At 43.8% G+C, this 144,179-nt stretch overlaps 2 protein-coding genes across 3 annotated transcripts in view; both read right to left on the bottom strand.

Moving 5' to 3' along the window:
• LOC142742033 (uncharacterized) overlaps positions 1-2,757 on the bottom strand; it is a 4,229-nt gene extending 1,472 nt beyond the window's left edge. Inside the window, exons 1-6 of the mRNA XM_075851451.1 lie at positions 2,694-2,757; positions 2,340-2,435; positions 2,050-2,192; positions 1,612-1,879; positions 1,164-1,342; positions 648-706 (exon numbers count right to left, since the gene is read on the bottom strand). Of these exons, the coding sequence (XP_075707566.1) occupies positions 648-706; positions 1,164-1,342; positions 1,612-1,879; positions 2,050-2,192; positions 2,340-2,435; positions 2,694-2,757 (809 nt within the window). The remainder of the gene's footprint in view (positions 1-647; positions 707-1,163; positions 1,343-1,611; positions 1,880-2,049; positions 2,193-2,339; positions 2,436-2,693) is intronic.
• Positions 2,758-65,046: 62,289 nt separating this feature from the next.
• On the bottom strand, positions 65,047-122,795 carry POLE4 (DNA polymerase epsilon 4, accessory subunit). 2 transcript variants are annotated; one of them, XM_075850230.1, is made up of 5 exons: positions 122,488-122,795; positions 107,018-107,102; positions 94,238-94,279; positions 83,868-83,928; positions 65,047-65,277 (listed from the first exon to the last, which is right to left on the bottom strand). In XM_075850230.1, the coding sequence occupies exons 1-5, from the start codon at positions 122,716-122,718 to the stop codon at positions 65,256-65,258; spliced, it is 441 nt and encodes a 146-aa protein (XP_075706345.1). In that variant the 5' UTR covers positions 122,719-122,795; the 3' UTR covers positions 65,047-65,255. The 2 variants fall into 2 exon arrangements, with proteins under 2 accessions (XP_075706345.1, XP_075706352.1); XM_075850237.1 differs by lacking the exon at positions 83,868-83,928 and having other exon boundaries at positions 122,488-122,791.
• Positions 122,796-144,179: the final 21,384 nt, after the last annotated feature.

The following is a 144,179-nucleotide window of genomic DNA, read 5'->3' as shown; positions in this document are numbered from 1 at the left end:
CTTACCCGGCCGTTGTCTTGGTGACGCGTCCCTCTCTTCACATCCAGCCCGACATCCCTGGATGACGCGGCAGTCCATGTGACCGCTGCAGCCTGTGATTGGCCTGTGATTGGCTGCAGCGGTCACATGGGCTGAAACGTCATCCAGGGAAGTCGGGCCGGATGTCGAGAGGGACGCGTCACCAAGGCAACGGCCGGGAGACCGGACTGGAGGAAGCAGGAAGTTCTCGGTAAGTATGAACGTCTTTTTTTTTACAGGTTGCTCTATAGATTGGAATTCACTGTCAAGGGTGCTGAAAGAGTTACTGCCGATCAGTTAACTCTTTCAGCACTCTGGACAGTGACTATTTACCGACGTCGCCTAGACTTCTATGGGCTGCCCGTGCCATTATTACGGCCTGAAATAGGACATGTTCTATCTTTTTCAACGGCACGGGCACCTTCCCGTAAGGAAACGGGAAGGTACCCGTGGCTAATAGAAGTCTATGAGCCCGTTATTACGGGTCGTAATTACGACCCGTAATAACGGGTGTTTTTACAGTCGTGTGCATGAGGCCTAACTGTGCAGTTTAATTGTGCTGATCGACCAAGGCGATAAAAGGAAATCAAATGCTGGGGAGGCGGGAAAGTGAAGCCAGCTGTGCTTACCTGAGAAGACAGTGATTTCCTGATGAACAGCCTCCTAAGCAACGTCCTACATCAATTTCCTAGAAGATTTACAAGACAAAGACATTTAAATCACATCCCCCATCTCTGCATAAAATACAAAAGGCAAATGCACAAGAGTAATTTGCTTTAGTAGAAACCTTTTAACATATCAACAACAGTTTCTACACCATGGAAATCCTTTACAAATAGCTGGTCGGGTAATAAACCAGCAAACGAGGGCTTTGTCCAACAATACTGTATAAACATAATTATTATTATAGCATTGTAACCAATGTACAGTGTGAAGAAAAAAATGTATATAGATACACCCACCATCTATGTACTGTCAAGCTTAGTAATGTATGCTACACACATAACGGTTCTTAAACCATAACAGATAATATGCAAATGTGTCAATTAACCCTTAAAAAAAGAAAAGAAAAAAAAACTAAGCTATCTTGCTATAATGAACAGACATGTGTTGTAAAGATAAATCCGTTAATATAGATTCAGTACCTTAACTCTCTTCTCTTTGACACCCTTGGCATTATATATGACTTCATAGTAATATTCAATATAGGTGACCCTGTAGCAGTTCTTCATCATTTCACATGTTTCTAAGGTCTGCACTACTTCTGCTCCATTTAGACTTTCAACAATTACAGTGTCGAATTTAGTTGGGGCGCACTGAAGACCTGTAAAGGTATAAAGCATAAGTTACTTACTCCATAAAATTAAACCAAAAGAAGGTAAATGTAACAGGCCAGTAGGCAATGTTGGCGTCAACTAGTGCTGAAGCAACCTAATCCTGCAACCACAGCAATGCCTGAGACATACTATTTACGATTAGCAATGCACAAGAACAAGGTGATTTGCATATTCATGAATCAATGGTTATAGTTTTAAATTAAAATAATATGCACCTAAAGTTCATTTTATATAAAATGTTACAGGTTTACAATACCTGAATTAACTGTAGGACTTGAACATTTCCCAACATCCACTGTTGACTCAAAGGGTGTGTCTGGAAAGAAGGTCTTAAGAAATGGCATTCGGATGCACTCCTGTGGGGTGGGATTGCATTGACAGTCCTCGATCACCTCTACTTCTTGAATTCCCTGAAATAGTAGAACCCTCTCTAGTCCAACCTTTGTTGGTTGACAGCTGGTTTCCTGGGGACATGATGGCTCTGAGCTTGATGTATGCGTTGTGTCAGGCATTCTCTCTCGTAACTATAATAATATGATAGAATTAGAACATGAAGAATGCAATAAAGGTCAAATATATTAAGATGCTCCAAAAGAAAATGGAATCTGTGGGCTAGAATGGTTTGTAAAGAGAATCTAAAAGTCACAAACATGGAAAACATTTAAAATATAAAAAATTATATCATAACATTAACCTTTTTATTTTTCAGGAAATCCAGCATTGAAGAATGCTTTGGAAGTCCAGGAAATCCAGAATTGTAAGAACTGAATCTTTGGGGGACTCCGCAGTGAGATCTGCATAAGCCAACATCCACACTTACAGGACTGCCTGAAATATCTAAAGAGGAACATGAACAATATTATTGTAAATGTACAACTAATAGAAATAATATTGGAAATATTTATACCAGATAAAATATCATAAACTCTTTATGAAATGCCAATATGTCATACAGCATCTGTCACTCAGGTCACAAACACTTACCTTGTCCAATATAGACAAAATTGCTCTGTCGTTTACAACATCCTCGTTCTGTAAATAAATTCCTTCGGTCAGTAGGCCTGTTTATCACATCGTCATCTGCAGAAAGTTACACTCACAGTAAGCAACACACGGGATTTCAGATCACACTAAATATTTTGCAATGGCTATAGTCAGATTAACAAGATTTACACTCCACTAATCCATGTTTTAGAAGAACAGGGAATTAGCACATTCTCTCTTTAGAGCGGAGGAATACGTAAGTGCTACAGAAAAAAATGATAAGAGATAAGTGAATGAACAAATAAAACTTTAGATTTCTTCATTTGAAAAAATAGTGACAATGTGAATACTTACAAGCTGCACACAAGAAGTAAAATAAACTGCAGATGTTGAGCTTCACCAGCAAGGAGTACTCCATGTCTGAAGTCCAATATAGTCTCCAAGATACTAGATGAGTTTCTCCAGTTGCAACTCAGACTTTTATATCCCTAGAGAGACAGATCTAACATGTATATTGGTGCCAAGGCTACAATAAGGGGCTACTGAGATTGTAATCTTAATACAACACAAAAGTGGTGTCAAAAACCCTTAAACTAATTGAATTTCCCCACTTAAATGTCTCTGAGACAGTGGCAGAGGTTCACATCAAAGGGTTGTTTCAAATACCAAATTACCCCCTAAGCTTGGGTCATCTTTTGGTTTTATTTACTAGCTCGGCTTGAGGTGTGAGCTTAAACTACTTGCACTAGCCAAATTAAGTCCTAAGTAGCTTTCAGTCTCCTCCCTTTGAAAAGGAAAAAGAGCACTTAAAAGCTATTCTTCTCAGTTGTCTTTTATCTGTAGTTAAAAAGCTTTCATGGCACTTCAATGTTTAAATTTACAGCAGTTTTTGGATAAACTGGGATTATATGGAAGCTAAAATATTGCATCAAGGACTGTGCCTGCATAATATTATGTTATATAAGAATACAAGAATAGAGGGTGAACGAGGACTCCACTATTAAACATATCACTTTAAATGATGTCAGGAGTATAATTGGTAAGCAATAACAGATGACATATCGTAGAACATAATCATATATGGGCTTTTAATTTGAAAAACTTTGAACCCAGTTTAGTAGTCCAAATGTCTGGATTATAAAACAACAATTACTTTGCAGACAATAGGCGAGAAATGACTTGACTACAGACAAAATACTTATATTGTCACTAGATAAAAGTGACATAGCTTTGGCCCGTAGCGTTTATGTTATTATTATTATTATTATTATTATTATTATTAAGCCGAGCTAATTCAATTTTGCTTAACCCTTTAGTGACCCGCCTATTTTAGGCCTTAATAACCAAGCTATTTTATTTTTGCGTCGACATAGCTGTATAAGGTCTTGTTTTTTTGCGGGACAAGTTGTATTTTTTATTAGCACCATTTTGGGGTACATATTATTTATTGATTAACTTTTATTTATTTTTTTGAGGGGGAATAGGAAAAAAACAGCACTTTCTCCACGCTTTTTTTCTTCCAAAATTTACGCAGTTTACAGTGTGGTATAAATAACACAATAACTTTATTCAGCGGGTTGTTACGACTGCAACGATACCAAATTTATATCGATTTTATATGTTTTACTACTTTTACACAGTAAAAACACTTTTTTTTCTAAATTATTTGTTTTTTGTCTCCATATTTGAAGAGCCATAACTTTTTTATTTTTCCACCGATGCAGTTGTATGAGGACTTTTTTTTTTTTGTGGGACTACATGTAGTTTGTATTGATACCATTTTGGAGTACATGCGACTTTTTGATCAGTTTTTATCAAATTTGTTTTTGAGGCAGAATCCTCAAAATTCTGCATTGTTCTTTATTTTATTTTTGCAGAGCGAGTTAAATAATGTAATAACTTTATAGTTGGGGTCGTTACGGATGCAACAATACCAAGTATGTGTAACTTTTTTATTTATTTTTTAATAATAAAGCATTTTGTAAGGGGAAAATGAGGGTTTTTAGATTTTTTTCCACTTATTTATTTATTATTAACTTTGATAAACTTTTTTTTTACTTTTTTACTAATCCCACTAGGGAACTTCACTATGCGATCATCCGATCGCTTTTATAATACACTGCAATACTTCTATATTACTGCTTGTCCGTGTAAAACAACAGGCATCTGCTAGGCCATAGCTACAGGCAGACATGGGGGCCTTTGTTGGGCCCCCGGCTGCCATAGAAACCACCAGTACCCTGCGATCTATCGCAGGATGTCGGTGGGGTGAAAGAGGAAGCTCCCGCCCTCTCGCCAAAACCACTCAGATGTGGCGCTAGCTATTGAGCGCCGCATCTGAGGGGTTAAACGGGCGAGATCGATACTGATATCGATCTCGCCCGTTCAAGCAGGTATGCTCCCAGAAAAAAGGCTACTGCATCAGAATAAAGCCCGTTAGTGGCCGCTGTAAAAACACCTATGGGTGGTAACTAAGAGGTTAATGCAAATATCCAATTTCCCATATCGTAAGGGCCTGTTTACATCAGCGTTGGCTTTCCATTTATCTGTTCCGTCAGAGGAACAGATGAACGGAAATGCAAACAGAAAGTATTGTATTCGTTCGCAATACCACTACACTATTGTTTCCGTGAAAAAACAGAAACTTAGCGGAATGGAGGCAAACTGAAACAAAAAAATACCATTGAAAACAATGGTATTGTAAACAAAAACAATAGTCTGATGGAACAGATGAACGGAAAGCCAAACGGAAGGCCAACATTGATGTGAACAGGCTCTTAGAGATAAGTCGCCTTCCAAAAGTGTAAAGACACCAAAATGGCTTCTTAAATGTGTAATTGCTGGGTTATTCTATGCAAACAAGGAAAGTAACATACAACACAATAATAACAATAATGTTAAGGAATGCAAATTGACAGCTAGACTTAGGATTAAAACATATTCCAAACTGAAACATTTGACGCATATCCACAGTATATGTCATAAGTCCAGGATCACTCACGCAGGTTTGATGCAAGTTTTAGCATCCCTTGACGTCACTGTTCATATATGTAGCTATCCGTAACAGCTTTACGATGCAGTAGTCCCGAGCCAGAGCGTCGGCGACGCTCTGGCCAGGGATTCTGCCCCTGGAGTAGCCCCTGATATCACTGTCAATATATGGACAGTGACATCAGGAGTTTTGTGATGCCGGAGTCTACGACCAGAGTGTCAGCACTGGCCTGGCCAGGGATTTTGCCGCTGGAGAAGCCCCTGACATCACTATTCATATATGGACAGTAATGTAAGGAGCTTCCCCAGAACCAATATCTGCGGGCAGATTGCTTCCGATGCTCTGCCAGGGCACTCCAGCATTGGGAAGCTCCTGAAATCACTGTCCCTATACGGACAGTCCCATATAGGCAGAAAGAGTTCTCCTTCATAGGCGCTCCTGTGTCGGCAGTAATCCAGGTGCAGTTATCAATAATAAAAGCTCATAAAAGAACTATACTTTGAAAATATATTTATTTTCCATTAAAATGCAATGCGTTTCGACCTTGTGTCAAAGTCACTATCATGCTCATTCATCGGCTGGTCGTATTGTTTATACAGCAATAAATATTATCGTTGTCGGCAGCTCATCTCCATGTGTAAACAGGGAAATGTACTGCCGACATGATGGAAATGCATCGTCCGCATACATAACTCCTTCTGAAAGGAGCAAATGAGCGCCGATCAATAAGCTGTCTCATTGGTCGGCATTCATTTTTACGGCCTATATTGGCCTGTGTATAATGACTTTAAAGGGAATGTGTTGCCAGAAAAACATGTTGTTTTTTTTTAAATTAAACATTTAGTGTGTGGGTGATTAAACATTTTTCAAATTTTTTTTATTTTCTTCACGAGTCAGGAAATATTATAAATTAATTCTAATTTATAATACTACCCATTTTTGGTCACTAGATGGAGCTATTCCCAAAATTGCAGCATTGCAACATTGGGTTAAAAGCCCTCGCTCTAGTGAGCTCTCAGCATCCCCCCCTCCTTTATCCTGGCTAGTGCCGGGATAAACGAGGGGTTTGAACGGTGTAACCTCCTACACTGTGTGTCGCCATTTTTTGAGCTAACACACAGTGTAGTAGGTTTACATACAGTAGTAAACACACACAAACACGAACATACATTGAAATCTCTTACCTGCTCCTGCCGCCGCGGCTCCCTCCGGCCCGTCCGCTCCGTTTGCTGCCGCTGGTCCAAGTGCACAAATCCGGAAGCCGCGACCGGAAGTAGTAATATTACTGTCCGGCCGCGACTTCCGGTCCACAGGAAAATGGCGCCGGACGGCGCCAATTTCGAATTGGACTGTGTGGGAGCGGCGCATGCGCAGTTCCCACACAGACGCCGTACACTGAAGTCAATGGGACGGGAGCCGTTCGCAGTCCCTATGGGACTGTGGCTGCCGTATTCCATGTCTGTATGTGTCGTTAATCGACACAGACAGAAATGGAACAAAAAATGGCAGCCCCCATAGGGAAGAAAAAGTGTAAAAATAAGAAAAAGTAAAACACAAACACACAAATGAATATAAACGTTTTTAATAAAGCACTAACATCTTTAACATATAAAAAAATAATTTGTGATGACACTGTTCCTTTAAGAGCTAGATCAGTGAGAGTGTTATAAAGAAAAGACAGTTTGTTAGATGGACAGGCCTTACACAGACAGTGTAGTGTTACTGAGAGCTACAGCTATTGAAACAATTCTGACGACATTGAGAAACAGACATCACTTGCAATTTAATGAATTTGCATTATTATATTAACAATAACAGCAGTAATACAGTGCATTTACGGCTTCATTCACATCTGCGTTATTTTGACGGAATCAGTAGTGTAGTCGACTGTGCTATTGATTCCGTCAAATAAAACGGAAACCTTATAGAACAGAGACAAACGGAAACCATTAGCAACGAAAGCGTTACCATTAAATCAATGGTAATGCTAACGGAAAGCCATGGTTTACGTTCGTGGGTTCCCCTGATGGAAAGGTTTGACGGAAGCCACGAACGGAACCCTGACACAGATGTGAACGAAGCCCAAGTCAAAGTGAGTGACACGTGTTTTAAGTATATAAACTTACAAAATTCTTCATAACAATCTTTTTCTGCAATATTAAAGGGTAACTAAACGTTCAAAAACTTCTGACATGTCAGAAGTTTTGATCGGTAGGGGTCCGGGCACTGGACAAAACAAAGCGGCAGAAGTCTTTCTATTGAGCCCGTACACCGCCACATTAACACCATTGCTGATTCCTCGGCTGAGATTGCAATAATACTTCCTCCCAGACTGTCTATCATGAGTTATTTGTCACTAATACAGCTCAAAATCCTAACAACAGTCAGTCTTTAACCCCTTCCCTCTTTGGGCGCTTTTGACCTTCCCGACAGAGCCTCATTTTTCAAATCTGACATGTTTCACTTTATGTGGTAATAACGTCGGAATGCTTTTACCTATCCAAGCGATTCTGAGATTGTTTTCTCGTGACACACTGGACTTTATGTTACTGGCAAAATTTGCTCGATACATTCAATATTTAATTATGAAAAACACCAAAATTTAGCGAAAAATTTCAAAAATTTGCTTTTTTCTCAATTTTAATTTATCTACTTGTAAGACAGGCAGTTATAACACACAAAATTGTTGCTAACTAACATCCCCCATATGTCTACTTTAGATTGGCATCGTTTTTTGAACATCCTCTTATTTTTCTAGGACGTTACAAGGCTTAGAACTTTAGCAACAATTTCTCACATTTTCAAGAAAATTTCAAAAGGCTATTTTTACAGGGGCCAGTTCAGTTCTGAAGTGGTTTTGAGGGGCCTACACAATACAAACCCCCACAAGTCACCCCATTTTAAAAACTGCACCCTCAAAGTATTCAAAACAGCATATTGAACGTTTATCAACCCTTTAGATGTTTCAAAGGAATTAAAGCAATGTAGAGGTGAAATGTACAAATTTCATATTTTTTTGCAGAAATTCATTTTTAATCCCTTTTTTTTGTAACACAGAAGGTTTTACCAGAGAAACGCAACTCAATATTTGTTGCCCAGGTTCTTCAGATTTAGGAAACATCCCACATGTGGCCCTGGTGTGCTTATGGACCGAAGCACATGCCTTCGAAGTAAAGGAGCACCTAGTGGATTTTGGGGCCTCCTTTTTATTAGAAAATATTTTAGGCACCATGTCAAGTTTGCAGGGCTCTTGCGGTGCCAAAACAGTGGAAACCCCCCACAAGTGGAAATATTTTCGAAACTACACCCCTTGAGGAAATTATCTAGGGGTATAGTGAGCCTTCTGACCCCACAGGTTTTTTGCAGAAATTTTTGGAAGTAGGCAGTGAAAATGAAAATCTACATTTTTTCAAAGAAAATGTAGGTTTAGCTAATTTTTCTCATTTCCACGAGGACTAAAGGAGAAAAAGCTCCACAACATTTGTAAAGCAATTTCTCCCGAGTAAAACAGTACCCCACATGTGGTCATAAACCGCTGTTTGTACACACGACAGGGCTCAGAAGCGCCATTTGACTTTTGGAACTAGGATTCAGCTGGATATGTGTGTGGACGTAATGTTGCTTTTGGCACAGGGGCGTAACTAGGAAAGACTGGGCCCCATAGCAAACTTTTGACTGGGGCCCCCCCTCACCTGGGTGTCACACAACCCCCCCTTGTAGATAGTGCCTTTTTTACAGCCCCCCCTGTAGATAGCGCCATACAGCCCCCCTGTAGATAACGCCATACAGCCGCCCCTGTAGATAGCGTAATACAGCCCCCCATGTAGATAATGCCATACAGCCCCCCTGTAGATAACGCCATACAGCCCCCTTGTAGATAACGCCATACAGCCACCCCTGTAGATAGCGTAATACAGCCCCCCATGTAGATAACGCCATAAAGCCCCCCTGTAGATAACGCCATACAGCCACCCTGTAGATAACGCCATACAGCCCCCTGTAGATAACGCCATACAGCCCCCCCTGTAGATAACGCCATACAGCCCCCCTGTAGATAACGCCATACAGCACCCCCTGTAGGTAACGCCATACAGCCCCCCTGTAGATAACGCCATACAGCCCCCTGTAAATAGCGCCATACATCCCCCCTGTAGATAACGCCATACAGCCCCCCTGTAGATAACACCATACAGCCCCCTGTAGATAACGCTATACAGCCTCCCCTGTAGATAACGCCATACAGCCCACCCTTTAGATAATGCCATACAGCCCCCCCTGTAGATAACGCCATACAGCCCCCTCTGTAGATAGTGCCATACAGCCCCCTCTGTAGATAGCGCCATACAGCCCCCCTGTAGGTAACGCCATACAGCCCCCTATAGAGAACGCCATACAGCCCCCCTGTAGATAACGCCATACAGCCCCCTCTATAGATAGCGCCATACAGCCCCCTCTGTAGATAGCGCAATACAGCCCCCTCTGTAGATAGCGCCATACAGCCCCCTCTGTAGATAGCGCCATACAGCCCCCCCTGTAGATAACGCCATACAGCCCCCCCTGTAGATAATGCCATACAGCCCCCTGTAGATAACGCCATACAGCCCCCCCTGTAGGTAACGCCATACAGCCCCCTGTAGATAACGTCATACAGCCCCCCTGTAGATAACGCCATACAGCCCCCTCTATAGATAGCGCCATACAGCCCCCTCTGTAGATAGCGCCATACAGCCCCCTCTGTAGATAGTGCCATACAGCCCCGCTGTAGATAAAGCCATACAGCCCCCCCTGTAGATAGCGTAATACAGCCCCCCTGTAGATAACGCCATACAGCCCCCTTGTAGATAACGCCATACAGCCGCCCCTGTAGATAGCGTAATACAGCCCCCCATGTAGATAACGCCATACAGCCCCCCATGTAGATAGCGCCATACAGCCCCCTCTGTAGATAGCACCATACAGCCCCCTCTATAGATAGCGCCATACAGCCCCCTCTGTAGATAGCGCCATACAGCCCCCTCTGTAGATAGCGCCATACAGCCCCCTCTGTAGATAACGCCATACCGCCCCCCCTGTAGATAACGCCATACAGTCCCCCCTGTAGAAAACGCCATACAGCCCCCCCTGTAGATAATGCCATACAGCCCCCCCTGTAGATAATGCCATACAGCCCCCTGTAGATAACGCCATACAGCCCCCCTGTAGATAACGTCATACAGCCCCCCTGTAGATAACGCCATACAGCCCCCCTGTAGATAACGCCATACAGCCCCCCTGTAGATAACGCCATACAGCCCCCTCTATAGATAGCGCCATACAGCCCCCTCTGTAGATAGCGCCATACAGCCCCCTCTGTAGATAGCGCCATACAGCCCCGCTGTAGATAGCGTAATACAGCCCCCCATGTAGATAAAGCCATACAGCCCCCCCTGTAGATAGCGTAATACAGCCCCCCATGTAGATAATGCCATACAGCCCCCCTGTAGATAACGCCATACAGCCCCCTTGTAGATAACGCCATACAGCCGCCCCTGTAGATAGCGTAATACAGCCCCCCATGTAGATAACGCCATAAAGCCCCCCTGTAGATAACGCCATACAGCCCCCTTGTAGATAACGCCATACAGCCCCCCTGTAGATAACGCCATACAGCCCCCCCTGTAGATAACGCCATACAGCCCCCCTGTAGATAACGCCATACAGCACCCCCTGTAGGTAACGCCATACAGCCCCCCCCTGTAGATAACGCCATACAGCCCCCCTGTAGATAACACCATACTGCCCCCCTGTAGATAACGCCATACAGCCCCCCTGTAGATAGCGCCATGCATCCCCCTGTAGATAATGCCATACAGCCCCCCTGTAGATAACGCCATACAGCCCCCCTGTAGATAACGCCATACAGCCCCCCCTGTAGATAACGCCATACAGCCCCCTTTGTAGAGAACGCCATACAGCCCCCCTGTAGATAACGCCATACAGCCCCCCCTGTAGATAACGCCATACAGCCCCCCCTGTAGATAACGCCATACAGCCCCCTGTGTAGATATCTACAGAGGGGGCTGTATGGCGTTATCTACAGGGGGGACTGTATGGCGCTCTCTACAGAGGGGGCTGTATGGCGCTAACGCCATACAGCCCCCACTGTAGAGAACGCCATACAGCCCCCACTGTAGAGAATGCCATACAGCCCCCCACTGTAGAGAACGCCATACAGCCCCACACTGTAGAGAACACCATACAGCCCCCACTGTAGAGAACGCCATACAGCCCCCCCTGTAGGGAACACCATACAGCCCCCCCCCTGTAGGGAACGCCATACAGTCCCCCCCTGTAGGGAACGCCATACAGCCCAACCCTGTAGGGAACGCCATACAGCCCCCCTGTAGGGAACGCCATACAGCCCCCCTGTATTGAATGCCATACAGCCCCCCCCAGTAGGGAACGCCATACAGTCCAACCATGTAGGGAACGCCATACAGCCCCCCCCCTGTAGGGAACGCCATAAAGCCCCCCTGTAGGAAATGCAATACAGCCCCCCCCCTGTAGGGAACGCCATACAGCTCCCCCCTGTAGGGAACGCCATACAGCCCAACCCTGTAGGGAACGCCATACAGCTCCCCCCTGTAGGGAACGCCATACAGCCCAACCCTGTAGGGAACGCCATACAGCCCACCCCTGTAGGTAACGCCATACAGCGTCCCCAACCCCCCAAAAAAATGCGACCTACAGTGTGTCCTACAAAAGACATGTATCCCCTATCCACAGGAAAGGGGATACATGTGTGATCGCTGGCAGCGATAGGGAGAACGGGGGACCGAAAGTCCCCTGAAGTTCTCCATGACTAACCTCTGACTTCCGGAGTCTGCGCAGCTCAATAAAAATGAAAGGAGCGCTGGTCACGCATGCGCACAAGCGCGACCGGCGCTCCATTCATTTCTACGGAGCTGCCGACACAGACCCCGGAAGTCACAGGTTTGTGATGGAGAACTTCAGGGGACTTTTGGTCCCCCGTTCTCCCTATCAATGCCAGCGATCACACATGAATCCCCTATCCTGTGGATAGGGGATACATGTCTTTTGTTTAATGGCAGAGCGGGGATATTCCTCCCTGCTCTGCCATAGTGTTCAGTGGCGTCGCGCTGTAGCAGCCATAGCGGCTGCTAGCGGAGCCTCCGGCCATGGTGGGGGCTCATGCCGTGGGCCCCGTAGCAGCCGCTACGGCTGCTACGGCGGTAGTTACGCCACTGTTTTGGCATAATAAAGGGGTTAATGAAGCATGAAATTACTAATTTATGGATGTATGGTACTCTTTGAAGCAATCCTTGATACGCAGGCCTGGTTTTTCGGGGCAGGTTTCACAGTGGTAAATAGTGTCTTTTCTTATTACCCTTTTGGAACACACTCGGCACCTTTTTTGTGTCTTTCCCTTCTTTACAATTTGGGGCACTTCATTGGGGAAATGTTGCCCTGGTACAATACGTGGAGTATTATAATGCAAGAATTATAATGCAAGAATTTTAAAATCTCTTCAAAGCGAGTCCGGGTCATGGTCATGCGGTAAATTGGGGTGTTGTACAAAATATCCGCACTCCAATATTGCCTAACCTCTGGCTTCCTCACTAGTCCCATATGCAGCACAAGGCCCCAAAATTTCATCATCTCCGCTGTATCTACTGGGGTCCACCTAACAAATGATGAAGTGGGGTTTTGGGTTAAAAATTGTTGGGCGTACAGATTAGTTTGGGCCACCATTAAATTAACAAACTCCTCAGAGAAAAAGACCTTGAAAAAGTCAATTTCTGTGAGGCCTTCAGTCTCAAACTGAATTCCTGAGCTGCCTATAAAATCAGGAATTTGAGGCTCATAATTTTCAGGGAGTGGAGTCCACACGGGATCAATCATTGGGGTTGGCTCAGCTGCTCTCCTGGGTCGCCTTTGGGGGGTTCCTCATCACTGGAGGAGGAGGAAACTAAAAGGAGTGGGGCATATTCCTCCTCTCCCTCGCTGGCCGAATCAGTGTCAGAGGCAATGATGGCGTATGCCTCCTAGACTGAACACATCCTTCTGGACGATTGAGACATTTTGATTTATTACAGGGGGTTGTGTGGTGTTTTTACACTTGTAATCAACTTTTATTTTTACACAGGGGGGTGTGTGTATGTGTGGTGTTTTTACATGTGTATAGTGAACAGAAATTAGAAGATAAGAAAGAAGAGAAGAAAAGGAAAAAAAAAAAAGAATAGAATTTACTGTACGATCGTCAGTTAGAAGAAAACAACTGAACGTCCATCAGTAACTGACGCTATCTATTACTAAAGAAAACCTGTAGTCTAACTAACGTGCTACAGTAAAACTAGGCTCTAAAAATTGACTGGACGAACGTCAGTAAAAAAACAACTGAACGTCCGTCAGTAACTGACGCTATCTATTACTAAAAAAAACCTGTAGTCTAACTAACGTGCTACAGTAAAACTAGGCTCTAAAAATGTACTGGGCGAACGTCAGTAAAAAAACAACTGAACGTCCGCCAGTAACTGACGCTATCTATTACTAAAGAAAACCTGTAGTCTAACTAACGTGCTACAGTAAAACTAGGCTCTAAAAATTGACTGGACGAACGTCAGTAAAAAAACAACTGAACGTCCGTCAGTAACTGACGCTATCTATTACTAAAAAAAACCTGTAGTCTAACTAACGTGCTACAGTAAAACTAGGCTCTAAAAATGTACTGGGCGAACGTCAGTAAAAAAACAACTGAACGTCCGTCAGTAACTGACGCTATCTATTACTAAAAAAAACCTGTAGTCTAACTAACGTGCTACAGTAAAACTAGGTTCTAAAAATGTACTGGACGAACATCAGTAAAAAAACAACTGAACGTTCGTCAGTAACTGGCGCTATCTATTACTAAAAAAAACCTGTAGTCTAACTAATGTGCTACAGTAAAACTAGGCTCTAAAAATTGACTGGACGAACGTCAGTAAAAAAACAACTGAACGTCCGTCAGTAACTGACGCTATCTATTACTAAAAAAAACCTGTAGTCTAACTAACGTGCTACAGTAAAACTAGGCTCTAAAAATGTACTGGGCGAACGTCAGTAAAAAAACAACTGAACGTCCGTCAGTAACTGACGCTATCTATTACTAAAAAAAAACTGTAGTCTAACTAACGTGCTACAGTAAAACTAGGTTCTAAAAATTTACTGGACGAACATCAGTAAAAAAACAACTGAACGTTCGTCAGTAACTGGCGCTATCTATTACTAAAAAAAACCTGTAGTCTAACTAACGTGCTACAGTAAAACTAGGCTCTAAAAATTGACTGGACGAACGTCAGTAAAAAAACAACTGAACGTCCGTCAGTAACTGACGCTATCTATTACTAAAAAAAAACTGTAGTCTAACTAACGTGCTACAGTAAAACTAGGTTCTAAAAATTGACTGGACGAAGGTCAGTAAAAAAACAACTGAACCTCCGTCAGTAACTGACGCTATCTATTACTAAAGAAAACCTGTAGTCTAACTAACGTGCTACAGTAAAACTAGGTTATAAAAATTACTGGAGGAACGTCAGTAAAAAAACAACTGAACGTCCGTCAGTAACTGACACTATCTATTACAAAAAAAAAACTGTAGTCTAACTAACGTGCTACAGCAAATCTAGGCTCTAAAAATTTACTGGACGAACGTCAGTAAAAAAACAACTGAACGTCCGTCAGTAACTGACGCTATCTATTACTAAAAAAAACTGTAGTCTAACTGAACTACGGTAAATTTCTACTAAAACTGCAGAAAAAAGTTGCTAGATATATCTATCTAGATCTAAAACGAAATGAACGTTTCTAACGCTGGCGTATGCTACCCTAACTCCCTACCTACTAGCTACACCTAACTACTATTATATTTTAAATTTGATATTGTATTAAAAAAAAAAAACCTGCGCCAGAAAATATGCTGATAAGTGATGTGCGTCACTGATCAGCACGCAGCGCAGGACGCACACTATGGAAAGGTGCGGGTGAAAAAAAGACCTAAAAAACCTGCGTCAACAAATTACCACAGATGCTGATAACTAATCAGCAGTCTGTAGCCGCAGGGTGCACACAGATAAATGGTGCAAATTTATAATTGGAAAAAAATTCCAAAAAAGAAAAAATTCCTGGACCAAAAGTTGAGCACAAATGCCGATCAGTGATGGCGGTCACTGATCAGCGCTCAGCGGTCGCAGGACACACACAGGTAATTGGTGCGGGTGAAAAAAAGGCACAAAGAAGGAACCTGCGGGAAAAAAAACCCCACGGATGCTGATCAGTGATGGCGGTCACTAACCAGCACTTCGTGGCCGGAGGGCGCACACAGGGAGATGGTGCAAATTACAAAAAAAAAATCCTGCGCCAAAAATTGAGCACAGATGCTGATCAGTGATGGTAGTCACTGATCAGCGCTCAGTGGGCACAGGACTCGGACAGGGAGGGGGTGGGGTGGGAAAGGTGGGGGTGGATTGGGACAGGGACAGGCCCAAGGACAGGGAAAGGGCCAAAAAAATCTGTCTGATCACAAAAAAAAAGACTGGTGATCAGACAGAAGCAGCAAAAGGGCGCTCTTATTTTTTACACAGTAGTGCAGGACGCACTACAAATCCCAGGAAATCCGCAGCAGACACTCTCTCAACCGCTCTGCACGCTGCCTCAAACTGGAATGGCGGCGTGTAGAGCAGTGTCGATGTTCACAACACTCCCCGATGCACTGATTGGTCGGTCATTACAGACCGACCAATCAGAGCGCTCCTAGAGGTGGCATAACTGCCACCTCCCTAGGTGACGGTGGCGATGGGTGTTGTCTTAGACAGCACCAATCGCCACTGTCTAACTGTGCCCTGTAACTCCAGGGCACAGTTTTAACAAAAATCCCTGCTATTGGCCGGTCAGAATTGACTGACCAATAGCAGCGATCGCCGATGCGGGGGGGCCGAAAATCTGGTGACAGAGCCTCTTTAAGGCTCAGAGCCCATTTTTGAAATCTGACATATTTCACTTTATGTGGTAATAACTGCGGAATGCTTAAACTTATCCAAGCGATTCTGAGATTGTTTTCTCGTGACACATTGGGCATTATGTTAGTGGTAAAATTTGTTCGATATATTCAGTGTTTATTTGTGAAAAACTGCAAAATTGAAAGAAAATGTTGAAAAAATAGCATTTTTCTGAATTTAACCCCTTCAAGACCCAGCCTGTTTTGGCCTTCAGGACCCAGCCAATTTTTTCAAATCTGACATGTGTTACTTTATGTGGTAATAACGTTGGAATGCTTTTACCTATCCAAGCGATTCTGAGATTGTTTTCTCGTGACATGTTGTACTTTATGTTAGTGAAAAAATGTTGTCGATAATTTTGGTATTTATTTCTGCAAAACACCACAATTTAGAAAAAAAATTAAAAAATTAGCATTTTTCTAAATTTAAACGTATCTGCTTATAAAACAGATAGTAATACCACACAAAATAGTTACTAGTTAACATTTCCCATATGTCTACTTTATGTTTGCATCGTTTTTTGAACATCCTTTTATTTTTCTAGGACGTTACAAGGCTTAGAACTTTAGCAGCAATTTCTCATATTTTCAAGAAAATTTCAAAAGGCTATTTTTTCAGGGACCAGTTCAGTTCTGAGGTGGCTTTGAGGGCCTTATATATTAGAAAATTGCCAGAAGTCACCCCATTTTGAAAACTGCACCCCTCAAGGTATTCGAATCAGCATTCACAAAGTGTTTTAACCCTTTAGGCGTTTCACAGGAATTAAAGAAAAGTAGAGGTGAAATTTACAAATTAATTATTTTTTGCCGAAATTCATTTCTAATCAAAAAAAATTTGTAACACAGAAGGTTTTACCAGAGAAATGCAACTCAATATTTTATTGCCCAGATTCTGCAGTTTTTAGAAATATCCCACATGTGGCCTTAGAAGCAAAGGAGCACCTAGTGGATTTTGGGCCTCCTTTTTTTTTAGAATATATTTTAGGCACCTTGTCAGGTTTTAAGAGGTCTTGTGGTGCCAAAACAGTGGAAACACCCCAAAAGTTACCACATTTTGGAAACTACACCCCTCAAGGAATTTATCTAGGTGTATAGTTAGCATTTTGACCGCACAGGTTTTTCGCTAAATATATTGGAATTAGTCTGTAAAAATGAAAATCAACTTTTTTTCTGAAAAAACATAGAAATGTTACATTTTTACAAGTAATAAAGGAAAAAAGAACCACAACATTTGTAAAGCATTTTCTCCTGATTACGGCAATACCCCATATGTGGTAATAAACTGCTGATTGGACCCACGGCAGCGCTCAGAAGGGAAGTAGCACCATTTGGATTTTGGAGCACGGATTTTGCTGGATTGTTTTTCGGTGGCATGCCGCCTTTGCAACGCCCTGGAGGGACCAAAACAGTGGAAGCCCCCCAAGTTTCCCAATTTTGTAAACACCCCTCAAGGAATTTTTCTAGGGGTATAGTGAGCATTTAGACTCCACAGGTCTTTTGCAGAATTTATTAGAATTAGGCGGAGAGAATTAATATCACAATTTTTGTCCACTAAAATGTTGAATTTTCTCATTTTCACAAGGGATAAAGGAGAAATAAACAACCAATTTTTGTAAAGCTATTTCTGCCGGGTACGGAAATACCCCACATGGGGTCATACATTTTTTCATTAGAAATGAATTAACCCTTTCAGGACTGATCCATTTTTTGCTTTCTTATGTTCGTTTTTTCACTACCCACCTTCCAAGAGCCATAACTTTTTTCTTTTTTCGTCAGTAGAGTGATGTGAGGGCTTATTTCTTGCGGGAGGAATTGTAGTTTCTATTGGTACCATTTAAAGTGCCATAAAAAGTACTGGGAAACTGAAAAAAAATAGGAAAATATAGGAAGAAAATCTGATTCCATTTTTTGGGGTTTTCGTTTTTAAAGCTTTCGCCGTGCGGTAAAACCGAAAACTACAGCGATTCTGGTGGTTTAAATTATTTAAGTATTTTACGGTGTTCACCGTGCGAGTTAAATAATGGTATATTGTAATAGTTCGGCCTTTTACGGACGTAGCTATATCAATTCTGTTTATTTTTTTTACATTACTTTTGAAGAAAAATGGGAAAAGGTTTTTTTTTTTAACTAAACTTTTTTCTTTCTCACTATTAATAACTTTAATTCTTCTACACATTTTTTTAGTCCCCTTAGGGGACTTGTACCAGCGATCATTGGATCCGCGGGTACAATATGCTGCAATACTAATGTATTGCAGTATATTGTTATTTTTACAGACTCCTGTAACAGCGCGATCGCTGTTCCTGTCCGTTAGTCCCGGGTGTCAGCTGTAATACACAGCCGACACCCGCAGCGTATGGAGCGGGCTCAGCACGTGAGCCCGCTCCATACATCAACCATGACGTGCTATTAAGTCATAGTGCTCAAAGGGGTTAATGCACAGCGGATGGTGTGAATATTGCAATTTTCCACTGATATGCCATTTTAGTGCATATGTCGTGCCCAGTTTGTGCCCCAGAAGACAAATACCTCATAAAGCTTTAAGCGGGTTCTCCCGGGTATGGCGATGCCATATATGTGGACGCAAACAGCTGTTTGGGCACGCTGCAAGTCTCAGAAGAGAGGGACGCCATTTTGCTTTTGGAGCGCAGATTTTGCTTGGTAGTTTTTCTGTTTGGGGTTTTGCTGGTATTTCAGTTTATAATGTGGGGACGTATGTAATCTGTGCGGAGAACATCAGGGCATAATAAGAGGGTATAATAATGCGGTAAAGAAATAATAATTCATAGATGTGTGGCCGGTGTCGCACTGATAAATGGTGTCGGATGTTACCCGCTTTTAGAAAACACTGCACATTTTGAATCGCCATATTCCTGGGAGCCAGAACGTCTTTATTTTTTCACCACAGGAGCTGCTTGAGGGCTTATTTGTTGCGAGACAATCTGTACTTTTCATTGGTACCATTTTGGGATACATGCGATTTTTTTGATCACTTTTTATTAAATTTTTTTGCAAGCCAGGTGACCAAAAACAAGCAATTCTGACAATGTTTTTTAGTTTATTTTTTGCGGCGTTCACCATGCACTATAAATGACCATTATATTTTATTCTGCGAGTCGGTACGATTACGGCGATACCATATGTATATAGGGTTTTTTTTAAGTTTTGCAGCGTTTGCGCAATAAAATCACTTTTTTATAAAATAATTTATTTTCTGTGTCACCATATTCTGAGAGCCGTAACTTTTTTATTTTTCAGTCAAAAAAGCTGTGTACGAGCTTGTTTTTTGCGGGACAGGTTGTAGTTTTTATCGGTATTATTTTCGGGTACATGCGACTTTTTGATCACTTTTTATTCTCTATTTTGAGAGGGGTGGTGACCAAAAAATAGCGATTCTGGTGTAGTTTTTTATTGATTTTTTTTTGGGGTGTTCATCGTGCGGAAAAAATAACATTATAGTTTTATAGTTGGGGTCGTTACGAACGCAGGGATACCAAATATGTGTACTTTTTTTAACGTGTTCATTTTTTTCCTATAATGAAAGACTTATTATAGGAAAAAAATGCAGTACTTGTTTATATAACTTATAACTTTTATTTGTACACTTTTTTTAAAACATTTTTATTCTTTTTTTTACTTTTTTCACTTGTCCCACTAGGGGACACTTAGACTTGCAGCTTTGATCGCTGCTAGAGTACATTACACTACACACGTAGTGTAATGTACTCCAACTGTCATTGTGACGTGACAGTCACACTGACAGGAAGCCTCGGAGGACCGGTGGAGGCTGCTCCTCTGAGGCTTCCGTACATGGCAACCCGGAGGTCATTGTCTGACCTCCGATTGCCGTGACAAGCATCGGTAGCCCCCACGATCACTTCGTGGGGGCTGCTGATGTGCCTCAAACCGCATTTATGGGGTTAATTGACGAAATCAGCGGCGATGGTCCGCTGACCGGCAAGGCTGGAGTGTCAGCTGTCAGGGACAGCTGACCTCCCGGTTCCCGGACACTGTCCGTTAGGACAGTGTGCGCCGGGAACTACTCCGCAATAGTACGTCTGGATGCGGGAACTAACCCCTCTGCAGGACGTACTATTGCGGCGCAGCGCGGGAAGAGGTTAAAGAGGCTCTGTCACCAGATTTTGCAACCCCTATCTGCTATTGCAGCAGATAGGCGCTGCAATGTAGATTACAGTAACGTTTTTATTTTTTAAAAACGAGCATTTTTGGCCAAGTTATGACCATTTTTGTAGTTATGCAAATGAGGCTTGCAAAAGTCCAAGTGGGTGTGTTTAAAAGTAAAAGTCCAAGTGGGCGTGTATTATGTGCGTACATCGGGGCGTTTTTAATACTTTTACTAGCTGGGCGTTCTGATGAGAAGTATCATCCACTTCTCTTCAGAACGCCCAGCTTCTGGCAGTGCAGACACAGCCGTGTTCTCGAGAGATCACGCTGTGACGTCACTTCCCCAGGTCCTGCATCGTGTCGGACGAGCGAGGACACATCGGCACCAGAGGCTACAGTTGATTCTGCAGCAGCATCAGCGTTTGCAGGTAAGTAGCTACATCGACTTACCTGCTAACGCCGATGCTGCTGCAGAATCAACTGTAGCCTCTGGTGCCGTTGTCCTCGCTCGTCTGACACGATGCAGGACCTGTGAGTGACGACACAGCGTGATCTCTCGAGAACACGGCTGTGTCTGCACTGCCAGAAGCTGGGCGTTCTGAAGAGAAGTGGATGATACTTCTCATCAGAACGCCCAGCTAGTAAAAGTATTAAAAACGCCCCGATGTACGCACATAATACACGCCCACTTGGACTTTTACTTTTAAACACACCCACTTGGACTTTTGCAAGCCTCATTTGCATAACTACAAAAATGGTCATAACTTGGCCAAAAATACTTGTTTTTTAAAAATAAAAACGTTACTGTAATCTACATTGCAGCGCCTATCTGCTGCAATAGCAGATAGGGGTTGCAAAATCTGGTGACAGAGCCTCTTTAAATGCATCTGCTTGTAAAACAGATGGTTATACCACCCAAAATAGTTACTAGTTCATATTTCCCATATGTCTACTTTAGATTGGCATCATTTTTTGAACATTCTTTTATTTTTCTTGGACGTTACACGGCTTAGAACACAAACAGCAATTTCTCATATTTTTAAGAAAATTTCAAAAGCCTTTTTTTTTTAAGGTACCTGTTCAGTTCTGTAGTGGCTTTGAAGAGCCTGTATATTAGAAACCCCCCATAAAACACCCCATTTTAAAAACGAGACCCCTAAAAGTATTCAAAACAGCATTTAGAAAGTTTTTTTTAACCCTTTAGGCATTTTAGAGGAATTTAAGCAAAGTGGAGGTGAAATTTGCAAATTTTATTTTTATTGCTGAATTTCAATTTGATTCCATTTTTTTCTGTAACACAGAAGGTTCTACCAGAGAAACACTACTAAATATGTATTGTCCAGATTCTGCAGTTTTAGAAATGTCCCACATGTGGCTCTAGTGTGCTTGTGGACTGAAACACAGGCCCCAGCAGCAAAGAAGCACCCAGTGCATTTTGAGGCCTCTTTTTTATTAGAATATATTTTAGGCAGCATGCCAGGTTTGAAGAGGCGTTGAGGTGCCAAACCAGTAGGAATACCACAAAAGCTACCATTTGGAAACTACACCCCTCAAGGAATTCATGTATGGTTGTTGTTACCATTTTGACAACACAGTTTTTTCACAGCACGTATTTGAATTGGGCTGTGAAATTTAAAAAATGAAATTTTTTCCAATAAGATGTAATTTTTTATCAAAATTCCTTATTTTCACAAGAAATAAAATACCTCATTTTGTTGCCCAATTTGTCCTGAGTGTGGCAATACCCCATTTGTGGTGATAAACTGCCTTTTGGGCCCACGGGAGGTCTCAGAAGGAAAGGAGCGCAATGTGTTCTTTGGAGTCCAGATTTAGCTGGATTGGTTTTCGGGTGCCATGTCGCATTTGCAGAGCCCCAGAGGTATCAAAGCAATGGAAACCCACCAGAACTGACCCCATTTTGGAAACTACACCCTTCAAGGAATTCATTTATAAGTGTTGTGACCATTTAGACGCCACAGTTTTTTCAGAGAACTTATTTGAATTGGGCTGTGAATTTAAAAAAAAAGTAATTTTTTTCCAATAATATGTAGTTTTGGCTAAAAATTTCTTATTTTCACAAGAAATAAAACACCCCATTTTGTTGCCCAATTTGTCCAGAGTGCGGCAATACCCTATATGTGATGATAAACTGCCGTTTGGGCCCATGGGAGGTCTCAGAAGGAAAGGAGCGCTATGTGTTCTTTGGAGTCCAGATTTTGCTGGATTGGTTTTCGGGTGCCATGACGCATTTGCAGAGCCCCAGAAGAATCAAAGCAATGGAAACCCCCCAGAAGTGACCCCATTTTGGAAACTACATCCCTCAAGGAATTCATCTAGAGGTGTAGTGAGCATTTTGATCCAACAGGTACTGTCTAAAAAGGTAATGAGCAGCAGATGATGCAGTCTGAGATTTGCAATTTTCTATATATGTATGCCATTTCAGTGTCCAATATATTGTGCCCAGCATGCGCCACCGGAGATATACACCCTATAAATTGTAATGTGGGTTCTCCTGGATACGGCACTACCCTACATGTGGCTGTTATCTGCTGCCTGGGCACACAGCAGGGCTTAGAAGGGAAGGACCACCATTTGGCCTACTGGAGCTTTTCTGGTGCTAAGTCGTTAATGCAGACGCCCCTGAGGTACCAGTACAGTTGAAACCCCCAAGAAGTGACCCCATTTTAAAATCGACACCTCTTAAGGCATTCATCTAGAGGTGTAGTGAGCATTTTGATCCCACAGGTATTGTGTAAAAGATAATGCGCAGCAGATGGTGCAGAGTGAGATTTGCAATTTTCTATACATATATGCCTTTTCAGTGACCTATATATTGTACCCAGCATGCGCCACCGGAGATATACACCCCATAAACTGTAATGTGGGTTCTTCTGGGTACGGCAATACCCTACAAGTGGCTGTTATCAGCTGCCTGGGCACGCAGCAGGGCCCAGAGGGGAAAGATGAGGAGGATAAGCTGTGCGGCGTGCGTCAGGGTAGATGAAAAATCTAAGGCATCTATGATCAATTTTAAAACACCCTTTCATACAGAGCCCTGGTTTTTCAGGACACGTGTCACATTGATATATCTTGTGCTTCCTTATCCCTCTCTTATAGCAGACTTTGCACCTCTTTTGACTTTTTCCCTTCTTGTCAGTTTGGGGAACTTCTCCTGGAAAGTGTTGCCCTGGAACAATGTGTGTGGCCTCGCTTCCAGAAGTACTGGGTGCGCCCCCTTCTTGGTCCCTAAAGATTAGGTTCTTGATAACCACCTCTTGAAATTCCAGGAAAGTTCCCCTCTGGCCTGCACATCGATGTAGCACGTACGCATTGTACAATGCCATCTGTATGATGTGCACGGCCAGCTTTTATACCACACCACATGGCGCTGTAGGGCTTCAGGACTTGATCTGACAGGTCCACCACTCCCATGTACCTATTATAGTCCAGGATGCAGTCTGGTTTGGGGGTCTCTGTACTGGTACCTCGTACTGGTACATGGGTACTGGTGTGACATCTCTCTTGTCTTGTACTTGACACACAATATGTTGCTGCTAGAATGTGCCCTGCTCTCACCCCTTGAGTGTTTGCCCAAGCAGAGTCTTAGGGAGGCCTCTCAGATTTCTTCTAGCAGTGCCGCATGCCGCAGTACTTCGGGAAGCGAGACACTTGAAGAGTGGGATGCTGGTATAAAAATTATCCAGTTAGAGGTGTTAACCCTGGTCCAGCAGCACCAAATCCCACACAATTTTTGCATTAACTCCCAGTAAGGGGGGGCATTCTGAGGGCTGAATACTGGTGTCCTTCCCTTCATATCTCCTACATTTGTAGGTATACCCTGATGCACTCTCACACAGCTCATAAATCTTCACGCCATACCTTGCCCTCTTACTCGGCAGGTACTGGCGGAATTGAAGCCTCCCTTTAAAATGTACCAAGGACTCATCAATAGAAATACACTTCTCGGGGGTGTATGCTTGGGCAAACCGGGCATTGAAATGGTCTAATAGGGGTCTCAGTTTATACAAACGGTCAAAACTGGGGTCATCTCGTGGTGGGCATGGCTCATTATCAGTATAATGTAAGAAGCGAAGTATTGAATAATTTATTTTTTTTAGGTTCCAGTTCAGTTCTGAAGTTGCTTTGAGGGGCCTATATATTAGACACCCCCATCAAACACCCCAGTAACTAGACACCTCAAAGTATTCACAACAGCATTTAAAAATTTTATTAACCCTTTGGGTGTTTCACAGGAATTTAGAGCAAAGTAGAGGTGAAATTTACATATTTTTTTTTTTTGTCAGAAAGTTATTTTTATTCAATTTTTTTTCTGTAAAACAGACGGTTTTACCAGAGAAATGCAACTCAATACTTACTGCCCAGATTCTGCAGTTTTGAGAAATATCCCACATGTGGCCCTAGTGTGATAATGGACTGAAGCATCGGCCTCAGAAGCAAAGGAGCACCTAGTGGATTTTGTGGCATCCTTTTTATTAGGCACCATGTCTGGTTTGAAGAGGTCTTGTGGAAACTCCCTAAAAGTGACAGGGTTTTGGAAACTAGACCCCTTGAGGAATTCACTGTAGTTTTCATAGGGTGCATGCGACTTTTTGATCAGTTTTTATTCTATTTTTAAGTGGCGTGGTGACTTAAAAACAGCAATTCTACTATTGTTTTTTATTCTATTTTTTTTTACAGCGTTCACCATGCGCTATAAATGACATATTCACTTTATTCTGCGGGGCGATACGATTACGGCGATACCAGATGTTTATAGTTTTTTTTATGTATTATGGCGTTTGCACAATAAAATACTTTTTGTAAAAAATCATTTACTTTTTGTGTTACCTTATTCTAAGCGGCAGCACTTTTTTATTTTTTCATTAATAAAGCCGTGCGAGGACTTATTTTTTGCGTAACGAACAGGTAGTTTCGATCAGTACCATTTTTAGGTACATGCAACTTTTTGATCTCTTCTTATTCCATTTTTTGGGAGGTGAAGTGACAAAAAAATGGTGATTCTGGTATGGTTTATTGTTATTTTCTTTTACAGCGTTCACCGCGCGGGATAAATAATGAAATAATTTTGTAGTTCAGGCCGTTACAGACGCGGCGATACCAATTATGTATAGTCTATTTGTTCATTTATCTATTTCTATTAATAATAAAGGACTGATAAGGGAAAAAGGGGGATTTTACTTTTATTACTTTTAAAACTTTTATTTTCTTATTTTTACACAACTTTTTGAACTTTTTTTTTTTAACTTTTTTACTTTGTCCCACTAGGGAACTTGAGGGCAGGAGGCCCTGATTGCTATTCTAATACACTGCACTACATCCATTGTTAGGCGTCCGGTTGCCATAGCCACCATCGCCGGCCGCTATCGTGTAGCAGGCCGGAGATCGTAGCTTAACCCCAGCAAATGATGATGTGGGGTATTTAGTTTATTCTACTGGACCTAAAAAATGAGTCTGGGCCGTCATTTAGCATCATTTTGCATCATTGCGTTTTGAGAGTCATAACGTGTTATTTTTCCGTTGACGGAGCTGTGTGAGGGCGCGTTTTTTGTGGAACGAGCTGTAATTTTTATTGGTTCCATTTTGGGGTACATGCGATTTTTTTTTTTATCGCTATTTATTCCATTTTTTGGGAGATGAGGAAACCAAAAAACAGCCATTCTAGCACGTTTTTTTTGTTTTTTTTACAGTGTTCACCGTGCAGTGTAAACAACATGTTAACTTTATTCTGCGGGGCCATACGATTACAGCGACACCAAATTTATATAGTTTTTTTACGTTTCACTACGTTCCCACAATAAAAATACTCTTTTCTAAAAAAAATAATGTTTTAGAGTTGCCATATTTTGACAGCCATAGCTTTTTTATTTTTTAGTTGATATCGCTGCGGGAGGGCTTGTTTTATGTGTGACGAACTGTAGTTTCTATTGGTATCATTTTGCGTTACTTGCAACTTTTTGATCACTTTTTATTACATTTTTTTTTGAGACAAGATGACCAAAAAATAAAATGCTGTCATTGTTTATTATGAAAAAATTTTACAGTGTTCACCGTGCGGTAAAAATAATGTGACATTTTTATAGATCAGGCCGTTCCGAACGCGGCGATACCTATTATGTATAGTTTTTTTTCATGTTTTCATTTTTTTCTAATAATAAAGGAGTTGATCAGGGAAACTGGGCGATTATTGTTTTTATTAGTTAAAACTTTTATTTATTTATTTTTCTTTCACATTTTTTTTACTTTTTTCACTTTTTCTTTTACACTGACCTGGGGACTTGAAGATCTGGTCTTCTGATCCCCGGTACGATACACTGCACTACTTATGTAGTGCAGTGTATCGTAACTGTCATTCATCATCTGACAGTTAGGGCATGACCACACGTGGCGGATTTCCTCCGCAACTGTCCGCATCAATGCCGCACAGAATCTGCGTTGCAGATTCTGCTGCGGATCTGCACAAAATGTGCAGTACATTGATGCGGACTAGCTGCTGCGGACTGCGGGAAAAGTGCTTCCCTTCTCCCTATCAGTGCAGGATAGAGAGAAGGGACAGCACTTTCCCTAGTGAAAGTAAACGATTTTCATACTTACCGGCCGTTGTCTTGGTGAGGCGTCCCTCTTTCGGCATCCAGCCCGACCTCCCTGGATGACGCGCCAGTCCATGTGACCGCTGCAGCCTGTGCTTGGCCTGTGATTGGCTGCAGCCGTCACTTACACTGAAACGTCATCCTGGGAGGCCGGACTGGAGACAGACGCAGGGAGTTCTCGGTAAGTATGAACTTATATGTTTTTTTACAGATACATGTATATTGGGATCGGTAGTCACTGTCCCGGGTGCAGAAACAGTTACTGCCGATCGCTTAACTCTTTCAGCACCCTGGACAGTGACTATTTACAGACGTCTCCTAGCAACGCTCCCGTCATTACGGGAGCCCCATTGACTTCCTCAGTCTGGCTGTAGACCTAGAAATACATAGGTCCAGCCAGAATGAAGAAATGTCATGGTAGTAAAACCAATACGCTCCGCAGCACACATAATATCTGCGGACTTCATTGCGGAATTTTGACTCTCCATTGAAGTCAATGGAGAAATTCCGCCATGAGTCCGCCACTGCTCCGCAACAGACAGAGCATGCTGCGGACACCAAATTCCGCTCCGCAGCCTATGCTCCGCAGCGGAATTTTACGCCTCGTCTAAACGAACACTGCTAAATTAAAGTGTAAGTCAATGGACAAACGGCACCGCTGCGGATTAACGCTGCGGAGTGTCCGCAGCGGAATTTAAGTGAAATTCCGCCACGTGTGAACCCAGCCTAAGCCTATTAGCTGGGCAACCAGGAAGACTAGCAATGGCTTCCTGGTTGCCATAGCGATCCATCGCAGGGGGGCCCGGGGGTACAGAGGGAGCTCCCACCCTCTGTCAACCACTTAAATGCGGCGGACGTCATTGACAGCCGCATTGAAGGGGTTAAATGGCTGCGATCGGCGGTAACAGCCATCGCAGCCATATGTCAGCTGTGTATAACAGCTGACAGCCGCAGAAGATAAAGCGCGCACAGCTCCTGTGCTCGCTTTATCTACAGGGCGTGACTGTACGCCCGAGTGCGGGATCGCACTTTGTATTTGGAAGTACAGTCACGCCCAAAAGCGGGAAGGAGATAATACATTGTAGAGAAACCTTTGCAGGCAATGACTGCCTGAAGTCTGGAACCCATGGACATCACCAAACGCTGGATTTCCTCCTTTGTGATGTTTTGCCAGGCCTTTACTGCAGCTGTCTTCAGTTGTTGCTTGCAAGTGGGTCTTTCTGCCTTAAAATTTGTCTGAAGTTTAAGTAAGTGAAATGCATGCTCGATCGGGTTGAGATCTGGTGATTGACTTGGCCATTGCAGAATATTCCACTTCTTTGCCTTAAAAAAAATCTCCTGGGTTTCTTTCCCAGTATGTATTGGGTCATTGTCCATCTGTACTGTGGAGTGACGTCCAATCAACCTTGCTGCATTTGGTTGAATCTGAGCGGAAAGTGAACCTGAACACTTTAGAATTCATCCGGCTGCTTCTGTCTTCAGTCACATCATCAATAAACACTAGTGACCCAGTGCCTTTGGCAGCCATGCACGCCCATGCCATCACACTGCCTCCACCACGTTTTATAGAGGATGTGGTGTGCTTTGGATCATGAGCTGTTCCAAGCCTACTCCATACTTTTTCCTCCCATCATTCTGGTACAGGTTGATCTTCGTTTCATGCTGTTCCAGAACTGGGCTGGCTTCTTTAGATGTTGTTTGGCAAAGTCTAATCTGGTCTTTCTATTTTTGAGGCTAATTAATGGTTTGCACCTTGTGGTGAACCCTCTGTATTTGCTCTCATGAAGTCTTCTCTTTATGGTAGACTTAGATACTGATACACCTACTTCCAGAAGAGTGTTCTTTACTTGGGTAGATGTTGTGAAGGGGTTTATCTTCACCATAGAAAGGATTCTGCGATCATCCACCATTGTTGTCTTCTGTGGATGTCCAGGCCTTTTGGAGTTCACGAGATCACCAGTGCGCTCTTGTTTTCAAGAATGTACTAAACTGTTGATTTGGCCACTCCTAACATTTGTGCTATCTCTCTGATGGATTTGTTAATTTTTTTCAGCCTAATGATGGTCTGTTTCACTTGCATTGAGAGCTCCTTTGACCTCATGTTGTGAGTTCACAGCAACAGCTTCCAAATGCAAATGCCACACTTGGAATCAACTCCAGACCTTTTACCTGCTGATTTGATTATGGATTAATGAGGAAATAGCCCATGCAGGCCATTAACCCCTTCCCGACATTTGCCGTACATGTACGTCATGGAAAGCATTGACTTCCCGCAAAATGCCGTACATGTACGTCAAATGTTTGGCACCGGCTCAGAAACTGAGTCGGTGCCATCATCACCGGATCTCAGCTGTATCTTACAGCTGACATCCGACTGTAACGGCAGGGACCGAAATTAGCTTCGATCCCCGCCATTAACCCCTTAAGTGCAGCGCTCAAACGCGATCGCTGCACTTAAGGTGTTTGCAGCTCATCGGAGCCCCAGCAATGAAATTGCCGGGGTTCCGGTGGCTGCAATGGCAACCGGAGGCCTAATACTGGCCTCCCGGTCTGCCTAGCACCGAAGCCGGTCAAGATCCGCCCGGCGGCGGAGCCTGATCGGCTTCCGTAGCTGCCGGCAAGATGGCGCCGGGTCAGGAGCTGATCCGGCGTCATCAGCGGTGGATGTCAGCTGTACTGTACAGCTGACATCCACCTGTAACGGCAGGAACCGGAGCTAGCTCCGATCCCTGCCATTAACCCCTTCGATGCAGCAATCGAAAGCGATTGCTGCATCGTAGCGGTTACTAGCAGATCGCCAGCCCTGACAGGCAATCGCGACTGGCGACTGCTGTTATGGCAACAGGAGACACAATAGTCTCCTGCTCTGCCATTACGGAAGCCGATTTAGGCCCCGCCGGGAGGCGAAGCCTAATCGGCTTGCTGTCAGTGAATGACTGACAGATCTAATACATTGCACTACATAGGTAGTGCAATGTATTATAAAAAAAAAAATCTGACCGTTGGACCTTCAAGTCCCCTAGTGGGACTTGAAGAAAAGTGTAAAAAAAGTATAAAAAAGTGTAAAAAAGAGTGCAAAAAATAAAAGTTTGAAAACAATAAAAGTTTCAAGTAATCAAATAAAACACAATCCCCCTTTTACTCTTATCAAGTCCTTTATTATTGAAAAATAATAATAAACCTTATGTATTTGGTATCGCCACGACCGTAACGACCTGAGGTATCAAAATATTGTATTATTTATTGCACGCGGTGAACAGCGTAAAAAAAAACGTAAAAAACGTTACCAGAGTTTCTGTTTTTTAGTCACTTTGCCCTACAAATATTAGAATAAAAAGTGATCAAAAAGTCGCACGTATCCAAAAATGGTACCTATAAAAACTATAGCTCGTCCCGCAAAAAACAAGCCCTCATACACCTCCGTCGACAAAAAAATTAAAAAGTTATGGTTCTCACAACTTGGCGACAGAAAAAAAATACATTCTTTTTACAAAAGTAATTTTATTGTGAAAAAAGTTGTAAAACATAAAAAAGTGCTATAAATTAGGTATCGCCAGAATCGTACTGACCCACAGAATAAAGTTAACATGTAATTTATAACGCATGGTGAACGCTGTATAAAAAAAACGAAAAAAGCTGTGCCAGAATTGCATTTTTTTGTTTACCTGGCATCCCAAAAAATAGGATAAAAGGTGATCAAAAAGTCACATGTACCCCAAAATGGTACCAATAATAACTACAGCTCATCCCGCAACAAACCAGCCCTCATACCGCTACGTCTATGAAAAATAAAATTAGTTATGGCTCCAATAAGTCAGGAAATAAAAAAATATGCAGTTGTGCCCGAGGGGAACATTTCTTCAGTTTGAAGAGGCGATTTATCAAGGACCTAAAATTAGGGAACCAGGAAAGGGAGAGCCCAAACATATCCGCTGGAAGCGGCGGTGCCCGTATTATACCAGGACAACACTTCCCAGCAAAATTCCTCAAACTACAAAGGTGCAGAGTGTGGACCAAAAGGGGGATAAGAAATTACACCATTTATCAGTGCGACACTGGCCTGTGCGGAAAGGATTGCTTCACAGCGTAACACACATCTATGGATTATTATATTTTTTTCATACCACCTGACTATGCCCCTTATATACTCCGCCCCGCTTACATGTACCCCCACATTATAAAACACCAGCAATACTCAAACAAATTTAGTACCAAGCAAAATCCGCTCTCCAAAAGCCAAATGGTGCTCCCTCGGCTCTGAACCCTACAGCGTGCCCAAACAGCAGTTTCCTTCAACATATATGGCATCGTCATACCTGGGAGAACCCTTTTAACAATTTTTGGGGTGTGTGTCTCCAGTGTCATAAGCTTGGCATGACATATTTGCCACTGAATGGCATATCTAGGGAAAAATATAAATTTTTAATTTGCACCATCCGTAGTGCATTCATTTATGGAAAAGACCTGTGGGGTGAAAATGCTCACTACACCTCTTAATAAATGCCTTGAGGGGTGCAGTTTCCATAATGGGGGTCACTTCTCAGGGGTTTCTTTTTATTATTTCACATCTGAGCCTCTGCATTTGTGAACCAATACTTTGTAAATCGCCAAATTAGGCCTCCACTCCGCATGGTACTCTTCACTCCTGAGCCCTGTCATATGTCCAGGCAAAAGATTAGGGCCACATGTAGGGTGTTTCTAAAACCGGGAAACACCGCATAATAATTAGAGGGCTGTCTTGTTATGGTGGCACAAGCCGGGCACCACATATTGGCATATCTATGGAAGAAAATCCCATTTTCACTCTGCAACATCGAGTGAACACTAATTTCTACAAAACACCTGCAGGGTTAAAATGCTTACTACACCCCTTGGTAAATAAAACCACAGAAAAGGCCATACTCACAGATTAGGTGGTGGGTAAAATACCCGTTCCAAACAGGACGCAACCAGGTCAGAGAATGCTGTTGATGGGAAGTGCCCAGGTGTGTTTAAATAATGATAGCCACTCCCACTTACCTTGAGGGGAGTGGTGTGTTGGGCATGGAAGTAAATGTGTAATAATAATGAATAAATAATAAAGTACTGTGTATAGTGCACACGTGAGGTATAGGGGACATGACTAAGTGTAGTGTGTAGAAATCAGGGCTGTGAGTGAAACAAAAACGTGAGTGTAGTGTGTAAAACATGGAGGCATAATGTTTGGATAGTGAGGCACAGCATATATCGCCGAATAGCAGCCTATTTATAACGCCCATATTGTAAGAGAGCGGGCTGCCCTGCATGCAGTGCCAAACATCCGCACACCAGGCTATCCCAGCATCATAAGACCCGGGCGCGTCCTGAAAAAAAGTATGTACAATGTAAGTAACCATGAGAAAACATGGGGTATTAGTTGTTGTTTTGGCCAAAAAAACGCAAGCTCGCAATCCACGTCACGGATCCCCACACTTGCGAGTCCCTACCTAGAACTTTACGTTCCAAAATCTAAGATATACAAAAAAAATGGGACATAGAATGTAATTAAAACCACAGAAAAGGCCATACTCACAGATTAGGTGATGGGTAAAATACCCGTTCCAAACAGGACGCAACCAGGTCAGAGAATGCTGTTGATGGGAAGTGCCCAGGTGTGTTTAAATAATGATAGCCACTCCCACTTACCTTGAGGGGAGTGGTGTGTTGGGCATGGAAGTAAATGTGTAATAATAATGAATAAATAATAAAGTACTGTGTATAGTGCACACGTGAGGTATAGGGGACATGACTAAGTGTAGTGTGTAGAAATCAGGGCTGTGAGTGAAACAAAAACGTGAGTGTAGTGTGTAAAACATGGAGGCATAATGTTTGGATAGTGAGGCACAGCATATATCGCCGAATAGCAGCCTATTTATAACGCCCATATTGTAAGAGAGCGGGCTGCCCTGCATGCAGTGCCAAACATCCGCACACCAGGCTATCCCAGCATCATAAGACCCGGGCGCGTCCTGAAAAAAAGTATGTACAATGTAAGTAACCATGAGAAAACATGGGGTATTAGTTGTTGTTTTGGCCAAAAAAACGCAAGCTCGCAATCCACGTCACGGATCCCCACACTTGCGAGTCCCTACCTAGAACTTGGTAAATGCATTGAGGGGTGTCGTTTCCAAAATGGGGTCACTTCTGGGGGGTTTCCACTGTTTTGGGCCCACAGGCGCCCAGAAACCAATCCAGCAACATCTGCACTCCAAATGGCGGTCCTTTCCTTCTGAGCCCTGCCGTTTGCCCAAACAGCAGTTTATGACCACATATGGGGTATTGCCGTACTCGGGAGAAATTGCTTTACAAATTTTGGGTTCTTTTTTTCCTTTATTTGTTGAGAAAATGAAAAAATTTGCGCTAAAGCTACGTCTTATTGAAGAAAAAGGACTGTTTTTATTTTCACTGCCTAATTCTAATAAATTCTATGAAACGTCTGTGGGGTCAAAATGCTTACTACACCCCTAGATGAATTCCTCAAGAGGTGTACTTTCCTAAATGGAGTCCCTTTTTGGGTGTTTTCATTGTTTTGTCCCCTCAGGGGCTTTGTAAATGTGACATGGCCTCCGCAAACCATTCCTGCTAAATGTGATCTCAAAAAGCCAAATAGTGCTGTTTCCATTCTAAGCCCTGCCGTGTGTCCAAACAGCCGTTTATTACCACATGTGGGGTATTGTTTTACTCGGGAGAAATTGCTTTACAAATTTTGCGATGCTTTTTCTCCTTCAGTCCTTGTGGAAATGAGAAAAAAAATCGCTAAACCTACATTTTCTTTGAAGAAATGTTGCTTGAGGTGTCTAGTTTCCCAGATGGGGTCACTTTTGGGGGATTTTCACTGTTTTGGCACCGCAAAAGCCCTTCAAACCTGACATGGTGCCTAAAATTTATTCTAACAAAAATAAGGCCCCAAAATCCACTAGGTGCTCCTTTGCTTCTGAGGCCGGTGCTTCAGTCCAGTAGTACGCTACGGCCACATGTGGGATATTTCCTAAAACTGCAGAAACTGGGCAACAAATATTGAGTTGCATTTCTCTGGTAAAACCTTCTGTGTTATAAAAAAAAATTGTATTAAAAATTTATTTCTGCAAAAAAATATGAAATTTGTAAATTTCACCTCTACTTTGCTTTAATTCCTGTGAAATGTGTAAAGGGTTAAGACATTTTCTAAATGCTGTTTTGAATACTTTGAGGGGTGAAGTTTTTAAAATGGGGTGACTTTTTGGGGGTTTCTAATATATAAGGCCCTCAAAACCACTTCACAACTGAACTGGCCCCTGTAAAAATAGCCTTTTGAAATTTTCTTGAAAATGTGAGAAATTGCTGCTAAAGTTCTAAGCCTTGTGAGGTCATAGAAAAATAAAAGGATGTTCAAAAAATGATGCCAATCTAAAGTAGACATATGGGGGATGTTAATTAGCAACAATTTTGTGTGGTATAACTGCCTGTCTTACAAGCAGATACATTTAAATTGAGAAAAATGCTAATTTTTGCAATTTTTCACTATATTTTCGTGTTTTTCACAATTAAATACTGAATGTATCGACCAAATTTTACCACTATCTTAAAGTCCAATGTGTCACGAGAAAACAATCTCAGAATCGCCCGGATAGGTGAAAGCATTCCGGAGTTATTACCACATAAAGTGAAACATGTCAGATTTGAAAAATGAGGCTCTGTCAGGAAGGTCAAAAGTGGTTAAATAGTTTTTTAGATAATTGTCCAATTACCTTTGGTCCCTTGAAATAGAGGCAGCTACAGATTAAAGAGATGTAATTCCTAAACCCTTCCTAAAAATTAGGATGTGAATACCCTCAAATAAAAGCTGAGAGTCTGCACTTTAAGCTCATATTGATTATATAACTGTATATTCAATATGTTTTGGTAAACAGCTAAAATGCCAAAACTTCTGTGTCACTGTCCAAATAATTCTGGACCTAACTGTATATTGGTTCACTTTCACATACATGGTGGGAATGCCCATTAATAAAAACATTTTGGTCTAAAGTCTCGGATTTGATCCATCATGTAACTGGGAAATGTATAACTTTATCAGCTTCTCTATTACTAGTGTGGCTCCCCACCCCCTCCTTTTTCCCGTCCAGAAACAACCTTATTACACACATTCCCACAGCAGCCAAGTTATTGATCCATCTAAATTGGAGATCCAGGAATACACCTACCATTCACCAGTTAAAAGTCAAAATTGATAATCTATAATGAATGGAGGAATTGGTGAGTTGGGAGTGAAGAACTCATTCAAAATTTTCCTTTCTTTGGTCCCCATGGAAACGCTATAGACACTCCCTCGATTCTACACCTGTTCAAGGGGGGGGATTAATGTTTAAGCTTCTATATATAACCGAGAATCCTCTTCCCATACGATTTTCTTCTCTTCGGAACATTACCTATCCTAGGACTTTACTGTTATCCTACTTTAGTGACCCGAATTGGCTGTCTGTGCTGAGAGAACAGATATGGCCACAATACCCCCTTTAGACTTCCTTTCTTTTTATACATACCTTCTTCATGAGCACCTGTTCTTTCATGTGCTACTGTATATTGTGCTTGTATGTTGTTTCTGTATATATTATTGTTACTGGAATATCTACACAGTCAGTATGATATGGTATAATAAGGTATCAACACAAAATCCTTTGTGCTCTGTGTTTCTGGCAAAGCCAAGAATTTACATGATTATTATAATTATTTTACCATTCTTTCTATTGATATCTGCATTTGTTTTGTGCCTTGTGATTTTGATGTACATTTGTACTTTTGATTGTCAGATATTCTGTTATATTCTTAAAAATTTGAATAAAAATTAGAATTTGTAAAAAACCCAACATATTATCATTGTTCTTTGCCTGATGAAGAGATCGGTCCGATCTCGTAACGCGTAGCATTCTTATCCATTAAACATATATCTTATTTAAACTTCTTGCCTTGGATTGAATCCTTCAATTCCACAACATTTGGACAGCGCTGGAGAATTTTATCCACTTTTTTCTCCATTTATACTGTATGGAGGCAGCTATGGAGCATTATACTGTATGGGGGCATCTGTGTTGGCTTTATACTGTATGGGTGCATCTATGGGGGCATTATACTGTGCGGGGGCAGCTATTTTTCATTATACTATGTGGGAGGCACTATAGGGTATTATACAGTGTTGGGTGCAGCTATAGTGGCATTATACAGTGTGGAGGTTCTATGGGGGCATTATAGTGTGGGGATGCACTATGGGAGCAGGATACTGTGTTTTGGTGGAACCGAGTGTGTATGGGCAGAGATTGGGCGGAGTTAGAGGCACGCCGCATCGGTTGTCCCTCTTTGCGATACTTGAAAGTTGGGAGGTATGCTTTTGGATGTTGTTCTTTTATGTGTTGTAGTCATGTGTCTCATTTTTTAATCCTTTGTGTTTTCTTATATGAATTTTTCTATACAATAAACATATCTTTTTATGGCATGTTTTTGCACACTTTTTCTTTTTTGGTAACATTACCTTATTGTTAAATTAGGGTAAAGATAAGTCCTTGGCCAAATCTTATCGACTGATTTCATTAATTAATTCTGACACTAACATAGTGTCTAGGATTTTGGCGAATCGCCTGGTCTGGATTGTTGGAAGTTTGGTACATGAGAATCAATCAGGCTTTATGCCTGGTGGATCAAGGTCTATCAACTTACGCAAGGTTTTTTTCAATATAAAAGTTCCGCATATTAATGATGGGGAACGTTCTTTAATCTCATTTGACGCAGCCAAAGCGTTAGACTACGTCGAGTGGGAGTTTATTTTCCAGATTTTGATTCAGTTTGGCTTGGCCCATGCTTTATTTAACCCCTTAATGTCCGCCAATTAGCCTTTTTACGGCGGTCATTAATGGGCTTTATTCTACAGCGCCGCCATTCCACGGCGCTGCGTTAGAATAAAGTAAACAGAGCAGGGAGCTGTCAAATCTCCCTGCTCTCAGCTGCCAAAGGCAGCTGAGGGCTGGGGGCGTCCCTGCTCTGCCGGGTGAGATCGATATTAGTATCGATCTCACCTGTTTAACCCTTCAGATACGGTGCACAATAGCGTGCACCGCATCTGAGTGGTTTTGGAGAGAGGGAGGGAGCTCCCTCTCATCCCACTGACACCCGGCGATAATATCGCCGAGTGTCAGTGTCTCCGATGGCAGCCGGGGGCCTAATAAAGGCCCCCAGGTCTCCCTGTAATGAATGCCTGCTAGGCTATGCCAGAGGCATGACCTAGCAGATGCCTGTCCGTTTTAAACGGACAGGCAGTAATACACTGCAATAAAAAAAGTATTGCAGTGTATTATAATAGCAATCGGATGATCGCATATGAAAGGCCCCTAGTAGGACAAGTAAAAAAAAAAAAAAGTTGAATAAAGTTAATAAAAAAAATGTGAAAAAAAAAATGAAAAACCCACTTTTTTCCCTTACAAAATGCTTTACTATTAAAAAAACACAATAAAGCAAAAAAGTGAAACATATTTGGTATCGCCACATCCGTAATGACCCCGACTATAAAACTGTTACATTATTTAACCCGCACGGTGAACGCTGCAAAAATAAAATAAAAAACCAATGGAAAAATTGCTGTTTTCTGTTAATCCTGACTTTAAAAAAATGTGATAAAAAGTGATCAAAAAGTCGCATCTACTCTAAAATGGTACCAATAAAAACTACAAGTCTTCCCGCAAAAAAAAAAAAGCCCTCATACAACTGCATCGGCGGAACAATAAAATAGTTATAGCTCTTCGAATGTGACGATGGAAAAACTTAAAAAATGGCTTGGTCATTAGGGCCAATGCATGTGTCTCTGTGAATGGGACCAGGTCATCATTTTTCTGTTTCGAGAGGGGAATGAGGCATGGCTGTTCACTATCTTCCCTTTTGTTTAATCTAGTAATTAAAGGGAATGTGTTGCCAGAAAAACATGTTTTTTTTTTAAAAATTAAACATTTAGTGTGTGGGTGATTAAACATTGTTCAAATTTTTTTTATTTTTTTCGCGAGTCAGGAAATATTATAAATTTTTTCTAATTTATAATACTACCCATTTTTGGTCACTAGATGGAGCTAGTTCCCAAAATTGCAGCATTGCAACATTGGGTTAAAAGCCCTCGCTCTAGTGAGCTCTCAGCATCCCCCCCTCCTTTATCCTGGCTAGTGCCGGGATAAACGAGGGGTTTGAAAGGTTTAACCTCCTACACTGTGTGTCGCCATTTTTTGAGGTAACCCACAGTGTAGTAGGTTTACATACAGTAGTAAACACACACAAACACTAACATACATTGAAATCTCTTACCTGCTCCTGCCGCCGCGGCTCCCTCCGGCCCGTCCGCTCCCTTTGCTGCCGCTGTTCCATGTGCACAAGTCCGGAAGCCGCGACCGGAAGTAGTAATATTACTGTCCGGCCGCGACTTCCGGTCCACAGGAAAATGGCGCCGGACGGCGCCAATTTCGAATAGGACTGTGTGGGAGCGGCGCATGCGCAGTTCCCACACAGACGCCGTACACGGCAGTCAATGGGACGGGAGCCGTTCGCAGTCCCTATGGGACTGTGGCTGCCGTATTCCATGTCTGTGTGTGTCGTTAATCGACACACACAGAAATGGAACAAAAAATGGCAGCCCCCATAGGGAAGAAAAAGTGTAAAAATAAGAAACAGTAAAACACAAACACACAAATGAAAATAAACGTTTTTATTAAAGCACTAACATCTTTAACATATAAAAAAATTATTTGTGATGACACTGTTCCTTTAAGCCTTTTGTGTGGGAAGGTTTCTCTGAAAAATTGTTATAATACGCCGATGATCTGTTCCTCTTCATGGCAGACACTTCTAGATCTTTAGAAGTATTATTTGAAATTATTCAAAGGTTCGGCTCTTTTTCTGGCTTCTCAGTAAATTGTCAGAAACCTAACTTATTCCCCTTGATTAACCAACCGATCAAAAACTGTATGGCCTTAGGATAGTCTCCTCCCTTTTATACCTGGGTGTTGTGATATTACCTTACCCTGAATAATTTATTTCCCTTAATCTAATGCCTTATATCAAGGCGTTGAAAACTAAAATCAACTTCTGAAAGAGTCTCTCAATAACGGCTATGGTGTACATAAGTTTATTAAAAATGATTGTCCTACCTCAACGGCTGTATTTTTTTCAAAACTCTTCGATATGGTTACTGGATTTATGGTTCAAAATTCTTAGAAGTATTTCTATCGAACTTATATGGCATAATCTTAGAATAGGAATGAAAAATGACAAGCTATGTTCCAGATTGGACTGTGGTGGTCTTGGTGTACTCTACTTCAAGTATTATTTCTTCATTGTTCAGTTATGCTATATTATTGATCATGGGAGAGGGTCTGTTCTTGAGGGAGAGTATTTTGGGGGGCAGGAAGATCACAAGCCTAAAAGGCTTTTCAAAATTCTTCTCAATCTTGATCATAAAAGATACAAGGAGCTTAATAAATAATCTAAACCTGATGGGTAATTAAAGGGCTGCAATACATTTATCAGATATTTTCCTCTACTAGTCTGAAATACTTTGAGAGTATTCAGAAGGAATTTAATATTCCCAAAAGGGATTTCAACATATATCTACAACTTAGACATGCACTATATTGTGTCCGCGGTCATTGACCGCTGGCACGTCCCACCTACTGGCAGCCGCGACCGCAGGACTGTTTCTTCATGCCGGCGTCTCTCTCCCCAGAGACGCTGGCACACGCGGCTGCAGCTCTCCTCTGTCTCCACTAGGGTGCGCACACTTATTCCCGGCCTTAAAGAGGCTCTCTCACCACATTATAAGTGTCCTACCTCCTACATAAGGAGATGGGCGTTATAATGTAGGTGACAGTAATGCTTTTTATTTAAAAAAACCGATCTATTTTCACAACGTTAGGAGCGATTTTGGTTTATGCTAATGAGCTTTCTTAAAGCCCAAGTGGGCGTATTTTTACTTTCGACCAAGTGGGCATTGTACAGAGGAGTGTATGACGCTGACCAATCGGCATCATTCACTCCTCTCCATTCATTTAGACAGCAGAATCGCGTTCTTACTAGAACATGATCTGCAGCCACATACACAGCGATTCTGCTTGATTAACATTAATCCAGTGTCCTGATAATGAATACACATAATTAGAGATGAGCGAACCGGGACAACCGAACCCGGTTTCGGTCCGAATATCGGGAAAAGTTCGGTTCGCAGCGAATCCGAACTTCACCGGGTTCGGCCGAACACGTTTTGACCGAACCTGGTCAAAAATATTATACAAATCGGCAGCCACTTGTTTCTATCAATCACTGATAGAGAAAAGAGGCTGCTGATTAAAAATAAAATAAAAAGCATTTCATACGTACCCGGTCGTTGTCTTGGTGACGAGTCCCTCTTCTTCCTCCAGTCCGACCTTCTTTTCTGACGCAGCAGCCTGTGATTGGCTGCAGAGGCCTCTGCAGCCTGTCATTGGCTGCAGAGGCCGCGGCAGCCTGTGATTGGCTGCACCGCTCATCATGGGCTGTAACGTCATCCAGGAATGTCGGGCCGGATGTCGAGAGGGACGCGTCACCAAGGCAACGGCCAGGAGACCGGACTGGAGGAAGCAGAAAGTTCTCGGTAAGTATGAACGTCTTTTTTTTTTACAGGTTACTCTATATTCTGATCGGAATTCACTGTCCAGGGTGCTGAAACAGTTACTGCCGATCAGTTAACTCTTTCAGCACCCTGGACAGTGACTATTTACTGACATCGCCTAGCAACGCTGCCGTAATGACGGGTGCACACATGTAGCCACCCGTCATTACGGGGCCTCATGCACACGACCGTAAAAACACCCGTTATTACGGGTCGTAATAACGACCCGAAATAGCGGGCCAATAGACTTCTGTTAGCCACGGGTACCTTCCCGTTTTCTCACGGGAAGGTGCCCGTGCCTTTAAAAAGATAGAACATGTTCTATTTTTTTATTTTACGGGCCGTGCTCCTATACTTTATGATTGGCAAGTCACCACGTAATGGTAAGAGCAGAGTTCACAGCAGCACTGAATCTGCACGCTCCTCTCCTGAAATACTCTGTGCTGCTGTGAACTCTGCTCTTATCATTACGTGGTGACTTGCCAATCATGTGAAGGTGTTATTGAGGACAGCAGTGGAGGAGAGGTAACAGACTGAGAGCTACGTAATGGTAAGAGCAGAGTTCACAGCAGCACAGAATATTTCAGGAGAGGAGCGTGCAGATTCTGTGCTGCTGTGAACTCTGCTCTTACCATTACGTAGCTCAGTCTGTTACCTCTCCTCCACTCCTGTCCTCAATAACACCTTCACATGATTGGCAAGTCAACACCCTGCACAAGATCCGCACGCTCATCTCCTGAAATACTCTGTGCTGCTGTAAACTCTGCTCTTACCATTACGTGGTGACTTGCCAATCATGTGAAGGTGTTATTGAGGACAGCAGTGGAGGAGAGGTAACAGACTGAGAGCTACGTAATGGTAAGAGCAGAGTTCACAGCAGCACTGAATCTGCACACTCATCTCCTGAAATACTCTGTGCTGCCTTAAACTCTGTGGACAGGTCAGGATCCTGTTTCTTTTAAATGCTGCGCTGTAGCGCAGCCTTATATAGTGGATCAAGCGGGTTCCCCAGCAGCATTTAAAAGAAACAGGAGCCTGACCTGTCCAGAGTTTAAGGCAGCACAGAGTATTTCAGGAGAGGAGCGTGTGATTGGCTGCAGAGGCCGCTGCAGCCTGTGATTGGCTGCAGAGGCCGCTGCAGCCTGTGATTGGCTGCAGAGGCGGTCACGTGGGATGAACCGTCATCCCTGGAGGCCGGTCTTCTGACATCATCCTGACGTGAGTGACCGCCACTACAGCCTGTGATTGGCTGCAGCGGTGACATGGATGAAACGTCATCGCTGGAGGCCGGACAGGAGTTATGTAAGTATGAACGTATTTATTTTTTATTACATTAAAATTGTATTTTCCGCGCGCCGAGCATGGTACTGTCAAGGTTGCTGAAAGAGTTAGTGCAGCCCATTAAGGCTGGGTTCACACGACCACATTAACGTCCGTAATGGACGGACGTATTTCGGCCGGAAGTCCCGGACCGAACTCAGTGCAGGGAGCCGGGCTCCTAGCATCATAGTTATGTACAATGCTAGGAGTCCCTGCCTCTCCGTGGAACTACTGTCCCGTACTGAAAACATGATTACAGTACGGGACAGTTGTCCTGCAGAGAGGCAGGGACTCCTAGCATCGTACATAACTATGATGCTAGGAGCCCGGCTCCCTGCACTGAGTTCGGTCCGGGACTTCCGGCCGAAATACGTCCGTCCATTACGGACGTTAATATGGTCGTGTGAACCCAGCCTAACTCTTTCAGCACCCTGGACAGTATCATGCTCGGCGCACGGAAATTACAGGTTCGGTCAGAACTAGTTCGGTCCGAATCAAACTTTTTCGTGAAATTCGGCAAACTAGCCGAACCAAACTTTTCATAAGTTCTCTCATCTCTACACATGACCATCCAGCCTGGATGTCATGTGTATTCAGAATCCTGACACTTCTGAATCTTTTCTATGAGATTCCAGCAACGGATACGAAATCTCGCGAGATTACGGAGGTAAACGAGATTTCGTATCCGTTGCTGGAATCTCACAGAAAAGATTCAGAAGTGTCAGGATTCTGAATACACATGACGTCCAGGCTGGATGGTCATGTGTATTCATTATCAGGACACTGGATTAATGTTAATCAAGCAGAATCGCTGTGTATGTGGCTGCAGATCATGTTCTAGTAAGAACGCGATTCTGCTGTCTAAATGAATGGAGAGGAGTGCATGATGCCGATTGGTCAGCGTCATACTCTCCTCTGTACAACGCCCACTTGGTCGAAAGTAAAAATACGCCCACTTGGGCATTAAGAAACTCATTAGCATAAACCAAAATCGCTCCTAACGTTGTGAAAATAGATCGTTTTTTTAAAATAAAAAGCATTACTGTCACCTACATTACAGCGCTGATCTCCTTATGTAGGAGATAGGACACTTATAATGTGGTGACAGAGCCTCTTTAAAGGGCCAGTGTGCGCACATGTGAAAATGTTCCCTACCCAATCCCTTTTCCCCCAGGATAATAAAAAGGGCTCTGCCTTTCTCTCCTTGCCTTGTTGTTGTCTTCCCATGTTAGTTAAGCAAATGGTCCCTTAGTTGTATCCTGTTCCCAGTGTTCCCGTATCCTGCTTCCCGTATCCTGTAACTGTGTTTGTTCCTGAGCTGAAGTCTAGTGTTGGAGTCGTGTTTGTTCCATCTGCCACGTCCAGTGTCATCTGCCACACCAAGTGTCATCTGCCATGCCAAGCGTCATCTGTCCCACGAATCGTCTGTGCCAAAGCGTCTGATACATCTCGTGTATGTCTAGACTCTTACAGGTACTTTTGTGCTAAGACTTTTGCATTGACTGTTTTAGGCTAGCTGCCACTCCGCTACGGCGGAGCGACCTAGTGGGTCCACATACCCCAGAACCATGACAATGGAACCCGCTGGCCAACCCAAGTCCGCCGTTCAAATTATGCAAACAGACATACGTGACCTCCGAGCACGTCAGGATCAACTACTACAGGTGGTGAACTCCATCATAACTTGTTTGGATCACCCTCCTACCCCTCCTCTGGCTGTTACCGTTGCTCCACCACCTGCTACCCCTCCTGCCTACCTTGGTCCTGCAACTTCGCTACCTCTACCGCCTCGCTATGACAGGGAACCCAAGACCTGCAGAGGGTTCATCAATGTACCATCTATTTCAGGTGATGTGCTCACCTCTTCCCCTCCAAGGCCAAAGCTGCTTTCATTATTTCCCTCCTCTCCGGCAAAGCCCTGGCATGGGCAAACCCCATCTTGGAAAGAGAGGGCCCGAAATGTTCTGATCTGTCACCATTTCTACAGACTTTTCGCGCAGTGTTCAAGGAACCGGGTCATACATCTTCTGCCGCTGCCTCACTACTGACCCTCAAACAACGGGAATCGACTGTAGGGGAGCGCGCCATCTCCTTCCGTACACTGGCGGCGGAACTGGCGTGGAATAATGAGGCCTTGGTGTCGACTTTATGGCAAGGACTGTCTCAAACACATCAAGGATGAGCTAGCAGTTCATGATCTTCCTTCCACCCTGGATGCCATTATCCGGTTGGCGACCCAAATCGTCATGAGGATCCAGGAACGTGCTCAGGCGGTTCACCGGAAGAGACGGTCCTATAGACTGACACCCATGTTCCAGAGACCACTACTGCGTCTTCCAGTTATTGCACCTGAAGAGCCAATGCAGACGGGCAGACTCAAATTGTCCGATCAGGAGAAACCACGCAGACGCTCTTCAAGCCTGTTTCTGTATTGTGGCCACAAAGGCCATTTTGTGCATCAATCTCCACAAAAGCCAGGAAACTCCAGCACCTAGGGTTGGTTGGAGAGACAACCCTAGGTGGATCGATGCCAAATGCCAAATCCTCTCCCAAATTGTCCATCCCAGTAACCATTGCGTCTGGTGAGAAATCACACACAGTTTCTGCGTATCTGGACTCCTGAGCAGCTGCAAATTTTATTCAGCAGGACCTAGTAGATCGTCTCCATCTGGCCACGGTTCCTCTGGAGAGACACCTGGCAGTCGTCTCTGTGAATGGCAACCCCTACCTGATCCTATTTTGTCCATCACGGAATTGTTGAGACTACAAGTCAGAGTACTACAGAAGTAGCAGAGGAAATGTGGTAGGCTAACCTAACAGGATCATTTTTCCTTCTATCCACACACCGAGACCATACTACATTGGACTTTTTAACGCAATTTAATTAAACTTGGAAAAATATTTTTTCTATTTTACTTCTACCCAAGCGCCGGACCACATTTCCTCTGCTACTTCTGTTCCTGCATCGTGTGCCGACACGAAAAAGATCCAGGCGCTGACAGCGACACCCAATCCTTGTGTCAGGTGAGCTGGAGGATTTCTCTCCCCTTGTTTTCTACTCAGAGTACTACACTCGGAATAGATTGCCTTCTTCGTCTTGCAAATATCTATCAATTCTATAATGCTGGGCATGCCTTGGCTTCGTCTAGATGCTCCGGTTCTCGACTGGAGTTCCGGAGAGATCCCCCAATGGGCATCCAAGTGTCTTCAGTGCTGCCTGCCACAGGTTCGTCCTGTTCTGCCTCCACTGTATCTGGACTACCCACACATTATGCTAGCTTTGCAGATGTCTTTCGTAAAAAACAGGCAGAGGTTCTTTCTTCCGATCATTCCTACGATTGTTCCATTGAATTACCACCCTAGTAGACGGGTCTATCTTCTCCCCTTGCCAGAGACCCAGGCCATGTCGACCTACATCAAGGAGAACCTTGAGAGTTGGTTTATCCGGAAATCATCTTCTCCAGCTGGAGCCGGATTCCTTTTCATTATAAAGAGATGGATCACCATCTATCAATTACCTGGGCTTCCATAACACATCAGCAGTGCCACAGGCTGATCGCCTCCATGCTACGCCGCATTGATGCAGTATTTAATGCAAAAGGAGCCCGACCAAGTATTGAGTGCATATACTGTACATACTTTTTAGTAGGCCTACATTTCGGCATTATAAATCATTTTTGAAATTGGGTTTATATAATATTCTAATTTTCTGAGACACTAAATTTTGGATTTTCATTAACTGTTAGCCATAATCATCAACATTAAATGAAAAAGTGCTGGAAATAGAACACTCTGTGTGTAATGAATCTATATAGTATAGGAGTTTCACTTTTTGAATTGAATTACTGAAGTAAAATTAACTTTTTGGTGATATTCTACTTAATCGAGAAAGACTGGTATGTATATATATATATATATATATATATATATATATATATATACACTACCGTTCAAAAGTTTAGGGTCACTTATAAATTTCCTTAATTTTGAAAGAAAAGCAGTTTTTGTCAATGAAGATAACATTAAATTAATCAGTAATACACTCTATACATTGTTAATGTGCTAAATGACTGTTCTATCTGCAAACGTCTGCTTTTTAATTCAATATCTACATAGGAGTATAGAGGCCCATTTCCAGCAACCATCACTCCAGTGTTCTAATGGTACATTGTGTTTGCTAACTGTGTTAGAAGGCAAATGGATGATTAGAAAACACTTGAAAACTCTTGTGCAATTATGTTAGCGCCGCTGTAAACAGTTTTGCTGTTTAGAGGAGCTATAAAACTGACCTTCCTTTGAGCTAGTTGAAAATCTGGAGCATTACATTTGTGGGTTCGATTAAACTCTCAAAATGGCTAGAAAAAGAGAGCTTTCATGTGAAACTCGACAGTCTATTCTTGTTCTTAGAAATTAAGGCTATTCCATGCGAGAAATTGCCAAGAAACTGAAGATTTCCTACAACGGTATGTACTACTCCCTTCAGAGGACAGCACACACAGGCTCTAACCAGAGTAGAAAGAGAAGTGGGAGGCCCCGCTGCACAACTGAGCAACAAGACAAGTACATTAGAGTCTCTAGTTTGAGAAATAGACGCCTCACAGGTCCTCAACTGGCAGCTTCATTAAATAGTACCCGCAAAACGCCAGTGTCAACGTCTACAGTGAAGAGGCGACTCCGGGATGCTGTCCTTCAGGGCAGAGTGGCAAAGAAAAAGCCATATCTGAGACTGGCTAATAAAACGAAAAGATTAATATGGGCAAAAGCACACAGACATTGGACAGAGGAAGATTGGAATAAAGTGTTATGGACAGACGAATCGAAGTTTGAGGTGTTTGGATCACACAGAAGAGCATTTGTGAGACGCAGAACAACTGAAAAGATGCTGGAAGAGTGCCTGACGCCATCTGTCAAGCATGGTGGAGGTAATGTGATGGTCTGGGGTTGCTTTGGTGCTGGTAAAGTGGGAGATTTGTACAAGGTAAAAGGGATTTTGAATAAGGAAGGCTATCACTCCATTTTGCAACGCCATGCCATACCCTGTGGACAGCGCTTGATTGGAGCCAATTTCATCCTACAACAGGACAATGACCCAAAGCACACCTCCAAATTATGCAAGAACTATTTAGGGAAGAAGCAGGCAGCTGGTATTCTATCTATCTGTAATGGAGTGGCCAGCGCAGTCACCAGATCTCAACCCCATAGAGCTGTTGTGGGAGCAGCTTGACCGTATGGTACGCAAGAAGTGCCCATCAAGCCAATCCAACTTGTGGGAGGGGCTTCTGGAAGCATGGGGTGAAATTTCTCCCGATTACCTCAGCAAATTAACAGCTAGAATGCCAAAGGTCTGCAATGCTGTAATAGCTGCAAATGGAGCATTCTTTGACGAAAGCAAAGTTTGAAGGAGAAAATTATTATTTGAAATAAAAATCATTATTTCTAACCTTGTCAATGTCTTGACTATATTTTCTAGTCATTTTGCAACTCATTTGATAAATATAAGTGTGAGTTTTCATGGAAAACACACAATTGTCTGGATGACCCCAAACTTTTGAACGGTAGTGTATGTATGTATATATATATATATATATATATATATATATACACACATATATATATATACACATATATATTATATATTCCTACAGTCGAGTCACACTATTATGACCACCTCCTACTTTCGACATCAGCAGCGCGTTGCCCATTAAGGAAGTGATGTGGGCTGACTTGGTGGGTATAGAAGATGTGGATACATCGATATAGAGGAGCAGGCATGTGCCTGGATGTGTCGGTCAAAGCCCTGCCCCCATCAACTCCAACCTGCGATGCACTTATGCTGCTCCAGATCCATCCTCTGCTAATTGATGTAGCCGACACACTGATTAGGCTGGGCTAATGCTGCTACCAACATTGCTATAGTGGGGATACTGCTGCTAAATGCTACTCCCTGTAGCTAGCTCCAATCTTCTTGGCTCTCTAGCTTTGGTCTGCTGGCTCTTACACCTTGATATTACTAATAGCTTGCATGCTGAGCTCGGTCAAAGTCTTTATCTGCACTCCAGCTTTGCCTCTCCGGTCTCCATTTTTGTATTTGTTATCGAGGCCTGCAAGGTTGAATTCCTACATCCTCGTATAAGTCCAGGATCCTGAGGCGTTCAAGGCCAGGAGGGGTGAGATCGTTCATAATCAATATCAGACTTTATCTGTGCATTATATTATATTTTTAAGAGCTGATATATGCTGTAGTTGATTTATAAACGGTTGCCTGCCTGACCGTCTGCTTCTTGCTTGCTACTGCTGTTTTTATTTTTATTTTAAAGTCAGATTATATATTTGGTGCGTATATGCCTCCAAAGAAACATGACAAGAATAATGTTCTAGCAAGCAAAAGATACAGTGGGGGCTCTGGAGGCAAAGCTGCACCTTCCTGGATAGATAAGTTGCTATCCTCCCCCGCCCCTGTGACTTCTACAGAGAAACATAGTAACCTGGAAGAATATTATATTATGGCAGGAGAGGAGTCAGAGAGTGCGCATGGAAAGGGCGAAAGCTATGGCCCATTGTCTGAGACTCCAACTATGAAGGCAATTCTCCAGACGCTGGAGGGGTCCATGGCGGGGCTAACTGTCCAAATAGGGGGAGTACAGGTTGATACGAGTCTTATTAAACATGACCTGTCTAAAATAAGAGAGGCTGGAGGAATCGGAGAAAAGGGTCTTCTCTTGAGATACAATGACCACATTAAAATCTAAGATTGCGAGGGGGCGTGGCTTGGACATGGCGCTGACCGGACGTGCTTTCTGAGAGCTCCGCGCCTGCACTCCTTTCAACCCGATCATAAGCTAATTTAAAAGCATCAAAAGCACATATATTTACTAACCTGATGGTTAGGAAGTCCAGGGCCTCTTCGGGGACTCATTATCATACTCGGCAGATGTCTGCAGCTGGGTCTATTCAGCGTTTTCTGACCGACGCCGGGGCAGGAGCAGTTTCCAAGATGGCGCCGACAGAGGAGAGACGCGATGGCACCGAGTCCTTGCTCCCTGAGGGGATTTCATCTGCGGCCGGCGTTGCTGCTTCAGGTACTGATGGTACCTTTCCTTCATTGTCCGGTGCATCGGGGCTGGTTCCCTCCAGGCTAGATGGGGTCATACCGAGTTCTGCTGGGGATGTGATGGCGCTGCCTGCGCGGGATGGCGTGTCACGTGGTGCCTGTCATGGCGGCCGAGTCTCTCCATCTTCCCTCCCGCATGTGCTGGGTCCTGCATTGCTGCCTTCCACATCTCATATAGATATGGATCTTCACCCCTCAACGTCAATGGGAGGTGCATCTGCCCTTGGGGATGATTTACAGGGCTTGAGACGTCAGTTATCAGCTTTGCCCACTAAGCAGGACATGGAGCGTTATGTTAATCGTCTGGAAACGACATACAAGTCTGAGATACAATCTCTCACCACTAACCTATCCCAATTGTCAGATCAGGTGCAGCGTATGGAGAGCGATGTCTCAGTTATTTCACAGCAACAAGTTTCTCAGGACGCCCGTTTAGATCAGCACTCTCATCAGATTCATGCATTATTTAATTTGGCTGAGGATCATGAGAATTGGAATCGTCGCAACAACATTCGGCTGAGGGGCATTCCTGAGGATATCTCTCCGGGTCAACTTATCCCTACTTTACAATCTCTATTTAATACCTTACTGGGACGCCCTGCTGCAGATCCTATTGAGTTGGATAGAGCCCACAGCACCCTGGGTCCTCGGAACCCGGATCCAGACAGGCCTAGAGATGTGCTATGTCGTGTCCATTTTTTCTCTCTCAAGGAGCAGATAATGAGAAAAGCCCGTGATAAAGGGGAAGTTTTATTGCAAGGGGTCAAGATTCAACTACTATCGGATTTGTCCAAAATGACTCTGGATAAGCGCAGAGTGCTTCGTCCTCTGTTGGATGTATTGAGGGAGCATGAGATCTCTTATTCTTGGGGTCACCCCTTTCAGCTACAGGTCCGCAGAGATGGGTCATTATTGAGTGTTCGGGACCCAGGGGATGTTCCGGACTTCTGCGCTGCTCTCCGTGTGCCTCGAGTCTCCATCCCTGATTGGCCTTATGTTCCCTTCCCGCCGCCGCGTCCACGGGCGCGTAGGCGAGGTCGGTCTCCTGCTTCTCCTGGTCGTAGGCATGAGGGTCGCCTAGCTGAACCGATCTGATATCCTTTTCTGTGTTCTGTTATCAGAGTTCAATGCAATATTTCTGAGGTTTCTCATTTAAAGCAAATATAGTCTGTGTTCTTATAGCCACTCACATTGGTGTTACCGCTCGTTGCAACTGATTTTATTTTTGCTGGACACTGCGGGTCCATTGGTATGGTTCGATTAATGTCATTGTGCTTCAGACGTGAATGCTTAAGGTTTTCTAAAATCCCTTGTACCTCTTGCAAGTATATGCACTTTTGATAACATTGAATGTATATAGGAATATGCTCCTTTGAGGTATTTCTAGGTGTATATTAATGCTGCATACTTTTGTCTCATTACTATTGGGTGTTATGCAAAGTGCCTTGGTTTTCCTAACTGTAATAATATATTATTACTTGCTTGAATATAATTGCTGGGTTGGGGGGGTGCGGGGCACTGGCTAGTCTGTGTCCTGACACTTCTCCTCTTAGGGACTCACTGGTTGATTCCGGTGTCTGTTAGAGTGTTTCTCCTTGAGTAGCTCAAGGAGTGGGCGATTAGTTCGCCTGTTCGTTTGTCTTTGTTGTTGTATATCCCCTCCTCGTCTGTCTTGTCCTATTCACCTCTGCCTTAGTGCATTCTTTTGTTGAGCTCCTCGGGGTAAAGATTCTGATGGCGCAATTGAAGGTCTGTACCTTCAATGCTAGGGGGCTCAATGTCCCGGAAAAACGCTCACAAATTTTATATAACATGCATAAAGAACGAGTACACATCTTGTTCCTACAGGAGACTCACTTTCAGGTGGGCCATATGCCACAATTTACGAATAGATACTTCCCGTCTTGGTTTCACAGTGCCAACCCGGAATCCAAGTCCAAAGGGGCTAGCATAGGTATCCACAAGTCACTTTCTCATAAAATCATTGATGTTTTGGTTGACCCGGGAGGTCGATATGTCTTTCTAAAATTGTCTATGCGCAATAAGATTCTTACACTGGCTAACTTGTACCTTCCCAATCAGGATCAGGCTAGAGTAGGGCGAGTGTTCTTGAAGAAATTGGAAGAGTTTACAGAGGGCGTCTTAATTGTGGGTGGAGATCTTAACTTGACCTTTGATCCTAGGCTTGATACCTCCTCGGGCAGATCTGCTGTTCCTAAATCACAGTTGGGGGCACTAAAGGCTATGATGCATTCCATGCAATTGATTGACGTGTGGAGGATTCTGCACCCTCAGGTAAGAGAGTATACGTACTTTTCCCCCTTGCATAACATGTACAGTCGGATAGATGCTTTTTTGATCAGTCACCATTTGCTTACCTGGCATCCTAGTACTAATGTGGGCCCCATGATCTGGTCAGATCATGCCCCAGTGTTCCTGACCCTTTCGTTTCCTGACTCGGTACCGAATTTTCGGTCTTGGAAACTTAATGATAATTTATTGAAAGATACAGTATGTGTGTCGGCTCTCAAGGACGCTCTTGATGGGTTTATTGCAGTACATGAGCATGACCCTACCTCCTTACCACTCCAATGGGAGGCGCTGAAATGTGTCATTAGAGGAGTCCTAATACAGCACGGGGCACGTTTGAAGCGAGAGAAAGGGATTTCTATTGCACGTCTCCTGACTCAGATAAGGGAGTTGGAATCATGTCATAAACAAATTCCATCTTCACAGGTTTTTGCAGATCTTACCACAGCAAGGGAGTCCTTGCGATCTCTTATAGATCAATCACACGCCCGGTTTAGAGATCGGATGAGAAAACACTCATATGAATTTGCAGACAAGTGCGGTAGATCTTTAGCGCGTATATTACATCCCCGAACACAAGCGTCCTACATCCCTAAAATACTATCTTCTTTGGGGGGCGAAGTTCATGACCCGGTGGGTATTACAGAGTGCTTTAAACAGTATTACTCGACTTTATATAACATCAAGGGGCAATTTCACGATATGCAGGCTGAGGCATTGCGGGACAAAATAGATCATTATGTAAATAGTACGGCTTTACCGCCTTTAGAGGAGGGGGAGGCTTCGGGACTTGAGGAGGATTTTGTGGAATCAGAAGTGGAACATGTTATTAAGGAATCACCCTTGGGCAAGAGTCCAGGGCCTGATGGATTTAACAACAAATTTTATAAAACATTTAGGGCTCAACTGGTTCCCTTTTTGACGAAAGTCTTTAACTCCGTGTCTTCCTTGTGTCCCTTTGCACCCCAGTCCCTCGAGGCTCACATTACTCTGTTACCAAAGCCTGGCAAGGACCCAACCTCTTGCGCTAACTTCAGACCCATCTCATTAATTAATGTAGATGTAACATTTTTCGCGAAGTTGCTTGCATCTCGTTTGTCACCGTTGTTACCTGGATTGATACGGGATGATCAGGTGGGGTTTGTATGTGGTCGGGAGGCATGGGATAACACCAACAAAACTCTCCTTTTAACTTCATTTTGCCAATCCCGTAAGATACCGATGTGCTTGCTGTCAGTTGATGCCGAGAAGGCTTTTGACAGAGTGCATTGGGTGTTCCTCCGCAGTGTCCTAAAACAGGTAGGCCTTGGCACTACTATGGTGGATAGGATAATGGCATTATACCATAGGCCTACGGCTCGGGTTCGTGTTAATGGACTCCTTTCTGATTCCTTGTCTATTGCTAATGGCACGAGACAGGGGTGCCCACTATCGCCTCTATTGTATGTTCTGGTTATGGAACACCTGGCAGTGGCACTGCGGGGCAACCCTGATGTTAATGGGGTACGGGTAGGATCACAGCATCATAAATTAGCGCTTTATGCAGACGATCTCCTGGTATTTATAACAACTCCCATGATCTCTTTGCCATCTCTGACTGAGGAATTTGAGCGTTTTGGTCATCTAAGCAATTTTAAAGTTAATTACTCCAAATCGGAGGCCTTGAATATATCTCTGGATGCTTCTATGGCTGCCCATCTCGCTCGGGTTTTCCCATTCAAATGGCAATCTACATCCTTAAAATACTTGGGGGTGCAGGTGCCCACGCAACAGGCAGATTTGTTTGCGTTGAATTACACACCTATTCTTCAACGTACTTTGAAGGAGTTGGCAGAATATGGAGGGAACCGCATGTCATGGTTTGGGCGAATTAATGCGGTCAAAATGGATATTTTGCCCAAATTCTTATACCTTTTCCAGACTGTCCCTATTGTAATACCAGCGGGTTTCTTCAAGACCTTACATAGGGCTATAACCAAATTTGTGTGGGGTTCCTCTAAGCCTCGCATTAGTTTTGCTGTCCTTAGTCGCCCAAAAATAGACGGGGGCGCGGGTCTTCCAGACTTTAAAAGATACCATCAAGCCGCACTGATTATGAGGGTAGTAGATTGGTTCCGCTCGGAAACAGGTAAGCAATGGGTGCGTATCGAAAGAGATATGTCTCCTCTTGCATTGTCCTCTTTGCCGTGGTTGACTGTCCTACAGCGCCATAGTCTATCTCTGCCTTTCCTCACACGTCAGTTTCTTGTGGTATGGGAGCGGATCATGGGGGCTGCGTGCCTGGTGAATCGGCCGGGTCCTATGACTCCTCTTTTCGACAACCCCTCGTTCCCTCCGGCGTTGGGTATGGATACATTCCTCTGCTGGGAGAGAAGAGAAGGTGGATATCTGTCTGAGACCCTTACTCCTGAAGGTGTCATGTTGTCAATGAATGCAGTCTCTGAGGCTTGCCCGGGGAGAAGGTCAACCTGGTGGTCATACTTACAGCTGCGTTCTTATCTCTCTTCTCTGGAGGACTGTCTTGTGTTATTACAGGATAAGACTCCTTTAGAAAAGTATTTATCTTTACCAACGGCCCTTTCGCATGTATTGTCATACTTGCATGGAGTTCTTCTGCCCAGCTGTTCCTTTTCTCAACTGTCTTTCACCTATGCATGGGACGAAGAGTTGGGGGTTCAACATACTGAAGAGGAATGGGGTACTGCCTTCCTGTTAGCCCATAAATTGCCAATGTCTTGTTTTGCCCAGGAAAAAAACTACAAAATACTCACTAGGTGGTATCGTTGCCCTGCTTTGCTGCATAAGATATTTCCGGAGGTGTCTGCTGATTGTTGGAGGTGTGGGGAAGCTCCTGGAACCATGTTGCATATTTGGTGGGACTGTCCCAAGATACGTACCTTTTGGGGGAAGATTTTTGATTTGGGCAAGAAGCTCTTGCACATTGAAGTTCCGACCTCGGCATCTATTGGGTTACTCTCCATGGTTCCTGGATCTCTCACACACCTCAAAAGGGGTATCTTTCGACATTTTCTGACTGCGGCGAGAACGGTGATACCTAGGCACTGGAAATCTCATACGGTTCCCTCTTTGACGGAATGGGTGACAGAGGTGAACGGGATAATGAGAATGGAGGAATTACTGTCAGCAGACAGGGGCAAGTCTGGGCTCTTTGTCCAAACTTGGGCAGTATGGTCTGGATTCCGGGGTGGTACTGATCTACCTCTATGGCTTGATGGTAGGTTCTGAGCAAATTATGTGATCTTTTTCTCTATGCGCTATGTGTGTTTGTGTTTCCCTTTGTTGTCTGGTGTCTTGTGTTGTTGTTATAATTTTTCTGTGGCACTTATATGTACCTCTTGGCTATGGTATTATATTACTGTATATGGTCCTCTTGGCTATGGTATTATATTACTGTATATGGGGTACAGTTAGTTCTACTGTACTTTAATTCATATGCTCTTTAGATGAGTGGGAGGTTACCACTTATTTGGGTTTATGCATCTTCATAATGTTTATAAACTGTTATAATCTGTATTTTATACATGATACAAATTTTTCTGCCAAAACTGTGTAATGTATATATGCTGTAATTTTGTTGCTACAAAATAAAAATCTTGATAATGAAAAAAAAAAAAAAAAATCTAAGATTGCCATTTTGGAGGGATATGTGAAAGTTTCTGCAAATAAATTAGTGGACTTGGAGGATAGATCCAAGAGAGCAAACATTTGCTGTATGGGATTCCCTGAGGGGATAGAAGGAGAAATTTGCTGTGAATATATTACAAATTAGCTGCTGGAGAGGTTTGGAGAGGCAGTGTTATCCAAAGTCTTTGCTGTGGAAAGGGCTCACAGAGTCCCGTTTGAACCCAGACCTGCAGGCCAGGTCCCAAGATCTATTCTGGTCAAGCTGTTATGTGCTGGAGACCAGGATATAATCCTAAGAAATGCAAGATCAAGAGAGAATATGGTGGTAAATGGAGCCAAGATATTGCTTTTTCTGGACTACTCAATGGCCACTTCCAAAAATAGGCTTAGTTTGTTGAAGTTAAGAAACGTCTTGCTATTCCAGGCAAAGCTACGGGTGATACATGAGGGGCGAACCTTTTTCTTTTCCACCTCTGAGGAGGCAAACACCTCGATGGACTCTAAGGGTTTTCCACAAGAAGAGCTGCTTGTTGCCTGGATGGACTCTATATGACTGTTCTAAGGAATTGTGATTTCTGGGTAATGTTATAAATAAAATGTGGGGTGGTATGTCTACAGGATTTAATGGTGGATAAAAACGTGGTCTGGTAAAACAGGATAGGAAGGCAAGAGTGTACACTATTTATCATGCAGGCAGTGTACATACACAAAATGTGGTATTTTGATATGGAGTTAGGTGGGGGAGGGGCAATGCCAGGTGTAGGAGTTCCCTGGAAAGTAGACAATGGTTTCTGGGTGGCTGGACCTGGCAAACAAGGGAGGGAAATTTTTATTTTATTTTAATGAGAACTTTATCATAGAACGTTAGGGGGCTGGGCAATAAACAGAGATTGACAGTTTTAAATTTAATCCAAAATTATTTGCCAGCGGTAATTTGTTTCCAGGAGACCCATCTTCTTCCTGCGACATTCGGTGGTCTATATGGGGATGGGTTTCATGTATGTACCACCCTATTTGTCCTTTCCTAGGCGAGTAAGTATTTTGGTCCATAAGAGTATTACGGTTCAGATTCACGAGGTCCTGGCGGACAATGAAGGAAGATTTATGTTATTACATGGGAGATTTGACAGAGTGGACATGGCATTGGGGTCGGTGTATGTTCCCCGCCTTTTGCTTATTTGGTCCTGGATAATATTACCCTTTGGCCCCATGCACACGAACGTGCTTTTGCAGCCGCAATTCCCCCGAAAATCCACGGCAGAATTGCGGCCCCATTCATTCCTATGGGGCCATGCATACGACCGTGGTTTTCACGGTCCGTGCATAGCCCCGGAGCCCGGACCGCAGAAAGAACGGGCAAGCCTTATTACGGCCGCGTTCTGCTCATTGAAAATAATGCGATTTGCGGGCGGCTCGCGGCTGACACTCCGCCCCGAAAATCACGGCCGTGCACATGGCTACGGTCGTGTGCATGAGGCCTTTTTCTCGCTAATAAAGTTCCTCTTCTCCTAATTGAGGACTTTAATAAAGGTTCCAGCTGAAGTAAAAAAAATCAGCACCGGAGGCCCACTTTAAAACCTGGGAGTATTAGTCACTCTTTTTGGTGTTATTTGGAAGAAATTAGATGGTGCGATACATGAAGGATTTTTTCACCCAGACGCATTTCAGTTCTCTTGCTATTCAAAGACCTCGGAATGCTTCAAGAATTTACTTAGCTCTGGCAAATAAACAAATAATGGGCTTAGTCAAGAGAGTGGAATATGAAGCAAGAGGCCTGTCGGATCATTCACGATTGCATGTTGAAATTGAGACCATAAGTCAGGGTTTTTCTGTGAGACCATATCTCCCCCTCTTTAATTCTTGGAATGAAACGAGATGAGGAAGCTTTAGTTCAGCTTATGGAGAGTTTCCAGATTAATAAGGGGACCACATCTAGAAGAGTAGTTTGGGATACCTTCAAAGCTTATGTGAGAGGATTCTATAACAAGAGAAATATTGAGAAGAACAGGACAGACAGGTGGTAGACACCTTAGAGCAGAGGAGTAGTATACCCGTTGTCCATCAGATGATATGGCAGCGGTATGGTGAATGTCTCAAAGTGGGTACGTCGAGTTTCTAAGGCAGGAATTCTTGGAGAAAAATGTGATTATTTCAGGTGATTATTATTTGGAGGGGGTAGGGTGGAATTTTTTTTGTCACCTTGCGTGAAAAATCAAAGGGGGCAGTCGTAAAAAGTTGTGGTTAGGGGAAGTTCAGGGGAAATGATTATAGATGCCAAACGAATTGCTGACACATTTTATTCCTGCTATAAAGAAGTATATGCAACTGAGGATACTTGTACGTTGGATCTGGTGAAATCCCATTTGGATAAAATAGGGTTTCCCAGAATATCAGAGCTTCACAGGGAAGCTCTGGAGGCACCTCTGTCAAGGGTCGAATTTGAGGCGGCTATGAAACAAGCGCCACGGGAAAAGTCCCCTGGGCAGGATGGGACTCCATATGAATTATTTTTTAGGTATCAGGCCTCATGCACACGACCGTATTTTTTCCCACCCGTAAATACTGGCGTAAATACGGGTCCGGTGTCACACGTATTCCACCCGTTTTGCACCAGTATTTACGAACCCGTGCCCGTAAATATGGGTCCGGTGTCACCCGTATTCCACCCGTATTTACGAGCACGTTTTTGGCGGCAAAATAGCACTGCACTAATCGGCAGCCCCTTCTCTCTATCAGTGCAGGATAGAGAGAAGGGACAGCCTTTTCTGTAATAAAAGTTAAAGAAATTCATACTTACCCGGCCGTTGTCTTGGTGACGCGTCCCTCTCTTCACATCCAGCCCGACATCCCTGGATGACGCGGCAGTCCATGTGACCGCTGCAGCCTGTGATTGACCTGTGATTGGCTGCAGCGGTCACATGGCCTGAAACGTCATCCAGGACGTCGGGCCGGATGTCGAGAGGGACGCGTCACCAAGGCAACGGGCGGGAGACCGGACTGGAGGAAGCAGGAAGTTGTCGGTAAGTATGAACGTCTTTTATTTTTATTTTTTACAGGTTTATACTGATCGGTAGTCACTGTCCAGGGTGCTGAAAGAGTTACTGCCGATCAGTTAACTCTTTCAGCTCCCTGGACAGTGACTATTTACTGACGTCGCTTAGCAACGCTGCCGTAATGACGGGTGCACACATGTAGCCACCCGTCATTACGAGAGCTCCATAGACTTCTATGGACTGTCCGTGCCGTTATTACGGCCTGAAATAGGACATGTTCTATCTTTTTCAACGGCACGGGCACCTTCCCGTGAGAAAACGGGAAGGCACCCGTCGCCAATAGAAGTCTATGAGCCCGTTATTAGGGGTCGTAATTACGACCCGTAATAACGGGAGTTTTTACGGTCGTGTGCATGAGGCCTTAAAAGCAGATTCCGGGGGAGTTCCTGGGGACAATGGAGGAAGCATTCACGAAGGGGCACTCCCAGAATCTATGAATGATGCTTCCATTTCTCTTATCTTGAAGAAAGATAAAGATCCACTCCTTGTATCGTCATACCGTCTGATCTCTCTCCTAAATTGTGATATCAAGTTGGCAGCTGAGGTTTTGGGGAACTGGTTGGCCTCTGTTATAGAGGATATCATCCACCCAGATCAGACAGGTTTCATTCCGGGTAAAGCCATCAATTACAATTTACATAATGTCTTTACTAATTTACAGTATGGAGAGAATTATGCGGTGGAAGGGGGAATTCGCTCAACCGATGCAGTAAGGGCGTTTGATTTGGTCAATTTGGATTTTTTGTGGGCCGTTCTTTTGAGGTTTGGGGAGAATTTTGTCTCCTGGATTAAGCTCATGTATAGGATCCCCTGGGCTCAGGTGGGTGTGAGTAAGATACTTTCACCATTTTTTTGTTTTTGCCGGAAGTACCCGACAGGGATGTCCTTTATCCCCTTTTTTTTGTTTGCAATTGTTATTGAAAGTCTGGCATTGAAGATAAGGGCAGACACAGGCATCAGGGGGTTATTGTTCAGGGCTGAGGAAAATATTTCCTTGTATGCGGACGACATGCTCCTGTATCTCAGGCATTCGTCGGATGTGAAGCAAGTCGTTCGTGTATATTCAGGAGTTTGGGATTTTCTCGGGTATGTTTTTCCCCTTTTCGAAAATAGTTTCAGCCAATCAGGCTATAGGAGGTCTCCAACTTGTAGATCAGATGTGTTATCTAGGTATTGTATTTTCCAAAAAAATAGAGGACTATACATCTTTAAATATTTTCCCCCTAATGGGTGTTCTAAGAAGCAAGGTTAAAGAGGCTCTGTCACCAGATTTTGCAACCCCTATCTGCTATTGCAGCAGATAGGCGCTGCAATGTAGATTACAGTAACGTTTTTATTTTTAAAAAACGAGCATTTTTGGCCAAGTTATGACCATTTTTGTATTTATGCAAATGAGGCTTGCAAAAGTACAACTGGGCGTGTTGAAAAGTAAAAGTACAACTGGGCGTGTATTATGTGCGTACATCGGGGCGTGTTTACTACTTTTACTAGCTGGGCGTTGTGTATAGAACTATCATCCACTTCTCTTCACAACGCCCAGCTTCTGGCAGTGAAGACACACAGCGTGTTCTCGAGAGATCACGCTGTGACGTCACTCACAGGTCCTGCATCGTGTCGGCCACATCGGCACCAGAGGCTACAGTTGATTCTGCAGCAGCATCCACGTTTGCAGGTAAGTCGATGTAGCAACTTACCTGCAAACGCTGATGCTGCTGCAGAATCAACTGTAGCCTCTGGTGCCGATGTGGCCGACACGATGCAGGACCTGTGAGTGACGTCACAGATCTGCACTGCCAGAAGCTGGGCGTTGTGAAGAGAAGTGGATGATACTTCTATACACAACGTCCAGCTAGTAAAAGTAGTAAACACGCCCCGATGTACGCACATAATACACGCCCAGTTGTACTTTTACATTTCAACACGCCCAGTTGTACTTTTGCAAGCCTCATTTGCATAAATACAAAAATGGTCATAACTTGGCCAAAAATGCTTGTTTTTTAAAAATAAAAACGTTACTGTAATCTACATTGCAGCGCCTATCTGCTGCAATAGCAGATAGGGGTTGCAAAATCTGGTGACAGAGCCTCTTTAAGATTTGGAATTGCCTCCCTCTGGCCAGGACCTCAGGGACGGCCCTGATCAAAATGGTTATATTACCTATGGTGTTGCATATATTTGGTAACTCCCCAGTTTGCATTCCAGCCAAGATTTATAACATACCAGAATCAATTGTTAATTATCTAATATGGCAGGGTAAGAAAACTCGTATGAAATATAGTATATTATGTCACCCAGTAGTGAAGGGAGCGTTTGATCTACCCGATTTTAGGTTGTACTTCTCTTCACAGATCCAACAGCTCATTGATTGGGAATACTCAGCAGCAAATAAATTAATTTTGAATTCGGGGGGCCCGGTACAGAGGGAGAATATATTTCAGGCTTTGGAGGCAGGATGCCTTAGTAAGATGTCTTCTAGATATAAAGTTTTAAGCATGATGTATAGGGTATGGAGTGCGGTGTAACATAAATTGGGAGTTAGGTATATTTCTTTTACCCCTACATGGGGTAATGAATTACTTAACCAATTTATAAAAGTAGAGTAGATTTTCGGTGAAGTGGGATATTATGCAATAATCACACTTATTTGTTAACGGGGCAATTAAAACCTCCGAAGACTTACAGAGGGAGTTCGGTATTTTATCCGGATCCCTGTATTTGCACTATTTTCAAATAGTTCACGCATGGGAAGCAACACGTGATAAAGAATTCTTTAAGTTTAGTTCAGAGGAATTATTTACAAAATTGTATAAAAGGGGGGAAAAAAAAGGGGTTACTTCTTAATAATAATCTTTATTTATATAGCGCCAACATATTAGACAGCACTTTACTTCTTTGGTGTATCATGAGTTAAGTAGGTTTACGAATAGAGATAGCCCAGTAAGGGCCAACTTAAATGAAAAATGGGGCAAAGATTTGGGGAAGAATTATATAGTCACATGGAGGGAAGTGTTCAACGGCGTTAATACTGTCTCACTAAATTATTCACATAGATTCTCCAAGTTTATGTTGGTACACAGACTGCACTTCACTCCTAAACGTCTGTATAGTATGGGATAGAGAGAGAATGATACCTGTCCTAGGTGTGCTATAGATCAAGCTGATCTCATTCATTTGATGTGGCAATGCCCAAAGCTGCATTGATATTGGTTCTCTGTAATTTAAAGAGGCTCTGTCACCACATTATAAGTGGCCTATATTGTACATGATGTGATCAGCGCTGTAATGTAGATTACAGCACTGTTTTTTTATTTAGAAAAATTATTATATTCATTGTCAGGACACTGCAGTAATGTTCTAGTGTGTTTATGTGGCTGCACATAGCGATATAGCTATATCGCTATCTGCAGTGTAAATGAATGGAGTGGAGTGGAGTGTATGACGCTGATTGGTCAGCATCATACACTCCTCTGTACAACGCCCACTTGGTCATATAGTAAAAACACGCCCAGTTGTATATTAAGAAACTCATTAGCATAAAGCTAATATAGGTCATAACTCCGTCAAAAATGATCGTTTTTCTAAATAAAAAACACTGCTGTAAATCTACATTACAGCGCCGATCACATCATGTACAATATAGGCCACTTATAATGTGGTGACAGAGCCTCTCTAATCCATTGAATCTATCTTAGTTATGGCTTTGGGGAATTCCGAAGGTTTTAGGGAGATCCCTCACAAGTACCAGGGCTGAAGCAGAGAAATGACCAAATTGGAATGACTTGGTTATTGCATTCTCTCGTGTTTATGATTAAATCAGGTGATTGGGAAAAACAAAAGAAAAAAAGGAAAATATTGCAGAATGCAGTAATCAAATAAAATTCTAAAAACGCGTGTGATAGGCTGTCTGAACACATCACTTGTTGTTGCCATGGGTAAAAGTGGCGATTTATCAGAGATGCAAAAACTGATGATTATTGACTTTCAAACCAAGGGTGGCAGTATTTCTCAAACATTGCAGTTTGTGAACTGTTCATGTGCTGCTGTGGCGAAAGTGTATCATGACTGGACAAATGGCACCATTGGGAATAATGGACGTAGAGAACTGCAGAGCAACATGCACCATTGCTGAGAGTTGACGTCGGCTACGAAGGTGCGCAAGGGCCCAACGACGTGCTACAGTGGAGCAGATCACCATGAAAATCAACCAGTGGGCTACTAGATGTGTCTAAAACAATCTGAAGCAGACAGATGGTCACTGCTCCTATGATAATAAAGGCACATCAGGGGGAAAAAAAAGGCTTTAATTTGCATGACAGTATCAGAATTGGACCACCGATGATTGGCAAAGGGGTTGCCTTCTCTGATGAGTCACATTATCTGCTTCATCGAACGGATGGACGTTGGCGTGTCAGGCAAGAAACATGATAGAACAAACACCCTGCAAACATTGCTAGAAGAACACAGGCTGGTGGCAGCGTTCTGGTCTGGGGAATTTTTTCTTTCCATTCTCTGGGGCCACTCATCCATGTGGAAGGCACTCTGAACCGATTTGGATATGAATCCATCGTTGCAGATCACGTCCACCCATACATGCTTTGTGTCTTCCCTGGGGCAGACAGAATCTTCCAGCAAGACAACGCGACATGTCACATGGCTAGGAATGTCCAGCAGTGGTTGGAAGCGCACTACCAAGTACTTCCCTGGCCCCCTAATTCACCAGACTTGAGCACAATTGAGCACACGACAGTTACTTTGGCTATAAGCTGGTGGTCATAATAATGTGGTGGGGGTTTGTTCGTGTACGTATGTTTTTTTTATTTTTGTTGTTATCCCAGTGGTCAGGATCCTTAGCAACGCTGCTCATTACTGCTGAATAATGCTGCTGCTGCTTGTGTGTGTGCTATAAACAGACGGGTGAGCAGGACGTTCTCTTTTCTATGTGTGCTTTGTATGGCAGACATAGCTCAGGGAAAACTAAGAATTAGAGCTACAGTTACATAGTTAGTACGGTTAAAAAAAATAAAATAGAAAACTAACTAACGTCCGTGGCCGCTTGTTCCGCTCACTTCTTGACGGCTGCAAATGCAGACTTCCAAGTGCTGTCCAGTATTTCCCTACTAGGAGACGCCAACACTCACTTCCACTCTGCAGTGTCCTCTAGGGTGCCCTTAAAGGGCCAGCGCGCACACATGACTATTCCTGATATGACCAGATCCAACAGAGCGTCACGTCTAGTCGGGTCTCCCACACACTGGGCCATAACATTATCCTTCGCAGTTGTAGCAGAACCACGATACCAATTAATATCTGGGTAATTAAAATCTCCCATTATCACTACAGTACCCGCCTGTGCAGCCCGCTCCATCTGTTTATATAGCTGACCTTCCATCTCCTCAGTTATAGTCGAGGGGTCTATAGATTACACCAAAAATAATTTTTACAGCGCTTACCTCCCTTTGGAATTCCACCCACAAGGTTTCAACCTCCTCACAACCTTCACCCTCTAATGTCTCATTCACACTCACCTTCATATCACTTCTCACATACAGACATACACCACCACCTTTCTCATTTGCCCTGTCTTTTCGGAACAGTGCAAAACCCTGTAGATTTACAGCCCAGTTTTAGGGGATCTTCCCTTTGTAGACATATTACAAGCCTTAAACAGAAAAACACTATAGCGAATGGCTATCCTAACAGACGCCCTAGGTGCTGTATCCCCAGTGAAGCAGGAACATCTCCAGTGCTGAATGACTTTAGTACACCAGCTCAGTGTACCATGACATTCACTACCGGTGATAGAGTAAAGAGTGACTGAGGAAAACAGAAAACCCCTCCTCTGCAGCCAAACCCACCACGTGCTGTTTGGACAGGGAAGGCATGTAACTCTGGTCAGGCCCGGCAACCAATCAGAACGAGTGAAACCATCCGGGAAACTGATTGGGCAGAGTGCGGTAGGGACAGCGAGGGGGCGTGGCCATCTTGTAGCCAAGCAAAGAGCCAAAATTAAAATTAATGGCGCTGCCCGTTGAACGCTGTGGCTTGAATAAAAAAAAAAAACCTGGAGATAACGGTGAAAGTAGGTCTGCCATCACAAGTGTTAGAAACCCCTTAGAAAGGACAACACCACAGAACAAAAATCCCTTGCTTGAACTTAGTGGACATGTGTATTTTTCAAACGTACTAATAACTATGTAACTACGTAGCGTAGCTGTCTGGCATCCTCAACCACCGGTGCGGTTATAGGAGACTGGGTGACAAAGATGGAGAACATCCACCAGAGAAGTGGGCATCCACTAAGGTGGGAAGAGCCTCCACCAAAATGGGGGGCATTCCACAAAGTGGGAATTTGATTCGCCCAGCGCCCGCAGGGAAGTCACCAAGTGGAACACAGGAGGGACTGGCACCCTGCACCTGAAAAATAAAAATATCTAGCAGAATTGCCTGAGGAGCGGAGTGATCAGCAGAGGGTATAGACCAGGGCAGAGACACTTTTTTTTCTAGTGACAGTGGCCTATACCCATGGTACTGTGTCCCCCCAGTGAATACTTTAACTAGAAAAGAGAATTTACAAAAAAAAATAATGAAATAAAAATGCTGTGTGCAAAATCACAACAAAAAAAAAAAAAGTGCCTGGTGATTTAGGACCAAAATACGCATTGAGGGGATCCTAAGTAGAGCATTCTAAGGCAGTATTAATTGAGCACTATATGATTGTATAATATGAACAGTATGAAAATTGGATGGTTGTGGACTTATTTGAAGACCCCAGCTTATTGTACTAAGCTACATGTTTTTGGTTTTTTTAGCAGATTTTCAAAATAAATAATTGATGACACCTGAAACCAATTTCAAAAATAATTTAATATATAAACCATGACAATGCTAACAAAAGGTCATTAAACTATGTACATTTAAAATTAATAATACACAAGTGATGCTTTTGTTCCTCAAAGTAGTTCCTTTGCAAATCCATTAAACTTTAGAATGCAAGTGGGAATCATGACAAATAACCCATGAAAAATCTCATAACCACTGAATATTTTCTTGTAGTTCAGCGAGTCAATCCAGTGTACCTGTAACATATTAAACAAAAAAACAAAACCTATCACTTTCCATTTTTAAGTTAATCATTTACAGCAGCCGAATATTCTTATTTTTAGGGAATCACAGACTGCTCACCCATACTCTACACTGGCTAGTCTGGCAGACGTCCATATACCATTCTTTACTACATTTTCATGTCATTTCTACTCTGTCGGTATTTTATGGTATGGTTTTCCACCTCAAGCCTGGTATAAACGGTCAATGTTATGAGTTTCATTATTGTTTAATCATGCAATATTTCCAATATGCCGATTTCTCTCTTTATTCCTATATACCGGATGATCGTACTTTATGGATCTATAATACATAATGTCATAAATTTTATGGATCTCTATCTCTATTTTATAGACGTCTATTTACATACTAATACCATGATTATTTCTGATTTAAATACATGTACGGTATATTAAAATGTAATATTTATTTTCCACAGCGACAGTGATAAAGGCCGTGGATTGGCCAAAACGTCATATAAAACCGCTGATTACATATGAAATAATATATGAAATACGGCTTTGTGAAAAAATAAATCTATTCAACTTGCAATATATTTTCTTGTGAGTGCTGGGGTATTCGTGACTATATATACATTGGGACTTCATCCCAATCCGTTTGCACCACACCGTCAACATAGGTGTGCATCCCATATATATTTTTTCTGGACTCCCACTGACCTGGCGGATTCGGGTTTGAGCGCAAAATACAGCTTTTATGTATTTGTATCCAGGATACAAAGAAGCTGGATCTCAAAAAGTTAAAAATTAAAATAAAAACCAATTAAGGTTGGGTTGAACTAATCAGTTGTCCTGCTCAGTCAGAGTAGCAGAACAAGGGAATAACGGAACCAACGGTTCCATTGCACAACAGACACCGCCGGTTGCCCATGAAACCCATTGACTTTAATAGGTTTCGTCGGGGTGTGCGTGATTTTACTGGACACAATAGCGCGGCATGCTGAGTTATAGCCTTTGGTAAACCCTGCCGGCTCTGCGACGGAGGCCCCAAAAGGAACCTTCAATTCAGATGTGAACAGAGCCTAGAGGGGTTTTCCAGTCCTTAAAAATTGAAGTAAATGGGAGAAGGCTGCAATATCGCGAATCGCCGCCACATCTGTGTTAACAATTCACAGTGAGCAAGTAGAATTTAAGGGTATGTTCACACGGCCTATTTACGGACGTAAATCGGGCGTTTTTGCCCCGAATTACGCCCGAAAATAGCGCCTCAATAGCGCTGACAAACATCTGCCCATTGAAAGCAATGGGCAGACGTTTGTCTGTTCACACGAGGCGTATATTTACGCGCCGCTGTCAAATGACGGCGCGTAAATAGACGCCCGCGTCAAAGAAGTGACCTGTCACTTCTTTGGCCGTAATTGGAGCCGCTATTCATTGACTCCAATGAATAGCAGCGCTAATTACGGCCGTAATTGACGCGGCGTTCAAGCGCCTGCACATGCCGGTACGGCTGAATTTACGGGGATGTTTTCAGGCTGAAACATCCCCGTAATTTCAGCCGTTACGGACCCCCGCCGTGTGAACATACCCTAAGGGAATGCAGCGCTCGTACCCACTTTAAAAGAGCTGATCGGAAGGGAGTCGGTCTCTGACCCATCAACTATTGATGGCATACTCAGGATGGGCCATCACATTTTAGGGACTGGAAAACCCCTTCCCGTCGTAAACCACTTTCGGATTTTCATTTTTTCCTCCCTATCTTCCAAAAGCCATAACTTTTTCATTTTTTCCGTGAATATAATCCTATGAGGGCTTGATTTTTGTGGGACGAGTTTTAGTTTGTCGTAGCTCCATTTATTGTGCCGTATAATATACTAGGAAACGGGTAAAAAAATTATTTGTGGGGCAGAAAATGAAAAACAGCGATTCCTCCGTTGTTTTTTGTGCTTCGTTTTTACGGAATTCACTGTGCAATTAAAACAACATGTTAACTTTATTCCGCGGGTCAATAAGATTACGGCGATACCAAATATATATAGTTTTTTCTATATTTTACTACTTTTACAAGGAAAAAAATGAAGCGTAAAATTTTTTATTTATTTTGTGTCGCCAAATTCTGAGAGCCATAACTTTTTTATTTTTCCGCCGATTAATTGGTGTGAGGGCTCATTTTTTGCGGGATAAGCTGTAGTTTTTAAGGATACCATTTTGGGGGGACATGCGAGCTTTTGATCACTTTTTATTCCATTTTTTGTAGGAGATGAGATGACCAAAAAAATAGCGATTCTGGCATTTACATTTAATTTTTTTTACGCCGTTCACCGTGCGGGTTAAATAATGATGTATTGTAATAGTTCAGACTTTTACAGATGCGGCGATACCAATTCTGTTTATTTATTTTTTTACAATGCTCTAGGGGGAAAGTGGGAAAAGGTTTTTTTTTTAACTTTTAATAATTATTTTTTTTATTTACATAAAAAACAACAACTTTATTTTACAAATTTGTACTTTTTTTTTATTTTTTATTAGTCCCCCAAGGGGACTTACAGCAGTATATCGTCATTCTGACAGGCTTCTATGCAGGGCTTAAGAGGAGCACCAAGATGGCAGACCTGGGGGCCTTCATTAGGTCCCCAGGCTGCCATAGCAAACTTCGTCACCCTGCGATTGCATTGTGAGGGGTGCTATGAGCTGCTAGGAGGGGGTCGCCCCATCTCTCTAATGATTTAAATGACCGCGGCATTTAACAGATTAAACTAGTGGGATCGGGCTCGAGCGCGATCTCGCTCGTTACTGTGAAGTGTCGGCTGTAACATACAGCCGACACCCACACATACTTCCCCCTACCTGGCTATGACGCATTGATACGTCAAATGTCGGGAAGGGGTTAAAGTTGTTTAAAATAACATACCCTCAAGCTGCCTCATGCCGATTGGTCAGAGGCAGGGCAGCTCGGTCCGCCTCGGGAGAATAAGGGTAATTCACAGCCCCATGGCTAACTACAGCAAACTAGCATACAGGGAGCTAACACAACAGTGGGCCATATCTCTGGAACGGGGGGGGGGGGGGGGATTTAAAAACAAAACAGAAACCCGCTGGTATTAACCCCTTCAGGACAGCCTGTTTTTGCCTTCAGGACGAAGCCGATTTTTCAAATCTGACATGTGTTACTTTATGTGGTAATAACTCCGGGATGTTTTTACCTATCCAAGCGATTCGAAGACTGTTTTCTCGTGACATATTGTACTTTGTTTGGGAAAAAATTTGGTCGATAAATTCAATATTTATTTGTAAAAAAAACACCAAGATTTAGAGAAAATTAGCAAAAATTTGAATTTTTCTAAATTTAAATGTATTTGTTTGTAAGACAGATAGTAATACCACACAAAATACTTACTAGTTTACATTTCCCATATGTCTACTTTACGTTTGCATCGTTTTTTTGAACATTCTTTTATTTTTCTAGGATGTTACAAGGTTTAGAACTTCAATTTATCATATTGTCAAGAAAATTTCAAAAGCCTATTTTTTCAGGGACCAGTTCAGTTCTGAAGTGGCTTTGAGGGCTTTATATATTAGAAAGTCCCCATAAATCACCCCATTTTGAAAACTGCACCCCTCAAAGTATTCAAAACAGCATTCAGAAAGTGTTTTAACCCTTCAGGCGTTTCACAGGAATTAAGGAATTAAAGCAATGTAGAGGGGAAATTGACAAATTTAATTTTTTTTTACGAAAAAGCACGGAAGGTTTTACCCAAGAAATGCCACTCAATATTTATTGCCCAGATTCTGCAGTTTTTAGAAATATCCCACATGTGGTCCTAGTGCGATAATGGACTGAAACACCGGCCTCAGAAGCAAAGGAGCACCGAGTGGATTTTGGGGCCTCCTTTTTTTAGAATATATTTTAGGCACGGTTTGAATAGGTCTTGTGGTACCAAAACAGTAAAGACCCCCCAAAAGTGACCCCATTTTGGAAACTATACCCCTCAATGAATTTATCTATGGGTATAGATAGCATTATGAACACACCGTTTATTTGCTAAATTTATTTGAATCAGTATGTGAAGATGAAAATCTACTTTTTTTGTGAAAAAAACGTAGACATTTTTAATTTTTACAAGGAATAAAGTAGAAAAAACACCCCAACATATGTAAAGCAATTTCTTCAGATTATAGCAATACCCCATATGTGGTAATAAACTACTGTTTGGACCCACAGCACCATTTGGATTTTGGATTTCTGATTTTGCTGGAATAGTTTTCAGTGCCGTGTCGCGTTTGCAATGCACTGGAGGGATGGAAACCCCCCCAATAGTGACCCCATTTTGGAAACTAAACCCCTCAAGGAATTTTTCTAGGGGTAAAGTTGGCATTTTGACTGCACAGTTGTTTTGCTGAATTCATTGGAATTAGTCTGTAAAGGTAAAAATCTACTTTTTTTCTGTAAGAACTTAGACATTTTTAATTTTTACAAGGAATAAAGGAGAAAAAGCACCCCAACATTTGTAAAACAATTTCTCCTGATTACGTAAATACACTATATGTCGTAATAAACTGCTGTTTGGACCCACACCGGGGATTAGAAGGGAAGGAGAGCTATTTGGCTTTTGGAGCTCAAATTTAGCTGGAATAGTTTTTGGGTGTCATGTCGAATTTGCAAAGCCCCTGGGAGACAAAACAGTGGAAACACCCCAAAAGTAACCCCATTTGGCAAACTACACCACTTAAGGAATCTATCTAGGGGATTAGCGAGCATTTAGGCTCCACACGTCTTTTGCAGAATTTATTAGAATTAGGCCGTGAAAATTAGCATCAAAATTATTTCCACCAAAATGTTGAATTTTTTCAATTTCACAAAGGATAAAGGAGAAAATGCACCCCAACATTTGTAAAGCAATTTCTCACGAGTACGGCTATACCGCACATGATCATAAATGTTTTTTCATTAGAAAGTAATTAACCCTTTCCGAACTGACCCATGTTTTGCTTTTTCTTTTTAGTTTTTCCTCCCCGCTTTCCGAGAGCCACAACTTTTTTATTTTTCCGGCAATAGAGTGGTTCGAGGGCTTATTTTTTTGCGGGATGAGCTGTAGTTTTTATTGGTACCATTTTTTGTTACATAAGACTTTGAGCACTTATTAAATTTTTTGGTAGAGCCAAGGTGACCAAAAAAACAGCGAGTTTGCCGCTTAAAATTCTTTATTTTTCACGGCGTTCACCGTGCGAGTTCAATAATGGTATATTATAATAGCTTGGACTTTTACGGACGCAGCGATACCAATTTTGTGTATTTTTTTTTTTTTTACATTACTTTAGAGAAAAAAAATTTGAAAAGGGTTTCTTTTTGGACTTTAAATATTTATTTAATTTTTTCCACTAATAATAACTATTTACTTTTGTTTTTACATATTTTATTAGTCCCCATAGGAGACTTGAACCAGCAATCGTTAGATCACTGGTAGAATACACTGCAATACTAATGTATTGCAGTATATTGTGATTTTTACAGGCTCCTGTAACAGCGTGATCGCTGTTTATCCATTAGTCCCGGGTATCAGCTGTAATACACCGCTGACACCCGCAGTGTATGGCGCGGGCTCAGCGCGTGAGACGCTCCATATATCACCCCCCACACCACAACATGCTTTTAAGTAATGGTGCGCGAAGGGTTTAATGCACAGCGGATGGTGCAGAGTGAAAATTACAATTTTCCACTGATGTGCCATTTCAGTGCACTATATGTTATGCCCAGTTTGTGCCACAAATACCTCATAAAATATTAACCGGGTTCTCCCGGGTATGGCGATGCCATATCGGTGGATGTAAACGGCTGTTTGGGCAGGCTGTAGGGCTCAGAAGGGAGGGAGCGCCATTTGGCTTTTGGAGCGCAGATTTTGCTTGGTAGTAGCTATGGCGTTTTGCTGGTATTTCAGTTTATAATGAGGGGGTATATGTAGGCTGGGCAGAGTACATCAGGGCATAATAAGAGGGTAAATAAATAATAATCCGCAGATATGTGGCCAGTGTCGCACTTTTAAATGGCACCCAATCCTATCTGCTTTTGGAACGCTCTGCACATTTTGCATCGCCATAATCTGGGAGCCGGAACTTTTTTTATTTTTTCACCACCGGAGCTGCGTGAGGGCTTATTTGTTGCGGGACAATCTGTAATTTTCATTGGTGCCAATTTGGGGTACATGCGATTTTGTTGCTCACTTTTTATTCCATTTTTCGGCAAGCCAGGTGACCAAAAACCATCAATTCTGACAATGATTTTTATTTATTTTTTACGGCGTTTACCCTGGGCTATAAATGACCATTATATTTTATTCTGCGGGTCGGTACGATTACGGCAATACCATATGTATATAGTTTTTTTTTAATGTTTTGCAGTGTTTGAGCAAATAAATCGTTTTAGAAAATAAATTATGTTTTGTGTCACCATATTCTGAGAGCCATAACTTTTTTATTTTTCAGTCAAAAAAGCTGTGTAAGGGCTTGTTTTTTGCGGGACGGGTTGTAGTTTGTATCGGTACTATTTTGGCGTACATGCGACTTTTTGATCACTTTTTATTGTATATTTTGGGAGGGGTGGTGACCAAAAAATTATGATTCTGGCATTGTTTTTCGTTTATTTTTTTTGCGGTGTTCACCGTGCGGGAAAAATAATATTATAGTTTTATAGTTGCGGTCGTTATCAAAGCGGTGATACCAAATAGGTGTACTGTTTTTTTACGTGTTCATTTTTTTCCTATAATAAAAGACTTCTTATAGGAAAAAAAGCAGTTCTTGTTTATGTCACATAACTTTTATTTTTACACATTTTTATTACTTTTTTCACTTGTCCCACTAGGGGACACCTAGACTTAGACTTTGATCGCTGCTGGAATACATTACACTACACACGTAGTGTAATGCATTCCAACGGTCATTGTGACGTGAGTGTCACTCTGACAGGAAGCCTACGACGACCAGCCTCCGGCTGGTCCTCATAGGCTTCTGTACATGGCAGCCCGGAAGCCATTGTCTGGCGTCCGGTTGCCATGGGTACCATCGCCAGCCCCCGTGATTTCACGTGGGGGCTGCCGATCGGCACTAAACACCTTAATTGTGGCGTTCAAAATCGAACGCCGCAATTAAGGGGTTAACTGCCGAAATCATCGGCGATGGGCCGCTGATCGGCAACGGGGAATGCAGGGCAAACACCCTGCACAGTTAAACGCCACTGCGGTATAGCGCTGCGCGGCGGTTAACTGTCAAAGCACAAACGTAACTGCACGTCAAGGTGCGCAAACGTACTGCACACCTCGACGTGCAGTTACGTCAAGGTGCGGGAAGGGGTTAAGGAGACAGCGCTATGAAGGTCAAAATAATTCAAATGATATAACCTAGTGACCGTTCTTTTAAGACAGTGACCTATTGCTTGTCCCTCTTGCCATGAGAGGATTCCCACCTAACATGTAAAATTGGTCATATATTAGTAAATCAGAAGTTCGAATTGAAGCCAAATCTAGGTAAGGCCCTGTTCACACTGAGTTTTTTTTGCCGCGTTTTTTGCCACGTAAAGTCACGGTATAAAATGGCCGAAATTGACTCCCATTCATTTCAATGGGAGGTGGAGGAGTTTATAGCGAGCAATAAAAAAACGCTCACGGGGAAAAAGAAGGGACATGCCCTATCTGGAGGCGTTTTCCGCCTCAAAAACCCCATTGAAATCAATGGGAGACGCCTTTTTACAGCAAAAACGCTCAGCAAAAATTCCATCTTTCTGTTGAAGAGTTAAAAAAAAAAAAAAAAAAAAAGTCAAAAAACGTGTGTGGTGCAAAACCACTTAAAGGGAATGTGTTGCCAGCAAAACATGTTTTGTTTTTTTTTAGTTAAACAATTAGTGTGTGGGTGATTACACATTGTTCTAATTTTTTTTATTTTTTCCACGAGTCAGGAAATATTATAAATTGGATTCAATTTATAATATTTCCCAGCACTGGTCACTAGATGGAGCAATTCCAAAAATTGCAGCATTGCATGTGGTAAAGCAACCACATTGCTTTATGCTGCAAAATTGGGAAAAAAGCCCTCGCTCTAGTGAGCTCTCAGAATCCCCCCCTCCTTTATCCTGGCTAGTGCCGGGAGAAACGAGGGGTTTGAACGGTCTAACCTCCTACACTGTGTGTCGCCATTTTTTGAGCTAACACACAGTGTAGAAGGTTTACATACACTAGTAAAACACACTGAAACACGAACATACATAGAAATCACTTACCTGCTCCAGTCGCCGCCGCTCCCTCCGCTCCGTCTGCTGCCGCTGCTCCAAGTGCACAAGTCCGGAAGCCGCGACCGGAAGTAGTAATCTTACTGCCCGGCCGTGACTTCCGGTCCACAGGAAAATTGCGCCGGACGGCGCGCATTTCAAAATCGGACTGTGTGGGAGCGGCGCATGCGCCGTTCCCACACACACGGCGTACACCAAAGTGGATGGAACGGGCCCCGTTCGCAGTCCCTATGGGACTGGAGCTGCCGTATTCCATGTCTGTATGTGTCGTTAATAGACACATACAGAAATGGAAAAAAAAAATGGCAGCCCCAATAGGGAAGAAAAAGTGTAAAAATAGAAAAAAGTAACACACAAACACACAAATAAATATAAACGTTTTTAATAAAACCCTAACATAAAACTGATATAAAAAAAAAAATGTTGGGGACACTGTTCCTTTAAAGAAAAAAAACTGAGCCGATTTTTCCAGGCAGAATTTTCTGCCTGCAAAAAAAAGTCTGTTTGAACAGGGCCTAATGATTTGCAGAGATAATGGCATTTCTTTATTTAGTTGTGGTAATAATTTTTGCAAGTTTCAGCAGAACATTCATTGTATTGGTTGTCACGTTTGAATTAGCTTCTCAGCAACTGATGGTAAAACGGTCACTTTGCTATTGCTAGAACATGCTGACAAAATCGGGTTAAGGCCCTGTTTGGTTTAAGGTCCCGATTTTGACGCGGAAACCGTCCTCCATTGATTTCACCGGGCGGCTTCTAGCAAGGAAATACTGCGGTTCCGTCTCTGACCTCCCATTGAAATCAATGGGAGGCAGAAAAAACCCTGCGGCGTTAGTTTACGAGCGTTTTTCATGGCGCTTTTTGCCCATGTTCCTCGCATTAGCTTTAATGGCCACGGGCGAAAAACGCAACCAAAGATGCAGCAAAAAAGCGCAGGCAGGTTATAGTCTGCCTCAAAACTCCTGAAGGAATTCTAAGGCCCTGTTCACATGGAGGATTTAGCAGGCAGAAAACAATCTGCCTCAAAATTTCTCCAGGTATTTTAAGGCAGATTTTGATTAACCCCTTCCCTCTTTGGCCGCTTTTGACCTTCCTGACAGAGCCTCATTTTTCAAATCTGACATGTTTCACTTTATGTGGTAATAACTCCGGAATGCTTTTACCTATCCAAGCGATTCTGAGATTGTTTTCTCGTGACACATTGGACTTTATGTTACTGCCAAAATTTGCCCGATACATTCAGTATTTAATTGTGAAAAACACCGAAATGTAGCGAAAAATTGCAAAAATTTGCATTTTTCTCAATTTAAATGTATCTGCTTGTAAGACAGGCAATTATACCACACAAAAATGTTGCTAACTAACATCCCCCATATGTCTACTTTAGATTGGCATCGTTTTTTGATCATCATTTTATTTTTCTAGGACGTTACAAGGCTTAGAACTTTAGCAGCAATTTCTCACATTTTCAAGAAAATTTCAAAATGCTATTTTTACAGGGGCAGTTCAGTTGTGAAGTGGCTTTGAGGTCCTTAGATATTAGAAACCCCCAATAAGTCACCCCATTTTAAAAACTGCACCCATCAAAGTATTCAAAACAGCATTTAGAAAGTTTCTTAACCCTTTAGACATTGCGCAGGAATTAAGGCAAAGTAGAGGTGAAATTTACAAAGTTCATTATTTTTTTCCAGAAATTCATTTTGAATCCATTTTTTTTGTACCACAGAAGGTTTTACCAGAGAAATGCAACTCAATATTTAGTGCCCAGGTTCTGCAGTTTTAGGAAATATCCTACATATGGCCCTAGTGTGCTACTGGACTGAAGCACCGGCCTCAGAAGCAAAGGAGCACCTGGTGGATTTTGGGCCTCCTTTTTATTAGAATATATTTTAGGCACCATGTCAGCTTTGAACAGGTCTAGTGGAACTAAAACAGTGGAAAACCCCCAAAAGTGACCCCATTTGGGAAACTACACCACTCGAGGAATTTATCTAGGGGTGTAGCAAGCATTTTGACCAGCCAGTTTTTTTGCAAAAATTTTTGGAACTAGGCCATGAAAATCTACATTTTTTCAAATAAAATGTAGGTTTAGCTAATTTTTTTTTCATTTCCAAAAGAACTAAAGTAGAAAAAGCACCACAACATTTGTAGAGCAATTTCTCCCGAGTAAAACAATACCCCACATGTGGTAATAAACGGTTGTTTGGACACACGGCAGGGCTTAGAATGGAAAGTGCGCCATTTGGCTCTTGGACCTCAAATTTAGCAGGAATGGTTTGCGGAGGCCATGTCGCATTTGCAAAGCCCCTGAGGTGATAAAAACAGTGGAAACCCCCAACAAGTGACCCCATTTTGGAAACTATACCCCTTGAGGAAATTATCTAGGGGTATAGTGAGCATTTTGACCCCACAGGTTTTTTGCAGAAATTTTTGCAAGTAGGCTGTGAAAATTTAAATCTACATTTTTTCAAATAAAATGTAGGCTTAGCTAATTTTTTTTCATTTCCACAAGGACTAAAGGAGAAAAAGCACCCCAACATTTGTAAAGTAATTTCTCCCGAGTGCGGTAACACCCCATATGTGGTTATAATCAGCTGTTTACATATATGGGAGCATTCAGAAGAAAAGGAGCGGTATTTATCTTTTGGAGCGTAGATTTTGCTGGAATGGTTTGCGGACAGCATGTTGCATTTGCAAAACCCCTGATGTACCAAACAAAAGTGACCCCGTTTTAGAAACTACGCCCCTAAAGGCATTTATCTAGGGATGTAGTGAGAATTTAGACTCCACAGGTGTTTTTCAGAAATGAATACGCAGTGGATGGTGCAAAGTGAAAATTTCAATTTTTCCACTGATCTGCCCATTCACCGCACAATATGTTGTGACCCTAGAGAATCTTACCCCATAAATTGTTAAGCGGGTTCTCCCGGGTATGGTAATGCCTTACTTGTGGCCATAAATTGCTGTTTGGGCACGCTGTAGGGCTAAGAAGGGAAAGACCGCCATTTTGAGCATGGATTTTGCTTGGTAATAGTTCTGTTTGGGGTTTTGCTGGTATTTCAGTTTATAATGTGGGGGCATATGTAATCTGTGCGGAGTACATCCGGGTATATGTAATCTGTGCGGAGTACATCAGGGCATATGTAATCGGTGCGGAGAACATCAGGGCATAATAAGAGGGTGTAATAATGGGGTAAATAATACAATTATCCATAGAATTGTGTTACGATGTGAAGCGATCCGTTATACACAGGCCGGTGTCGCACTGATAAAGTTTTCTTTCTTATCCCCCTTTTGTAACGCTCTGCACCCTTTGGGGACTATTTCTCCTTCGTAGTTTGGGAAATATTGCTGGGAAAGTTTTGCGCTGGTATAATACGGGCGCCCTCGCTTCCAGCGGATGTGCTATGTCCATTCCCTTTCCTAGTTCCTAAATACTAGAGCCCTGAAACTGAAGGAATGTTCCCCTCCGGCCTGCGCATTGAGATGTTATTTCATCACCGCATTACTAGTGCCATAACTTTTTTGTTTTTCAGTTGATTGAGCAGTGTGCGGGCTTGTTTTTTGCGAGACGGGCTGTAGATTTTATTGGTACCATTTTAGAACACATACGACTTTTTGATCACTTTTTTTATTTCATTTTTTGGTAAAGGAAATTACCAAAAACAAGCAATTCTGGAATCGTTTTTTATTGTTTTTTTTATCGGCATCCACAGTGCGCCCTAAATTACATGTTAGCTTTATTCTGCGGGTCGATACGATTACGGCGATACCAAATTTATATAGTTTTTTTTATGTATTGCAGCTTTTGCACAATAAAATCACTTTTTTTATAAAATAATTTGTTTTCTGTGTCGCCATATTCTAAGACCCATAACTTTATTATTTTTGCGTGCACAAAGCGGTGTCAGGGATTATTTTTTGCGGCACGGATTGTCGTTTTTTATTAGTACTATTTTGGAGTAAATGTGACTTTTTGATCACTTTTTATAGCATTTTTTGGAAGGAGATGTGACCTAAAAACAAAGATTCTGGCGCTGTTTTTCATGTTTTTTTTTACCGCGTTCACCGTGCGGGATAAATGACATAATAGTTTTGTAGTTTGGGTCGTTACGGACGCGGCGATACCAATTATGTATAGTTTTTTTTATTTTTACGGTTTTTCCCATATTAAAAGACTTACTATGGGAAAAAAGTCAGTTTAGCTTTATTTTTATTTGAAATGTGTGTTTTTATTGTTTTACCACATTTTTATTAACTTTTTTTTACTTTTCTGACTTGTCCCACTAGGGGACATGAGGGCCTGATGCCCCGATCGCTACTCTAATACACTGCACTACATACGTAGTGCAGTGTATTAGCGCTGTCAGTTATTCACTGACAGCAAGCCTATGAGGACACGCCGCAGGCGGGTCCTCATCGGCTCCCGTACAAGGCAGACTCGGACGCCATTTTCTGGCGTCCGATTGCCACAGCAACCCAGCGATTGCATCACTGGGTTGCCGATCGGGTGAAAACCTATCAGATGCTGCGCTCTATTGAGCGCAGCATCTGAGGGGTTGATCTGCGGGATCGGAGAATAGCTCCGGTCCTGGCAGTTACAGGAGGGTGCCAGCTGTATAATACAGCTGTCACCCCGCGGTGATGGTGCCGGCTCTGCTTCTGAGCCCGCACCATCACTGCGCCGTACATATACGGCGCTTTGCGGGATGCACCTCGCGACAGCGCCGTATATATACGGCGGATGTCGGGAAGGGGTTAAGGCAGATAAGGCAAATCACGCAGCCACGCATCATACGCTGCTGACACACGGAGCGGTTATGGACCTTTTGAGCGCGCAAAACACACACGCTCTTGTGAATCCGGCCTTAGATGCAAAATTGCATGATGGCACCTGAGAATGTAAAGTGCTGGGTGTCATTTTTGCAATGTGTCAGGGGTCTCCTTTCATAAAATATATATTAGTACGGAGGTATAATACGATTTTTTTTACCTTTTATAATTCAGGTTTTATTTACGGTCAAAAGTGTAAAAATGGTCACCGTAGCGAAAAGGTTAACAACTTAGTTCAGTCTACACCTTCAGGTGACTCAGAGATGAGTGAATTTTTCTTCCGATCTGTCAGTCATTAGATGAATCGACTTGCCAAGTTTAAGATTCGCTTTAATAAATAGAAATTTATAGAAAAGGGAAATTTATTTTCACACTGTATTGTTTAGACTGATGAATCCTGTGTGACAAGCTCATCTCTGCTCGACACATTCACACCAGGCAGATCAGTAGGCACCAGGTAAACAATAAAGAGAAGTTACAAGCCTTTTATAAATTCCTTCTGATGTGTCCTTTAACCCCTTAAGCACACAGCCTGTTTTGGCCTTCAGGACACAGCCATTTTTTTCAAATCTGAAATGTTTCACTTTATGTGGTAATAACTTCGGAATGCTTTTACCTATCCAAGCGATTATGAGAATGTTTTCTCGTGACACATTGGACTTTATGTTACTGGCAAAATTTGCTCGATACATTAAGTATTTAATTGTGAAAAATACCAAAATTTAGCGAAAAATTTCAAAAAGTAGCATTTTTCTAAATTTATATGTATCTGCTTGTAAGACAGATAGTAATACCACACAAAATTGTTGCTAACTAACATCACCCATATGTCTACTTTAGATTGGCATTGTTTTTTGAACATCCTTTTATTTTTCTATGACATCACAAGGCTTAGAACTTTAGCAGCAATTTCTCACATTTTCAAGAAAATTTCAAAAGGCTATTTTTACAGGGACCAGTTCAGTTGTGAAGTGGATTTTAGGGCCTTATATATTAGAAACCCTCGATAAGTCACCCCATTTTAAAAACTTCACCCCTCAAAGTATTCAAAACAGCATTTCGAAAGTTTCTTAACCCTTTAGATGTTTCACAGGAATTAAGGCAAAGTAGATGTGAAGCTTTCAAATGTCTTTTTTTTTGCAGAAATTAATTTTTTATCTATTTTTTTTCTAACACAGAAAGTTTTACCAGAGAAACGCAACTCAATATCTATTGGCCAGATTCTGCAGTTTTTAGAAATTCCCCACATGTGGCCCTAGTGCACTTATTGACTGAAGCACAGGCCTCAGAAACAAAGGAACACCTAGAGGATTTTGGGGCCTCCTTTTTATTAGAAAATATTTTAGGCACCATGTCAGGTCTGAAAGGCTCTTGCGGCACCAAAACAGTGGAAATCCCCCAAAAGTGATCCCATTTTGGAAACTACACCCCTTGAGGAAATTATTTTGACCCCGCAGGTTTTTTGCAGAAATTATTGGAAGTAGGCCGTGAAAATGAAAATCGACATTCTTTCAAAGAAAATGTAGGTTTAGCTAATTTTTTTCTAATTTCCACAAGGACTAAAGAGAAAATGCACCACTACTTTTGTAAAGCAATTTCTCCCGAGTAAAACAATACCCCACATGTGGTCATAAAAGGCTGTTTGGACACACAGCAGGGCTTAGAAGGGAAAGAGCGCCATTTGGCTTTTGGAGCTTAAATTTAGCAGGAATGGATTGCGGAGACCACGTCGCATTTGCAAAGCCCCTAAGGGACCAAAACAGTAAAAACACCAAAAAAGTGACTCCATTTAGGAAACTACACCCCTTGAAGAATCCATCTAGGGGTGTAGTGAGCATTTTGAACCCACAGGGGTTTCATAGATTTTATTAGAATTGGGCAGTGAAGATAAAAAAAAAAAAAATCCTTTTTTTCCAATAAGACGTAGCTTTAGCTCAAAATTTTTCATTTTCTCAACAAATAAAGGAATAAAAGAACCCCAACATTTGTAAAGCAACTTCTCTGGAGTACGGCAATACCCCATTTGTGGTCATAAACTGCTGTTTGGGCACATGGCAAGGATCAGAACAGAAGGAGCGCCATTTGGCTTTGAGCACAGATTTTGCTGGATTGGTTTCTTGACACCATGTCACTTTTGCAAAGCTCCTAAGGTACCAGTACAGTGGAAACTCTCCAAAAAAGTGACTCGATTCACGAAACTACACCCCTTGAGGAATTCATCTAGGGGTGTAGTGAGCATTTTGACCCCACAGGTGTTTCATAGATTTTATTAGAATTGGGCAGTGAAAATAAAAAAAATCCTTTTTCTTCAATAAGACGTAGTTTTAGCTGAAAAAGTTTCATTTTCTCAACAAATAAATGAAAAAAAGCACCCCAACACTTGTAAAGTGTACTGCAATACCACATATGTGGTCATAAACGGCTGTTTGGGCACAGAGTAGGGCTCAGAAGGGAAGGAGCGCCATTTGGCTTTTGGAGTACAGATTTTGCTGGATTGGTTTCTGGGCGCTATGTCGCATTTGCAAAGTCCCTGTGGGACCAAAACAGTGGATCCCCCCAGAAGTGACCCCATTTTGGAAACCACACCCCTCAAGGTATTCACCTAGGGGTGTAGTGAGCATATTAACCCCACAGGTGATTGGCAGAAATTGGTGTGCACTCGATGTTGCTGAGTGAAAATGGGATTTTTTTCCATAGATATGCCAATATGTGGCGCCCAGCTTGTACCACTGGAGAGACACACACCAAAAATTGTTAAGGGTTCTCCCAGGTATGGCGATGCCATATATCTGGAAGTAAACTGCTGTTTGGGCACACTGTAGGGTTCAGAAGGGAAGTAGCGCCATTTGGCTTTTGGAGCGTGGATTTTGCTTGTAGTAGTTTTGTTTGGAGTCTTACTGGTGTTTGTTTATAATGTGGGGGTACATGTAAGCCGGGCAGAGTATATAAGGGGCATAGTCAGGTGGTATAATAATGGGGTAAAAAAAAACAATAAAATAATCCATAGATATTTGTTACGCTGTGACACAATCCTTTCTGCACAGGCCGATGTCGCACTAATAAATGGCCCTTACGTATTCCCCTTTTGGTCCACACTCGGGATCTTTGCAGTTTGAGGAATTTTGCTGGGAAGTGTTGTCCTGGTATAATACGGGCACCCTCGCTTCCAGCAGATATGTTTGGGCCCTCCCCTTCCTGGTTCCCTAATTTTAGGGGCCTTGATAATTTGCCACTTGAAACAGAAGAAACGTTCCCTTCGTGCCGGCACAACTGCATATTTTTGTTTCATGGCTTATAGGAGCCTTAACTAATTTTATTTTTTCATAGACGTAGTGGTGTGACGGCTGTTTTTTTTGCGGGACGAGCTGTAGTTTTTATTGGTACCATTTTGGGGTACATGCGACTTTTTGATCACTTGTTATTCTTTTTTTTTTTTTTTTTAGAGGCAAGGTGACTAAAAAAATATGCCAGAATTGCTGTTTTTTGATTATTTTTATACAGCGTTCACCACGTGTTATAAATTACATATTACCTTTATTCTGCAGCTCAGTCCGATTCCGGTGATACCTAATTTATAGCACTTTTTATGTTTTACAACTTTTTGCACAATAAAATAACTTTTGTAAAGAGAATGGATTTTTTCTGTCACCAAGTTGTGAGAGCCATAACGGTTTTAATTTTTTAGTCGACGGAGCTGTATGAGGGCTTGTTTTTAGCAAGACGAGTTATAGTTTTTATAGGTACCATTTTTGGGTACATGCGACTTTTTGATCACTTTTTATTTCAATTTTTGGAAGACAAAGTGACCAAAAAATAGCAATTATGTCAGTATGTTTTAGTTTGTTTTTTTACGGCGTTCACTGTGCGGAATAAATAACAATATATTTTTATAGTTAAGGTCGTTACGGTCGCAGCGATACCAAATATGTATGGCTTTATTATTTTTTCAATAATAAAGGACTTGATAAGGGAAAAAGGGCGATTGTGTTTTATTTTATTACTTGAACCTTTTATTGTATGTTTTACAACTTTTATTTATTTTTTACACACTTATTTAGTCCCACAAGGGGACTTGAATGTCCAACTGTTTGTTTGATGTTCTAATACATTGCACTACCTATGTAGTGCAATGTATTGGAACTGTCAGTTGTTCACTGACCGCAAGCCGTACAGGCTCCACCTCTGGGCGGGGCCTAATCAGCTTACGTAATGGCAGACAGGAGTCCATTGTTAGGGCTCCTGTTGCCATAGTAACAGTCGCCAGCCCCATAGTAACAGTCGCCAGCCTTGCCATCGCATGGCAAGGCTGCCGATTTGCTACAAACCTCTAGGATGCAGCGATCACAATGGATCGCTGCATCGAAGGGGTTAATGCCAGGAATTGGAGCTAGCTCCGGTTTCTGGCGATAGATCGGGGTGTCCACTGTAACATACAGCGGACACCCACTGCTGATGACACCGAATCAGCTTCTGAGCCGGAAACTGAGCAGGCGCCATCTTGCCGATGATACCGGAAGCCTCCTGGGACCCGCCGACGACGGGGCATAGGAGGATTCCGTTACTGGCAGACCGGGATGTAAGTATTAACCCTCCGATTGCCTTTGCAGCCACCGGCATCCCAGCGATCACGTTGCTGGGGTGCCGGTGGCTATAAACTCCTCACATGCTGCGATCTCTATTGAACGCAGCATGTGAGGGGTTAATCGGTCGGATCGGAGGCTAGCTCCGGTCCTGGCCGATACCTCAGGGTGCCAGCTGTAACATACAGCTGTCACCCGGCGGGGATGTCGCTGGCTCAGCTCCTGAGCCAGCTCCATCTGTTTCACGTACAGTTACGTGGAATTGCGGGAAAACACCATCTCCCATCACGTAACTGTACGTGAAATTGCGGGAAGGGGTAAACCCCTTCCTCCTGATTGCATTCTTGGCCCTAACGACCAAGCCATTTTTTAAATTTTTCCATTGTCACATTTTCGTCTACATAGCTGTATAAGGTCTTGTTTTTTACGGGACAAGTTGTACTTTTTAACCCCTTTCCGACATCCGCCATATATGTACGGCGCTGCCGGGAAGGTGTTCCCGCAAAGCGCAGTACAGTTACGTCAGTGATGGTGCGGGCTCAGAAGCAGAGCCGGCACCATCACCGCGGGGTCACAGCTGTATTATACAGCTGGCACACTCCTGTAACTGCCAGGACCGGAGCTAATCTCCGATCCGGCTGATTAAACCCTCAGATGCTGCGCTCAATATTGCGCAGCATCTGATAGGTTTTAACTCGACTGGCAACCCAGTGACGCAATCGGTGGGTTGCGGTGGCAATCGGACGCCTGCGGCGCGTCCTCATAGGCTTGCTGTCAGTGAATAACTGACAGCGCTAATACACTGCACTACGCATGTAGTGCAGTGTATTAGAGTAGCGATCGGGGTATCAGGCCCTCAAGTCCCCTAGTGGGACAAGTAAAAAAAGTAAAAAAAAAAAAATAGGAATTAGACCTACCGGTAATTGTATTTCCAGGAATCCATCATGACAGCACCACAGGAGGTTGCCCTATTGACCTCTGTAGGGACAGGAAGACAGAGAGGTTAAAAGGCCCCTCCCACCACCCACTTGCCAGTGTTTTTCAATTACTACACCAGGATGGATGCAACCCTATTTTATTTCTAGGGATAATAACTGACATGTTAATTGCACAAATCAGAATTTCATGATGGATTCCTGGAAATACAATTACCGGTAGGTCTAATTCCTATTTTCCAGTACATCCCTCATGACAGCACCACAGGAGCAATACCAGATTATAATGCTCAGGGCGGGACTACGGATTGGAGGACTTTCCGTCCAAAACTTAAATCCGTATCGGACAGAACATCGAGCCTATAATGTTTGCAAAACATATGATGGCTTGACCAAGTGGCAGCTCTGCAGATTTGGTCCATAGAGGCTTCTCTTCTTTCTGCTCAGGATGCCGAAACTGCCCTCGTTGAATGGGCTCTGATGCCTTGTGGGGCACCTAGTCCTTGGGACTTGTAGGCTTCTTGTATGGTAGTTTTTACCCATCTCGCTAGAGAGCCTTTCTTTCCTCTTTTCTTTCCCCCAAACAGGACAAATAGATTTGTATCTCATCATCTCCAGGAGGAGGTTCTATCCAGATACTGAAGAATTGTTCGCCTGACATCCATGCAATGGAATTTTTCTTCTTGTTGGTTTTTTGGATCTGGATAAAAGGAAGGTAGAATTATTTCTTGTTCTCGATGGAAAGCAGTAGATACCTTTGGAATAAAGGAAGGATCCAGCTTTAGAATGATCTTATTCTCTTGTACTTTTAGGTAGGGTTCTATGACCGACACAGATTGGATTTCTCCAATCCTTCTTGCTGAAGTAATAGCGACTAAGAATGCAGCTTTTAGAGTTAAAAAATGCATACTAATCGTGTCAAGCAGCTCAAAGGGGGGATCACAAAGAGTCGCTAACACTACATTCAAATCCCAGGTAGGAACTGATTTCTTTAGGGAGGGTTTCAGTTTAGAGACCGCTTGAGTGAATCTTCTGATCCACCGATGTTCAGCCAGGGGAGTGTTAAAAAAAAATTACCTAAGGCTGAAATCTGCACTTTTAAAAGGTACTAGGGCCAAGCCCTTTTTTGAATCCCGATTGTAAAAAATCTAGGATTTTCGCGATGTTGGGAGAAAAGGGGTCTTGTCCTAGGTCTCCATACCAGGAACAGAATTTCTTCCAAATTTTTTAATAGATTTTTGAGGTAACTTCTTTATGACTTAATAAGATAGTTGAAATTACCTCATCTGACAGACCGTGGTTTCTCAAGATCTGCCTTTCAGGATCCAGGCTGACAACTTCAGAGTTTCTATTCCCTGAAAGAATAAGGGACCCTGGGAGAGAAGATTCTCCTTGACTGGGAGCATGATAGGGTCTTCCAATGCTAGATATTTTACGATTGGAAACCAACTTCTTTTTGGCCAATAGGGAAGAATAATGATGAGCTTTGTCAAATCTTCCTGGATTTTTCTTAATACCATTGGTATTAGAGGAAACGGAGGAAAGGCATAGGCCAGATCCATGTCCCAGGGTTGGGACAATGCATCTACTCCCAATGGGTTGTCTCGGAGATTTAGGGAGAAGAATGTCTCTACTTGGAAGTTTTTCCTTGTGGCAAACAGGTCTATTTGTGGATAACCCCATCTTCGGGTTAAGGACAGAAAGACTTCCCTGTTTAGGGACCATTCTCCAGGGTCTACTTTTTCCCGACTCAGGAAATCTGCTGATAGGTTCTCTGAGCCTTTTAGGTGGACTGCAGAGACTGATAGGACATTTTCTTCTGCCCAAATGAAAATTTGTGTAGAGCGCGCCTGAAGAAGAGAGTGTCTTGTTCCCCCTTGATGGCGAAGAAAGGACACCGCTGTCGTGTTGTCCGATAAAATTCTTATATGATTCCCTTTTATAATGGGTGAAGCTCTTATAAAAGTGTCTCCCATACGGCTTTTAGTTCTCTGAAGTTTGAGGACATCATCTTCATTTGAACAGGCCATGTGCCCTGAAAGTGCTAGTCTTGGATTACCGACCCCCAGCCGTGTTTGCTGGCATCTATGGTAATCACCACATAAGGAGAAGTTCTCCAGGGGACTCCCTTGTCTATGTTGTTTGTGCAGAGCCACCACAGGAGGTATGATTTCATGGTCTCAGAAATTTGAATTCTTGAATTCAGGGAGTTCTGTTTTCGATCCCACTGGGACAAGATCAGATTCTGTAAGGGTCTGGAGTGAAATTGGCTCCATGGAATAGATTGGATGCAAGACGTCATCATTCCCAACATCCGCATACATTCCCTTATGGAACAGGCGTCTTTCCCCCAGAATTTCCTTACTTCTGCCAGTAGGAGTATTTGTTTCTCTCTTGGGAGGAAGGAATGTTGAAGGGAGGAGTCTAGTAGCACTCCTAAGAAGACCTTCTGTTTTTGGGGAGGAAGACTTGACTTCTGAAAGTTGATTATCCATCCCAATTCCTGTAGTAGGGAAAGAACCTGTGACCGATGACTGTCTAAGATAGACGGAGTATCTGCCTTATTAGAGGAATAGTCGATCTGATAGACTCCATCTTGAATTTTCGATATTTCACCCACTTGTTTAGGACCTTCAGGTTGATTATTGTTCTGTAGGAACCGTTTGGTTTTTTGACTAAGAAGATTTTTGAATAGTGGCCTTTGAATTTTTCGTTGTGCGGAACTGGAGTAATGGCTCTCAATTTGAGTCGTTTCTGGACGTCCCGGATAAGGATCTGATGAAGGTCTTTTGCTTGGTACTGGGTTATTAGAAATTTCTCTGGAGGAAAATTCTATTTTGTACCCTTCTTCTATGATCTTTAGAACCCAGGGGTTCTGGGTTATTTCCGACCATTTGGGATAAAATTGTAGGAGTCTTCCCCCCACGCTCTTGGCGTCATTGCTTTGAGGGCTGAAATGAATTATTGGGGTTAAGGAGATATCCTCGACCCCTTCTTCCTTTGGGGTAACTCCAGCGACCGGACTTCCCTTTCCCGCTGTAGTTCTGTAAGGTAGGTTCGCTCTGTTGGCGAAACCTCCCAAACTGAGGGGGTTTTTTTGGTTTCTCTTCAGGAAACCCCTTTTTCCTATCTGTGGCATTCTCCAGCATGTTATCCAGGAGAGGACCGAACATCAGAGACCCTGTAAACGGGATAGAACATAATTTGTTCTTGGACTTCATATCTCCTGACCACATTTTGAGCCATAATGCTCTTCTAGCAGCATTTGAGAGAGCCCCATTCCTGGCAGCAAATCTAATAGATTCCGCTGAAGCGTCTACCAAGAATCCGGTTGCCATCTTTAGTAAGGGTAGAGATTCTAATAGGTCTTGTCGTGATGCCTTCATCATCAAATGGGTCTCCAGCTGGTTTAACCATATAAACATTGCTCTTGCTACTGATGTGGCCGCGATATTAGTCGAGATCAAAGCAGAGGAAGATTCCCATGCTCTTTTCAGTAGCCCATCTGCCTTTCAGTCCATGGCGTCCTTCAACTGAGAGGAATCTTCAAATGGGATTGCGTTTTTTTTTAGCAACCCTGGCTACTGGGACATCTAATTTTGGGATCTCATCCCAAGGTTTAGTGTCTTCTGGATCAAAGAGAAGTCTGTTTTTAAAATCTCTTGAAATGAAGAGCCTTTTTTCTGAATCCTCCCATTCAGATGTCACCATTCTTTTGAGATTTTTGTTTACCGGAAAAACCTTTGTTTTTTCCGTTAGACCTCCAAACATCTCATCCTGGATGGTACATGGTTGGTCTTCTTCGGGAATATCCATGGTTTCCCGTATTGTCTGAATTAAGGTATCAGACATCTCGGAAGAGAAATTTTTTTTTCTCTTGAGTGGATGAAGTTGAAGGCAAGAGTTCCTCTCCTTCTAACTCACCCTCCGATAGGTAATAACACTCCTGCTCCGAGTCAGACCCCTGAGAAGGAGGACAATATTTTTGATCCACTTCAATCCGTGGTCATTTTGCCCGGGAGTGTGAGGGAGTTTCTTGAGGAGGGGTGAGGGAGGCTACTGACTGACTCACTTCTTCACGAATCATAGCCCTAAGTTCAGACATAAACGTTGGTTGTTCCTCTTTTAGTATTTTTGCAATACAATCCTGACAATTGTTTCCTATGTGACTCTGGCAATTTTTTTGCACAAGTCGCACATTTTTTAACCTTCTTTTTATCAGTTTGTCTCTGAGAGGAATCTTTATCCTAGAGAAAACAGAAGGTAGGTAAAGTATGGTGTGCATACATAAGGAGTCATAACCCTTACCCCAAGGGAGAGACTCACATGACCCTGGGACATATGTAGAGGTATCAGCTCTAACTACATACCTGTGCGTGTCCCTTTAAATGCGGGCGTTTTGAATTTCCCGCATTCCAAGATGGCCGCGGACCGGAAGTAGCCCGACGTCATTTCCGGTCGGCTATTCATTGAGGTGCAGCCGCTCATAGCCGGCGACTGAGGCTTGCTATGCGGCGCAGCGAGGATACCCTGCTGGTGCGTCCAACCTATGGAGCTGCCGGTCCCCGCCTGGTCACGCTGCCAGGCCCGAAGCCTGCTTGGGAATCCCGAACCCCACACACTACCGGAACCCTGCCTAGGATTCCTCTGGTAGGTGTCTTAGGTTGGGAGCTAAGGGACCTCTCGTTAGAGGGGTGTTAGCCTAGGCTTTAGGGGGAAGAGAAGGGGGAGTGCACGGACCCCCCCGATCTTGCTCCCTGCCCGAGTTTTTTTCCCCCTGCAGTAACACAGGAGCGACGTCTCTCTGCTCCTGACCCTGTAGGGACAGGAAGAACACTGGCAAGTGGGTGGTGGGAGGGACCTTTTAATCTCTCTGTCTTCCTGTCCCTACAGAGGTCAATAGGGCAACCTCCTGTGGTGCGGTCATGAGGGATGTACTGGAAAAGGTAATAAAAATGTGGTAAAACAATAAATACACACACGTTTCAAATAAAAATAAAGGTAAACTGACTTTTTTCCCATAGTAAGTCTTTTATTATGGGAAAAACCGTAAAAATTAAAAAAAAACTATACATAATTGGTATCGCCGCGTCCGTAACGACCCAAACTACAAAACTATTATGTAAATTATCCCGCACGGTGAACGCGGTAAAACAAAAAAAAATGAAAAAAAAAACGCCAGAATCTTTGTTTTTAGGTCACATCTCCTTCCAAAAAATGCTATAAAAAGTGATCAAAGTGTCACATTAACTCCAAAATAGTACTAATAAAAACGGCAATCCGTCCCGCAAAAAATAATCCCTGACACAGCTTTGTGCACGCAAAAATAAAAAATGTTATGGGGTCTTACAATATGGCGACACAGAAAACAAATGATTTTATAAAAAAAAGTAATTTTATTGTGCAAAAGCTACAATACATAAAAAAAAAACTATATAAATTTGGTATCGCCGTAATCATATCGACCCGCAGAATAAAGCGAACATGTAATTTAGGGCGCACTGTGGATGCCGAAAAAAAAAAAAAATCAATAAAAAACTATTCCAGAATTGCTTGTTTTTGGTAATTTCTTTTATCAAAAAATTAAATAAGTCATCAAAAAGTAGTATGTGTTCTAAAATGGTACCAATAAAATCTACAGCCCGTCTCGCAAAAAACAAGCCCGCACACCGTTCAATCAACTGAAAAATAAAAAAGTTATGGCACTAGTAATGCGGTGATGAAAAACATCTCAATGTGCAGGCCGGAGGGGAACATTCCTTCAGTTTCAGGGCTCTAGTATTTAGTAACTAAGAAAGGGAAGGAACATAGCACATCCGCTGGAAGCGAGGGCGCCCGTATTATACCAGCGCAAAACATTCCCAGCAATATTTCCCAAACTACGAAGGAGAAATAGTCCCCAAAGGGTGCAGAGCGTTACAAAAGGGGGATAAGAAAGAAAACTGTTTATCACTGCGACACGGGCCTGTGTATAACGGATCGCTTCACATCGTAACACAATTCTATGGATAATTGTATTATTTACCCCATTATTACACCCTCTTATTATGCCCGGATGTTCTCCGCACCGATTACATATGCTCTGATGTACTCCGCACAGATTACATATACCCGGATGTACTCCGCACAGATTACATATGCCCCCACATTATAAACTGAAATACCAGCAAAACCCCAAACAGAACTATATTACCAAGCAAAATCCATGCTCAAAATGGCAGTCTTTCCCTTCTTAGCCCTACAGTGTGCCCAAATAGCAATTTATGGCCACAAGTAAGGCATTACCATAGCCGGGAGAACCCGCTTAACAATTTATGGGGTAAGATTCTCTAGGGGCACAACATATTGTGCGTTGAATAGGCAGATCAGTGGAAAAATTGCAATTTTCACTTTGCAACATCCACTGCGCATTAATTTCTGAAAAACACCTGTGGAGTCTAAATTCTCACTACACCCCTTGATAAATGCCTTTAGGGGTGTAGTTTCTAAAACGGGGTCACTTTTGTTTGGTACATCAGTGGTTTTGCAAATGCAACATGCTGTCCGCAAACCATTCCAGCAAAATCTACGTTCCAAAAGATAAATACCGCTCTTTTTCTTCTGAATGCTCCCATATATGTAAACAGCCGATTATAACCACATATGGGGTGTTACCGTACTCGGGAGAAATTTCTTTACAAATGTTGGCGGCTTCTTTTTCTTTATTCCTTGTAAAAATGAAAAATGTTGATCTAAAACTACATCTTGTTGGAAAAAAAATTTTTTTTTCATTTTTATGGCTTCATTCTAATTAATTCAGCAAAAAACCTTTGGGATCAAAATTTTCACTATACCCCTAGATGATTCCTCAGGGGGTGCAGTTTCCCAGATGGAGTCACTTTTGGGGTGTTTCCACTGTACTAGTACTACAGGGGCTCAGCAAATGTGACATGGCGCCCAGAAACAATTCCAAAATTCAAATGGTGCTCCTACCATTCTGAGCCCTACCGTGTGTCCAAACAGATATTTATTACCACATGTGGGGTTTTGTTTTACTCGCGAGAAATTGCTTTACAAATATTGCTGTGCTTTTTCTCCTTCAGTCCTTGAGGAAATGAAAAAAAAATTAGCTAAACCTACATTTTCTTTGAAAAAAAAATGTAGATTTTCATTTTCACAGCCTTCTTCCAAAAATTTCTGCAAAAAATCTGTGGTGTCAAAATGCTTGCTACACTTCTAAATAAATTCCTCGAGGGGTGTTGTTTCCCAAATGGGGTCACTTTTGGGGGGTTTCCACTGTTTTCGTTCCACAAGACCTCTTCAAAGCTGACATGGTGCCTAAAATATATTCTAATAAAAAGGAGGCCCAAAATCCAGTGGGTGCTACTTTTGCTTCGGAGGCCGGTGCTTCAGTCCATTACCGCACTAGGGCCACATGTGGGATATTTCCTAAAACTGCAGAACCTGGGCAATAAATATTGAGTTGCATTTCTCTGGTAAAACCTTCTGTGGTACAAAAAAAATGGATTCAAAATGAACTTCTGGAAAAAAAAATAATGAACTTTGTAAATTTCATCTCTACTCTGCCTTAATTCCTGCGCAATGTCTAAAGGGTTAAGAAACTTTCTAAATGCTATTTTGAATACTTTGTGCAGTTTTTAAAATTGGGTGACTTATTGGGGGGTTTCTAATATCTAAGGACCTCAAAGCCACTTCACAACTAAACTGGCCCCTGTAAAAATAGCATTTTTACATTTTCTTGAAAATGGGAGAAATTGCTGCTAAAGTTCTAAGCCTTGTAATGTCCTAGAAAAATAAAAATGATGCTAAACCAAAGTGGACATATGGGGGATGTTAATTAGCAACATTTTTGTGTGGTATAACTGCCTGTCTTACAAGCAGATACATTTAAATTGAGAAGAATGCTAATTTTTCTCAAAATTTTGGTGTTTTTCACAATTAAATACTGAATGTATCGGGCAAATTTTGCCAGTAACAAAGTCCAATGTGTCACGAGAAAACAATCTCGCTTGGATAGGTAGAAGCGTTCCGGAGTTATTACCACATAAAGTGAAACATGTCAGATTTGAAAAATGAGGCTCTGTCAGGAAGGTCAAAAGTGGCCAAAGAGGGAAGGGGTTAATAGCACCATTTTGGGGTATATATAATTTATTCATTAACTTATTAACTTTTTTTTTTGAGGGGGGATTTGAAACATGAAATTTCACCACTCTTTTTTTGCGCCCTAAATCTACGTCGTTTACCGTGTGGTATAAATAACACAATAACTTTATTCAACGGGTTGTTACAATTGCAAATTTGTATAGATTTTGTATGTTTTACTACTTACACAGTAAAAACACTTTAAAATTATTTGTTCTTGCATCTCCATATTTGAAGAGTCATAACTATTTTATTTTTCCGCTGATGCAGCTGTATGAGGGCTTTTTTTTTGCGGGACATATTGTCGTTTTTATTGGTACCATTTGAGAGTAGATGCGACTTTTTGATCACTTTTTATCACATTTTGTTTAAAGAGGCTCTGTCACCAGATTCTCAAATCCCTATCTCCTATTGCATGTGATCGGCGCTGCAATGTAGATAACAGTAACGTTTTTGTTTTTTTGAAAAACGTTCATTTTTGGCCAAGTTATGAGCTATTTTATATATATGCAAATGAGCTTTGAAATGGACAACTGGGCGTGTATTGTGTTTTTAACTGGGTGTGTTTACTTGTTTTACTAACTGGGCGTTGGGAATATACGTGTATGATGCTGACAAATCAGTGACCAATCAGCATCATGCACTCTTCTCCATTCATTTACACAGCAGCATCACGTTCTTACTAGAACAATGTGCAGCCACATACACAAGTGTCCTGATAATGAATACACATGACCTCCAGCCTGGACGTCATGTGTATTCAGAATCCTGACACTTCTGAATCTTTTCTGTGAGATTCCAGCAAGCCACGCGTAATCTCGCGAGATTAACGAGATTTCGTTTCCCTTGCTGAAAAATCTCCAGGCTGGAGGTCATGTGTATTCATTATCAGGACACTTGTGTATGTGGCTGCACAACGTTCCAGTAAGAACACTATGTGCTGTGTAAATGAATGGAGAGGAGTGCATGTGGAGTTATTACCACATAAAGTGAAACATGTCAGATTTGAAAAACACAATACACAATATTTGAAAAACGCCCAGTTAAAAACACAATACACGCCCAGTTGGACATATACGAAAAAAAACACGCCCAGTTGGACATTTCAAAGCTCATTTATATATATATATATATATATATATATATATATATATATATATATATATATATATATATATATATATAAAATAGCTCATAACTTGGCCAAAAATTAACTTTTAAAAAAAATAATAATAATTTTACTGTTATCTACATTGCAGCGCCGATCACATGCAGTAGGAGATAGGGATTTGAGAATCTGGTGACAGAGCCTCTTTAAGTCAGGATTAACAGCAATTTTGCCATTGTTTTTTATTTTATTTTTTACGGCGTTCACCGTGCGGATTATATAATGTAACAGCTTTATAGACGGGGGTCGTTACGGACACGGCGATACCAAATATGTGTAACTTTATTGCTTTATTGTGTTTTTCTAATAGTAAAGCATTTTGTAAGGTGAAAAAGTGGGTTTTTCATTCATTTTTTTTTAATTAACTTTATTCAACTTTTTTTTACTTTTTTACTGGTCCCACTAGGGGACTTTAATATGCGATCATCCGATCGCTATTAGAATAGATCGCTATTAGAATACACTGCAATACTTCGTATTGCAGTGTATTACTGCCTGTCCGTTTTAAAACGGGCAGGCATCTGCTAGGACATGCCTCTGGCATAGCCTAGCAGGCATTCACTACAGGCAGACCTGGGGGCCTTTATTAGGCCCCCGGCTGCCATCGGAGACACAGACACTCGGCGATCTTATCGCCGGGTGTCGGTGGGATGAGAGGGAGCTCCCTCCCTCTCTCCAAAACAACTCAGATGTGGTGCACGCTATTGAGCACCGCATCTGAAGGGTTAAACGGGTGGGATCGATACTTATATCGATCTCACCCGGTCGAGCAGGGACGCCCCCAGATACCTCTGGCAGCTGAGAGAAGGGAGATTTGACAGCTCCCTGCTCTGTTTACTTTATTCGAATGCAACGCCGTGTAATGGCGGCGCTGTAGAATAAAGCCCACTAATGACCGCCGTGAAAAGGCTGATCGGCGGTCATTAAGGGGTTAAACTGTTTTTTTTTTTTACAAAAGCGTATAAAAAAAATGCATAAGATAAACATGCAGGAGTGCAAGTTTCAAAAAGCACCACTTAAAATAATCCTTTCATTAGCTTACCTTCCAAGAATGCCAATTCATCAAAAGCATCTATTGTATTATCTGTAATTCAAAGATAACCATATTAGTATTGAGAGCTATACAAAATATAGCAGTGAACAATCTATAATTGATCTGGGAAAGGTTAAAGCCTCAGGCACACGTTCATAAAACGTATAGGAGCACGGCCCGTAAATGCGAAAAAAAGGACGTCCTATTTTTTGCGGATCATTTCTACGGCCCGGATACACACCCGTAAATATATGGAAAGGTGTCCGTGGCCGATAGAAATGAATGGGTCAGTATTTTATCCGTAATTACAGATAAAAACTACGGACGTGTGCAAGGGGTCTAAAACTTGATGGACAATAAAAAGTAGGGTTGTCACGATACCAGAATTTGGTCTTCGATACCGACACTTCGTGTAGTATTGCGATTCTCGTTACTAAAACAATACTTTGCCAACAATAAAAAGAAAGCCAACAAAAATAAAAAATAAAGTCCTTCCATTTTCTGATGTGGTGTTATCAATTTTGAACCTCTATGTGCCTCACATTAATAGCAGTTGACCCCATCATGTACCTCACATTCATTATAGGCAAGATTGGGTTAATGTGTGATGTACATAATGGACTTAACTGTTAATGTGAGGCACATAGAGGTTCTGATAACACCATGTGCCTCACATTAACCCCTTCCTGCTTTGGCCACTTTTGACCTTCCTGACAGAGCCTCATTTTTCAAATCTGACATGTTTCACTTTATGTGGTAATAACTTCGGAACGCTTCCACCTATCCAAGCGAGATTGTTTTCTCGTGACACATTGGTCACATTTTCAAGAAAAATTCAAAAGGCTATTTTTACAGGTTCCAGTTAAGCTGTGAAGTGGCTTTGAGGGCCTTATATATTAGAAAACCCCAATAAGTCACCCCATTTTAAAAACTGCACCCCTCAAAGTATTCAAAACAGCATTTAGAAAGTTTCTTAACCCTTTAGACATTTTGCTGGAATTAAAGCAAAGTAGAGGTGAAATTTAAAAATTTCATTTTTTTTTGTTGCAGAAATTTATTTGAATCCATTTTTTTTTGTAACAAAGAAGGTTTTACAAGAGAAATGCAACTCAATATTGATTGCCCTGATTCTGCAGTTTTAAGAAATATCCCACATGTGGCCCTAGTGTGCTTATGGACTGAAGCACCGGCCTCAGAATGAGAGGAGCACCTAGAGGATTTTAGGGCCTCCTTCTTATTAGAATATATTTTAGGCACCATGTCAGGTTTGAACAGGTCTTGTGGTATCACAACCGTGGAAATCCCCAAAAAGTGACCCCATTTGGGAAACTACACCCCTCTAGAAAATTATTTAGAAGTATAGTGAGCATTTTGACCCCACAGGTTTTTTGCAGAAATTATTGGAAATAGGCTGTGAAAATGAAAATCTACATTTTTTTCAAATAAAATGTAGGTTTAGCTAATTTTTTTACATTTCCACAAGGGCGAAAGGAGAAAAAGCTCCACAAAAGTTGCAAAGCAATTTCTCCCGAATAAAACAATACCCCACATGTGGTCATAAACGGCTGTTTGGACCCACGGCAGGGCTGAGAATGGAAAGAGCGCCATTTGGCTTTTGGAGCTCAAATTTAGCAGGAATGGTTTGCGGAGACCATGTCGCATTTGCAAAGCCCCTGAGGGGATAATACATTTGAAACCCCCCCCCCCCAAAAAAAATTGACCCCTTTTGGGAAACTATGACGCTCAAGGAAATTATTTAGGGGTATAGTGAACATTTAAATAAATTATCCAATTAAAAAGCACTCTTTTATACACAGGCCAGGTGTCGCACTGATAAATGGTGTCTTTTCTTCTCCCCCTTTTGTAGCACACTTTGCACCTTTTTTGGGTCCTTCCCTTTTTGGAGAGGGAGTTAAATAATGGGATGCTGGTGTAGAAGTTATCCACGTAAAGGTGATAACCCTGGTCCAGCAGTGGGTGCATCAAATCCCACACTATTTTCCCACTACCTCCCAGGACAGGGGGGCATTCTACAGGTTCTATCCTGGTGTCCTTCCCTTCATAAACCCTAAACCTGTAGGTGTACCCTGAGCTACTCTCGCACAGCTTGTACGTTTTATTTCCATACCTCGCCCTCTTGCTTGGCAGGTATTGGCGGAATTTTAGTCTCCCCTTAAAATGTACAAGGGACTCGTCTATTGCCCTGTTCTTTTCGGGGGTGTAAGCTTCTTGAAATTTGGTGCAGAAATGATCAATGACTGGCCTGATTTTGAATAGGCGGTCATACATGGTGTCATCACGGGGTGGGCACTCTTGCATTAAAATGCAAAAATGTCAGAACGTGTCCGAGTCAATGCCATGCGATTAAATGGGGTGCTGTATAAAACGTCCGTACTCCAGTAATGCCTAATCTCTGGCTTTTTTACTAGGCCAATATGTAGCACAAGGCCCCAAAATGTCATCAACTCTGCTGCCTCTATGGGGGTCCACCTAGCAAATGATTTGGGCGTATAAATTTGTCCGGGCCACCATTACATTAACAAAATCCTCCGAGAAAAAAACCTTGAATAGGTCTCTAACCGAATTCCTGAGCTCCCTGTGAAATCCAGAATGTGAGGCTCAAAATTCTCAGGGGGTGGGTTCCACATGACATCACTAATTTGGGGGTTTGCCTGAGCTGATGAGCTCAAGAGGAATGAGGCAATTTCCTCTTCTCCCTCGGGTCAGAGGCCAGGATAGCTGAGTAGACCCTTTGGGATGATTGGGACATTTTTATTAGGGGGGTATGTAGTGCTTCAACACATGTAATAATTTATTTTTATAGAGGTGGTTTACTTATTTCAGTTACTTATATAGCGCTCTTTTTACTGTCCCCATTGGGGCTCACAATCTAAATTCCCTATTGGTGTGTTTTTGGGGTGTGGGAGGAAACCGGAGCACCCGGAGGAAACCCACGCAAACACAGGGAGAACATACAAACTCCATGCAGATGTTGTCCTTGGTTGGATTTGGACCCAGGACTCCAGCGCTGCAAGGCAATAGTGAAGGCAATAGTGCTAACCACTGAGCCACCGTGCTGCCCTTGTGAGGTGATTGTGTGTGTTGTGCTTTTACACATGTAATTGAAATTTATAGAAGAAAAAATAAGGAAGAGAAGACAAAGAAAAGAATAAGATAAAAATTTAAGAGAAAGAAATGTACTGAACATCCAATATAAAACTGTAAAAAATTCCTGACTACCTGACACTAACAAACTAATGCTAACTATAACGCAGTAAATTCACTCTAAAACTGTCGCTACGCTATCAAAAATTTAGTGAACAAACTTCAGTTAAAAAAAAACTGAATGTCCGTCACTAATGGATGCTGACTATAAGCTGTAAATTTACTCTAAAACTGGAGAAAAAACACCCTAAAGTTACTCTTTTTTTTTACAATTGTATAAAAATAAAAAAAAAACCTGCGTCAACAAATTACCACTGAGGCGGATTATAGAACAAAAAATAAAAAACCTGTGCCAAAAATTTAGCACAAATGCTGATCAGTGATGGCGGTCGCAGGATGCACACACTAAAATGGTGTGTACAAGGGGGCGTGGCCAAGCGGTGAATGTGAGAGGACGTGTGTGTGACCGGAGCTCCTGCTGTCCCATCCTGTAAGCCCTATATAACCCGCGAAATTCGGGGAAAAACCTATCCCCAGTACTTTCCTTAGAGCTGGAGGTGGTGGTGCCAGAGTGCCCGGTCCCGTGATGACCCGTTCCAAAAAGCAGAAATCGCCGCCGGCGAGTCCCGGGTCCCGCTCCCAAGATGACGCCGGACCAGAGGCCTCAGGCAGGACGTAGCAGAGAAGCTGGAGCGCTTCACCCGCACGCCGAGAGCAGGAGGTGCGGCTGCACTACAGGGAACATCGGCAAGGGATCAGGCTGCTGGCGGCTCCTCATATGGATCAAGGAACTCTCCTCTGGCAGGGGACACGAGGAGTGAGGAAGAGGAGGAGGAGGAGGAGGAGGGGCACGGTGCCATGCGGGATCAGCCAGGTGCTGGAGGGCAGGATGGAGAGAGGAACCCTCATTGAAGGACATATTTGCTGCAGTAAAACAGAATTCCATGGTCCTCACTGCCTTATGTCAGATCGGTGGATTGAAGGAGGACATTTTGTTGCTTAGAAATGACCTGCAAAAAGTCGCAGAACGCACCACTGCTGTAGAGGGGAGAGTCTCAGAGATGGAGGATGCTATACCTAACATACGGCTGGATGTACAAGCTCATTCTCAGGCTGTGGCTGCCTTACTAGTAAAGACAGATGATATGGAGAATCGGCTGAGACGGAACAATGTCCGCCTTGTGGGGGTTCCAGAACGTGTGGAGGGTTAGAATCTAGACGATTTCTTTGAAAAACGGCTGATCGACACATTTGGCAGAGAAGAATTGACACCCCTATTTGCAGTGGAGAGAGCGCACAGGGTGCCGACCAGACCTGGTCCTCCGAGGCGACCGCCAAGACCCGTTCTCATCAATATTCTACATTACAAGGATAGAGATAAGATCCTGAGGAAAGCGAGAGAACGTCAAGCTATCTCCTTCAATGGGGTGAAAGTATCCTTTTTTCCTGATTTCTCTATGGAAGTACAACGGAAAAGATTGCAATTTCTGGATATAAAAAGGCGCCTCCGGGCGTTGCAAGTGCAATACTCCATGATGTATCCTGCTCGGCTTCGGGCGGTGGCCCTGGGCACGACGTCATTTTTTGAAACACAGAGAGAAGCGGTTAGATGGTTGGACAGTCATGAGAGTCAATTGAGACCGGAGGATGCGGCAGGACGGCGCTGAGATGGAGTGGACTGGCTGGGATGATATGGCCGGTGATCCGAGAATATGGAAGGTGCTGTAGCCTACTGCAAGAACTGGCACTGATGGCCCATGGCTGTGTTTGGCTTCCTGGGTGCCTTTGCAGGCCTTTTTGAAGTTACTCCTGAGGACTGGGGGTGGGGGGGATTGTCTATGGACATTGAAGGGAATGCATATGTTGACGGGATGGTTGTGTATTTGCAAGTGGGAGGAATGGTCAGTTGAGCCTGGAAAGTGAAATGCAGAGTATGGTTTCACTGATTGCGCGGTGGGCAGTGTTGGCCAGCCGTTGTTTGCTGCTCTGGGCTAGGACAGAAGATATTCGTCGCCCCAACCCTTTGACAGGGGTAGGTTTATTGGGGTGGTTAGAGGGGGAGGGAGTTTGACCCAGCCGGTCAGTTATGCACGATTACAGTTACAGGGTACGACATATCAAGATATGTTGAGGGATGATGGGATCACTTAATTGCTTGTCTTGGAATGTTCGGGGCCTGCGAGACTCAAGGAAGCGGCCGGCGGCGTTTGCACTTCTCAAGCAACAGGAGGCACGGGTGATTGGTTTACAGGAAACACATATGACGAGGGACTCTGTCTCCATGCTGCATAGGGCATGGATAGGTCAGAGTTTTCATTCTTACCACACTACCTATTCCAGGGGGGTGAGCCTTCTCATACACAGAGCAGTACCGTTTATGGTTCACTCTTCTTTCCGAGATGGGGAGGGGCGGTATGTTGGGGTGCATTGTACTCTTTACCATTGGGAATGTGTGTTGGTGGTGCTGTATGTTCCTCCTCCCTTTTCAAGTGGGTGTATTAGGAAAGTGGTGGAAGAACTGTCTAGATTCCCGGAGGTGCCTTTACTTTTGATGGGGGATTTTAATGCTGTGATGAATACTGATATGGATAAATTTGGCATGGTAGGGGGGAGGGAGCACAGCGTTTGGGCGTCTTATTGCTGAGATGGGTTGGCGGGATATATGGAGGGATAAACATCCAAGTCAGCATCAATACTGTTGTGCCTCCTCAACGTACCAGTCTCTCTCCAGGATCGACTTAGTTTTGTGCTCGCCGACAGCGGTGCTGTTTGTTGCCCAGATAAAGTACCTACCGAGGGCTTTATCGGACCATTCCCCTTTGTTAATGAAGGTAGTGACGGAGGGGAGGACAGGACGGGGTCAGGGGTGCTGGAAGCTAAATGCATTTTGGCTGAAGTTGTTAGATAATAAAAAGATTCTAGACTTAATACAGGAATATTTTCAATTCAACTCAGGCACAGTGCCACAAGAGATATTATGGGACGCAATGAAGGCATGGTTGCGAGGGGTGTTCATTCAGCACATTGCGGCAGTAAAAACCAGGTCTAGACAGTTGGGAGACGCCTTATTGGAAAGGGTTGAAGAGACAGAGCGGCTACATGTTGTGGATAATACACCGGATACTTTGAGGCATTGGGTGGAGGCGTAGAGGTTGTTAAAGCAACACCAGTTGGAAAGGGCAGACAACAAAAGGATGTTTCTGAGTCGCCAATATTATGAGGAGGGGGAAACTACGGGACGGTTGCTAGCCAGCATGGCACAGGCCCAGAGGGAAAACAATTATATCCATACCATAAGGGGGGGAGGGGGGCAGATTGGAAACAGACACGGGACGGATACTGGCAGTCTTCAAGCGATTTTACTCGGATTTGTATGCCTCAAGAGCAGAGAACACGACTCAACAGTTGGAGGGGTATCTAGGGGAGATTTGTCTTCCCAGGTTGGGAGGGGAGAACGACTCTGGAGGAACCTCTCTCTCTCGAGGAGATACAGGATACAGGCGGCCATAGGAGCACTGGCTAATGAAAAGGCTCCGGGGCCAAACGGCATCCCGGTGGAGGTCTTTAAGGAATATGGGGAGGAGCTAGCGCCTCAGTTACTAAGTACTTTGCTGGACAGTTTTGAGAGGGGGCGGCTCCTGGATTCAATGTATGAAGCTACTATTGTGGTTCTGCCTAATGAGGGGAAGGATATTCAGCTGCCAGAATCCTATAGACCAGTGTCCCTGCTGACCGCAGATATTAAAATCATAGCGAAGGTATTGGCGCTTAGACTTTCTAGAGTAGTGGCCGGGGTGGTACATGGAGACCAGGCCGGCTTTATGCCATCTAAGTCGACAGCAGTGAATCTGAGATGGCTGTTCTTGAATCTGCAGGTGCTTCCGGATAATCCTAGGGGGAGAGCCATTCTTTCATTAGATGCGGCCAAAGCGTTCGATTGCGTGGAGTGGGATTACTTATGGTCAGTATTAGATAAAATGGGATTTGGTCCTAACTTTATCAAATGGGTAAGGCTGTTATACGTAGCTCCAATGGCGAAAATACGGGTGAATGGGGCCTTCTCTGATCGGTTTGCACAGGCGCGGGGAACTCGCCAGGGTTGTCCCTTGTCCCCACTGTTATTTCCGCTGGCGGTAGAACCATTGGCATGTGCGGTTCGCCAACATGCGGACATACAGGGGTTAAAATATGGGGGAGTGGAGGAGCGAATCGCACTGTACGAGGATGATATGCTGTTCTTGGCGGATACCGAGCGCACCTTGCCGATAGTTATGGCCCTGATCAAACGCTTTGGGAAATACTCTGGATTACTCATTAACTGGTCGAAATCTGCTCTTATGTTCTTGGATCCGGGAGCTGTCCAGCCTAGGGAGGGAGAAGTGGTAATGCCGGTTGTCACGCAGTTTAAGTATCTCGGGGTTCAGGTGACGGTAAAAGTGCAGGACTATATGTCTCTGAATGTGGTTCCAATGCTGGCAAAGCTAAAGGCCAAAGTGGAGGCTTGGAATAAGCTCCCGCTATCTGCTCTGGGTAGGACAAATTTGATTAAAATGATCCTAATGCCTCAGGTGTTGTACGTCATACATAACTCCCCGGTGTGGATCCCCAAATATTGGTTCAGAGGGCTGAATAACCTTTTTAGAAACCTAGTGTGGAAAAGGGGGGTGCCCAGGATTAAACTAGAGAAGCTGCAATTGCCTAAGGAGGAGGGGGGTCTGGCTCTACCCAATGCATGGGTGTATTACTTGGATACTCAGTGTCTGGGGGTGGGAGCAGGAGGAAACCTGGGGGTAATGTGCACGTATTTTAGCATATCTGGGGGGTGGGGAAAATCAGCTGGCATGACTGGAAGCACACAGTTATAAGAGGCTGGCGAGTAATCGACCCACCCTGCATAAGATATGGTGGCAATGCAAGCAATTGTTGGAGATAGGGGAATGCAATAAATATACCCCACTTTGGCGGAACCCCTATCTGTGGGAATTGTACTCATTGGAAGGGATGCAGGGATGGGAACAGCGAGGCATTATTAGATTGAGCCAGTTGTACAAGGGGGACACATTCAAATCCTTTCAGCAACTAAGGGAGGGGTTTCAGCTGGACTCCCACATGTTTTATCAGTATCTGCAGATTCGGCATGCGGTACAGACGCAAGCTGCAAGGGTAGACTTGATGATTCATGCAACGGGAGTGTTGGAACATGTCGCAAAAGCGGTTACATCACGTGGGTTGATTTCGTTGGTCTATCGCAGGCTACTGCCAGAACATCTGGGTGATCTTATGGCACCAGTCAAGGCTAAGTGGGAAAGAGATGTGGGCCCTATTCCCGAGGAACGCTGGGAGGCTGTCTTGGCGTCATCATGTACTCTGTCTCTTAATGTAGCGCACAGGAGGTCCCAATTATTTTTGATACATAGGGTATATAGGACCCCCTGGGTTCCGAAAAGCATGGGATTAAGGGCGAATGCCAGATGCCTTCGGTGCCCAGACGAAAAAGCGGACATCTTTCACATGTTCTGGTCATGTGGGATCTTGGGGACTCTATGGGCAGAAATGTCGGAGTTACTGGGGCGAGTGTTCCAGGTACAGATTCCGTTGGATCCCATGGTAATGTTGCTAGGGTATGTTGGAGATTTGGAAGGGGATAGGCTACACTGCTTGGCAATTGCGAAAATACTATATCAGGTTAGGAAGGGTATTGCCAAACACTGGCTGGATGCGGAACCACCCTCGAAACAGGAAATTATAATTGCAATTAACCATCAGGTCCTGATGGAGTACAGGATATACTCCAAGAGGGGGTCCAAGAATAAATCTGAAAAGCAATGGGCTAGGTGGATAGATCACTCTGGGTGGGCTTCCTCGGAACTCCTGACACTCCGCGCGACTGTTCTAGGCTAAGCTGGCAAGAGGGTCAAGGGGACTACACTGACACATGGGGCACAGTAGAGGTCTGATGGGGGAGGAGGGGCTCCACACTAGGGTCTTGAAGTACAGATGGAGGGGAGTTCATAGGGAGTTGGAGAGAGGAGGGGATTGGAAATCTGGAAGAGTGGGGGATAGGGCATGGAAACCTGTAGCGAAAAGGACGGCTGGGGGTTGGAGGGGGGAGTTGGGGGTAGGGAGAATTGTTATGAGGGCAATACATTCTTGGGTCTGTAAAGTACTGATGTATTAATTTGGTTGATTGCATAATGACCTGGGTACAAAAAAACAAAAAAAGTCCAAAAAAATTACCACAGATGCTGATCAGTGATGGCGGTCACTGATCGGCACTCCGTGGCCGCAGGCGGCGCACAGGGAGATGGTACAGAAAACAGAAAAGAAAAGTCCTGTGCCAAAAATTGAGCGCACAGAGCGATCAGTGATGGCGGTCACTGATCCGCACTAAGGGGCGACCACACATTCCACGGGATGTCTATTCACAATCTCTGCACTTCGTTACTCTGTCGGTGGTAGTTACAGCAGAGGAAGCGTGATCTCGCGAGATTAAGCTGTAGATGACAAATTACGAGATTACGCTTACTCTGCTGTAACTACCACAGAAACAGTAACGAAGTGCAGAGATTGTGAATAGACATCCCGTGGAATGTCTATTCACTGTCTAAACACTTAAGTATTCTTAATGTGTTAGTATAAGACAGCACATAGCGATCTAAAAGGGTCCCTATGCGCTGACTAAATGAACGGAGAGAAGTGTATGACGCTGATTGGTCAGCGTCATACACTCCTCTATTCAACGCCCACTTGGACATTAAGCAACTCATTAGCATAAATCTAATCATCGCTAATAACGTGGTGAAAATAGTTTTTCTCAATAAAAAGCACTACTGTCACCTACATTATAGCGCCCATCTCCTTATGTATGAGATAGGGCACTTATAATGTGGTGACAGAGCCTCTTTAAGTCCTTTCGAGAATTACAGGAAGAGTATTCTCTTTCCCCCTCTCCCACTTGCGAGTTAAACATGCTATCCAGACTCATTTGGGCCCGGCAGAGATGACGTATCGTGGGTTTTCACTTCCTAGTTTTATACTTTCTCATCCTAATAGAAGGTTAATTTCCACTTTCTACGACCTTCTTTCCTGTAAATTCAGGGCATCTACGCTCTCATCACTTAAAGGCAAGGTGCTGCGGAAATTTATTTTTTTATATAATATTGCTTTTAGTATGTCATTAAAATAAATTTTATTTATTTGTGTTTTTCTTTCTACTTTTTTTTTTTTTTTCTTTCTTTTACTTCTCTATGGGGGCTGCCATTTTTTTTTCATCTCTGTATGTGTCGATTAACGACACATACCGAGATGGAATACGGCAGCTACAGTGCATAGGGGTCAATGAACGGCTCCCGTCCATTGCCTCTGCTCTGTACTGCGCAGATGCAGGTCAGAGTCACACAGCAGAGCAGCTGTTTGCAGGGAGATAGCAGGCACCATCATGAAGACCAGCTGCACTGGTAAGATGTATGTCTCGGTCTGTCCCTCTTCTCTCACAGACCGCCCACCCGGGCCCCCTGTAGTCGTGCAGGACCCTGTATAAAGGACACATGATGTAACTGTCCTGGGAAAGCTGGGTGATAAACAATATGCCCGCTGTTAGTGTGGTACCCAGCTTTCCCAAACCCCTGAATAATAAATCTCTCTAGTTGTGCTGAGACTGAGAGGTTCATTAGTCACATTCCAAAACAGTCTCAGTACAACTAGAGATTTACCGTTGAGGGGTCTGGGAAAGCTTGGTGACCACCATTACCCCTCCTACTGGAGTGTGAGAGGTTCATTAGTCACATCCCCAAACACACTCCAGTAGGAGGGGTAATGGTGGTCACCCAGCTTTCCCAGACCCCTGAACGATAAATCTCTCTAGTTGTGCTGAGACTGAGAGGTTCATTAGTCACATCCCCAAACAGTCTCAGCACAACTAGAGATTTATCGTTATGGAGTCTGGGAAAGCTGGGTGACCACCATTACCCTTCCTACTGGAGTGTGAGAGGTTCATTAGTCACATCCCCAACCACACACCAGTAGGAGGGGTATTAGTGGTCACCGAGCTTTCCCAGAAGCAGATATAACCAGGAAAGGGCTGGATGGACGGGCTGAGGGTGCACAGGGTTTTTGGTGATCCCCCTCTGTCATGTGATTGGACCTAGGTTACCGGTTCATCAGATGGGGTTCATGTGACTATAAATCTGTCCATAACAAGAGACAGTGCACTCAGGACAAGCCCTGCCCTCATGCCGTAGTTGTGTGCTTCTGTCTGCAGTGATGGCGGTGGGTGGCTCTGACACCCGCCTCCCCCGTCAGGTCATCTCAGGACAGAAGGAGTGTCCGGATTGGAGCCACAGCGCCGCACCTGTCCTCAGGTTGTGTCTGGTATTACAGTTCACCTCCATTGAAGTGAATAGGACAGAGCTGTAATACCACACACGACCTGAGGACAGGTGTGGCGCCATGTTTTCCTGGACGACCCCTTTAAGACTTTTCCCGTGTGTGTGTCAGAGCGGAGTGTGCACGGGCGCCGCTGATACTTCATAGCCGCTTATCAGCTGTTTTGAAGAATCAGCGGGACACACACACCTTGTGGAATGCTTAGCCATTATTGGTCATATGTTGCCACAAAAGAAATGGATATATCAGCATAGGAACAGTCCTCTTCAGTTTACTAAAATTTGGGATTGATGGTTACAATCTCCTGCTACTATTTGTCCCACCCAGGGAAAACTCTGACTCACCCCCTAGCCATGCTTTGTCAGCATCAAGTAGTGGTAACTAATACGATAACTCTTTTATATTTTGGTCTCCATGTCCGTATAGCAGATGGTCCCGATTGGCTGTTATATATAAATCTACCTGTAGATTTCACGTACATTACTTCATTGTATACGAATGGAAACTGTTTGAATTTTTGGTGTGTTCTTTCTGTGTCTGCTGGCTATATGCTTATAGGTTATTATTTCTACCTTATACCCCATTGTACAATACTTGCAGTGATGTTAACTGCTTAGATGTTTTCTTACTATCTGGTTGTATATGCCTTTGCAGACGCATTGTTTTGTCTTACATTGCTGTGATTTCCTGATGTCAGCTCTGTCTTAGGCTTTATTCAGACGAACGGGAATCACGTCCGTGCAACGCGCGTGCTTTTCACGCGCGTCGCACGGACCTATATTAGTCTATGGGGCCGTGCAGACATGTGCGTGATTTTTACTGTGAGTCCGCTGAAAAAAAGTCACGACATGTCCGTTCTTTTGGCGTTTTGCGTGAATCACGCACCCATTGAAGTCAATGGGTGCGTGAAAACCACGCATGTCGCACGGAAGCACTTCCGTGCGAACAGCGTGATTCGCGCAACAGCTGTCAAAAGGATGAATGAAAACAGAAAAGCACCACGTGCTTTTCTGTTTACAAACATCCAAATGGAGTGTCATTATGATGGCAGCTGCGCGAAAAGAACGCAGCCGCCTATCATATGCTGCTGCCACACGGAGCGGTTAAGTGGCTTTTGCACACACAAAACGCCGCGTTTTTGCGTGCGCAAAAACGCCAGGCTCGTGTGAATGAGGCCTTATTGTGCGGTTTTGAAATAAACTATTTGAGAATTTAATAAGAAAATACAAAAATCTGTACCTAGGTCCTTCCGCTGAAGGGTTTTTCTTTTTCCTCTTTGAGCATATACATATGCATCTTTGGCAATAGTTTCAATGAATAATTCCTGTGAAAAACAAAGCATAAATCAATATATATTAGAATACTACAGTTCTGTATTCCTAAAGCCATATAGTTATGTACATGTTGTGCAACAAGAAAACTAAACGGTTTCTAGCTCAAGAATCCTGTGTAGTATTGAGCTTCCTTTCAACTTCACCAAGACGTATTCATCCAGAGTGATCATGTGTATTGGCACCTATGACACCCATGTATCAGAAGTTAAGAGCATCTCAAGGAGATATTGGCAGATACAGATTTACACCAAGTATAACTGATTTATCATCCATCATATACCGTAGAGGCCAAAACCTGCATGAGATGCTGGTGCTAGGGCTTGGCGATTATAACCTAAATCAAAATCACAATTAATTGAACATTTAGTCTCGATTATGATTAAAGAGGCTCTGTCACCAGATTTTGCAACCCCTATCTGCTATTGCAGCAGATAGGCGCTGCAATGTAGATTACAGTAACGTTTTTATTTTTAAAAAACGAGCATTTTTGGCCAAGTTATGGCCATTTTTGTATTTATGCAAATGAGGCTTGCATCATCCACTTCTCTTCAGAACGCCCAGCTTCTGGCAGTGCAGATCTGTGACGTCACTCACAGGTCCTGCATCGTGTCGGCCACATCGGCACCAGAGGCTACAGTTGATTCTGCAGCAGCATCAGCGTTTGCAGGTAAGTAGCTACATCGATTTACCTGCAAATGCCGACGCTGCTGCAGAATCATCTGTAGCCTCTGGTGCCGATGTGTCCTCACTCGTCCGACACGATGCAGGACCTGTGAGTGACGTCACAGCGTGATCTCTCGAGAACACGGCTGTGTCTGCACTGCCAGAAGCTGGGCGTTGTGAAGAGAAGTGGATGATACTTCTCATCAGAACGCCCAGCTAGTAAAAGTAGTAAACACGCCCCGATGTACGCACATAATACACGCCCAGTTGTACTTTTACTGTAAACACGCCCAGTTGTACTTTTGCAAGCCTCATTTGCATAAATACAAAAATGGTCATAACTTAGCCAAAAATGCTCGTTTTTAAAAAATAAAAACGTTACTGTAATCTACATTACAGCGCCTATCTGCTGCAATAGGAGATAGGGGTTGCAAAATCTGGTGACAGAGCCTCTTTAATAAAACTTTTTAGGCCACACCCTTTTTGCATGCTACGCCTAGGCAATTTTGCCCAAAAATAAAATCTAGATATTTTTTTTCGACACTATAGGCGATTTTCGATTTCCTTATTTTTTTCTGTTTATTGAACAGTAATACCAAGAGATAATTTAAAACATTTTCATTATATAAAATAACTTTAACATATATTGCTATAATAATTGTACGTAACTTCACAACTTTTAACCTCTGCAAATAGTTTATCAGAAATACAATTGGAAAAATGTATAACTTCTGTGCTCCCCGGCAGGGAACAGGTTAACAGAATCTATCATCAACGATGAGCTGCGTGCACTAAGGCCCCATGCACACGACCGTGTTCAATCCGTGATATGCAGTCCACGTCCCGGACCGAGCACAGTGCAGGGAGCCGGGCTCCTAGCATCATACTTATCTATGATGCTAGGTGTCACTGCCTCGCTGCGGGACAAATGTCTCGCATTGTAATCATGTTTTCAGTACGGGACAGTAGTTCCGTGGAGAGGCAGGGACACCTAGCATCATAGATAAGTATGATGCTAGGAGCCCGGCTCCCTGCACTGTGCTCGGTCCGGGACATGCGGACCGTATATTACGGACCGAACACGGCCTTACATCCCTCTCTGCCTGTCACCACCAATAGTGCCTAATAAAAAAAAAAGTTAAATACATACTCGCCTAACAACGTTCCATTGACAAGTGGAGGAGATTCCTCTGCTCCTCCGGTCTGTGTAGCTTTGTGCATATTTTCAGGTTCCACTGCACTTCTGGCATAGAACGGCGTTTCAGCCCACCCCAATTTACCGTATTTTTCGTACTATAAGACGCACCCAGATTTTAGTCAACAAAAAAATAGGAAAAAAAAATTATATTTGACTTCTTTTACAAAGAAAAAAACTATTGGTTAAAAAAAATAATTTGTTCAGTTTCACCACATTCTGAGAGCCATAACTTATATTTTTCCATCGTTTAAGCGGTGCGAGGGCTTATTTCTTGCGGAACAAGCTGTAGATTTTTTTTTCTCACTTTTTATTTCATTATTTTTAGCGCTATGGTGACCAAAAGACAACGATTCTGGGGTTTTAAATTATTATTTTTTACGCCATTAACTGTGCGAAATAATGCTATATTGTAATAGTTTTGGACTTTTACGGACACAGCGATACCAATTTTTTTTTATTATTTTTACATCGTGCTTTGGGAAAAATGGGTTGTTTTTTTAACTTTTAAAAAATGATTACACTCCAGAAAATGTATCTAACTTTTCTTTTTTTTTTTACACATTTTATTAGTTTCCCTAGGGGACTTGGACCAGCGATCATTAGATCGCTGGTACAATACACTGCACTACATGGATGAGTTACGGAAACAGCGCAACTCGCTGAGCTACTCTGTTTCCGTAACTCCCATAGTAGTCAATGGCAGTTACAGAAGCAGCGTAGCATGCTATGCGGTTTCCGAAAATATTATTCAGTTCTATGGGAGTTATGAAACCTGCGTGGTGTCCGTAACTCGACCATGTGACCAGGAAGTGGCCGGAAGACAGCGGAGACGGGTAAGATAGAACTGGGTTTAGGGGTCCCCATTCTAGAGATAGATGCGGGTCCCAGAGATGGGACCCGCATCTATCTGAAATTTATGACATATCCTGTGGATATGTTATAAATCTCCTTCATGGGAAAACCAATATAAATGCAGCGTTCGCTATTGACCGCAGCATTTAACTAGTTAAACGTCCAGGAACAGCGCCATCGCTGTACCTGGCCTTTAGAGCAGCGTGTCAGAAGCTGATACCTGCAGTGTATGGAGCGGGCTCAGCACATCACGGGTCGGGAAGGGGTTAAGGAGCGGTCAGGGAACCCAGAGCTGCCGGTTCTCTTGACTGCCGACTATAAGACCCAGGGACTTTTTAGCAAGAGTTATTCTTGCTAAAAACTGCGTCTTATAGTCCGAAAAATACGGTACTTCTTGTTTGGCCTCAATGCCCACGGCGAGCAGACTGTGCTCACCCCAACGGTATATACACAGATGATAGGGGTTATACACAGGGATGATGGTGGGGATCCCTGTATATAACCCCATCATTGCTGTATATTACCTTCATCATCGCTTTATCACCACATTATAAGTGCCCTATCTACTACATAATGAGATGGGCACTGTAATGTAGGTGGCAGCAGTGTTTTTTATTTAGAAAAACGATCTATTTTCACCACGTTATTAGCTATTTTAGCTTTATGCTAATTACTTTCTTAATGCCCAACTTTTTGACCATGTGGGCGTTGTAAAGAGGAGTGTATGACGCTGACCAATCACTTCTCTCCATTCATGTAATAAGCGCATAGTGATCTTGCTAGATCAGTATGTGCAGTCACTTACTTACATATTAACGTTACTGAAGTGTCTTGACAGTGAATAGACATTACTTCCAGCTAGGACGGGATGTCTATTCACAATCCCGACACTTCGGTAACGTTGTGTGGTACTTACAGCCGAGCAAGCATAATCTCGCTAGATCGCGCTGTAAATGACAGTTTACAGCGAGATAACCCTTTGCTGTGCTGTAAGTACGCCCTGCGTGTGTAACAAAGGCCCCCAGGTCTGCCCCAGTTAATGCCTGTTAGGCCATGCCAGAGGCATGGCCTAGCAGATGCCTGTCCGTTTCACACCGACAGGCAGTAATACACAGCAATACAGAAGTATTGCAGTGTATTATAATAGCGATCGGACGATCGCATAGTGAAGTCCCCTAGTGGGACTGGTAAAAAAACAAAAAAGTTAAAAAAAGCTTAATAAATAAAAAAGGTGAAAAGAAAAAAAAAAATTAAGAACCCAATTTTTCCCCTTACAAACGGATTTATTATTTTAAAAAAAACAGAAAAAAAATGAAAAAAAAAAGAAGTTACACATATTTGGTATCGCCGAGTCCGTAACGAGCCCAACTATAAAGTTATTACATTTAACCCGCTCAGCGAGCGACGTAAAAAGATCAAATAAAAAACAATGCAAAAATTGCTGTTTTCTGTGAATCCTGCCTAAATTTTATTTATTTGTGTTTTTGTGTTGTACTTTTTTATTTTTTTCTTTCTTTTACTTCTCTATGGGGGATGCCATTTTTTTTTCATCTCTGTATGTTTCGATTAACGACACATACAGAGATGGAATACGGCAGCTACAATGCATAGGAGTCAATGAACGGCTCCCGTCCATTGCTTCTGCTCTCTGGCTCTGTGCTGCGCAGACGCAGGTCAGAGTCACACAGCAGAGCAGCTGTTTGCAGGGAGATAGCAGGCGCCATCATGAAGACCAGCTGCACTACAGGTAAGCTGTGTGCTTCTGTCCCTCTCTCTCACAGACCGCCGCTCTCGTGACCCCTGAAGGGCCCCCCCCGTAGTCGTGCAGGAGACTCTGTATAAAGGACACATGATGTAACTGTCCTGCGAAAGCTGGGTGATAAACAATATGACCGCTGTTAGTGTGGTACCCAGCTTTCCCAGACCCCTGAATGATAGATCTCTCTTGTTATGCCGAGAGAGAGGTTCGTTAGTCGCATTCCCAAACAGTCTCAGTACAACTAGAGAGATTTACCGTTCAGGGGTCTAGGAAAGCTGGGTGACCACCACTACCCCTCCTACTGGAGTGTGAGAGGTTCATTAGTCACATCCCCAACCACACACCAGTAGGAGGGATAATGGTGGTCACCCAGCTTTCCCAGAAGCAGATATAACCAGGAAAGGGCTGGATGGACGGGCTGAGGGTGCACAGGGTTTTTGGTGATCCCCCTCTGTCATGTGATTGGACCTAGGTTACTGGTTCATCAAATGGCGTTCATGTGACTATAAATCTGTCCATAACAAGAGACAGTGCACTCAGGACAAGCCCTGCCCTAATGCCGTAGTTGTGTGGTTCTGTCTGCAGTGATGGCGGTGGGTGGCTCTGACACCCGCCTCCCCCGTCAGGTCATCTCAGTACAGAAGGGGTGTCCGGATTGGAGACACAGCGCCGCACCTGTCCTCAGGTTGTGTCTGGTATTGCATTTCTGCTCCATTTAAGTGAATAGGACAGAGCTGTAATACTACACACGACCTGAGGACAGGTGCGGCGCCATGTTTTCCTGGACGACCCCTTTAAGACTTCTCCTGTATGTGTGTGTCAGAGCGGTGTGCACGGTCGCCGCTGATACTTCATAGCCGCTTATCAGCTGCTTTGAAGAATCAGCGGCGAGCACCACACACACACACACACACACAAAAGAAAGTGTAATCAAGCGGTTTTTGGCACGTAAAATGTGCAAAAAAAATAAGAGTGTCAAATACACAGCGTGTGAATCGGTCAACTGAAAAATCATTCACTTCACTTTCATCATCCTAAGGGTATGTTCACACACAATGTTTTCAGCTGAAAAATCGGAAGCAGAATGCCTACAAGCATCTGGCCATTGTTTCAATGGGAAATACGGCGTTCTGTTCCGATAGGGCGTTTTTTACGTGGTCGTTTTCCAAAACCAGCACGTAAAAAAACGCCTGCCAAAATGAAGTGCACATCACTTCTTGGGACGTTTTTGGAGCAGTTTTTCATTGACTTTATAGAAAAACAGCTCCAAAAACGGCCGTAAAAAACGAGTGTTTGATTAAAAAATGGCTGAAAATCAGGAGCTATTTTCCATTTGTTTAGTAAGCGTGTGAACATACCCATAGCCTTTTGGTGTGTCTTATAACTTCTGCCAGCTGCAGAATCACACCCAAAATGACTGCCAGACACTGCTTAGCAATTTGAAGACACCTTTTCCTGGCTTGTAGGAGGGGGGGGGGTGAGATTTCCTCTCACATTTACAGCAGATGAGTCAGGTTGCTTTGCCTTATTCACCTTGCTGCAATTCTGGGAAGTGCTCCCCCTGGTGGCCAACATAGGAAAACATGTCAAATTATTATGACGTTTTTAATACTTTCCACCATGTGTAAGAAAAAAAAAATACAGCAAAAAACGTAAAAAATATAATAGAAATAAGTAACGACACTTTAAAAAAAAAAAAGGTTTAATTCGCGACACATTCCCTTTAAAAACAATGTGATAAAAAGTGATCAAAAAGTCAGATGTACTCCAGAATGGTACCAATAAAAACTACAAGTCGTCCCGCAAAAAAAAGAGCCCCCATACAGCTGCATCAGCGGAAAAATAAAAAAGTTCTTTCTTCAAATATGGAGACACAAAAACAAATACTACAGGGAACTATAGGGAACGGTAACTACGGGATACCATATAGGGAACGGTAACTACGGGATACCATATAGGGAACGGTAACTACGGGATACCATATAGGGAACGGTAACTACGGGATACCATATAGGGAACGGTAACTACGGGATACCATATAGGGAACGGTAACTACGGGATACCATATAGGGGCCCCTATCCACAGGCAAACGCCACAGGGGGCCCTATCCACAGGCAAACGCCACAGGGGGCCCTATCCACAGGTAAACGCCACAGGGGGCCCTATCCACAGTGGGCCCTATCCACAGGGAACGCCACAGGGGGGCTCTATCCACAGGGGGGCTCTATCCACAGGGGGGCTCTATCCACAGGGGGGCTCTATCCACAGGGGGGCTCTATCCACAGGGGGGCTCTATCCACAGGGGGGCTCTATCCACAGGGGGGCTCTATCCACAGGGGGGCTCTATCCACAGGGGGGCTCTATCCACAGGGGGGCTCTATCCACAGGGAACGCCACAGGGGGGCTCTATCCACAGGGAACGCCACAGGGGGGCTCTATCCACAGGGAACGCCACAGGGGGGCTCTATCCACAGGGAACGCCACAGGGGGGCTCTATCCACAGGGAACGCCACAGGGGGGCTCTATCCACAGGGAACGCCACAGGGGGGCTCTATCCACAGGGAACGCCACAGGGGGGCTCTATCCACAGGGAACGCCACAGGGGGGCTCTATCCACAGGGAACGCCACAGGGGGGCTCTATCCACAGGGAACGCCACAGGGGGGCTCTATCCACAGGGAACGCCACAGGGGGGCTCTATCCACAGGGAACGCCACAGGGGGGCTCTATCCACAGGGAACGCCACAGGGGGGCTCTATCCACAGGGAACGCCACAGGGGGGCTCTATCCACAGGGAACGCCACAGGGGGGCTCTATCCACAGGGAACGCCACAGGGGGGCTCTATCCACAGGGAACGCCACAGGGGGGCTCTATCCACAGGGAACGCCACAGGGGGGCTCTATCCACAGGGAACGCCACAGGGGGGCTCTATCCACAGGGAACGCCACAGGGGGGCTCTATCCACAGGGAACGCCACAGGGGGGCTCTATCCACAGGGAACGCCACAGGGGGGCTCTATCCACAGGGAACGCCACAGGGGGGCTCTATCCACAGGGAACGCCACAGGGGGGCTCTATCCACAGGGAACGCCACAGGGGGGCTCTATCCACAGGGAACGCCACAGGGGGGCTCTATCCACAGGGAACGCCACAGGGGGGCTCTATCCACAGGGAACGCCACAGGGGGGCTCTATCCACAGGGAACGCCACAGGGGGGCTCTATCCACAGGGAACGCCACAGGGGGGCTCTATCCACAGGGAACGCCACAGGGGGGCTCTATCCACAGGGAACGCCACAGGGGGGCTCTATCCACAGGGAACGCCACAGGGGGGCTCTATCCACAGGGAACGCCACAGGGGGGCTCTATCCACAGGGAACGCCACAGGGGGGCTCTATCCACAGGGAACGCCACAGGGGGGCTCTATCCACAGGGAACGCCACAGGGGGGCTCTATCCACAGGGAACGCCACAGGGGGGCTCTATCCACAGGGAACGCCACAGGGGGGCTCTATCCACAGGGAACGCCACAGGGGGGCTCTATCCACAGGGAACGCCACAGGGGGGCTCTATCCACAGGGAACGCCACAGGGGGGCTCTATCCACAGGGAACGCCACAGGGGGGCTCTATCCACAGGGAACGCCACAGGGGGGCTCTATCCACAGGGAACGCCACAGGGGGGCTCTATCCACAGGGAACGCCACAGGGGGGCTCTATCCACAGGGAACGCCACAGGGGGGCTCTATCCACAGGGAACGCCACAGGGGGGCTCTATCCACAGGGAACGCCACAGGGGGGCTCTATCCACAGGGAACGCCACAGGGGGGCTCTATCCACAGGGAACGCCACAGGGGGGCTCTATCCACAGGGAACGCCACAGGGGGGCTCTATCCACAGGGAACGCCACAGGGGGGCTCTATCCACAGGGAACGCCACAGGGGGGCTCTATCCACAGGGAACGCCACAGGGGGGCTCTACCCACAGGGAACGCCACAGGGGGGCTCTACCCACAGGGAACGCCACAGGGGGGCTCTACCCACAGGGAACGCCACAGGGGGGCTCTACCCACAGGGAACGCCACAGGGGGGCTCTACCCACAGGGAACGCCACAGGGGGGCTCTACCCACAGGGAACGCCACAGGGGGGCTCTACCCACAGGGAACGCCACAGGGGGGCTCTATCCACAGGGAACGCCACAGGGGGGCTCTATCCACAGGGAACGCCACAGGGGGGCTCTATCCACAGGGAACGCCACAGGGGGCTCTATCCACAGGGAACGCCACAGGGGGCTCTATCCACAGGGAACGCCACAGGGGGCTCTATCCACAGGGAACGCCACAGGGGGCTCTATCCACAGGGAACGCCACAGGGGCTCTATCCAAGGATTGCTACAGTGAATGCCACAGGGGGCACTATCTACAGGGAACGCCACAGGGGGCTCTATCCACAGGGAACGCCACAGGGGGCTCTATCCACAGGGAACGCCACAGGGGGCTCTATCCACAGGGAACGCCACAGGGGGCTCTATCCACAGGGAACGCCATAGGGGCTCTATCCAAGGATTGCTACAGTGAATGCCACAGGGGGCTCTATCCACAGGGAACGCCACAGGGGGCTCTATCCACAGGGAACGCCACAGGGGGCTCTATCCACAGGGAACGCCACAGGGGGCTCTATCCACAGGGAACGCCACAGGGGGCTCTATCCACAGGGAACGCCACAGGGGGCTCTATCCACAGGGAACGCCACAGGGGGCTCTATCCACAGGGAACGCCACAGGGGGCTCTATCCAAGGATTGCTACAGTGAATGCCACAGGGGGCACTATCTACAGGGAACGCTACAGTGGGCCCTGTCTGCAGGGAACGTTACATGGGGTACTATCTATAGGGAACACTACTACCTACAGAAGGCTCTATGGGGAGCAGTATCTACAGTGGGCTCTATGGGGAGAACTATCTATAGAGGGCTCTACTGGGAACAATATCTACTGAGGGCTCTATGAGGGGCACTATCTATGGGGGCAGTGTGTGTGGTGCATTACTTCACAGTGTTTGACAATGTTATTCATGGGCACAGTGTATAGTACTATTATAACCAGGGGCACAGTATATGGTACTATTATATTCAGGGGCACAGTGTGTAGCACTATTATATTCAGGGGCACAGTGTGCAGCACTATTATATTCAGTGGCACAGTGTGCAGCACTATTATATTCAGTGGCACAGTGTGCAGCACTATTATATTCAGTGGCACAGTGTGCAGCACTATTATATTCAGTGGCACAGTGTGCAGCACTATTATATTCAGTGGCACAGTGTGCAGCACTATTATATTCAGTGGCACAGTGTGCAGCACTATTATATTCAGTGGCACAGTGTGCAGCACTATTATATTCAGTGGCACAGTGTGCAGCACTATTCTATTCAGGGACACAGTGTATGATACTATTCTATTTAGTTGCATATGGTGTGGCACCATAAGAATTTGCTCTTCATTTACAGGTGCAGAAATGTTGAAAAAGTGAGCTTACAAAGACATCTGATTGAGCAAATTGACCCATTTCCGCAGAAATGTGTCATGGCCAGGAGGCATCATAGAGTTCTGGACGAGATGGAAAAGTAAAGAATAAAAGAACGACTAGAATCTGAGAAGTCGTCACCGGTGAGTCACTAAATGTAAATGTTTATTCTCCCTGTGACTGCTTAGTACGGTAGTCACTGTATGATCTGCAGCGAGATGATGTGTGTATCGTTCTTTTTTGCGAAACCGCAACTCCCAGCACATCCTTACCATCGTTCTGGCTATACTGGGAGCTGTAGTTTTATTCCGTACAAACTTATATGGCAGGGGTTAAACTAAATTTGCAAATTATCTCTGTACTGAGCTGTATTTGTACTGGCGCTGTATATACGTACCGAGCTTCGCTCTGGCGGCGCTATTTACGCACCGAGCTTGGCTCTGGCGGGATCTATTTACGCACCGAGCTTGGCTCTGGCGGGCGCTATTTACGCACCGAGCTTCGCTCTGGCGGGCGCTATTTACGCACCGAGCTTCGCTCTGGCGGGCGCTATTTACGCACCGAGCTTCGCTCTGGCAGGCGCTATTTACGCACCGAGCTTGGATCTGGCGGGCGCTATTTACGCACCGAGCTTCGCTCCGGCGGGCGCTATTTACGCACCGAGCTTGGATCTGGCGGCGCTATTTACGCACCGAGCTTGGATCTGGGGATGTATATATGTACTCAGCTTGGTTCTGGTGCTGTATATATGTTCTGAGCTTTGTTCTGGTGCTGGATTTATGTACTGAGCTTGCACCTGGCACCGTATCTGTGCATTAGCCGGGAGAGTTGTCGCTGCTTACTGCGCATGCCGCACTGTCCTCTACCCTTCTCATGTGCACAGCCTAACTAAATGGGCTGAGCACGCTTAGGCCTCGTGCACACTTCCAACACGGTTTTCACGGCCGTTTTTGATGGATCCGTGTGCCCGTTTTAGCGGCCGTGTGCACTAGTTTCCGAGCATAGTACTGTCCAAGGTGCTGAAAGAGTTAATGGTCTGCATTGATCGGCGGTAACTCTCAGCACCCTGGACAGTACCATGCTCGGCGCTCAGAAAATACAATTTTAATGAAATAAAAAAATAAGTTCATACTTACTTCCCTCCTCTCCGGCCTCCAGGGATGACGTTTCATCGCAGGTCACCGCTGCAGCCAATCACAGGCTGTGGTGGCGGTCCAGGGATGATGCTTAATCCCACATGACCGCCTCTGCGGCCAATCACAGGCTGCCGCGTCATACAGGAAGGTCGGACTGGAGGAAGAAGAGGGACTCGTCACCAAGACAACGACCGGGTACGTATGAACTGCTTTTTATTTTATTTTTAATCAGCAGCCTCTTTTCTCTATCAGTGATTGATAGAGACAAGTGGCTGCCGATTAGTGGAATATATCTGTAATGTACTTCTGCCCGCCCGGCCGTTGCTACGCAACGGCTCCGTCACACACGGACGGCACACGGATGCCTTCCGTGTGCCTTCAGTTTTTTTGACAGCCCCATTGACTTGCATGGGCCTCACGGTCACGGAACCTCGGACCAAAGTAGGACATGCTCTACTTTGGATCGGAACGGAGCAACGGGACCGTCAAAAAAACTGAAGTGTGCATGGCCGCATTGAAATGAATGGGTCAGGGTGCTAGCCGTCAGAAAAACGGCTGTTTGGACACATGGCGGAAGTTAGAAAGGACAAAGCGCCATTTGACTTTTGGAGCTCAAGTTTTGCTGGAATGGTTTGCGGCCCCATGTGACATTTGCAAAGCCACTGAGGGGCCAAAATAGTGCAAACCCGGCAAAAGTTACCCCATTTGGGAAACTATTCCCTTCGTGGAATTTATCCAACGGTATAGTGAGCATTTTGACCCCACAGTTTTTTTGCTGAATTATTGGGATTATGCAGTGAAAATCAAAATCTACATTCTTTCCACTAAAATGTTGAATTGTTTTCATTTTCACAAGGAATAAAAGAGAAAAAGCGCCCCAACAATTGTAAAGCAATTTCTCCCGAGTACGGCAATACCCCATATGTTGTCATAAACTGCTGCTTGGATACACCGCAGGCCTCAGAATGGCAGGAGTGCTACTTGGCATGTAGATTTTGGTTGATTGTTTTTTGGGCGCCATGTCGCATTTGCAGAGCCCCTGAGGTACCCGTACAGTAGAAACCCCTGAGAAGTGACTCCATTTTGGAAACTTTACCCCTCAGGGTAATCATCTAGGGGTGTACTGAACATTTTGATCCCACAGGTGTTTCATAGATTGTATTAGAATGAGGCAGTGAAAATGAAAACATTTTTTTTTTTTCCAAAAATATGTAGTTTTGCACCCAATTTTTTTTTCCCACAACGGGTAATAGGAGAAAAAACAACACATAATTTGTTACCCAATTTCTCCCGAGTACAGAAATACCCCATGTGTGGCCCTAAACTGCTGTTTGGGCACATGGCAGAGCTCAAAATGGAAGGAGTGCCATGTGGCTTTTAGAGCACAGATTTTGCTGGACTGGTGTACGGGCGCTATGTCGCATTTGCAGAGCGTTCTTAGGTACCAGAGTAGAGTGTAAAACCCTGAGAAGTGACCCCATTTTGTAAACTACACCCGTCAAGGCATTTATCATTTGCCTGGATATATGACAGGGTTTAGGAGTGAAAGGCGCATTTGAGGCCTATTTTGGTGATTTTCGCTGCATTAGCCCACAATGGCAGAGCTCTGGGGTCAAATAGTAAAACAAACCCCCAAGTAGTGACCCCCATTCTGGAAACTGCACCCCTCAAGGCATTTTGATCACACAGGTTTGTTTTTTTTCTATTAGAAATGAATGCTCAGTGGATGGTGCAAAGTGAAAATTGCAAATTTCCACAGGTATATGCCATTTTAGTGCACAATATTTTGTGCCCAGTTCGTGCCACTGAAGACAAATACCTCAAATTGTTAAGCGGGTTCTCCCGGGTATGGCGATGCCATATATGTAGACGTACACTGCTGCTTGGGCACGCTGCAGGACGCGCCATTTGGCTTTTGGAGCGTGGATTTTTCTCGCTAGTTGTTTTGTTTGGGGTTTTGCTGGTATTTCAGTTATGATGTGGGGGCACATGTAAGCTGTGCGGAGTACACCAGGGAATAATAAGAGGGTATAATAATTGGGTAAATAAATAATAATAAGCAGATATGTGGCCGGTGTCGCACTGATAAATGGCGCCCGATCTTATCCGCTTTTGGACAATTTGCACATTTTGCATCGCCATATTCTGAGAGCCAAAACGTCTTTATTTTTTCTCCCCCGGAGCCGTGTGAGGGCTTATTTGTTGCGGGACAATCTGTAGATTTCATTGGTACCATTTTGGGGTACATGCAATTTTTTGATCGCTTTGTATTTCATTTTTTTGGCAAGCAAGGGGACGAAAAACCTGCAATTCTGATGTTTTTTATCATTTCTTTTTTTACAGCGTTCGCCATGCGCTATGAATGACAATTTTACGCTATTCTGTGGGTCGGTACGATTACGGCGATACCAGATGTATATAGTTTTTCTTATGCTTTGAAGCGTCTGCACGATAAAATCACTTTTGTTTCAAATAATGTATTTTTGGTGTCACCATATTCTGAGAGCCATAGCTTTTTTATTTTTCCGTCAAAAAAGCGGTGGGAGGGCTTGTTTTTTGCGGGACGGGCTGCGTTTTTTAATGGTATAATTTTGGGGTACATGCACCTTTTAGATCCCTTTTTTTATTCTGTTTTGCGAGGGGTAGCGACTAACAAACAGCGATTCTGGAATAGTTTTTTATAAAAAAAATTTACGGTGTTCACCATACGGGTAAAATAGCGTGATATTTTTATAGTTTGGGTCGTTACGGACGCGGTGATACCACGTGTGTACTTTTTTTTTGTTTTTTCCTATAATAAAAGACTTATTATAGGAAAAAAGGCTGTTAGTGTTTTTTAACATGAAACTTATTTTTTTAAACATTTTTATTAACTTGTTTTAACTTTTTTTTTTCCCCACTAGGGAACTTGAAGGCATGAAGCCCTGATCGCTATTCTAATACACTACACTGCACTACCTACATAGTGCAGTGTATTAGAGCTGTCAGCTATTCACTGACAGCAAGCCTATTAGGCTTCGCCTCCCGGCGGGGCCTAGTAGGCTTCCGTACTAGGAAGCGATTGTTAGGCTATGGTTGCCATATCAACCATCGGAACACCCGCGGGTGCCGATGGTTGTCATTAGCAACCATAGGGTACGATCTAAGGGGTTAATCGGCCAGATCGGAGACTTGCTCCGGTCCTGGCCGTTAGGGCACGATGTCAGCTGTGACAAACCGCTGACACCCGCGCCCGTGGCAACCATCGTTGTTGCCGACAGGCTACAAGACACTTCGATGCATCGATCACGTTGATCGGTGCATCGAAGGGGTTAATCGGACGGATTGGAGCCTAGCTCCGGTCCTGGCCGTTGCAGAGGGGCGTCGGACAGCTGATTCCCGGCGGTGATAGCTCTGGCTCAGCTATGGAGCTGTGATTGGTCAGTCTGCTTTGACTGACCAATCACAGCGATCGCCGGCAGGAGACGGCTGTGAATGGTCCCCTGCCGTCTTACTGTGCCGATCAACTGTCAAACAGTTGACGGCACAGTTCTGTCACCTTGTCCTTTGACAGGGTGACAGTTTTTAGCCAGGACGCACCAGTACGCCCCGGTGCCTTAAAGCACTTCAATGCAGGACGTACCGATGCGTCCTGGTGCGCTAAGGGTATGTTCACACGCACTAATTCCGGACGTAATTCGGGCGTTTTTGCCCCGAATTACGTCCAAAAATAGCGCCTCAATAGCACTGACAAACATCTGCCCATTGAAAGCAATGAGCAGACGTTTGTCTGTTCACACGAGGCGTAATTTACGCGCCGCTGTCAAATGACGGCGCGTAAATTGACGCCCGCATCAAAGAAGTGACCTGTCACTTCTTTGGCCGTAATTGGAGCCGTTATTCATTGACTCCAATGAATAGCAGCGCCAATTACGTCCGTAATGGACGCGGCGTTCAAGCGCCTGCACATGCCGTTACGGCTGAAATTACGGGGATGTTTTCAGGCTGAAACATCCCCGTAATTTCATCCGTTACGGACGCCCTCGTGTGAACATACCCTAAGGGGAACGTCTGCATGAGCTCACGCTATTCCATGAACGGCAGCTCACACGTAGTTATGCATAATGGCTACTAAACAACAAATCCTGAATCCATATGAGCAACAATGAAATAGGACTTTGTTCCCGAGTAGTAGTCAGCTCCGGTTACGGAGGACGGGCAGCTAGAAGCATTACACATAATCAGAACACGTGGCGTCCACTTCTCACCGTTGCCTTGCTGATAATAAACACAGCCTCCTGACTGGCTAGAGACACGTCCGGATCGGACTTCATCAGCGCCTTTACCCGAGACATAGGAAGTTTAACGAGCTTCTGTGAGGCCACAGGCGGCGGGGGCACCGCTGTATTCCCAGCTTCTTCGCCAGCAGTTTTACTAGCACTAGCAGCAGCCTCAGGTATCGTAGTGACACTAGCAGTCATCTCCTCCTCAGTAGACATGAAGCAAAGCTGCACACAGAGACGAGAGCGCGAAAATATCACGTGACTCGTAATCGTTTAGGTTTGGGAGAAACGAAGATTTCCTATTGGTGCATGTGACATACGGGTACCGACAGCTTGACGCTGCCTGCGATGAACTATAGGCTAGTATCATGTTACACTAGAGGCCTGTAGCAGAACGTCGAGAGCTGTCGTGCTTCCCCAAGGATACAAGGGCTGATAGTGTCATTTTGTTACCTCAGTGCAGATTGCATGTGTAGGCAGTTGTGTTGCTTTAGTGGGTGTTCCTAGAAACAACCGTAATTTACTGACTACACTTAGGCCCTGTTCACACAGAGGTTTTTTGCAGGAGGAAAATTCTGCCTCAAAATTCCGGTTTGGGATTTTGAGGCAGATTTTGACCTTACTGCACGGCGTTTCCCATTGAGTGCTACGGGCAAAAAACTCAGCGAAATACGCTTCTTTGCCTCCCATTCATGTCAATGGGAGGTCAGAAACGTAACCGCTCGAAGATAGGGCATGTCCCTTCTTTCTCGGTTTTACCGCTCGCAGGAGAAAACCGCCCCCGCCTCCCATTGAAATCAATGGGAGGCATTTTTGGCCGGGTTTTGCACGGCCGTGATTTTTGGGTCTCCCGGCAACGGAGTGTCAGCCGCGAGCCACCCGCAAATCGCGGGTCGTGCACATGGCCGCGCCATTATTTTCAATGAGACTGGACCGCTGGGCCATGCACGGACTGTGGAAACCACGGTCGTGTGCGTTGCCCCATAGGAATGAATGGGGCCGCAATTCTCCCGTGGATTTTCGGGGGAATTGCGGCCGCAAAAGCACGCTCGTGTGCGTGGGGCCCCATGCACACGAGCATGCTTTTGCAGCCGCAATTCCCCCAAAAATCCACAGGAGAATTGCGGCCCCATTCATTCCTATGGGGCCATGCACACGACCTTGGTTTCCACGGTCCGTGCATAGCCCCGGACGCAGAAAGAACGGGCAAGCCTTATTACGGCCGTGTTCTGCGTCCAGGCTCATTGAAAATAATGGCCGCAGCCATTTGCACAGCCCGCGATTTTCAGGCGGCTTGCGGATGACACTCCGTGGCCGGCCAACCCGAAAATCACGGCCGTGCACATGGCTACGGTCATGTGCATGAGGCCTTACCGGGCTTGTTGATCAAGGTGTGGCTTGTCAAGGAAAAGTCTTCTTAAATATTCCCTGTATACTGTCCTCATTATAAGGATCGTATAGATGAATTGGATTTCCCACAGAAGTAAATAAAGCCTGGATAACCCCTTTAATCCAGAGCATCAAATGATTCCAGACCACTTCGTGTAGTTCAGAGCCCTGGCGCTACCGCACAGTGTCAGGACGTTGTGTGCCGCAGCTACCCGCTGCCGAGGGGCCAGAACTGCTAAAGAGGAGCTGGGAGCGTAGAGAGACAAAAAACACTGGCTGTTGTCTATTGCATTAACCCCTTAATGACCAAGCTATTTTTTAAGTTTTTGAATCGTCGCATTCCAAGAGCTATAACTTTTTTATTTTTGCGTCGACATAGCTGTATAAGGTCTTGTTTTTTGCGGGACAAGTTGTACTTTTTAATAGCACCATTTTGAGGTACATATTTATTGATTAACTTTTATTAACTTTTTTTGGGGGGGAATAGAAAAAAATCTGAAATTTCGCCACTCTTTTTTGTGTCCTAAATCTGCGCCGTTTACCGTGTAGTATAAATAACACAATAAGTTTATTCAGCGGGTTGTTACGATTGCAACGATACAAAATTTGTATCGTTTTTGTATGTTTTGCTACTTTTACACAGTAAAAACGCTTTTTTTTCAAAATTATTTGGTTTTGTGTCTCCATATTTGAAGAGCCGTAACGGTTTTATTTTTTCGCCGATGCGGTTGTATGAGGACTTTTTTTTTGCGGGACGACTTGTAGTTTTTATTGGTACCATTTTGGAGTAGATGCGACTTTTTGATCACTTTTTAATCACATTTTTTTAAAGTCAGGATTCAAAGAAAACGGCAATTTTTCCGTTGTTTTTAACTTAATTTTTTACGATGTTCACCGTGCGGGTTAAGTAATGTAATAGCTTTATAGTCTGGGTCGTTACGGACGCGGCGATACCAAATATGTGTAACTTTTAAACTGTATTTTGGTTTCTTAATAGTAAAGCAGTTTGTAAGGGGAAAAAGTGGGTTTTTTATTTTTTTTAAATTAACTTTATTAAACTTTTTTTGTAACTTTTTTACTAGTCCCACTAAGGGACAACACTATGCGATCTTCCGATCGCTATTATAATACACTGCAATACTTCTGTATTGCAGTGTATTACTGCCTGTCCGTTTAAAACGGACAGGCATCTGCTAGGTCATGCCTGCGGCATGATCTAGCAGGCATTCATCACTGGCAGACCTGGGGGCCTTTATTAGGCCCCCGGCTGCCATTAGAGACACAGACACTCGGGGATCGTATCGCCGGGTGTCGGTGGGGGAGAGAGGGAGCTCCCTCCCTCTCTCCAAAACAACTCAGATGCGGTGCTCGCTATTGAGCACCGCATCTGAGGGGTTAAACGTGTGAGATCGATACTAATATCGATCTCACGGCAGAGCAGGGACGCTTCCAGCCCTCCGCTACCTCTGGCAGCTGAGAGCAGGGAGATGTGACAGCTCCCTGCTCTGTTTACTTATTCCGATGCCACGACGTAAAAAGTCTATGGCATCGGAATAAGGCCCGTTAGTGACCGACGTAGAAACACGATGGGCCGGTCACTAACGGGTTAATCTATTAGAGAACGGCCACCTTAAAAAAAAAAAAACACTTGCGGTATATTTTAGGAACACTATGAGACAACCATCAGACAAAGTGAACATAAATGAATCAAGTAAAGTATATAACGGCCTACATAGCATTCACTAAATGTAGGGGCAGATTTACTATAGTTGCTGCGACAGAATTCTGGCCTATTTTAGGTGCAAATCGATTTAGGCAAATCTATTATTGATTTTGTGTAAAAAAAAAAAAAGGAATACATGTGTGCGCCTCACTAGACACTTCTCAAAAGCGTGTAGAAAAGAGGATGTGGCTTAAAATGTGCAAGAAAAAAAAAAGCTGACAAACTAAGGAAACCAAGAGGAAGGAATGGAAAAAAAGTGTCTAGAAAAAATGTAGCATGCAGGGTGCACCACTGACCGACCGCATGGTATAAGTGTACGCTGTATAAATCTTCCCCCAGCATTGGCAGCAGGATCGATACCGCATCAAAAGAGGCATAAAAATTGCACGTGTGTTTTTACCAAGATTTTTGTATGCGGTTTCTCTTTGCGGTGTTAACTGCAGCTCAACGTCTGAAGGGGCTCTCCAGACTTTTTATATTGATGGATTATCTTTATGATAGCCCATCAATATCGGATTAGAGGTGTTCGATTCCTGGCACTCCTACTGATCAGCTGATTGATTTCCCCGCTGCGTTCTCCCTGTTTATAGGCACAGCTCCGTACACATCCGTAGCGGCTGTGCCTGGGATTGCAGTTCCGGTCCCAATCAAGTGAATGGGACTGAGCTGCACTCCTATGCACAGCCACTACAAATGTGTACAGTGCTGTGCTTGGTAAACACTGCGCTTCTTTAGTCAGCTGATCGGCGGGGAGTGCCTGGAGTCGAACCCTGACCGGTCCGATATTGATGGCCTATCCTAAGAATAGACCATCAATATAAAATGTCTGGAGAACCCCTTTGAGGGCTGGTAAACATATATGCCAGAAGAATACTAAAAATAAATCTGATCTTACAGTATGGAATCCGTCCTCTCCCCAGACATGGATGCCGGAAAGGTGCAAAATGTGCACAACTTTTCCATCAGTTGTGTCCAGCTTAGGCAAATAAGAACTGACGGCAGAAATTATATATGTGAAGGAACGCTGATGCTGTAGTTCAGCCAGCAGACTTTGCAGACACTGAAGCGCCTAGGGAGAGTGTCAGGGACTGCAAGGGGTTAAGAAAGGATGGAACGGTTTAAAATAATGCCCAGGACCAGGATTGGTTAACAAGGGATAAGAGGGGCGTGGTTAAGAAGATATAAGGCAGGGGTTTGGAGCAGAAAGCCCTCTTACCTTCAAGCTGCAGTGGAAGAAACACCTTTGCTGCTGCTGTGGAGATTCAGAGCGGGTTCCTTTCAAGAAGATGGCAGAAGAACTGTTGCGGAAGGTGGCACAGCGGGTAGCGTCGGAGGGACCTGCCTGGCTGGAATCCCTGCTGGAGGAAGGAGAAAAGCGAGGATCAGAGCGCGGCACGGAACAGTCGGGAGCGGCTACCCGAGGTAGGCCGCAGCGCGTTACACGCCCTCCGGTTCGACTGAGCCCTAGCCCCGTTGCTATGAGGGGTGCTGTGACTGCTGCACAGTCATGCGGTGGTCCCAGCAGGTCCCCTAGGCCTATGTCGACGGGCGCTTCGTCGGTCGACATAGTGCCCCCCTCCCCCCCGCCCACTCGTCGCGCTGGCGTCCTTCCCCATGGCGGTAAGAGGGCGGCTGTTAAACCGGCACGGGCACGGTACAACCCGCCTCGAGCTGCTGATGCGGGCGCGGAGGCAGCGGTCGACTTTCGGGACAGTGGGGTGAATATGACGGGCACAGGTGATTGGTCCGACATGGTCGCTTACCATGCGGCATGTTCACGGGAGCTGGGACTTGCTTCCGGTGCCTGTGTGCAGCCGGGGTCGGCGCCATCTTTCCCCGTGCTGTTCTCTGCGCAGCCACAATTGGAGGCGGGGAGAATAGAGGCGGGACGTCCTGGCAGGCGCAGTGCGGCCAGGAAACAAGATGGCGGCTCACATAAAAAGAAGATGGCGGCGGGTTCGGGGAAGCGGGCGGTGAGCAAGCAGCCCAGCCAGGGGGCGGGGGCTTCTGCGGTGCCTGTCGCTTCTCCACCCCGGTCCCCCCCGGGCCCCTGTCAGCATGGGTCAAGGCCAGGGGGGGAGTGTGCTAGGAAGGATAGGGTCGAGGGTGTTTTGGACTCGATTTGCCCTTCTCCTGCCTTGTCATCTTTTTCTCCTGCAGGTCCAAGGAGGGAGCGTTCCAGGCGAGGGAGGAAACGCCGGGCTGGAGGACATCGCCGGCACGGCCATCATAGACGTCGCAGATCAGGTGACGTGAAGAGGCGTGGTCGGCGGTATTCCTCGTCTTCCAGCGATGGATTCTCCTCCTCGTCGGCGACGACGTCTGCATCATCAGGATCGTGGAGGAGGTCGTCGCGGAGATCATCATGGCCGCAGAGACGCAGTCGACGCCGGGAGGTGCAGCGCTTGTCGGTGGATCGGGAGCAGCTGTCCCAGGTTGTCCCTCCCGCCGGGCCGGTGGAGGAGGTGCAGGCCGTGGTTCCAGTGCCGCGGCAAGTGGCTGAAGGACCCTCTGGAGTCGGTGGGACCTCTGGGAGCGGTGAGTCGGCCTGCGGTGACGCATGGCTTAATAAATCTAATGCATCGGGTGCGGATTTGATTTCTGTTTTAAAGGCCGTGGTGGCTGGGTTAAAAGTGAATGAGGGAACGTCGTGTCCCTCGGTGCCACCAGAGGGAGCTATGCCCCCGTCTGAGAAAGAGAATGCTTTAGCTAGTTTGACGTTTAGAGATTCATTGTTTTGTGGAGTCGCTCCTCTCGGGACTCATTTGTCAGCTGAGATCAAGGACAAGATTTTGAGGAATGAATTTGTGGATATTTGGTCCTTGGTCTCGGTGGAGCAGGTGACTGTCGACAAGGAGCGGGGTTTTGAGAGAGGTTCAGATAGGAAAGCAAAAGTCGCGAAAACGTTTGGCAACTGGGTACAGTGTTATGCTACACTGGCTCATGTTATTTGCCAACGCTATCCTGGGAAAGGGGCTGAGTTGTTTGTCTATTTTGACACAATTTTCAGCGCCCACAGGCTGCACGGTGGTGCGGCCTGGTGGCGATATGATGAAGAATTTCGGCATCGTTTGGCTTTGTCGCCTGATATTAGTTGGGCGACGAAGGCAACGGACGTGTGGTTGCAGCTTATCTTAGCGCAAGGGAGCAGGCAACAACGCCCCTTTCCCAGTGCGGCCGCAGCGCCGGGCCCTGCCCCTGGAGTTGCGGCCGCTAGGCCCACGGGTGCCTGTTGGCTCTACAACGAGGGCCACTGTCGTTTCTTTGCCGCGTGCAAATTCCGACATGAATGCTCCATCTGTGGGGGCGCTCATGCGGCGCTCCGGTGTTTCCGGAGAGGTAAGCAGCCGGTTAAGGCACCTCCTTCCGGCGCAGCGGAGAACGCCGGTGAACGTGCTCGAGATGGGCCCATGGTTAGAGCGGTACCACAGGAGACGGGAAGCAGAGGTGCTCACTAGCGGGTTTTCGTTTGGTTTTGAGATTCCTTTTGAATATTCTGCGACATTGTCATTGGCTGACAATTTGAAGTCGATCAATGAGAATGTGGGTATTGCGCGGCTAAAATTGGCGAAAGAAGTGGAATTAGGGAGAATGGCAGGTCCATTCAGCGAGCCGCCGTATACGAATCTGCGAGTTTCCCCCCTTGGTTTAGTTCCAAAGAAGGAACGGGGAAAGTTTAGGCTGATTCATCACCTTTCCTTTCCTCGCGGTGGTTCTGTTAACGACGGTATTTCTGGGGCGGAGGCGGCGGTTTCGTATACGTCTTTCGATGTTGCAGTAAGGCTGGTACAGGCGGCTGGACAGGGGGCGTTGTTAGCTAAATCTGATATTGAAGCGGCCTTTCGTTTGCTGCCGGTTCATCCGGAGTGTTTTCACCTGCTGGGTTGTTGTTTAGATAAAGGGTTTTACGTTGATATGTGCCTTCCCATGGGTTGTTCAATATCATGCAGTTACTTTGAGATGTTTGCGTCATTTCTAGAATGGGTAGTTTGTTTGGAGTCTGGTTGTGACTCGGTCATTCATTATCTGGATGATTTTCTTTTTGTAGGCCCGGGTGGCTCTGGGTTGTGCAGCACGTTGCTGAGTGTTTCGACAGGTGATGTCGCGTTTTGGTGTACCTATTTCCGAAGATAAGACGGAAGGTCCGTTAACTGTTTTGTCATTTTTGGGTATCGAAATAGATAGCGAGCGGATGATTTTTCGCTTGCCTGATGAAAAATTGGCAAGGCTAGTGACGCAAGTTGACCAGGTCATGGGGTCGAAAAAAGTGACGTTAAAACAGTTACAGTCGTTAATGGGACTGCTGGTGTTTGCTTGTCGGATAATTCCAATGGGTCGTGTTTTTTCTAGGCGTTTGTCTTTAGCCACTAGGGGTATCTCGAAGCCGAATCATTTTATCCGGGTAACCTCTTGGATGAAGAAGGATTTGTTTGTCTGGCATTCGTTTTTGAGTTCGTTTAATGGGAGGTCGGTATGTCAGGACGCGGAGTTGTCTAATGTAGACTTGGAATTGTTTACGGATGCAGCCGGAAGTGATGGTTTTGGAGCAATTTTGGGCCGAAGTTGGTGTAGGTCCCCTTGGCCCTCGCATTGGAGTGATTTGGGAGTTTTACGTAATTTGACACTATTGGAATTGTTTCCTATTATAGTTGCAATAGAGTTGTGGGGTAGCGTGATGGTGAATAAGAGGATTGTATTTTGGACAGACAACATGGCGGTGGTGCATGCGGTGAACGGGTTGTCGTCTAGTTCATTGCCGGTATTAGCTTTATTAAGACGGTTGGTTTTGAAGTGTTTGGGTTTGAATGTGTGGTTTCGTGCAAAACATGTTCCGGGAGTCCGTAATGTGATGGCTGATGCTTTGTCTCGTTCACAGATGTCCCGGTTTTGGGAATTGCACCCGGCAGCTTTGGCAGAAGGGGAGTCCCCCCCCCTTCACTTATGGGCCCTGGTCGAGGACAACTTATGAGGCTGTTGAGGGGTTCGGTGGTACCGGCGACTTGGAAGAGTCATTGCAGAGCGTGGGATCGGTGGTTGGAGATTGCGGGGAATAACTTCCCATCACAGGATGGGTGTCACCTGGACGTCACGTTAGCAAGTTTGGTTCAATTACGTCAGGAAGGGGGTAGTGCGGCCACGGCGAGCAAGTTTTTAGCAGGGGTGGCCTTTATGTTAAAATTGTGGGGATGCAGAGATGTTACAAAAGAATTTGTAGTTCGGCAGTCTTTAAAAGGGTGGAAAAAAGCGGCGTGTTCCAGGGACACGAGGCGGCCAGTATCTTTTTCGCTTCTGGGTCGGCTTCTAGCCGTTTTATGTTTTGTGTGTCGGGATGAATATGAAGTGTCTTTGTTCGGCGCGGCGTTTTCTTTGGCTTTCTTTGCCGCATTACGGGTTAGTGAGCTGGTTCCGCACAGCGTTGGTGCAAGCGGTGGTCTTCTCGGATCTGATGTAGTGACGTTGGGAGAGTCTCTCAGGGTCTGTGTGCGGAGGTAAAAGACTGACATGGTAGGGAGGGGTGCTTGGCTGTCGATTGGGGGGCAGGATTGCCCGGTAAAATGGGTCCAGGAATTTGTGTTGGTCCGAGTGCCCGGGGCTCAATTCTTGATCCATCAGGATGGATCCGCAATGTCGCGTTTTCAATTTGAGGCGATTTTTAAGGCCGGTTTGAAGTACCTGGGTTTGCCACCGGGCGAGTTTGGTACACATTCGTTTAGGATAGGGGCGGCAACTGAGGCGGATGCCTTGGGCTTGGATTCAGCGGCTATCATGCGTCTGGGTAGATGGCGTTCTAATAGCTATAAGTCATATGTGCGACCCGATTTGGTTTTAAAGAGTGTGTAAGCTGGAAGGTTTTCATAGTATTTTTTTTTCTTTTCTGTCCACTCCTGTGTTTGGTTCAAACAGCTCAGCCAAATACAGCATCAAAGCTGTTTTTTCCAGGACAGCAATAGTATCAACACGTTAACATGTCAATACAGCTTACATTTTAATTTATTTTCCAATCAGCGCGTCTCCATTCTGGTCACAAGATGCTGTCCGGCTGACGTCGCATAAATCCCTCTTTAACCCCTTCAGGACGCAGCCACTTTTGGACCTTATGACAGAGCCTCATTTTTTAAATCTGACGTGTCAATTTATGTGGTAATAACTCTGGAATGCTTTTACCTATCCAAACGATTCTGAGATTGTTTTCTCGTGACATATTGTACTTTAAGTTAGTGAAAAAATTTGGTCGATATATTCAATATTTTTGTGTGAAAAATACCAAAATTTAGAGAAAATTTGCAAATAATTACCATTTTCTAAATTCAAATGTATCTGCTTGTAAGACAGATCGTAATACCACACAAAATAGTTACTAGCTAACATTTCCCATATGTCTACTTTAGATTGGCATCATTTTTTGAACATCCTTTTATTTTTTTAGGACGTTATAAGGCTTATAAGTTTAGCAGCAATTTCTCAAATTTTCAAGAAAATTTAAAAAGCCTATTTTTTTAGGGACCAGTTCAGTTCTGAAGTGGCTTTGAGGGCCTTATATATTAGGAACCCCCACAAATCACCCCATTATAAAAACTGCACCCCTTAAAGTACTCAAAACAGCATTTAGAAAGTTTCTAAACCCTTTATGCGTTTCACAGGAATTAAAGCAAAGTGGAAGGGAAATTTGCAAATTTAATTGTTTTTTGCAGAAATTCCATTTTAATTCATTTTTCCTGTAATACTGAAGGTTTTTACCAGAGAAACACAACTGAATGTTTATTGCCCTGATTCTGAAGTTTTTAGAAATATCCCACATGTGGCCCTAGAGCGCTACTGGACTGAAACACCGGCCTCAGAAGCAAAGGAGTACCTAGAGGATTTTTGGGCCTTCCTTTTCTTAAATTATATTTCAGGCACCATGTCAGGTTAGAAGAGGTCATGTGGTGCCGAAACAAAGGAAACCCCCCCAAAAGTGACTACATTTGGGAAAATATACCATTTGAGGAATTCATCTAGGGGTGTAGTGAGCATTTTGACACCACAGGTGTTTCACAGATTTCATTATAATTGGGCAGTGAAAATTAAAAATTACATTATTTTCCAATAAGATGTAGTTTTACCTCCAAATTTATTTATTTTTTTTCAACAAATAAATGATGAAAAGCACTCCAACATTTGTAAAACAACTTCTCCAGAGTACGGAAATACCCAACATGTGGTCATAAACAGCTGTTTTGGGAAGCGGCAGGACTCGGAAGGGAAGGCACGCCATTTAGCTTTTGAAGTACAGATTTTGCTGGTTTGATTTCTCGGCACCATGTCGCATTTGTAAAGCTCCTAAGGTACCAGTACAGTGGAAACCCCCCAAAAGTGACTCCATTTGGGAAACTACACCCCTAGAGGAATTCAACTAGGGGTGTAGTGAGCATTTTGAACCCCCAGCTGTTTCATAGATTTCATTAGAATTGGGCAGTAAACATGAAAAATTTCATTTTTTTCCACTAAGACGTAGCTTTAGGTAAAAATGTTTCATTTTCTCATCAAATAAAGGAGAAAAATCACCGTAACATTTGTAAAGCAACTTCTCCAGATTACGGAAATACCCCATATGTGGTAATAAAGTACTGTATGAATACACGTCAGGGCTCAGAAGGGAAGGAGCGCCATTTAGCTTTTGGAGAGCAGATTTTGCTGGATTGGTTTTTCTGCGCCATGTCGCTTTTGCAAAGGCCCTTAGGTAGCAGTACAGTGGAAACTACCCAAAAGTGACTCCATTTGGCAAACTACACCCATTGAGGAATTCATCTAGGGGTGTAGTGAGCATTTTGACCCCACAGGTGTCTCATATATTTTATTAGAAATAGGCAGTGAAAATGAAACATTACATTATTTTCCAATAAGACGAAGCATTAGTTAAATTTTTTTCATTTTCTCAACAAGTAAAGGAGAAAAAGCACCGTAACATTTGTAAAGCAACTTCTTCAGAGTAGGGAAATATCCCATGCATGGTCATAAACTGCTATTTGGACACACACCATTTAGTATTTGGAGTGGAGATTTTATAAGATTAGTTTTTTGACACCATGTTGCATTGAGTTATAGTATCAGTACAGTGGTACCCCCCGAAAAATTACCCCATTTTGGAAACTAGATCCCTCAAAGAATTGATCTAGGGGTGTAGTGAGCATTTTGACCGCACAAGTGTTTTGCAAAAATGAGTAAACAATAGATTTTGCAGATTGAAAATTGCTGTTTTCCACAGATATGCATTTCATTGCCAAATGTGTTGTGCCCAGCTTGTACCACCGTAGACACACATCCCATAAATTGTTAAGCGGGTTCTCCAGAATACCCCATATGTGTTCATAAATTGCCATTTGGGTACACTGCCAGACTCAGTTGGACCACCATTTGGCTTTTGAAGCGCAGATTTTGCTTGGTGTATTAGTGGTATTTCAGCTTATAATGTGGGGGTATATGTGAGCTGGGCGGAGTACATCAGGGTATATGTAATCTGGGCGGAGTACATCAGGGTATATGTAATCTGGGCGGAGTACATCAGGGTATATGTAAGCTGGGCGGAGTACATCAGGGTATATGTAAGCTGGGCGGAGTACATCGGGGTATATGTAAGCTGGGCGGAGTACATCAGGGTATATGTAAGCTGGGCGGAGTACATCAGGGTATATGTAAGCTGGGCGGAGTACATCGGGGTATATGTAAGCTGGGTGTAGTACATCAGGGTATATTTAAGCTGGGCGGAGTACATCAGGGTATATGTAATATGTGCTGGTACATCAGGCTATAGGTAAGCTGGGCGGAGTACATCAGGGTATATGTAAGCTGGGCGGAGTGCAACAGGTCATAATAGGATGTTGTAATAATGGGGTGAATGAATAATCCATGGATTGGTGTGGTCGCTTTGAACCAATCCTTTATACACAGGCCGGGTTTATTGGGTATTATACAAAATATCTGCGCTCCAGTGTTGCCTTATATTTGACTTCTTCACTAGCCCTATAAGCCGCACAAGACCCTAAAGTTTCCACATCTCCGCTGCATCTATGGGGTCCACCTGTAGGGTCCAGCAAATGATGATGTGGGGTATTTAGTTAAATTCTACTGGACCTAAAAATGAGTCTGGACCGTCATTTTGCATCATTGCGTTTTGAGAGTCATAACGTGTTATTTTTCCGTTGACGGAGCTGTGTGAGGGCGCGTTTTTTGTGAAACGAGATGTAATTTTTATTGGTTCCATTTTGGGGTGCATGAGATTTTTTTATCACTATTTATTCAATTTTTTGGGAGATGAGGAAACCAAAAAACAGCCATTCCAGCAAGTTTTCTTTTTTTTTTTACAGTGTTCACCGTGCAGTATAAACAACATGTTAACTTTATTCTGCGGGGCGATACAATTAAATCGACACCAAATTTATATCGTTTTTTTACGTTTCACTACGTTCCCACAATAAAAATATTATTTTCTAAAAAAATCATGTTTTAGTGTCGCCATTTTCTGACAGCCATAACTTTTTTATTTTTTAGTTTATATCGCTGCGGGAGGGCTTGTTTTATGCGTGACGAACTGTAGTTTCTATTGGTATCATTTTGCGTTACTTGCAACTTTTTGATCACTTTTTATTACATTTTTTTTGAGACAAGATGACCAAAAAATAAAATACTGTCATTGTTTTTTATTACAATTTTTTACGGTGTTCACCGTGCGGTAAAAATAATGTGATATTTTTATAGATCAGGCCGTTCCGAACGCGGCGATATTTTCATATTTGAATTTTTTTTCTAATAATAAAGGAGTTGATCAGGGAAACAGGGCAAGTGTTGTTTTTATTATTTATTTATTATTTATTAACATTTATTTATTTTTCTTTCACATTTTTTTTTACATTTTTTACTTTTTCTTTTACACTGACCTGGGGACTTGAAGATCTGGTCTTCTGATCCCGCTACGATACACTGCACTACTTATGTAGTGCAGTGTATCGTAACTGTCATTCTTCATTTAACAGTTAGCGTATTAGGTCCTGCCTCGGGCGTGGTCAGTGTAATTTTTTTCCCAAACGCAACATGCTCTAGGTATGGAATTTTTTCAGCCGTTTTTCTCATACACTTTTCTATAGAACTTCAAAAACACCAAAGTAATAGCATGTACAAAGAAAAATGCCACTAAAACCACCTTAAAAATTGCATGTTACATTTTAATAATTGTAGCGTTTTTTGATACTGTCAAAATTGCCAGAAAAATTCTATGTTTGAAGAAGGCCTTAAAGTGGGATCCCATATACAAATAATCAAATCTGCTTCAAATAGTTAAGTAGGGTATAGTGAAAGGCACAAGGGCTAGTAAAGGTGGAAAACAGGAGGGATTTTGTCTGGATTGTAGAGCAACATCAAACGTATACATTGTTTTTTGTTTAACGGTAGCTTATGGGTGATGGATGCCACTTGAGCTCTACGCAATATTTTTGTGCTATATAAAGTTTATTATCTGTCACAGGCATCCATTAAAAGGTATACGTCATGAGCTTTTTATGACATATCCGTTAAACTAATGCCGTTATAGCCTATGGGTGACGGATACTTTTATTAGGTATCCGTCACAGCGTATGTTTGACATATGCGTCAGGAGCTTTAGCCGGCTTATACATCAAACGTAGCCGTCACAAGTGCTTCGTTTCTGTCACAAAAAGTAGGGCTCCCCGACTATACCCTACTTTTCCACCATCAATTCGAACCTCCACCATGTCTCCAGGCCATCCTGCAGTATATTATTAAAAATGTCCAGTCCACTCCCAGACAAATGCACTTCATACTCCCTGTACTGTTCTTTACATTTAAATGGAACATGTCATTTACATTATGCGGCCCTCACTGAGATAATGTGGAGACAAACTGATTTCAGCACGAAAGTGCAGTAAAGCCGTTTTGGAGAACTTGCAAGCAGAGCACAGCAAGCGCCGCAAAAGAAGAGCTGCGGCTAACTGCCCACTCGACGCTGATTGAGAGATTTCTTCCTATTACTGTGCAATTTCTCCCAATTGATTTCCTTTAGCAAATAAGTGAAAGATTGCTGAATAAGGGCAGCATAATGTAGATGCCAGGTTCCTTTTAAAGTTAATGGGGCGGATTTACTATTCAAATTGTGCTATATTTCAGGTCCAAATTAAGAAAGAATTCTGTTATACATGTTGGGCGCCACATTTATTACGTTTTAGATGCTTTTTTCAACATGCTCAACAAGGGGGTGTGGCTTAGCGGGAAAGAGGGCATGGTCTAATAGAAAGAGCGGGGCTTAAAAGCCAACTTGGAACACCAAAATTAATCAAAAATTTGAGTGCAAAAAACTGGTGTAAACGAAGCAAACCAAGAGGCGGTATAAGGAAGAGAAAATTGTCTCGCTAGATGTGCCAAATTTATCATACAGCGTGCACCACTTTGATAAATTTGCTGAATGCCTCGTCTAAGTTTGCACTGTCAAAAACTTAGACAGTATTAGTAAATCTGCTAGCTAAGTTATGAACTTAGACGTGATCATTATTAGATGGATCCGTGGTGTCAGAGACAAGCAGGACCAGCTTTCAGCCGAGCCAACAGCTCAGCTGACCTGATGGCCGCAGCTTTGACAAAATGATAAAGCTTCTATGTAGACAGGATACATAGAAGCTGTGTTAAAAAGTTATACTTTTTTTAATAAAAGTCGATTTAAAAATGTTGTTTTAAATCACTTAAAACATTGATTTATATGAAAAAAATAAATAATTTGTTCAAAAGGTGAACGTAGCCTTTAAACCTTTGCAATCAACACCCCCCTTACGCAGCAACCTGTCACAATCCACCTCTTCTTTAAAGGACTGAAAGTTCAGACCATTTTCTCTCTATTGCATTGTTCACAGGCCCTCCTTTCGTATATGACCGGTTCTGAAGCATGCAAAACTAACCTTGAGGGGACACACGGTAGCTGTGCTCCTGCTCTCACCACACCATCGACTGCCATCTGCCTGACTGAGAGCCTCCAGGTTTAAGGAGAACGCCGGCATTCGCTCCCCTCTGATGAGGCGAGCTTGCTGGAGAGGCACATTTCTCTGAAACACGACGGTTAGACATTGCGGCCTACTCACGCCGCTGAAGCCGCATCCTAAATTTCCGGCCGATCATGCTACTGGCCTCTCAGATGGCCAGACTGGGAGAGGACACCATCACCCCCCCCCCCCTCCTGGCTGTACTTTGCGATCAGGTTAGTGACTTTCTCATGGAGGGGTTCAAAGCAGCTGAGGCCCATACCACCATAAGACCTGCCAGCCATTATCCCAGCACCAAGGCCACCATTTTGCACAACGTGACCCTGGGCTCCGTTTTTATGACAATTTAAGTTCTCCCCCTGGCTTTTAAATAGAGCTGCACTTACCAACACGACCCAAACGCTATTATCCAGGGTCTTTTTATTTTTTTAACTCCAGGTGTCGGCCTACCTTCTGCTCACTCCCTATTTGTATACTTTCAATTATATATACCTTCTAATGCGATTTTGCTAGCGAACTTTACAGCGAAATTACATCTAAACAGCAGCAGATGCCACCATATCAAATATATGTGTACCAGTAAGTAAAATGTAAGTTCACATCTTGTATTGTGCACACGATTGTGGTATATAATGACTTACACCAAGGGTGTAGCTAGGGGGGTAGGTGGGGCACAACTGGGAGAGACGGTATTGGGGTCGCCGGGCCGGGCGCAGGTACAATTGACTACTCCTCCTGGAGCGGAATCCCCCCCTGATGTCACTATCCATATATAGACAGTGACGCCAGGGGCTCCACCAGGAGAGGAGTCATACCTCCCATCCGTCCCGGGCGGCCTGTGGTATGTCCCACAGTCAACTGTATCTGTGTCCTCAGGACGCAGATACAGTTGAACTTAATGCTGAAGTAAGTAACAGTAAGCTCCCTGCTTCAGCATTAGTTCTACAGGGATGGTGGTGCAATCTTCGAGGGGGTGTGGCACTATCTACATGGGCACTGTCGCACTATATAGGTGCAGTATCTACCGGGGACACTGGCACTCTCTACATAGGTACTGTGGGCACTATCTACATGGATGGGCACCGTGGCACTATTTGTGGGCACTGGCACTAGGCGCATTATACTGCATGGGGCAGTTATGGGGCATTTTACTGCATGGGGGCATCTAAGGTGGCATTATACTGTATGAGGGCATTAAACTGTATGGCTGTAGCTATAGGGGCATTATACTGTATGGGGCAGCTGTGGGGCAACTATAGGGCACTATACTATATGGGGCATTAAGCTGTGTGGGGGAATTATGCTGTATGGGGCAGCTAGAGGGTCATTATGCTGTGTGGAAGCAGCTATAGAGGCATTATGCTGTATGGGGGAATTTGATTGGGCATTATACTGCATGGGGCATCTGTGTGGGCATTATACTATACGGGCTTTATATTGTATAGGTGCATCTATGGGGTCATTATACTGTATGGTGGCAGCTACAGGGCATTATACTGTGTTGCTATGCATGGCACATCGGTTGTCCCTCTTTGTGATACTTGAAAGTTGGGAGGTATGGAGGAATCCCCTGCCAAAATGTTGCCGACAATCTTCCCTGGGATTCCGCTCCTGGAGAAGCCCCTGACGTCACTATCCGTATATGGTCTCTAGGGATACCCAATGGCGCTATGTACAGGGAGGAGGGGGTGTAGTGCTATCTACAGGAGTGTGTGTGTGTGGCACTATCTACAAGGGGGCTGTGTGGCACTATCTACAAAGGGCTGTGTGGCACTATCTACAGGGGAGCTGTGTGGCACTATCTACAAGTGGGTGTGTGGCACTATCTATATGGGTGGGGGGTGGCACCATCTACAAGAGGAGGCTGTTCATTATGTAACCATATAGTCTGTTTTAGTCAGGCACTGACCTCTTTAATATTTTTTTTTTAGTTTATCGTTATGTTAACTCTCCTATATAACTATATTGCTTGTAAAATGTACAAATTGTTTTTTGCTCGAGTTACATAAAAAAAAAAAAAAAAGATGAGAAAAATAATTACATCTCATTCATTGGTAGAGAAAGCAAACCTGGTGAGGGGGAAGGGGATGTCGGGAAAGAGGTTCAGGGAGGGGGCGCCAAACTAAATCTTTGCCCCGGTGCTGGAGAACTTAGCTACGCCTCTGACGTATAAGTTTTTAAATTTACAAAAACATGCATTTGTAACATACGCTTACTTTTTTTTTTTTGTAGTATACGTCGCATACGTTTTTATATGTTTGTGTCTGTTTTTACTTCTAAAAACGTATACGTTTTTTGTTCTTGAGCTGAATCAGACTTTGTAAAGTCAAGATTTGTAAAGTCAAAATATAAAGGAATAAGTAGGGAGGGTCTGCAGTGTTTTCTGGCACCAGTACTGAGGGGCTTGGCAGGGGAGGCACTGTCTTATCCCATAATCTGGGCAATTTCCCAAATATAGTGACAAAAACGTATACGTCTTACGTATGCAGATGTAGGGTCCAATATTGCATATATCGCTCATATGTCACCATTGCCGTCAACGTATACGTGTGGCATATGTTTTGGGAAAATACTGAAAAGCGTGGTTGACTACGCCTTTCAGGACTTGGGAAAAAAAAAAGGATGCGTAAGAACACAAAACGTATGCACAAACTACACCATTAGGGCATCCGTCCTGAGCATAGTAATCAATGTACACGCTGTGGTACACGTTTTTACAGGTTTTTTTCATGTCAAAACGTGCACGTCAGACGTACAGTAAAAACGATATGTGAACTTAGCCTAACTCGTGTGCCACTTCTCAGTGTTCTCCATCACATGTGCATTCTGACGCTTCACCATGGGTACATTTTGAAAAGACGCTCCTGACAATCCTAAACTAAAGAAATATCAATCTGAGCTCGACAAATATCTTTTTTTCGAATACTCCTTTTTATTAACCACTTCCCGCACCTTGGTGTACCTGCACGTCAAGGTGAGCAGTAACTTCGCCCACCTTGACGTGCAGTTGCATCTTGACTTTTAACAGTTTCCACCATGCGGCGCTACACCACAGCGGCGGTTAACTGTGCAAGGTGTCTGCCCTGCTCTCCCTGTTGCCAATCAGCGACCCATCGCCGCTGATTTCGGCAATTAACCCCTTAGATGCGGCGGTCAATTGCAATTACCGCATTTAAGGGGTTTAGAGCAGATCAGCAGCCCCCACATGCAACCGTGGGGGCTGCCGATGGTTGTCATGGCAACCAGAGGCCAGACAATGGCCTCCGGGCTGCCCTGTATGAAAGCCTATGAGGACCAGTCGGTGGCTCTCAGAATATGGTGACAAAAAAATTAATCATTTTTTCCCCATTTTGGAAACTAGACCCCTCAAGGAATTTAAAGTACTATTTAATGTACTGGGAATCTGAAAATGAAATTCTTTGCAGGCTGAAATTGGAAAAACTGCGATTCCTCCATTGTTTTTTGGGTTTTGTGGGTTTTGTTTTTACTGCTTTCACCGTGCAGTAAAAGCGACAACATAATTTTTTTTCTGCGACTCAATATGAATACGGTGATATCAAATTTCTATATTTGTTTTTTTATATTTTACTACTTTTACAAAGTAAAAACTCTCTGTTGAAAAAAAAACATTCCGAGGGGCATAACTTTTTTTTAATTTTTTGGTCGATTGAGAGTGTGAGGGCTTATTTTTTGCAGGACGACCTGTAGTGTTTATTTGTACAATTTTTTGGTACATACAACTTTTTGAGCACTTTTTATTACATTTTTTTTAGAGCTAAGGTGACCAAAAACAGAGATTTTGGCGTTTTAAATTCTGCAAGTTAAATAATGATATATTGTAATATTTCTGACTTTTACGGACGCAGCGATACCAATTTGTGTATTTTTTTTATTTTTTACATTGCTTTAGAGAAAAAATGGGAAAAGGCATTTTTTTGGGACTTTAAATATTTATTTAATTTTTTTTCACTAATAATTTTATAAACTTTTTTTTTTTTTTTTTGACACATTTTACTAGTCCCTTTAGCATATCTATGCCAGCGTTCCGTCGTTTTGACAGGATGAATACCGTAGTGTACTACGGTATTCATCCCGTTAAAACGACGGAACCCTTGCACAACGGAGACAAACTAAAACCATTGGCACCGGATCCTTTGGTTTCAGTTTGTGTCTGTCAGGGCTCCGTTCCGATGGAAAGCTCAAGACGGAACATCGGAACGGTGCCCTGACGCAGATGTGAACATAGCCTGAGCTGCATGTTTAGTCTTTTTTTTGTTACGGAGAATATAGATAAATATTTACCCGTTTTTATTATGAGAAAGGAGTCTACTGTCTGGGAACACAGATTGTTTACTGCAGCAGTGGGGTCAGTATGACTCTTTAGCCAGGATGACGTGGTATATTTTGTGAATTATAGTTTTACATTTAAAAAGTCTTTTATGCCTATGATTGGCTCTGTACGAACATCTTCTCAATGTATGCTATTGGCTGAACCGGAGTCAACGTCACATTATAAATGATTGGCTGAAATCAACCCTACTCCTTTTTTGAAAGATATTATTGTAATTGTTCTGATCAATAAATTTAGAGAAGTATTTTTGTGTATACAAGCATTGTCTCGAGTATCTTACTTCTCTCCGATATAACTTATGGATTTGGATCTGGATAGGGTGAGTGGGTGTCAGTTGACCACCCATCTAAAACTTCAGTCTAATATATTTTGGCCATGATTGCATCAATAAGTATTGCTAGAGACTGTGTATCAATAATGGATTGGCAAGTTAAAAATAACCGTTTTGTCAGTCTATCCTTCCGCAATAATAATAAACTGTACCACAATCACAATTGTTTGGTCACTTCACCTCCTAAAAAATGGAATAAAAAGAGATCAAAAAGTCGCATGTACCTAAAAATGGTAATGATTGAAACTACAGTTCGTTACGCAAAAAATAAGTCCTCGCACGGCTCTTAGAATATGGTAACACAAAAAGTAAATGATTTTTTACTCATGATTTCTATAAACATATGGTATCGCCGTAATTGTATCGCCCCTCAGAATAAAGTGAATGTCATTTATAGCGCACGGTGAACGCTGTAAAAAAAATTGATTAAAAAAACAGTAGTAGAATTACTGTTTTTTAGTCACCACGCCACTTAAAAATAGAATAAAAACGGATCAAAAAGCCGCATGCACCCCATGAAAATTCCTCAAGGGGTCTAGTTTCTAAAATGGGGTCACTTTTGGGGGGTTTCCACTGTTTTGGCACCACAAGACCTCTTCAAACCGGACATGGTGCCTAATAAAAAAAAGTGGCCTCAAAATCCACTAATACTAAGTATTACGTTGCGTTTTTCAGGTAAAAGCTTTTGTGTTATAGAAAAAAATTGTATAAAAAGGATTATCTGACAAAAATAAATAAATATGTAAATTTCACCTCTACTTTGCTCTAAATTCCCGTGAAACAACTAAAGAGTTCATAAACTTTCTAAATGCTGTTATGAATACTTTGAGGAGTCTAGTTTCTAAAATGGGGTGTTTCATAGGGGGTTTCTAATATATAGGCCCCTCAAAGCAACTTCACAACTGAACTGGAACCTAAAAAAAAAAAAAATGAGGCAATACTTCGCTTCTCCTAATGAGCAGCGCCCACTCCGAGATGACCCCAGTTTTGACCGTTTGTATAAACGGAGACCCCTATTAGACCGTTTCAGTGCCCGGTTTTCCCAAGCATACACCCCCGAGAAGTGTATAAAGGGAGGCTTCAATTCCGCCAGTACCTGCCGGGTAAGAGGGCAAGGTATGGCGTGAAGATGTATAAGCTGTGCGAGAGTGCATCAGGGTATACCTACAAATTTAGGATATATGAAGGGAAGGACACCAGTATTCAGCCCCCAGAATGCCCCCCCCCCCCCCTTACAGTGTGCCCAGGCAGCTGATAACAGCCACATTGAGGGTATTGCCATACCCGTGAGAAACCACATTACAGTTCATGGGGTGTATGTCTCCGGTCAAAATGCTCACTACACCTCTAGATGAATGCCTTAAGGGTGTAGTTTTTAAAATGGGGTCACTTCTTGGGGGTTTCAACTGTACTGGTACCTCAGGGGCTTCTGCATACATGACTTAGCACCAGAAAATCCCCAGTTGGCCAAATGGTGGTTCTTTCCTTCTGAGCCCTCCCATGGGCCCAAACGGCAGTTTATCACCACAAATTGAGTATTGCCGCACTCAAATTGGGCAACAAAACTGAGTATTTTATTTCTTGTGAAAATAAGAAATTTTTAGCTAAAACTACATATTATTGGAAAAAAATAAATCTTTTTTAATTCCCAGCCCAATTCAAATAAGTTCTGTGAAAAAACGATGGGGTCTAAATGGTCACATTACCCACAAATCAATTCCTTGAGAGGAGTAGTTTCCAAAATGGGGTCACTTCTGGTGGATTTCCATTGCTTTGATACCTCTGGGGCTCTGCAAATGTGACATGGCACCCGAAAACCAATCCAGCAAAATCTGCACTCCAAAGAACACACCGCGCTCCTTC

This window comes from Rhinoderma darwinii, chromosome 1, assembly GCF_050947455.1.
Source record: "Rhinoderma darwinii isolate aRhiDar2 chromosome 1, aRhiDar2.hap1, whole genome shotgun sequence".
NCBI classification, from domain to species: Eukaryota; Metazoa; Chordata; class Amphibia; order Anura; family Rhinodermatidae; genus Rhinoderma; species Rhinoderma darwinii.
The sequence above is the reverse complement of the archived record's forward strand: the minus strand, read 5'-3'. Positions and strand labels throughout refer to the sequence as shown.

What these genes read in the sequence shown, in the direction of transcription:
- POLE4 (XM_075850230.1), bottom strand. Translation starts at nt 122,718, where the DNA reads ATGTCTACTGAGGAGGAGATGACTGCTAGTGTCACTACGATACCTGAG. An exon ending in CCTTCAGCGGAAGGACCTAG is followed by an intron (nt 94,280 to 107,017) that starts GTACAGATTTTT and finishes TTTGAATTACAG; the next exon opens with ATAATACAATAGATGCTTTT. An exon ending in TGAATTGGCATTCTTGGAAG is followed by an intron (nt 83,929 to 94,237) that starts GTAAGCTAATGA and finishes CTGTCCCTACAG; the next exon opens with AGGTCAATAGGGCAACCTCC.